Raw genomic sequence first — 140,865 nt, 5'->3', positions numbered from 1 at the left:
TGTCTCTTTGCATCAAGTCAGCTACCTTGGTCTCTGCATCTGTCACCCTGCCCCCTGCCCACACACACACACACACACACACAGCCTGCGTGTGCCCTCTCCTCGTGACGCTGAGTCCAGGCTCCCTCTCCTCCACACTCCTCTCCTGGGAACAGAACCTGTCTGGAGGCTGCACTCCCCAATCAGCTCACACTGCACTGCACTTGTATGATGGGATCGTGTCTGTTGATTAAGAGTTCCAGGTGATGAAGTGAGATGTGTGATGAAGTGCTATTCAACAAGATATTTCCATGGTCTCTGTTGGTCTCCTTGACAGAACAGACCTTTGCTGCAGCTAACAGTGTTTTGAATGGTGAACAATATCAATCTGTGATGACATTGCAGGCCACTAATGATTGACAGTGTTCACCTGCTATTTAAAATAAATGCAGGCTTGGTACTTAAAGCATGGATGTTGCAAGTTCTCAAAAGGCCTCTTAATGCATATCTTACTTTAATCTGCCTACTGTGGTATTCTGAATAGTTTGAAAGCGAATGTAAAAACACTTTTCAGCTGAAAAACAAAGAGTTACTTCTTTAGCTCAGCCTATCCTCTGCTGCTGAAGCGCTGAGAGAGTCGATAGCATTTCAAAAAAATAAAGGGTTTATTTTTGGCAGTAGAAAGCCTCTGTGAATTCTGCAGATGTGGCATTAAGCCTATCTCCCAGTTCCTCCAATCTTATCTTCAGGTTTACTTCTGTTTCAGGGATATGCAGAGCTGGATCCATTGTCAAAACTGGCAGATTAAGTCGACAGCATTTGCAGAGTGTTCCTTTATACTTTTTGATTTTAGCATTTAGATTCGAACATTCAGACTATCAGATTTATGAAGCTAAACTTTGCTTTCAGCAAACGACAGTCCATTTCCCTTAACCGTCACCTCACGTCTGAGGGCTGACAAGAGGCTGCGTGAACGCGAGGCAGGGCGAACGCGAGGCAGCGCGAACGCGAGGCAGGGCGAACGCGAGGCAGCGCGAACGCGAGGCAGGGCGAACGCGAGGCAGGGCGAACGCGAGGCATCGCGAACGCGAGGCATCGCGAACGCGAGGCAGCGCGAACGCGAGGCATCGCGAACGCGAGGCAGCGCGAACGCGAGGCAGCGCGAACGCGAGGCATCGCGAACGCGAGGCAGCGCGATCGCGAGGCAGCGCGAACGCGAGGCAGGGCGAACGCGAGGCAGCGCGAACGCGAGGCAGCGCGAACGCGAGGCAGCGCGAACGCGAGGCATCGCGAACGCGAGGCAGCGCGAACGCGAGGCAGCGCGAACGCGAGGCAGCGCGAACGCGAGGCAGCGCGAACGCGAGGCAGCGTGATCGCGAGGCAGCGTTTACTGCAGACCTGCTCTGTGGTGTTCTGCTTCTTCTGTTCCTGAAGAATCAATAATGTTCCTCCCCCCTGATGTTCTCCGATGATGTTCTCCCCTGTGGTAATGATGCTGGTCATGACTGGGCTCTGAGCTTCTGCATGAACAGACTGTTGTGTGAGGGAGGAAGTGCTAGACGGCCACAGCAGCAGGCGCTGGGGGAGGGAAGGGAGGGGAGGGCTCAGCAGGGACTTCCTCCAGCCTTCCCCCGGACCAGCCTCTGACCCCCAGCCTCTAAACGACCACCGGGAAGATGTCGGCTGTTTCCATGGCGATTAATGGTCGAATGGGCATAATTGCCCACAAACAAGCTGAAAGATCCATCGTTCACATCAGCTGACTGTCACCTCTGTCCATTAATGATCTTTTCTCCAACTGCAGCTCTCCAAAACCTCCCCCAGTTATTTCCCCTCCAAAGGATCGACGAGGCTCACGTGTGAGGGGGTTGGCCTAGGGGGATTTGATCCCGAGTGCTGAATATGATAACTGCTCACCGCTAAACCTCAGTGGTCAAGGTCCCGTAAACTACCACCCTTTCGCTCCATGTGAACACTGTCATCTGTCTGCAGACAGGCTTGTGGTACCATACTGACCCACAGGGAGCAATTCACACCTGGACTCTACGACGGACACACAACCTTGATGGGGGTTTGGGATTGACCCTGTGCATCAACGCCACATATTCAAGACTAGAATCAATATCGGATGGGAAAAATCGGTATTTTCTACATAATGGTTAAGAAATGACAAAGGAGGACTGACAGGTGTCTGCCTGAGCACCCAACCAGCAGGGGGAACCCTCCTGAGACTGATTACCCAACACGTCCGGACAGGCTGAGAGAACAAGCCTGACAACACGCGTCTGCTACGCCCAACATATCTCCCTCTTGTTAAATTGAATAATGCATGTCGCTGTTGCATAATTTATCAACCATGGAATGTTTTCCCAAATAAATGTTTAATGTCTACATAAATCAGGTTAGTGTTCTTCCATGTTTCTTTGAGCCTTCCTGTTAAGTTGCCTGTGTTGTCTATTGATCAGGAGGAAAATGTAATCTGGTGTTTAATGAGCCTAGAACTTGATAATGAATGGCGCTGAGGATATCAAGGACAGTACTATTACATCCAGAACTAACAAATGTTAAACAGTCCTGGATGGATACTTTTACTCTGTTGTTTGTACTGTACTCCACTTGAGTTAGAATAGGTTATAGGATTGAAACAGGTTTTATGTGCATTTAGGGTTAGTATAGTGTACTATTTATTGTTATCTGTAATTTAGGAAGTTTTAGTATTAGGGTTAGTATAGTGGATTATTTATTGCTATCTGTATATTTAGGAAGTTTCACTTATTTAATATCAGCATGGATGTAAATTATGTTCCGTGTACTTATATGTTATGTTATGCCAGGTGCTTGCGTTGTCTTGTCTTAAGAATTTCAGTGCCCCGTCTAACCTTGTGTTGTTCTGTGTACCTGACAAATAAAAGACTTGAACTTGAACTTGTTTTCATTAAGGGGGGTTTGCGGGAAAATGTGCAGAATATGGGAGCCCTACATCATCTATAAAAGTGTCAGACATGGAAGTTAAGCCGAGTGAGACGGTGTTGGGAAAGTGAAAGTGTACATATTTTATCAGTGTTCATTTTAGCACTCATTAACTTGAGTGACGGTTCGGATGGGGATTTCATCATCTCTTTTTTTTTATTTAGCGCTGTGTGCATAACGCCCAATAGCCACCTGACATCAGCTTGCAATTTGGTACTCACATCGGGCAGTAGCCTCAGTAAAGGAGACAGTTCGAAATTTCACCACATTCACCTGATTTCTCTTCTTTTTGAACACAACCGAAAGTTTAATCTGTGTCTGCCCTCAGCTACTCTCTATCACCCTGAAGATGTGATGTCACCTGTAACCTCTACGACAGCTTGGTCACCTTCAATTAGACTGTTTGGTAACACAAAAGTTCAGAGGTAAATAAAGTCTAAATTGACTGAAAAAAAGTCTTAAACTGAGTCTACAGAAGATTGGGACGAATTAATTGACAAACTGAGATTTTCAACCAACTTCCGATCTGGCTTGTTTTTCCAGAGCTGCTTCCAGAGGAGCCGGACTCATCTGCTCCCACCAGAACTACCGGCACGGTTGCTCTCATCTGAGAGATAAAATAGGTTCCTAAAATAGGATGACAAAATGGCACCTTCGGTATCCATGGTTACCTGGTTGCAGGGAGAGCCAGGCGCCACAGTAGACAAGCCTCGACATCGCAGCTTCTGATTGGACGGCTGTATCACCACAGTCGTGGCTCAGACATCTGACTGACACCAAAGATTTTGTTTTTTAATTATATTTCATATTTTAATCATCTTGTTTGTTTACCTCCCTGTGATGAGAGCCTTGCCGTCCAGGGGCTGGTCATTTACTTTTACATTTATCAGACGCTCTTATCCAGAGCGACTTACAGTAAGTACAGGGACATTCTCCCCGAGGCAAGTAGGGTGAAGTGCCTTGCCCAAGGACACAACGTCATTTGGCACGGCCGGGAATCGAACCAACAACCTTCTGATTAATAGCCCGACCCCCTCAGTCAGGGCTGGAGAGCGTGAGAGTCCCTGACGTGTTGGGTGAAAGGTTTCCAGCCATGTGATCTATAAATGAAGAGCTTTGGTCAGAGCTGTCAGCTTGCATTACCTGTGGCTTCCCTCCTCAGACGCTCTGAGCACTTTGCTTGGCAGAGGACTGTCACTGTGGACAGACGCGCCCGTTTACCACGGACCCTCAGAGAAGCTTCAAGCTTGGTGACATTTAGGATTTATTAGACTCATCCAAGCGTTGCTCTAAAAAACTTTTGAAGTTCAGAAGTTCTGCTTTAAGTGGGTGTGTAATGTCTGTTGTACTGAATGTACCGTTTCAGTTGATGGATAAGTTGAGCATTTGAGTTCAAAATAAAATCGACCATGGGTTCAATTCATTTACAAATCAGAAAGGTTTAAGACCTCAGGGAAGTAGTAGTTAGGTCCAGAAACAAATTTTTTTCTGAAAGCCATTTCCCCATATGCTAACATGAAGGCATCATGCAAATAAAGCAGAACAGTTGGCCCCTCCCTGTAGGCTGGGCACCTTGCCAGATGGTGGAGATGTGTTGAATTTTGAGTCCTCAAAAGCAGCCTCAAATAGACTTTGGTCCATCACTGGGCCTCTAGGGGTGCCTTTGACAATCTTCAAAGATAAGGAGGAAGACAGAGAGGAAATGTGGATAGTCAAATGTTCTGTCAACAACAAGTTTGATATTCAGATCCTATATCATGTTTACTTTCAGTTACCAAAATACAAAACAGGCCTATCCAAATATGTTGTGGCAACACACACAGTTGCATTTATATACACACGAGCACAGACACAGACACACGCTCACACACAGTGTGACAGTAACACTGAGGAATGCTCAGTGGTGGTCGGCAGTGTGATCCTGTGTTAGGGCTGTGGGCATGCATCAGGAGGCAACAGGAGAGAGATCGTGTTGGACTGAAGGAGAGCAGGACGTCTTTAGTCTGGGCTCTGTCTGTGACTCGGAGGCAAAGCTCTCGCAGGAAGCTTTCTAAGACAGGCTCAGGCTTCACAGCACAAGGAGCTCGGTGAGTCACTTCAAGTGTGAGCACATCATGACCCAGACTCTCCTCATTCTTGGTTTCTCAACAGCATCGTGTTATATGCTTGTTTTACTCTCTACGGCTCTCTAAGACACCTTTATGGGGTGCATGAGCAGCATATGTACAGCTAGGGTAGCTGACTTTTGTCTGGGCAAAGGCAACAAACAGTATAGGGTTGAGTGGGTTGGTGTTGTTTAACAAACAATCATCAGATGTCCTCCCCAGTAACATTCTTTCCAACCTCTCACCGTGGAAAGAGAAAGCCTGCAGGCGACAGCTAAATAAAACGCTGCCTCTTTAACGGCTTGCTGTCTTTCATTAACGTCCTGTGGCTATTTCCATTAGTGACTCTGAAGAGGTATGGAGAGGGCTGGTGTGTTCCTGCTTTGACAGCCTCTCTCCTCACCACACTCTCTCTACAGGAGAGGCTGAGATCGCAGCCACAGTTTCCTGCCGTCCAGAATACCTCTGTTGGGTGCATCGAAACAACCTACATTAGCAAAACTACACATGTATGTAATATCAGTATATGTAACAACTAGAGTGGGTTTAATTTCAAAATCACTACCAGAGCTATATGGGTTGTCTACTATCCACTCCAATCATTGGTAGCTGGTACACCCAGTGCTTTGGACAACCAGCTAACACTGTTAGTAACAGGATAGCAGCTGCAGTAACGTAAATGCTAGCAGTCAAAATGTACCATTATTTAAACTCACCTGGTCAAGACCGGCTGCAATCCTGGTCCACCGCTCCATACGGAGAGCTAAATGAACTAGTGGGCTACAGTAACTAGAATACAAACACCACGACACCATGGATGTAGCCAGCCAGGGGTGCTGTCAGGAAGTTTGGGTCCCATGACAAAAAAATCTAATTGGGCCCCCTCTGCGCAGCTGTTGTCACCACATCTCTAGGACCTAACTAACTTGTCCCATCAAAAGCTTTGCATAACTCTGATTGAAGGCTTTCAACTGTCTTGCTTATTGTAGTTTAATACTAGTACTAGCACAATATTTACTGCTGGTGATTTGTACATGCAAGTCTGAATATAGTATGCAGTTCACCTTTTGATGCAAGATTAAAAGCCACCATAAAAAAAATTCTGAAGGCAGGATCAAACCATTTCATGCAGATGCCCCTGTCAGTCAGGGGCCCTTGGAATTGTCTTAACTTTTCCCCCATATACGGCCCGTCTGTACGGCCCCGTCTGTACGGCCCCCCTGTCTGTACGGCCCCCCTGTCTGTACGGCCCCCCTGTCTGTACGGCCCCCTGTCTGTACGGCCCCCCCGTCTGTACGGCCCCCCTGTCTGTACGGCCCCCTGTCTGTACGGCCCCGTCTGTACGGCCCCCCTGTCTGTACGGCCCCCTGTCTGTACGGCCCCCTGTCTGTACGGCCCCCTGTCTGTACGGCCCCCCTGTCTGTACGGCCCCCCTGTCTGTACGGCCCCGTCTGTACGGCCCCCCTGTCTGTACGGCCCCCTGTCTGTACGGCCCCCCTGTCTGTACGGCCCCCTGTCTGTACGGCCCCGTCTGTACGGCCCCCCTGTCTGTACGGCCCCCCTGTCTGTACGGCCCCGTCTGTACGGCCCCCTGTCTGTCAGTTGTCTTTTCTGCCCAGTCCAGATCCAAGGGAACATTAGCTACAGTGTGTTCGTGTGTGAGTAAATTAAAGTTACATCAACAGGGTGATGTAATTGGACAGGCATATACAGATGGTTTCTGCTGAGCAACATGACTTCATCATATTATACCTAATTCCCTTCATTTCAGAGCACATTTTGTGCACATGCTTCAGTTATTAGATTGCCAGTGTTGTGTGGGAGCACATTATGCATAATGTAGCCTATCAATATTAAAACTTTCAGTTGTTTAATGAGTCCAGTTTCAAAGTGATCTGCAAGCAATAAACTGCAGATGGCTATCTTGTAGTGGAAAGAAGCACATTGGCCAAATGGTTGTTGCAGAGAGATTCAGAACAGTATGTAAATATCTGCACTGCTGCATGCTATGTCAATGTTAACACTATGTCAGCGTAGCAGTGGTAGGAGAAGCCATGGGAGGTGATAATTGGTCCAAGCAAGGTGGTGTACAGGGAGACTAGGAGGGGTACAAGGACGGAGCCCTGTGGGACACCAGTGGAGAGCTGGAGAGGGCCGGACACTTTGCCTCCCCAGGAGACCTGGTAGGATCTTTCCGACAGGTGGGATGAGATCCACTGAAATGCAGTGCCAGTGATGCCCATCGCAGAAAGTCTAGCGAGCCGGATCTGATGGTTAACCGTATCAAACGTTGCGGAAAGATCCAGCGGAATGACGGATGACCTTGAAGTCGCTCTGGCAGACTCGAGGGCAGTGGTGACTGACAGGAGGGCCGTTTCCGTGGAGTGGCCAGTCTTGAAGCCTGATTGGTTGGGGTCAAGCAGGTTGTTCTGATAGAGAAAGTTTGACGGTTGGATACAGCACGTTCAATTGTTTTTTAAAAGAAGGGTAGCAGTGATACTGGTCTGTAGTTCTGGAGGATGGCAGGGTTAAGGGAGGGTTTTTGGAGTACAGGGGTAACTCTGGCCTGTTTGAAGGCAGAGGGGAAGGTGCCGGAAGTAAGAGAGGAGTTAAGGACATGGAGAAGAAAAGTTATGATGGAGGGGGAGATGGTTTGAAAGAGAGGGGAGGGGACTGGATCAAGTCAGAAATCAGAGATTTCTGCCTCTGACAGGGGAGAGAAAGAGTTTAGACATTTAGTTGGGTCAGTCGTGGAGGGTGAGGGGGTAGGAACGGTGGAATGTTCTCAATGTTCTCATACTCTTACATTCTCAAAGCTTCTTACTCATCCTTATAAGACTCAAGCTTTTCATATATGAGAGTGTGAATGTGTTTCACATGAGTCTGTGCCGAGCATTTCATATGTACGTCTTCAGTAGTATGAATGTGGGCGCAAACATTTCACATGTGAATGTGTGTCACGTGTCTGCTAGCATTTCACATCTGTGAATGTGAGTTTTCAGTAGTTTGAATGAGTATAAATGTTTCATATGTGAATGTATGTTTCATATGTGTTTGTGTAAGGACAGCTTGAATTATTTCCTAAAAGGCCCCTCATACATACAGTGCCCTCCAAAAGTATTGGAACAGTGAGGCGAATTCCTTTATTTTTGCTGTAGACTGAAAACATTTGGGCTTGACATCAAATAATGAACGTGAGACCAGAGATCAACGTTTCAGCTTTTATTTCCAGGTATTTACATCAGGATCTGATGCACAACTAAGAAAATATCACATTTTGTTTGAATCCACCCATTTGTCATGTGAGCAAAAGTATTGGAACAGATATACTTAAAACATATTTAAGTGAATAAGACTTAATATTTAGTTGCAAATCCTTTGCTTTCAATAACTGCAGCAAGTCTGTGACCCATTGACGTCACCAAACTTTTGCATTCTTCCTTTTTGATGCTTTCCCAGGCTTTCACTGCAGCCTCTTTCAGTTGTTGTTTGTTTTGTGGGGTTCCTCCCTTCAGTCTCCTCTTAAGCAGGTAAAATGCATGCTCTATAGGGTTTAAGTCTGGAGATTGACTTGGCCAGTCTAATACCTTCCATTTCTTGCCCCTGATGAACTCCTTTGTTGTTTTGGCAGTGTGTTTTGGGTCGTTATCTTGCTGCATGATGAAGGCTCTGCCAATCAGTTTGGTTGCATCTTTCCTTAAATTGGCAGACAAAATGTTTCTGTAGACTTCCGAGTTCATTTTGCTGCTGCCATCATGTGTTACATCCTCAATGAAGATTAATGAGCCCGTCCTAGAAGAAGCCATGCAAGCCCAAGCCATGACATTACCTCCACCGTGTTTCACAGATGAGCTTGTGTGTTTGGGATCATGAGCAGTTCCTTTCTTTCTCCAAACTTTAGCCTTTCCATCACTTTGGTAAAAGTTAATCTTTGTCTCATCAGTCCATAAAACTTTGTCCCAGAATTTTTGAGGTTCATCTCTGTACTTTTTGGCAAATTCCAGCCTGGCCTTCCTATTCTTCTTGCTAATGAGTGGTTTGCATCTTCTGGTGTAGCCCTTGTACTTTTGTTCATGAAGTCTTCTGCGAACAGTAGATAGTGATACCTTCACTCCTGCCATCTGGAGGTTGTTGCTGATCTCACTAACAGTTGTTTTAGGGTCTTTCTTTACAGCTCTCACAATGTTTCTGTCATCAACTGCTGATGTTTTCCTTGGTCTACCTGTTCGACGTCTGTTACTTAGTACACCAGTAGTTTTCTTCTTCTTCAGGACATTCCAAATGGTTGTACTGGCTATGGCCAATGTTTCTGCAATGGCTCTGATTGATTTTCCATCTTCTCTAAGACTCACAATTGCTTGTTTTTCACCCAAAGACAGCGCTCCGGTTTTCATGTTGTTTTCACCTCTGAATACAGTCTGCATAGACAAAACCTATCTTACCCAATCTGAACCTGAGTGTAGACATTCAGTGGTATTTATTGATTGAATAATGTATGTAATAGGACACACCTGGGCAAAAAAACACACCTGTCAGTCATATGTTCCAATACTTTTGCTCACGTGACAAATGGGTGGGTTCGAACAAAAAGGTGATATTTTCTAATTTGTGCATCAGATCCTGATGTAAATACCTGGAAATAAAAGCTGAAACGTTGATCTCTGGTTTCACATTCATCGTTTGATGTCAAGCCCAAATGTTTTCAGTCTACAGCAAAAATAAAGGAATTGGCCTCACTGTTCCAATACTTTTGGAGGGCACTGTACCTATATCTGCTTTTAGATCTTGTTTCGCTGTTCTGCTCTGTGAAAAGAGAAACCTTGAATTTGTTTCTTTGGTTTAGATCGCAGGTGAGATAAAGAGTTCTCTAATATACAGATAACTGGGCTGGGAGGGGGTAGTCAGGAAATTAAATAGAAAGGTCAGAGAGAACAAGAGTAATGAGTTTTCTGTTTAGAAACATCCACTATTCTTCCAGCAGCCTTCTCATGTCCTCACAGTCCTCATTAAGGTTCATATGGAACACTATGGGGTGTTATCAGATTGCTTCTCGGAGAATGAACTCTTCAGCTCCCTAGAACAGCTACCTGGTACAGCTACCTGGTACAGCTACATGGTACAGCTACCTGGTACAGCTACCTGGTACAGCTACCTGGTACAGCTCCATGGTACAGCTACCTGGCACAGCTCCATGGTACAGCTACCTGGTACAGCTCCATGGTACAGCTACCTGGCACAGCTCCATGGTACAGCTACCTGGTACAGCTCCATGGTACAGCTACATGGTACAGCTCCATGGTACAGCTACCTGGTACAGCTCCATGGTACAGCTACCTGGCACAGCTCCATGGTACAGCTACCTGGCACAGCTCCATGGTACAGCTAACTGGTACAGCTACATGGTACAGCTCCATGGTACAGCTACCTGGTACAGCTCCATGGTACAGCTACCTGGCACAGCTCCATGGTACAGCTAACTGGTACAGCTCCCTAGAACAGCTTCCTAGTACAGATTTCTAGTACAGCTACCTAGGACTGTGCCTAGTGTAGCGTACACAGTTCCAATGGCCATCATTAAAGCTTAATGACCTAATTTGAATAATTGAGAAAATGTACTTTCAGGAGTTCAGGGAAAAGTTATCACGCCATTATCTCCTGAGGTCATCCAGTCATCTTTCTTTGTTAGAAAGGAGCTTGGGCCAAGTCTGGCACTAGCTGTCGTCTTGCTAGCACTGTACTTAAGAGTAACTATCCTCCATAAAGACAATCAGGGGAGATGGTTTCAGCTCCTGGTCATTCATCAGGGACAGGAATAGTTAACTTGTAAATATCTGTAAATGATGACATGCTTTTCCAGAGGTCCACAGATGCCTGTTGAAAGCAACACTGTTTCTGTTGCAGTTATACACTCTTTTGAGCTTTGACATGATTGTATTTGCCTTTAAATGTTTTGTTTTACTGTTTGTTACCAGACTTGATTACAAAAAAACAATTTCCGAGGTGACACGCTGCTCTGAGTTTAATTTATGTTCATTCTGTCACTCTTTTTCTCAGTCAGCCATGTTATTAGAAATGATTCTGTACTGTGAGGGAGTCTGGGAAATTGAGTGTGACTATCCTGAGTAGGGTGTCACGTTCAAATAGAATTAAATTAACTGTCATCCCACCAAGGTTGAGCGTAGAGGTTGCTGCCATGTCTGAAGAAGACCTGCTGCGAATTACTGGAAGAACTTTCTGAGAATGTTTTCCACAGTTTCTGCTGAGGTACGTCATACCGCGAGGGCAAACGATGGCAATACAGTGGAAGAAATCCACTCTTGATAATAATAATTGAAAGTACCCAAAGTCCAAGGAGTCCAAAGAAGTGAAGGTAAGTATGTCTGCCAAATGGATCTTTCCAACAGGAAAATACACAGTAGGTTGTAATGTTCTTAAATCATTTACATCACCTTCCTTTTCCTCGTTTTACTCATCCACTCGTTGAGTATTACTACTGGAAAAAGAAGACGTTAGTAGCGGTACATCTGCAGGGCCCATGATTAGCCGTGAGACCGCGCTCTCCTCATTCCTGCAGGTCGTGCTAACAGGGGAGACAGGATTAATTGCCACACGCAAGCTATTGACCTACAAAGGACGCTAAAGATTGTCTCAAAATGTAAAGCTCAAGTAAACGTCCTCTGTCATGTACTCTGTCGTTATAATCGTACATTTATAGTACCTGAAGGGTTTACCTGACTCGAATGTCGTTCAATGAAAATGAAAGTGCCTTCAGCTCTTGATTGCAGTGTGCTTTTACAGGACTCCTCTGGAGAGGCGATTTTGGCTCTGGTGATTTGATTAAACCTTTTACGTCACCTTTCTCATCAGCCACCCACAGAAAGGTTATGAGACTGTTGGTTGACATTGAATCTTAAATAAAACTTGATGCTGTATTAAATCACTGTGTTTGTGGCACAGAACACAATCTAACTAAGAGCATCACATCAGTTACAGAACAACGTCAGTTTAAGAGAACTAGCGACAACATAGCATTCTGAGAGTTACAGCACCCCCCAGTGGAAAATCGCTGATATCACAGGTGTGTTGCAAAAACTCACGGAAAACTAAGATTGGCTATCTTCATTATGACAGAAACTTGGACACCGAAAACAGACAATCTTGAGATAGTTCCATCACACAAAATATAATGGCCCTCATTTACATTAAGGTTTCAATAGGAGACAAATCCATTGAATATACAGTACATTACAGTTGTACGAGATACTATGGACCATACTTAAACAATGAAATATGGATACATCATAAAACTGATTTAAAATGATCTTTGTACAAAAACATCAAGTTGGTCTCTAAAGTGTAATGCACCCCAACCCACATACATAAGGCTTCAACAATCAAACGCATGAAGCAGTGTAAAATAAAAATGGCCATATCCTTCTTGTCTGGATGACTGAAAAGTGTAGTGTTTTATCAATAAATATAAACAGTAATACTGCAAGCTAGCTCCTAAACTTGTCACAGAACAACAGTACATTTGCATTACTATACACCTGACAGCTGGGACACTGACCTGCGCTAGCTTGGCAGACTTCTGACGGGCTATGACTATCTCATATTCATACGTCTATGGCATTCGTTCTGAAGTACTGTCGTTGTATGTACAATGACGGCTGTGGCTGTCTGAGGCCCAGGTGTCTCTGGTCCCTGTGAGGCTGTATGAGGCCCAGGTGTCTCTGGTCCCTGTGAGGCTGTCTGAGGCCCAGGTGTCTCTGGTCCCTGTGAGGCTGTATGAGGCCCAGGTGTCTCTGGTCCCTGTGAGGCTGTCTGAGGCCCAGGTGTCTCTGGTCCCTGTGAGGCTGTGAGGCAGGGCAGAGTGTCAGTCCTGAGTCCCTAACAAGGCATGGGGGCTGTCGTACGGGGGGCTGTCGTACGGGGGGCTGTCGTACGGGGGGCTGTCGTACGGGGGGCTGTCGTACGGGCGGGGGGCTGTCATATGGGGGGCTGTCGTATGGGGGGGGCTGTCGTACGGGGGGGGCTGTCGTACGGGGGGCTGTCGTACGGGGGGCTGTCGTACGGAGGGGTGTCGGGCCCTTAACAGGGGCATGCCGGGCTAGGAGGACGAGTCCTCGTCCACATGGTGCACTGCATGCCTCTTCAGAAGCATCTTCAGGACCTCCACCTCACGCTCTGTCTCACGAAGCTTCCTGCGAAGGCTCTCGTTGCTGTTCTGAAGCTTCTGGTTTTCCTGAGGAGTTCAAACAACAGCGTTACTCTCCCGCTTTACTGACCACATACCTTAGTCTCAAGGCCCCTTCACACCATTCTGAACGTTCTGGTCAACGTTCTAATCGTTCAATTTCGAGCGTTCTAGGGTGAGGTGGACACATCTGGCATGTGACTAACGTGTGACTATATAATGCATGACTAGCGTGAGACTGACGTATGAGGAGAGTGTATCAGCGACCAAGTAAGACACCCCCGAAAACTATTAGCGAATGATGACGTGTCACTGGCGCGCGACAACGTGTGCCTGGCGCGCGACAAACGATTAGTCAACGTTAGACCAGCGTGTTGAGCGTGTGACTAACGTGTGAATAATAAGAGTAAAGTTTTGCTTGCGTGTGGGTTTTATGGTCAAATGGGTATAAAGCGCTGGATGAATAACAACCAAGTAACGCTAGGGTAACGACTGGCTAACGATAGCCAAACGCGTGCAACATTAGTCAAAAGTTCCACAAACGTTCTCCAGAGTTAAAATTAAACGTTGAAGAACACTGGTCTCCATGAGAACTTTTGTGCATGTTCCCAACATTTTGGGGGGACCAGCGTTTTCCGCCGATCATCGACGATTACCAGCGTCACCAGCTTCAACACAATGCTTTTCTGGCGCTATACCAGCGACCATGGAAGATTACCAACGTTTCCTCTAACGTCATAGAATGTTGACCAGAACGTTATGATGTGACGGGGCCTACAAAAGCTTAGATTAACACAATGGACATAGCAAAGGTCTGAAACTCACGTTTTCTAGGAGTTCGCAGGTGGGTTTGGTCTCCTCGTCCGGTTCCTTGGGCTTGGTCCCCATTGAATCTCGGTTTTCCCAGAGAGCGAAGTGGCGCTGCTTGCGGGTGGGCACCGGACTGGGGCAGGGGGTGAGGGAGGCTGGGGCCAGGAGGGTGGGCACCGGACTGGGGCAGGGGGTGAGGGAGGCTGGGGCCAGGAGGGTGGGCTGGGGGCGGCTGGTGTCTTGGGCAATGTGCCCCTCTGTCTGGGTGGTGCGGTCCACCCCCCCGGACCTGGCCAGCGCAGAGGGCCGTCTCAGAGGGTGGCGTCTCGGGGGAGATTCTGGGCTCCAGTCCTTGGACTCGTCTGGAGGATACAGGAAAGAGCTCTCCTCCGAACCTGAAACCAAACAGTGGAATCTTATCACAGTCTGAACCTGCTCCCACGAGCCTTCAGCAGTCAGCGAGCGGCCACACGTCATTTCTTAACCACAGACGGCGTCTGATGATATTAACTAAAGGTCACAGAATAAAGAGTTTGTCTAAACACTGATTTCACCAGTTCCTGAAACAGCCTGCTATGTTCCTGTAAGTGAAGCAGTTCCCTGATTGTTGACATGCACAAGCAGCATGGTTTGGATGCCACCTACATAGGGGAACTACCCAGCACACTAGTCTAGCATTTTTCCATTAGCTAGATCAGATCATTTCTCCGTTCTAATGTGCAAGCTTAATTACTTATGACTTTTGGCAACAAAATTGGTAACATCTATCAAAACAATTAGATTGAAATGTAATTAGTATCCAGGCTTGGTTTGGAGCACATAGAGGTTATTACTGTACGTTATTTTCCAGCAGATGGGGCTGTTTAAGTATTAAAATGATAACACAACCACAAAGTTATCTTGTGGTTATCACCACTAAACTAGAATGTCACTATGTCAGGGCTGTTACACACACACACACACACACGCACACACACACACACACACACACACACACACACACACACACACAGCATTCTAAACATGTCCTGTACCTTCTGAAAGGCCGGTAGCGCTGGATGTAGATCCTGGTGTGGGGCTGTCCGTGGGATGATGTCCTTTGGCATTCTTCTTACACTCAAATGCCACCTGGTCCTTACACAGCTTGTGGCAGTTCATCCCACAGTCTGTGTAAGAAACACAGTAACACAGGCATGTTAGAGCAGGCATTCTGTTTACTCTGAGTTATGTAAGCTTGCCTCATTATTATCACCCTACAGTACTTGCTAAACTGTGTACATTTTTTCTCCTTTCCACCAACAGTGAGACTGTCATTCAGGCTCAGACTGTTTCTCAAACATTGGGGTGCTTGTAAATAGCTTGTTTCAAGAGTAGAATCAAGACAATCTTCTGTGGTTTTGACTGCAAGCTCCACGGTCTTTCATGTGCTGCAAAGTTCAGTTTAGCAGGTATGCAACACGCAGAAACCACACACACACACACACAATACAACCTCTCAAGATAGCTCAACATACTTTTACTTTACTGGCTCCTCCCACCTTCGAACTCTCAGACAAGCCACGAACAAAATACCCCGAGAAGCATCTTGCTAAATATGGACAGTAATCTGCATGGTATGACATTTAATACAATTTCCATAGAGCTTTCCCATCATGCAAAGCAACTCTAGGATGACATAATCACCTCTGCATCTGTAGCCTTGTTTGATGACTCCCCACAACTGCAGAGAAGATAACAAGGGGAGGAAGGGGATACGTTTACAGTGTAGAAAACACCGTGTGATGGTAGCTTATCCAAGACTACGAAACAGCAGGAAACATCATTTAAAAAGTTCTTAACTCCTACTCAAAAACAGTAACTGAAGGGTGACATACAAATCCGGAGCAGTTGTCACAGAAGGTGGGCTTCATGTAGGTGGTCTCCTGGAAGTTGTGGACGAACCCCAGCCCCAGCTTGGAGCAGATGACACTTGCCCGCATAAAGTATGCCGTGATCTCCTCTCTGCTAATGAGGCCCTCCCTGGATCAACACACAACACAGATAGTCAGAATGGAGGCCAGTACAAGCTAGCTAACAAGAAAGGTTGTTTGTGTCGGTTTAAAATTGTAGTCTGAATGAACTCACTTTTCTTTGTCCATAACACAGAAGGAGAAGGGAAAGCTAGCAGCGATTTTCTCAAAGTCCTCGTGGGAGATGAAGCCATTCTGGTCATGGTCATAGTTTTTAAACACAGACTGGGAGACAAACAAGACGCATCCATTATCATGACGGTGAAATCTGAACCAATGGAGGGGATCAAATGTTATGTGCTGGAGCCATATACAGAAGTGGAAAAATACAGTTGTGGACATTGCATATCATGACCACACAACTAAATGCTTAAAACACACAGTGTTCTCGCTCCCTGACTGCACAGAGGAGAAGGATCCCTTACATCCACCATCCTCTGAACGTGCTTGCTGATGGTTCGGGGGTCAGGTTTGGGGGCGACCCCTGGGGCCCAGTCCACCACCACAGGAGGCCTACAGGGGGTGGCCGGCTGAGGGCAAACAGAACAGATCAGTAGAACAGCATCGGTGGGGCATGATCACCTTGAGTGCGCTAATAAACAGATCATGGTGGGTCACTCTCTGTGAATAGGTCTGTTATGTGTTGTGGGGTTGAATACATTTGTTTTGCAAGGTATTGTAAATGAAAAGTGCATTATTTGGGGCGTTATAATAATCTTTTACTCACGGGTGCTTTGCAGTTCCGGGATTCTCTGGCGTAGGACAGCTCGTATATCTCATCTTCAGTGTAGTACAGGTCCAACGACAGCTGGCGGAGGACAGCAAACCGCAAGAGATTAGATAACGACGAAAGACACAAACGTCACTTCAACATTTGAAGTACAGTCATTTAGCCAAAACTAGTGTCAACATTTCCTGAGTGAGCGTAACCGGTATCACCAACGCACCGTGAGTAGGTGAACCAGGTCTTTGTTGGCCTCCAGCCGTGGAGGGACCTGCTGCAGCTGGATCAGCTCGTTGATGTGGTTGTAGAGCGCCTGCATCTTCTGGACGTTCACCTTCTCCTCCTCCACGTAGTCCGGCATGGCCTCGTTGACGGAGATGAGGTCCTTCAGGTGCACTCCCAGGATGGGGATCTTGAAGCCGGCACACCGGCTGTAGGCCTGCCGGTAGTTGTCGTAGTTCCTACAGGACGACAGCAGGTCTGTCATCTCGTTCAGTGCCTGTGGAGAGGTCAGAGGTCAGTCCCAGGTAGCAGACCACCAAGCCTTCTCAGAGGTCGAAGAGTTAGTAAGGTGGGGGACTATGGATCAGGAGGTCGCAGGTTCAAATACCCCTGTACTGCAGGTGCCTTTAGAGCAAAGTGTCTGCTAAATGAATACATTATTTTTAAGGTGTACAGGCAGGAGGGTTCTTCTGCTAGCAGGGCGGGGGTGTGTGGCGTGTGTGCAGTGTGTGTGTGGCGTGTGTGCGGAGGGAACCTTGGAGAGCTCGTTGGGAACGTGGGAGCTGGTCTCCTTCAGCCTGGAGATGGAGCTGTGACACAAGCCCCCCACCACGGCCATCAGGGTGTTGAAGTTGTGCATCAGATGGAGGATCTGGAGAGAGGGATGAGGGGAAGGGAGGGGAGAGAGAGACAGGGAGAGGTAGAAAGAGAGGGGTGGGTGGGGGGGGGAGAAGGAGAGGGGGGAGAGAGAGAGAGAGAGAGAGAGAGAGAGAGAGAGAGAGAGAGAGAGAGAGAGAGAGAGAGGCGGGGGTGGAGAGAGAGATGGGTTATTAGAGATGAGTAAAGGAAATATAGAGAGAGGAGGATGGGGGAAAAGAGAAATCCTTCTAAATCATCTTCAGATTCTACAGTGTTTACACCGTAGGCAGCTTTCCGTTGTAATTGTCACGTTTTACTCCAATCTATCGTCAAGCAGATTTCCCTCCTAACCCTAACCCTAACCCTACAGCAGCTCAAGCTACAGTCACGCCAGGACTGCTGGGGCAGGTGGTCTGTGGTTCATTTCTTCAGCAGTGGCTCTGAGGTAGAAACAGACCAGCAGGGAAGCGAAAGTAGAGTGCTCTTCTCTTCTCACGCTGGCCTCCCAGCTTTAGCAGGAACCCAGCCATCGCATGGGGAACTTGCCAGGATCACCGTGTACACAGCTTATTCTTTCTCCTTCTACTTCCCTGCTCTCCACTGTCACCATTTAGACCCGGTACATCCATTAGCGCTGGCCCGTACTATACGGTTAATTTTCCAAACCGACAGTTTCTGTTTCTGAGTGTCTTTGATGGACTGAAAGCATATCACGCTGCTCCTGACAGTCATTAGCAGCCCACTTTGAATGTGTGTTATGTAACGTGCAGCAGATGTTCCTGCCACCACAGCACATCTCACAGTACAGCATATGCCACGTGACGATACCCTCAGAAAGATCTGGATGTTCAATTCAATTAAAATAAATTTTATTGTCCATCCTCATAGGGGCTAGAAAATCGTCCTTTGACAGAGAGGCTAAAGACAATGTTCTACCACCTATGGAGATGAACAATGATGTTAAGTTATGCAAAATAACAGATATAGCACTGGATAGAAAGGTGCAGCATTGAGGCAGTACCTGAGCCACTTGGATGAACTTAGTGAAGACTTCAGCTCTCAGCTGGGATGTAGGCCTGCTCAGAACCATGAGCTGCACCCACTGGGAGACGCCATTACACAGCGCAATGGACCGTTCCATCATAGGAATGTCCTTCATGCAGCAGCTGCGGATGTAAGTCTGGTAGTCTCCAAACTGACGAAGCAAACACAGGAACAGAAGCAGAGCAGTTTGTGTCAGGGACGGCTCTGAAGTGAGACCGTGCTGGGACGTGGTGCGTTAGAGGTGAGTTGGGTTGGTCTCGACTTACTGATATCCTGCAGAAGGACTTGAACTCCAGGAAGGTTAGGTGTTCTGCTAGCTCGATGGGCTCCAGGTGGTCAAACAGCAGAGAGACTTTTCTCTTCTTACTGCTGTTGGCCTTGATCTTCTGACTCGCCTTCCACGACCAGTCCCTTTCATTTCTGCCACACACCAGACACAACGTTTATACAAAACATCCCAGGATTCGGTTCTCATATTTCATACGTAAAAAAAAAGAGATTTATTTTTCAAGAGATACAAATACAAAATGAACCCCAAGCCCTTTGCATGAGCTTCATGCGCAAGGTTGTCATTTAGCTGTGACAGGAAAAAGCCCACAGCGATTCTGTTCTAGTAAAGACGCTCACATCCATTTGGTCTCCAGCAGAGGACACAGCCTCTCCTGACCGCGCTCTCTAAGCAGCTCCTGGAACTCCTCCAGAGTGTCGGACAGGCTGGTGTGGAGCCGAAACATCGTCCAGAACTCCCTGATCCAGTACCTGGGAGAGGGAGACACAACATGATGTAACAACACTAGGATGGTCCTGCCCTACCCTCAGCTCCCCAGCACTGCCACCTTTTCACACTCTTTATCTGTTTGATGTCAGTGTGTGTTTTATGAGATGTTTATGAGTGATATTGCAGTATACTGTGGGCAGGTAGGATTAGACACACACGCACACACACACACACACACACACACACACTTACTTGATGAGGTAGCAGATCTTCTGGCAATCTGTAGACTGTTCATCATCCACGGCCGTTTTAAATGTAACCAATCGGGTTAAGAAAAACAGTTTTTTTGGAAACAGACAGGAGAACGTGAAATCTCTTCTTCTGTACAGCTCTATGCTTCTCATGACACCTGATTGCAGCTAAAACAGGAAACATACGACACTAAGAGGTGAAGACCTTGTGTAGTGTTGGAAGGACACAAGTACAAAAGATCCTGATTCAGTTTGATGTTGTGGACTGACAACAGATGATCACAATGTTCTCGTTCCTTGAAAACCGAGACTTTGCAATAGCCACATGACAAGCTAAGGACCATGTTGATACGTAAAATAACACTAATCTCAGTTCGGGGGAAAGCACAGCAAGTTTACATCTGTGGGAGGGAGAGCACAATTAATGATCCTGGTTGTTGTGTCATTTGCTCAGTACACAGAGCCCACTGGGACTCTGGATTCATCCAAAACAACAACAAAAACACGTCCTTGTTATATAAAAACAGGTCTATAAAAAGCCTGACACTCTGGGCCACACAACAGCACTCTACTAGGAGAAATCAGCTTGAAGTGATGCTCATAAAAAGGCTCATTGCGTCATGGGAGTTGAAGAGCTACCCACACAGCTCCAAAGCCAGATTGGGATGAAGGCTGTTCATGGCTCCTGTGCATGTTTCCTCGATCCTAACCCACACTCGGACCATATCTGAAGCAGCATTCAGAGTCCGGGGCTGAGAGGGAGGGTGTGAAATATAGTCGGGGGAGCGTAGGGAGAGGGGAGGGGGGAGCGTAGGGAGAGGGGAGGGGGAGCGTAGGGAGGGGAGGTCTGACGTGGGTGAGAAGGGCTTCTCAGGCGGTGTTTCGATACCGCTGAAGAGGACATGTTCTGGGGAGAAGTAATTAACACCTAAAGCCGTGAAGGCTAGTCTCTGCTCCAGGACGGTTCTCAGAGCTAGTGACGACACTGCCGGCTCTGAATGCTGAATGGGCGCCTCGATAACAGGCTCTGGCATTTGAAACTGAAAACACTACACTGGCATGTCCTCTGTAAGGATGAGTTCCATTGGGATGAGTTCCATTGGGATGAGTGCTTTTTCTATAGCCCTTCATGCATGGTAATGAGACTCAAAATGTGTGGCACGTGAATTAGAAGGAACACGACCCCCAACATGCAACAGAAGGCCTCTGAATGACAGTTGGTCGAATCACAAATATCCCCGAGGTGAAGAGGGATGTACAGTACAACACTGAGCCTTGACAGGCAAACCAGATCTTGATTGCCTGTTGCTACTGACAACCACTAATGTGTCTTGGTAGCATCACAGCTCGGTCAGTTAACTTGTTATCCTTGGCCGCACGTAACACGGGCCCTGTCCTGCACACGCAGAGCGAGAGCGGAGACGAGCGCTCAGACGATCAGGTGATCAGGTGGTCAGGGGATCAGGTGATCAGGGGATCAGGTGATCAGGTGATCAGGGGATCAGGAAGAGGATATAGGGTGGAGAGCTTCTGCAGGAGATCGCTGGATGACATGAGGAGCCGGTGCATGGTCAGGGTGATGTTCATCAGATGGCTGCTCCCACACACACACCCCTCCGAGTCTGGAAGAGAACGCAACCACACACACACACACACAGACACACACACACACACATACAGAGCACGTCATCAGACATTCTGTTTCACACTAAAGTGCCAATTTTGAAAGAAGGGGGATATCTAGGCTATATACAGTCCTCAGTCTATTTTGTGATCAGATGCAAGTAGATGTGATACATTTGTGACTGAATACTTCATCTTTCTACGAATAAAATGTTGTCTTTCTACGAATATAATGTTGTCTAAACCAATGGGAAGGGTTGAGGTGTTATTTATCTGACTCACAAAACCTTAATCCTTCAGAATTTTGCAACAACTTTTGAATCATCACTACCAAGGTAAGAAACACATTTATACTTCTATCCAGCGAATCTTGACAGCATCTGAACTACAGCAGGTAGCATATTTCCGAAATCTCTAGCGGGTTTGTCTTTCCTGTGATCTGCCATATCTCACTTCCTGTGTTTGAGACCACCTCCCCTGTCTCTGCTAACTGCAGGCCTGACTGGAGGCCCAAACTCTGGGGTTTCTCAACCTCCTTAAACAGCTTGTGTCTGGAGATATCGACAAAAAGGAAAGTGTGACACCAGGGAGGAAAATATCTGTTGAAAGGATTACAATAAACTCACTGTGAAATACAGTGTGGAAACAATTCTAGATTACCATGATTAAGAGAAGCTGACTGGAGAAAGGAACACGTCAGGTTTTACTGACAGAAAAGCTGCCGTTAGGGTTTCTAGTCTTGTTTGACAGGTACTGCAGGGTGTGTAGTCCCCCACCATGACTGTCTAAATTGATATCAAGGCAAAAACAAAAGCAAAATGTGTCTGACCAACAATCCTTCTCAGGCCTATTTTCAGGTATAAACTGTTAAACTAGATTTCAGACAAGGATGAAACAACAGGCTCAATGCATTTGAATGACGTGTTAACTTCGATCCCAGACAGTTGTCATTGTCTTGACGCCACCAAGGACACTGGGTTTCCATGGAACCCCATTTATCCTCCTTGAAATACCCCGACGTCATGGCAACCCGCTCCCGTCTAATCTTTGTTATCTGTGTGCAGAGGGCCACTCCAGCCCCCAGCTAATCCTGGCTCCCAGCATGCTCTGCTCTGCATTTCAGGGTGTGTTGCAAGTACGCACTCACTACAATGTCACCACAGTCCATGACAATGACATCCAGACCCATTTAGAGAAGTCTCACAAAACAGACCCAGTGAGGAAACATGAAGTGAAAGAGATTTTGACGTTGGTGAAATGAGGTGAGAATATGAAACATCCAGACTCACAGCCACCGCCACTGCCACCCTCACCCCCCCCCCCCCCCCCACCCCCACCTACCTAGTAATAAAATGGCATAAAAAAACAAGCAAACCTACATCCTCTATAAGGCAACAGGGAGCACATAGGATTCTTCAGGTCAACAATTACTTTTAAGCCTTAAACAACACTCCAACCTCCAACCCTCCCCTTCTCCTAGCCCAGACTTGACTAATTGCAGAGGAAATCCCCTCTGGGCCACCATACTTTGGAAAGCAACTCAGCTACACTGACAAAGGAAGGATGTGATGACACTGCTATGCCACAATGCGTGTGCCCCTGCTAGAATGCACTACCGGCCAACCCACACGTGTTGAGTTTGGACAGAGGTCTGTCAGGATGGATCATTGGATCTCAGTGTAGTCTGAGATCATTGTGTCTCATTGTGTCTCAGAGACGCTTCTTATCCCTTTTACGGCCCCCTCCAGCATAGACTGGACCTGCGCCAGATCCCACCTCTCATTCCATACATACAACAGTACTGTTGATACAACATTAATGTGTTTAGATCATGATCGATTGAGAATAACGTTGAGCGTTCTTTAGGGGAACACGAGCGCACAGAAGGCGGGAGAGGGACAGTGTAGTGAGGACTTGGGGGTGAGGAGTGATGATGTCAGGCAGCATTGATCCAGGCCCCAGGGAGCTCTGCATTTCAAAGAGCGGACGGCTTCAGAGGAGCCACGTTTGTGGGTCTGACCTTTGGGCCCGGCCGGGCTTGAACCAACTATCAGGTAATCCTTCAAATAGCTCTTACGTGTGCTATCATATTTGAAAAGGTGGCCCGGCCCCTGGTCCTCGGGGGGCTGTCTATGATGTGGGGCAGAAGCAGCTGGAGAGCATGAGATCAGCCACGTTCTAGTCTTCACTGTTCTGGGCTGTCACCTCCCCACACCGGCCTGCCTGTTCACCTGCTTCCAACAGCTGCATTTCAACAGAAGGATTTTACAACCTCCATGCTCTAAGACGTTGAAGTACTCCTAATGATGATTCATGAGAATAAGGATTCTGAGGACCAAGGGTTTCAAAGAAAACTTGGTTTTGTTTAAAATAATGCAGCAGAGCCTTTGTGTCATGGACCAAGTTAACGCTCTGTACACTTGCCTGATAATTCATCTAAGCCCTAAATGAACAGCCGGCTAGTCTGTTCTCATTCTCCCTCATGACAGATAGATGTAATTATGGGATGTCACTCTGCATTCTCTCCTTTGTAACACCTCCTCATTGCTCTCTTCTCTCCATTTTGTCTCCAGGCAACAGCAATCTGAATGCTTGCCTCTTCAAAAAAAGAATCACCATAACTTTGAGAGCACTCCACACAAGTTAGCAAGGCACGTCACATTCACTTGATTAATTTATACTAGTATAAGGCGTTAATCATCTTGTCAAGCAATGTCAGATTTCAAAGAACAACCAATTACTTCACATTTTCTGTATTTAAAGTAAACTAAAAACAGATTCATGTTTTCAGAGGGTTAAAGCCCAATACTTAATGTAGGCACAGGAGAGCTTGGACCGAGGCATGTAAGGTCATAAATATGAATCCATGTTTAAAACTCATCTTATTCACCATGGACTGTAATACACAGTACGGCCTACGGACTACTGAGTGACCTCCGTCCAATAAAAATACAGAAATCTAATGCCTCCATGAAATGCACAACAGTCCTCCGATCTCAGATCGCCAGAGGCTCAGCCTTCCACCACAGGGGGCCAAGGAACAACACAGGAACAACACAGATCATCTTCAAAATATTAAATCCGTCCGCTTAAATAAATCACAGGTGAGATTCATCATCAGGTGATATTCACAAACACAGACACTTTACGGGACAAGCTAACCAGTATATGAGAAGCTTGGAGAAGTCGAACATACCAAAGGTCTGGAGACAGGCCTGGATGAGTTCCTCCCAGCTCGCTCCCTTGGCGACATTTCCCAGAGACATCATCACCTTCCCCTGAGTCACCTGGGCCAGGCTGGGCTTCAGGAACTTGGGCGGGCAAGCAGGAGGAGAAGCCCTGGACCTGGAGGCACATCCAGGAGAGAGGTGTCTGGAGGATTGACACAGGAGAGGGGGGTGAGGGGAGAGGAGGGGGAGGGATTGTGTGTATGTGTGTGTCTGTGAGTGTGTGTGTGTGTGTGTGTTGGATGGTAGCCAAAATTGTTTATCATTCTTTCAAATTAAATAAAGGTCATTTTTAAAAGCTTTTCTTAACGTTGTCTAAGACACCCAAAAATGTCTGAGCGTAAAATATATATCTGTAAAGTGTACACAAAACAGTGTTCGTTGAAAATGTTAACACATTGAGTCTAACCGTCACATTTGTAATATCCTTCCTTACAGTCTTTGTTAATTGCAGATTTATATTGTGGGAACCACTAAATCCGAATTTCCTTTAACTTTATAACTAAGCCGCTGCCAAAAAAACGCGACATGAAATAACGTGCATCATCTCAGTGCAAGACAAAAGAGACTTTCGAAGTAAATTTGGAGTACAAGATTACTGCTTTTACGCACTGGCATTTCAAGCCTATCTGCAAAGTTATTGCCGACGAAGAATTGGAACCAAAACTGACGACCTACAAGCCACATTCAACAAAATCGAACTTAGAAACATGCAGAGAAAAAACATAATAAAGATAAAGAATAAGTAGCTAACGTTTTAACGGAGGTTTTGTGTAACTAAACTGTACAGCCTTCTTGGTAAACATTTTCAGTCAAACTTACGGATGTTCTTTTTCCTTCCCAGTCATTCCTACTGTATTTCCATGTTGGTTATTTTCCTTAGATTGATATCCCATAGCCAGATACTGGGCAACAAGTGGCTGAACGAGACTATCCATCTGTCCTCTTCGATGAGCGCACTTCATTGCGTTCTTGTTTCACAGAGCGGCCGTTCGCCCGCGATGAGCTCACCATTGTTCTGACTTGTCAATGAGGATGACACGAAATTAAGATGCATCGTGCTGTGTCTGTGTGGGCGGAAACTCAATTGAACAAAAGTTGTTTTGGGGATGCACGCAATGCTATTGCTCAATAATATATGCGCAGAAGGTAAAAAAAATAAGAAAAAGAAGCCCACCCACTTTCTCCCAATGTCTTGTTCAGGTATTCCGCCAACTATTCTCACGTATGGTAAGTAATTATGGTATAAGCTTACAATAGCAGAGGATGGAAGGGAAACATATGAATTGGCACCGAGCACATCCCAAAACATCTGGCTCAGATACCCTAACATGAACTCCAACAGTGTGCTTCTAAGTAGGAGAGGTGGGGCTTTGAAAAGCCAGTTTTCTGGTCTAGTTTGTCTTGTTTTAGCCTGTCATCGCCCGTTTTCTTGGAACAGCTCCTTTCTTACTAATCCGGACAGATATGGTGCACGGGTGTGAGACAGGAATGTCTCCAGTTCAAGCAGGTCCAGACGGACATCCCTGCTTTCTCCCTTCAAATCCTTATTAGGTGTTGGTTGTAAGGTTTTCATTCAGCAGACATTTTTGTCCAAAGAGGCATATAGGGGGATTTGAACCTGTTGATCTGTAATCAGATGTTCTCCCACTGAGCTATGCCTATCCCCCTGCTAGTAAAATGTATTGTTTTATATGTTGTCTCTACTGTACGATTATTCCACTGCCCCTTTGTAAGCTCTGAAGGGTGAGTAAGATGTGAAACTGCCAGTCCCAATGTTGACATAGGCACAGTCATTGAATTGTGTTGGTCAAATCAGGGAATAACAGCTCCACAGAAACATATTATCAGTGAACACTCCCCTGGCCTACTCCCATAGATTAGACAACCACTTCCTCTAGGCAGTTTGTCTGAAATTGATAGGGCACTATATGAAGACCACAACATTAGTGTCTGTTGTGAGATAATCCTAAGAACTAGGATCTACCACAAGATGGCTGTGTCCTTTAAATCAGTGTAAGATGCTTTACAATGTGACCATTGGTGAGATTTACCCACTATTGTATTTGTGTTTTGAACCAAAAGTTTTACATGACTATAATTTGCAGAAATGCCTCAGGCCTGCCATCATGTGGTTGAAGTCACGTTTCACTTCATGTTTACTGAAGAGACCACTTAAAAGTCAGTTTTAGTTAAATGCTTAAAACTTTTATCTCTGAAGATATCATAAGTACCATATGTATCGAGGTGAATATATTACCACTAACAGACATCTTTACCTGACACATATTTAAACATTAGAATAGCCAATACCTCACAATATTTGCCATGAAACAATGCTGAATCAGTCTGACATGCCTTCTGTTGTTGCTCTTCAACAGAGTCGTTGTAGAAGTGAAGAATTGAAGCCGCTCTTATTCCCTGTCCATATGATCATCTCCACCCAACAGGAACCGTCTTACTTTACCTTCGATTTTACAGATATGCAGTAGGCTAGGATTTATAGCCATGTTGCAACATAGTATGTAAGCACATGTAATTATGAAGCCAGGAATCTATCTGTGTGGGTGTATATGTGTGGGTGTCTGAAAGGTGGCCTTTCAGTTTTGTAAGGTTTAAACAACATTTCAGAAAATTATATTTTCAAAAAAGGTTTCTAAAGGTTAAAAAAAGCAGGTTTTGTATGGTTGAAAACGAAAAACGAAAAAAAGATTAGAACAAAATGTTTTGAAAGGCTGAAATTTTTTGTTTTGCTCTACTCTGTTTTTAGGCGGCTACATATATGAATAAACAAACACCTAACCCCTGAGCTATGAGCTCATTTCCTGCAGCCCTGTTCGAAGGCAAGGAAATCTTCCGTAAAGCCAACAAGCCCCAACTAGTGCAGGCTGTCGAAGAGTTCTCAAGCAAGAAATCTAACAAAACTGTCCTGGATTCCATCCCACCAACTGAGCCTTATGTCCTTCACGGTGGCCAAAACATGTATCAGACACCAGTATTCCTGTGTAGGAGGAATACAAAGGAGAAATGTTCATTTTCAGGACCTGACGGCCGCCATTTGAAAATGGGGCCTTTCTTGCAGCCAAACTTTGGAAAACTTTTAGTAATGTTTTAGTAATTACATCTGATACTAGGCCTACTGTAAACCACTGAGAAACCTTTTGTTATAATTTTTTGGGGTCAAGCCATATTTGCAGCTGATTATTTAGGCTTCTCAGTTCTCCTCTACCCTCTCTGTGTGGGAAAAAAAACTTTTGAAAAAAACTTTTGAAAGATTGGAAAAAACATTTTGGGAAAAAATTAACACATAGCCTACTTAAAAAACAAAATTATAAAGGTTTTAGAAATGTCCAAGGACGTGCAGTTTGAAGTGTAAAGTAGTCAGGATCGAGAGGTTGGTAACTACTGTACCCTGCCCCCCCCCTCCCCCTCCCCCCAATGACCCAGCTGGATCTCGGTGGTATTACAGTTCCGATTAGGTGGCTAACCGACTACTCGACTACCCCGCCCGTTCCTGCGATTTTATTAAATTACGCACAGTCACACAAACTATTTCCCCAAACAACTTTTTTTAGGTTCTCGAACCTGGCTCAAACTACTAAGGTTTTCACTTTATAATTTTTTCAGTTTTTTTGCTGGAGTTTAAAACCAATCCGAAATTAAATTCCGTAAACTGGCACCCCATTTGCTTAGCCTACGTCAAGAAAAGTTGCCTCGAACACGAAGCAAAAAAATAAATACAACTATTGTGGTCAGTTCCATCTAGAATAGGCCTAGTCTATATTTCAAAAAATTAAGTCAAAGGAATACTGTGTAAACGGTACTGATATCACAGATTTTCGTGAAGTTCACATGATATTTGGTTTAGATCGGACTTGTAGCCTACCCTATTCTGCCAGTTTACTGATTACTGCAATTCAAGTTTACATGCTCGCGGCTAGTTGTCGCACAGTATGACGTGTAGCCGACAGCTTGTTGCGAGTGTCCACGAGCCCCTTTGCGCATAACCGAAAGAACAAGCAGGTCAAAATGGCACTGTCCGTATCTCTTTGCTGGCCTCATTGCTCCACCGAGGACTTTCAATAGAAATGACCGGGGGCGCCATCTTTAAGCAGCCTTGTCTAAACTATATACTGTCACGATTAGACGATAATCGAAGTACTTAGGTAGTTAGGCAAGACGGGCCAAAATGACCATGGATGACTTCCAATTTCTAGACAGCTTTAAAAGAAAGCAAATAAAATTAACACTTAAAACAGCGACTTTCATTGGCGTCGTGCAGCGGATAAACCTCAACAAAACAATAGTTTTGGATGAAGGTAACAAATGAAACCCATGAATCTATTAGCAATATGCACACAAGAGCTAGCCAAAATCTGACTAATTAGCCTACATTTATTTGGATAGAACATTGCAGTCGATAGTTGGCTATACCCTCTTTCCTCATCATGCACTAGCTAGAAAACTGAAATTACCGTTTTTTATGTTTCAGTTGTTGATGTCAAGAGATTGAGGAAGTTCCCTGGTGTGAAACTCTTCTTCGGACATGAAATCCTAAATGGTAAGGTGACATATTGGTTCTGCCTTGCTAGTCTATCAGGCAAGCAAAAGAGCAGTGTTTGTTGCATTTTCTAATCTAGCTAACAATTTTGCAGTGGAATTTCCCCATGCTGCAAAGAGTGACAAGGGGTAAGTCGCTTGTGTTGTTGAGTGAGTATAGGCATGATTCTACGAACCAACCTTGTCAATTTAGGCTATATACAAGCACCTGGCCAGTACTTCACTAAATGTAAATGTCTGGTGCAGGGAAGCCAGTGAACACAGAGCGGAGGGTCACCTGACCGTGGCGGAGTTTCAGCCGTATAGGAAGAACTTCAGACTGGGTGAGGCTCACAGTACAGTCTTTGGTTAAGGTTAACTGTGTACAAGATTCACATGTCAACCAATGATCTTTTCCCTAGATGATGAAGATAATGAGGAGAATTATGTAGACTTTGTGGTCATTGAAGAATTTCATGAGAAGTTTGGGCCTGCAGTGAGTATTTCCATTTATTGTTTTTTACAATAACTGCTTTTACACAACTTACAAAAATGGTAGGCAGTAGAATGACGTCCAACCATCAACCTGGTCGAAATCTCAACTCAAAGGTGATGCACATCCGGAAACAACAGGTGATTGGCTTAGGAGCTGATGGAGTTGGGGCTTTCCAGCATGAGAGACTCTGTTGGTTACAGGTAAAGTGTGTGTGTGTGTGCAAACATGAGTGAGAAGAAGAACTTTATTACTCTTCATAGTCTACAAATCCTCTCCACTCTGTTCAGATAGCCACCAAGAACAAGGTGTACCTGTTCGACATCCTGTTGCTTGGAGTTAGAGCTTTCAAGAATGGCCTTTCTATGATCCTGGAGAATAAGCACATCCTAAAGGTAAGCATGGTGGACAGGTGAATGCAGTAAGATGCTATGTATTACTGTGTTGAATTAAGATTCCAAGGGACTATTATTTGAGCCAAAAATTATAATAAATAAATGCATTTTTATAATAATGTATACAAATAATAATAATAATACAGACAGTTAATTCATTTGTTTAGTAAGCAGCATTGTGTTCCTGTGTTGCGCCCCCTTTCCAGGTCACCCATGACTGCAGGAGCATCACTGCATGTTTATTGGCTCAGTTTGGAGTCAATCTCACAAACGTGTTTGACACACAGGTACATCGGATGACTTGCACTTTTTCTTTTACGTGTCTTTCGAATCCATCCATCCATCGTCCTTCCCTGAGCAGTCTGGATGTCTCTCGTCCTCTCCTCTCTCCTGATCAGGTGGCGGATGTGATGTGCTTCCACGCGGAGAGCGGAGGCTTTCTCCCGGACAGGGTGAGCACCCTGCAGGACGTGGTGAGCCTCTACCTCCAGATGCCTCCCTCCCGCCTGGACTCCCTCAGGATCAGGGCCCAGATCACCCAGGTACAACTCAGAACCAGGACAGCATGTGTCCAGCAGACAGACCTGGAGACCCATGGTGTGTCTGTGTGTGTGTGTCTGTGTGTGTGTGATCCAGGAGGACTCGGAGGTGTGGTACGTGCGGCCCTGCCCCGTGTCCCTGCTGAAGGTCATGGCTCTGGGGGTGGTGCACCTGCTGCCCCTCAGGCTGGTGCTGCTGGACGCGCTCATGGCAGACTACACAGGCCTGGTGGACTCCTACCTGAGAGCCAGCCGCCAGGAGCCTGTCCACACGCAGCACATCGGCACTGTAAGACACACACACACACACAGGTACACACACACAGGTACACACATGCACAGGTACACACGTTTTTCAAAAGGGCTGTACAAATGCAATGTGAACATCTGACGCAAGACTGGTATCTGTGTGTGTCTGTGTGTGTGTGTGTGTCTGTGTGTGTGTGTGTGTGTGTGTGTGTGTGTCTGTGTGTGTGTCTGTGTGTGTGTGTCTGTGTGTGTGTGTGTGTGTGGACAGAGCTGTGTGCTGGAGCTTCCTGGGGAGCTGAGGGAGCTGGAGTGGAGCTGTCAGCAGCGGCAGGAGAGAGCCCTGGAGCTGTACCCCGTCACTGAGCAGGGCCTGCTGCAGCGCTCCAACCCCCGGGCCCACCCCCCTCCCCCAGCCCACCCCCCTCCCCCAGCCCAGAGCCCACCACACACCCCTGCCCCTCCGGCCCAGACCCCACCACCCCCCCCTGCCCCCCCGGCCCAGACCCCACCACCCCCCCCTGCCCCTCTGGCGCAGACCCCACCACCCCCCCCTGCCCCTCTGGCCCAGACCCCACCACCCCCCCCTGCCCCTCTGGCCCAGACCCCACCACCCCCCCCTGCCCCTCCGGCCCAGACCCCACCACCCCCCCCTGCCCCTCCGGCCCAGACCCCACCACACCCCCCTGCTACCCCGGCCCTGGAGCCCCAGCCCACAGCATCAGGGCCCCAGGCCCCAGTAAATTGTCTCCAGCCCAGAGACATCCGGACGGCCCCTGGCCTGCCCCCTGGCCTGCCCCCTGTCCTGAACCCAGCGACCCCAGCCCTGGAGGCCAGGCAGATCCTCAGGAAACAGCTGTCCACGGCCAGCCCTGCCGCTCCAGCTGGAGGCATGGGCCTCATGGAGATAGTCCTGGACACAATGGGCAGAGGGAGGCCCCTGCAGAGTGTAGCGTCACCCTCCCTGCCAGCCTTCCCTGCCCTTGGACGAGGCCTCTCTCTCCAGGCACAGGCCCCCACAGAGGGCCCTGGAGGTGCCCAGAAAGCCCCTGTCTCTCCAGGGAAGATGGCGGGGGCCTCTCCTGGCTCAAGCCCCAGCCTGGTCCCCTGCCCTCCCCAGGGAAGGCTGGTCCTGCCCCTGGTCTCCAGCACCCTGCCTGGGGATGTCCCTGGCTTGGGGAGGGGCTCCTTCGTCCACAGGCCCCAGGCTCTCTCCTCATCTCTCAGCCTGTCCTTCAGCTCCTTCAGAAACACTTAAAATAACCCGCCCTGTTAGAGGTTGTTTTCCGTGTGAAACGTTTGCAGTATTCCAGTAGATGGCGGTACATAGTCAGTTTTGGGACTAAAACGAAAACGGGTCAAGCATTCGTTTGGTTTGATTTCTTATTAAGTTGGTGTTAGAGGCAAAAACCCGTTTTGTCTATCATAAACACACTTAAAAAAAACAATTGCACTGTTATATGCTATTTTGAACAGTAAGTGATTTGGTGTTCTTGTATTTGTGTTTGCATTGTTCACTGATTTAATTGGATTGGTAAGTTGATTTGGGTCCTGTGTTCTGAATAAACTAGTTTGGGCACCATTTGTGGTTACTGTCTCTGTTTTGGCCTTGTTTTCTTGAGTAATGATTAAACCCCATGTTGCTTGAGACTGTTTCGCATATGCTACAGTATAATCAGAAACAACTCCCTCTAAACCTTCATGGGTTTACTTGAGGATAGATTGATTAGGCTTCTCCCGTAAAGCTAATTAAGGTTGAAAGCTAAGGAAAGCATAGATTGATTTGCTGTTAATTGAGCAAAAACATTGTTCCTGGACGGTTCTTTTGATTACAGATGACTGGAAAGCCATTAGCACTGGCTGCATGTGAACCCCTGGGTCTTCGAGTGATTACGCTGGTACTGCCCGTCTGGAGCTCTAATCACTCATGTGGTTCAGATGGGGACGATCACAAGTGGCCAACACCTGCCATGCTTTACAAGACACACAAAGCTAATCTTACCAGGGATCTTCCCCCCCGCTTCCTTAATGAGCTGCCATATGCGGATATTACAGATACATAGATTCTACACACACTCAGCCATTTTGAAAGCATTCCCAGATGTAGGTTTTGGTACCAAAACAGGATATTAAAACAAAACAATGCAGTGAAACAGCAGTGGGGAGGGGCAGCACAAACGCACCCTGCATTAATCACATCTTATTGCCATGGTTATCTCATTGCCATGGTTATCTCATTGCCATGGTTATCTTCATGCAGGCTTGGGCTGGTGCCAGGGCCTCTAATTGAAAGCATGGGCCAGATAAAGTAGACCTTTAATCAACTGGGAAGGAGAGACGCACAAAGACTCTTTTCTCTAAAGCAGCCAGCTCTTCTGCTGCTGCTTCAGTTGAGGCATGTCTCTCCTCACACCTCCACACGTCTCTCCTCACGCCTCCACACCTCCACACATCTCTCCCCACACCTCCACACGTCTCTCCTCACGCCTCCACACGTCTCTCCTCACGCCTCCACACCTCCACACGTCTCTCCTCACGCCTCCACACCTCCACACCTCCACACGTCTCTCACGCCTCCACATGTCTCTCCTCACGCCTCCACACGTCTCTCCTCACGCCTCCACACCTCCACACGTCTCTCCTCACGCCTCCACACCTCCACACGTCTCTCTTCACGCCTCCACACGTCTCTCCTCACGCCTCCACACGTCTCTCCTCACGCCTCCACACGTCTCTCCTCACGCCTCCACACCTCCACACGTCTCTCCTCACGCCTCCACACGTCTCTCTTCACGCCTCCACACGTCTCTCCTCACACCTCCACACGTCTCTCCTCACGCCTCCACGCGTCTCTCCTCACACCTCCACACGTCTCTCCTCACGCCTCCACGCGTCTCTCCTCACTCCTCCACACGTCTCACCTCACTCCTCCACACGTCTCACCTCACGCCTCCACACGTCTCACCTCACTCCTCCACACGTCTCTCCTCACACCTCCACGCGTCTCTCCTCACGCCTCCACACGTCTCACCTCACTCCTCCACACGTCTCTCCTCACACCTCCACGCGTCTCTCCTCACGCCTCCACACGTCTCACCTCACGCCTCCACACGTCTCTCCTCACGCCTCCACACGTCTCTCCTCACACCTCCACGCGTCTCTCCTCACGCCTCCACTCCTCCACACGTCTCTCCTCACGCCTCCACACGTCTCTCCTCACGCCTCCACACGTCTCTCCTCACGCCTCCACACCTCCACACGTCTCTCCTCACGCCTCCACACCTCCACACGTCTCTCCTCACGCCTCCACACGTCTCTCTTCACGCCTCTCCTCACACCTCCACACGTCTCTCCTCACGCCTCCACGCGTCTCTCCTCACACCTCCACACGTCTCTCCTCACGCCTCCACGCGTCTCTCCTCACTCCTCCACACGTCTCACCTCACTCCTCCACACGTCTCACCTCACGCCTCCACACGTCTCACCTCACTCCTCCACATGTCTCTCCTCACACCTCCACGCGTCTCTCCTCACGCCTCCACACGTCTCACCTCACTCCTCCACACGTCTCTCCTCACACCTCCACGCGTCTCTCCTCACGCCTCCACACGTCTCACCTCACGCCTCCACACGTCTCACCTCACGCCTCCACACGTCTCTCCTCACGCCTCCACACGTCTCTCCTCACACCTCCACACGTCTCACCTCACTCCTCCACACGTCTCTCCTCACACCTCCACGCGTCTCTCCTCACTCCTCCACACGTCTCTCCTCACACCTCCACACGTCTCTCCTCACACCTCCACACGTCTCTCCTCACGCCTCCACGCGTCTCTCCTCACACCTCCACACGTCTCTCCTCACACCTCCACACGTCTCACCTCACTCCTCCACACGTCTTTCCTCACACCTCCACACGTCTCTCCTCACACCTCCACATGTCTCTACTCACCCTCTGACTCTACGCTCTTCCTGGACGGCTGGACACGGCTTCCTGTTGGTTAAACCCTGAGTCTCCTTGTGATTTCATCATCTCACCAAGTCTCAATGTGTGAAAGCCATGTTAAGGAATTCAATCAATCGCAGTTCTTACTCTCCTGTTACTGTAGAACATGTTGCACAGTTAACTGTTTGACGTTCATTTCCACCTTATACAGGGTTGTTTATTGCTTAGATTAGGAGACAACTGAGAATGTAAATTCTAAAACTGGTTGTTCCCATCCTTGATTGTGATTGGCTATATCGCATTCCATGCCGTTGTAAAACCCAGCATAACCTCACAGGTTGTCCTCATAACATTCTTTAACATTCCATATTACTGCGCATCGAATATTTCAAATTGAAAAAGACGGCAAAGAAGTCCGTCTGGCTGTTGCGTGGCAACGATTTATGTAGGAACTATACTTTGTAGTAGCGGAAGAATGACGGTTTATTATTAAACTATTTTGTTTCTAATTGTTTTTATTGATTAAACCATATCAAATATTTGTAATAACAGTTTTAGAAAAGCAATAAGCCCCGCGAGTCCGTGGTTTACGCAGATTTTAGAACAGGTAAGGGGGTTTTCGGCACTCCGCTTCGCGTCGTGCCTAACAACTCCCCTTACCTGTTCTAAAATCAGCGTAAACCACGGCCTCTTGGGGCTTATTGCTTAATTAGATATCTGTACCTATTGCGTAAAGCATGTAAATGTGTCAGTGGGTTGTGACTCACAAAGCCCTATTCCAGACGTGCTGTTTTGAGGCCAAATCTGTGTTTCCTTGACAGGACCCTGAAGGCTCCAGAAGAGAGACCTCCCACAGGACTGTTCAAGGTAGAGTCCTGTCATTGACTGGTAGACAGGGACTCTTATTTTAGAAGACCTTGCATTTCCTGTCCGTCACAATAATGCCTTATGAGCTTCACTTCCTGTTTCTCAGGCCCAAGAGGAAGGAACAGAGCGCTTGTCGCACGGTAGTCACGGCCCCCCCCCCTCCACACCCCTACCCCCCCCCTCCTAACTTCAGACACAGCCTGTGTCTCTGAGGGAAGATGACTATACCTTTAACATCAAGGCAGGATGTGGTAAGGTTATTTTTAGTGTCTAGTCGGAAAGGTAGCCAACAGACATAAACACAAACGTTTGAGTTCCAGCTGTGTTTGCACATCCCAAAACAGAGCTTCCACCTTAATAGGATTGTTGTGACTTTCTGTAGAAAGATAACAAGAATTGTTGAGAGGAAGTCTTAATGTGGGTTAATTAAAAATAAATAAATAATGTAAAAAAAAAAAGGAAATTCCATTGACAATTACACAATGCTTTAAATCAAAATATCAAATCAAATTAAATATTTGTATGTACTGTACATATGACCCAGATCTGCTCCAACAAGTTATTTTCTTTTGATGGTAATGAGAAACCAGAGGTGTGTTTGTCCAGCGTGGCAGACCCGGGAGCAGCAGTATGCTCCAGAACACAGGAGGGATCCACCACTGGAACCCCCAGGGTGACTGACCCAGCACAGTGTCCCCAGGGTGACTGACCCAACACAGTGTCCCCTGGGTGACTGACCCAACACAGTGTCCCCACTGTGACTGACCCAGCACAGTGTCCCCAGGGTGACTGACCCAACACAGTGTCCCCACTGTGACTGACCCAACACAGTGTCCCCAGTGTGACTGACCCAACACAGTGTCCCCAGGGTGACTGACCCAACACAGTGTCCCCACTGTGACTGACCCAACACAGTGTCCCCAGGGTGACTGACCCAACACAGTGTCCCCAGGGTGACTGACCCAGTGTGACTGACCCAACACAGTGTCCCCAGGGTGACTGACCCAACACAGTGTCCCCAGGATGACTGACCCAACACAGTGTGACTGACCCAACACAGTGTGACTGACCCAACACAGTGTCCCCACTGGGACTGACCCACTGTGACTGACCCAACACAGTTGTTAATGTTGCTCTCAGTTTTGTTGTTCTATTTAACCACAATCCTCAAGGTTCTCTGGTTACCAGCAACACTGATGTTCAGAATTAGTCTATGCACCCACTCAACCACCAACCCTTCCCACTGGTGTCAGGTTACTGATTGGTTCATAATTAATAGGATATGATGAATTATTCATCATGAAAGATGGTTAACCCCGCCCCCTTCTTTAAGCTCCTCCCTAATGTTATTGTCATCTAGATTTAATTAGAATTTTTTGCAATCCTGAGCACACCTGTTTGTTCGCTGGTCAGTAAACAGATTGAGCAAGTGGCGAAAAGCTGAGAGCAGAGTTTGGCTCATTGACCAGAACACAGTGTTTGTGCGCCCTTCAAATCTGTCCCAGGTGGCAGGTCGGTTTGTGCGATGGCAAACAGGACCAGATGATAAGGTCCTCCAGGATAATCCCTGACTTCAGCTGTTCCACCAGGCCTGCTCGTTAGTCCACCGCATGTCCTCTGGGGCGCTCGGTCGGCCCGGCACTGTGGCGTAGGGTGCAGGATCACTCAGCACTGGGTGATCTGATTGGTCTGTTGGGGACTCGGGAGTGCTGATCAGGGCTTCACCTGAGGAGTGGACAAGACAAGGAGACGGCCGCTAGCTGACAGGCTGGATCTTTGCTGTTGCTGCAAATTAAAGACACTGTGTGTGTTCCAGTCCATCGTGTATGTCCATGTCATCCCTCGAACCCCCGGAGACAACAGGCCATGTGATCAGTTAGCAGCTTGCTGAGTCCCTCTGCATTCTACAGTAGGGCATAACACACCATCCATCTGCCAGGATGATCTGTTCAAGACCACGCCATAGGATCCCTTTCTCTTTCACACACACACACACTTACCCACATACACTAATGATACACTACACACACACGCATGCACAAACCCCCCTCCCCTCTAGAGTAACGAGAGCAGTAGCCCCCTGTGTGTATTGCTGTTCATGTTGGCCAGGGAGGGGATGAATATTTCACGTCTGACAGGACAACCGTACCAGATGGCCACTCACACAGGACATGGTGTTCAAAGTACAGCATCAATATTTAACCATGCCACTGAAGCTATGTAGGGTGGGTGTTGCTCTGTGCTCCAAAGAAGCACTGTGGGTTTTTAGGCAACAACATAAACAGCCATAGACAGGGTCAGTAATGGACAGATTGGGATGTACAACTTCAGTGTGTGGGACGAGTTGGGCTGAAGAGTTCTGTCCAGGCCTCTTCAACTTAAAACAGCTTTTGAGTGTGCAGTTACAGGTCAAACACACACACACACACACATTGGTCTGTACAGAAGAGCAGGGAAAAGCAGGCAGGGGCCTAGAGAAACTCTTCGGCAGGTACAGGAAGCCATCTTGTGACCTTCAGCCAGATCAAACATGCTTAGAGACACTAGCCCCTTTAACACTGCCGATCACACTAGCAACAGCACTAATGTCCTGCCTCTGATTCCACAAGGCCGGCATGCTGTCTAACATCTAACAAAAGGCAGGGTTTAGCTTTCTGTGGTTCAGTGGAAACAGGCCAAACCAGCGGGATCTCTGTGTAAAAGGGGCAAGTGCGGCAGCTTGGGAGGCAGGTGAAGGAGCAGATGATGTGTGTGTGTGTGGAGGGGGCGCAGGGCGGGCCTCGGGAACGACACCTTGACACCACAGAGCACACCTGCACACTGGCCTCCGCTGGGGCAGTTTGAGGGCATGTTCATACTGCCTCCGCAAGGCTTCCACAGCACGCTGGCCTGGCAACTGTTCACCTGTTTCCACCGTGAAGGATTTCCCCAAGCGAAAAATGTGGATACTTACAAAGTAGAAGGATAAACAGGCTAATGTGTATTGAAGTTGTCAATGCATTTGTACAAAATCGACACATTTTCATTAAACTGAGTAGAAAAATCTCTTTTTGGACCCCAAAACCCAGCACCGAGGAGCCTCTGCACTTGGGGCAACAAAAGTCCTTCCCATCCCAAACTGAGTTCAGAGGAGCAGGCCAAAGACCCAACTGGATCCAAGCAGAATGTCTCCAGAACAATCATCCTCGCAGCTGAACGAGGAGGCTGCCACGGGCTGTGGGTCCCAGGGCTCAGAGGCCCTCCTCCACCACAGGACCTCGTGACAAAACAAGAGGGACATTAAGAATTCACACGCAATCGTGAGCAATGGTTGACACGTGTCAAAGGCAAGCTTGCGGACAACATTTATGAAATTGTGAAGGGATGTGTTTGACAGTTTTTTCTATGATTCTGCTTTTCAGGATTCCTGTCACAGCTCACATCAAAACATCAATGACTTTCTGGATTGTGTGGTAAATATGCTTCAAAGAGCTTTGTGGGCTTTTCAGGGTTGATGAAGGGCAGTGTTGGTCACAGAACAAGGTGTTTGTTCACCAGCATTTCTGGTAATTAGTCATCTCGTTATTGGCAGCGTCCTTGGCTACAAATGTCTTTGATTAAAAAGATGGGAGATTAGCTTCTGGCAAGTTTGGCATCATTATGTCGTGAGTGAGTGTGTGTTTGTGTGTGTGTGTGTGTTTGACAGAGAGCGGGGTGGGTGTTGCCACAGGGAAGGACTGGGGGAAGAGGGGGTGTGAGAGGGCTTCCTGTGGCTGGCTAAATTAGTGCCTGCTGGGTTATCCTGGCAGCTGCAGTCTGGGCCTGGCACACTGACAGCCAGGCAGGACCATGCCATGTTGCCAGGGCCAACCAGCAGGCTGTCGGCAAGGCGACCACGCCAGCCACACTGAACACAAACCCCTCCGACCTGCCAGGCAAGCTTTCTCTCCCCATCAACTCATCAGACCATCTTTACAATACTTGTTGTGGCAAACCCATTGGATTAGTGTGAGAGATTAAGTTTCGCAATTAAAAAGGGCAAATTTGAATGATCTCGCTCGGGGAACAAGTAAATGCCGCTTTAAGCCTGTCTGCCATTCAGATGTAATGAAAAATTTGACCAAACTCAGGTTCATAGGCAACAAGACAAACTGGTGCCAGGAACAGCCAATCAGTGTTGTTCCTCTCCTCCCACACACAGCTAAAGTAATGAACACATCCTTACGATTTAATTAAATTAACAAAAATTAAATTTGCTATGCACTCCATTGTCAGAACCCCTTAACAAACGCCTTAACTGGGAAACCCAACGTGAAACAACAAGCAATGCCATCTGTGTTGACACCTGCCTTGCCATAGTATCAGTCAAACAGCACTGCCTCCAATCTGGGTCACACTGCTCCACACAGGAGATTAGACAGCTGATTTACGCAGCAGCCCGGTTTGATTTACGACAGTGTAAAGTTTGCCCACAACTCATAGCAAATTAAAACATGTTTCAACTCATCTCCATATTCATCTGTTTATTTGTACTCATCCATCTGAGGTGGAAGATGTTGGCTGAATGAAGCTGTCCAACCAGCAGCCTGACTAGCCCACGCTGACCTCTGGAGGAAGAGGATTGAGTCTTTGACCTCCTGCGTGTAAACGTGGTCAGAGCGGGGCTGGTGCTTCCCCAGGCTGCGTGTGAGCCTGGCTCTGGCCCCAGGTCTGCCAGCCCAGCGGGGCCCAGCGGGACCCAGGTGCCAGGGCTTATGTCCAGGCGTGGTGCTGGGACATCAGCAGGGGCCTGGCACACCAGCTGTTATCTCTCCGTTACAGACAGCTGTGTGTGAATATTCATCCATTCATCCAGATTGAATGTGTGTTTGTTTGGCCCCACCTGGTGCGTCTTCAAACAGCCACGTGGGCGCTGTGTGTCGCTGTTCAGAGCCCACGCCAGAAGACACGTCAGAGCCAGGACAACAAGGCCATGCAAGTGTCCCGTAACTTCTCGACGGGAGGTCGGGGAGAAGAGGAAGGATGGAGGACTGGAGACTCTGCCAACCCCGGAACGTCTGGGAAGGATGGACAGTCTCTGGAGGAAGGAAACCTGAAACTTGGAACAAATGAGTTTCTAGCGTCCCCAAACACAGGCACTGAGAGAGAGAGAGAGAGAGAGAGAGAGAGAGAGAGAGAGAGAGAGAGAGAGAGAGAGAGGGAGAAGCTAGCTCACGATATGAACATTTCTACATCTACATCAACCTCTCTTGTCTAATTCACCCTTCAGTTTAGATTGATTCAGATTAGATCTAATCAGTCTAATAGCTGGACACTGCATCTCTCGCCCAGTCAGTTCATCACGTGTGTAAATGTCATCTGGCCACTCCTGGCCTGGCGTCAGCAGGGCAGAAGCAGCTGCCTGCTGGCCTGTTGGGGCAGGTCCCGTGGCCCTGTGACATGTGACACAGTCCAGGTCTCCCTCAGCGCCCAGTTTCCTGGCTCTGCCAGCGGGAGATGAGAGAGCAGAGAGAGCTCTGGCTCTCACGGTGGAACGCAGATTGTGGAACCAGACTCTTTCTAACTCCAGTGGTCCCTTGAGCATCTTTCACCCATCAGAGGGATGAAGGGTCCTGTGTGGGAGGGCATTCGGGAGGTGTTCGGGCAACCGGTCTTCTGGTCGGTGGTGTTGGAGCGGGTGGATGTGTGGTGGGGTGAAAGGAGGGTTTGTGAGGGTGGTGTTGGAGCGGGTGGATGTGTGGTGGGGTGAAAGGAGGGTTTGTGAGGGTGGTGTTGGAGCGGGTGGATGTGTGGTGGGGTGAAAGGAGGGTTTGTGAGGGTGGGGTTGGAGCGGGTGGATGTGTGGTGGGGTGAAAGGAGGGTTTGTGAGGGTGGGGTTGGAGCGGGTGGATGTGTGGTGGGGTGAAAGGAGGGTTTGTGAGGGTGGGGTTGGAGCGGGTGGATGTGTGGTGGGGTGAAAGGAGGGTTTGTGAGGGTGGGGTTGGAGCGGGTGGATGTGTGGTGGGGTGAAAGGAGGGTTTGTGAGGGTGGGGTTGGAGCGGGTGGATGTGTGGTGGGGTGAAAGGAGGGTTTGTGAGGGTGGGGTTGGAGCGGGTGGATGTGTGGTGGGGTGAAAGGAGGGTTTGTGAGGGTGGGGTTGGATGAAAAGAGCAGATGGTCCTTCCGTTCCCGTCTGAATGCGTGAGGGAACCAGTGGGCACACCCAGGGAGATTTGTGGGTAAACTGTTTTACCTCCCCTCTCTTTGTCCTCTAATGGGGAAGGCAAAATTGCCTCTAACTGTTGTGGAGACACAATGGTTGGCTTTAATGAGAGCAGTGTTTTGGTGGTGGTGCTGGTATAATGAGGATGAAGTGGAGTGGTTCATTAGAGCTGCTCTCTGAAGATGCTAAACGTGTGCAGTTGGCTACAGAAAGACCAACAACGCCTGCTGCTGTCAGACACTTCTCTGTTTGATCAGGGCTGAGATGGTGGAGGACGACTGGCTGCTCCTGCTGCAGTGCGTGTAGTGTGTGTAAGAGTGAGAGTTTGTGTAAGAGTGTGTGTGAGAGAGTGTGAGTGAGAGAGTATGTAGAGAGTGAGTGTGACAGAGAGTATATGGAGAGTCTGCAGAGAGAGTGTGTGTGTGTGAGTGTGTAAAGGGTGTGAGAATGTATTAGTGAGAGAGAGTGTGAGAGTGTGTGAGATAAAGAGAGAGAGAGGGAGAGCAGTTCCACACTCTCCCTCAGTCCCACAACAGATGAAATACATTCAGGAGACACTATGAAGGAGGAGATGAGCTTGTTAAGAACTTCTAACGGAGACTAATAGGGTTTCCTATCTTATCACTGCAATGAACTGCCCAAGATCGTTCATCTCAATTTGCCAGAGCCTGAGGTAATCGGTTGATTGTGTGTTTGTGTAAGATGGTGCTTCAGCCAGTCCGTCATCAGTCCTGAGTGTTTACATTTAGTCCTTTAGCAGACGCTCTTATCCAGAGCGACTTACAGTAAGTACAGGGACATTCCCCCGAGGCAAGTAGGGTGAAGTGCCTTGCCCAAGGACACAACGTCATTTTGAACCGGCAACCTTCTGATTAATAGCTCGATTCCCGAACCTCTCAGCCATCTGACTCCAATGTTTCCCTGCAGACAGTCCAGTCCAGAGGACGGGATGGGAGCAGCAGTGGACTGTTCTGGACTGTTCTTGTGAGAATCATGTTGAAGCATATCAGTTAGTGTGAAAACAGCATCGTGGACAGAGCTGTGTGTAGGAGTTAACTACACCCAGAACTCACCTCCCTTACAGCTCCAGATGTCTGTCTACCATTGTTTTCAAAGTTAAAGGGATAGTACATTAAAAATCAGGTTTCTGTAATCAAAATAGCCAATACATTTTTATTTTGAGTAAATCTAAACTTGTAGCTGCCAGTGCTGAGTTTTGCGGAGCAGTACGGTACATCTGTGTCTGCACACAGATTGAGCTCAATGCCTCGTAATAGCATAACCCGATTTGGCTCAAACCTATGATAGATTACATCTCGTTCCCTTGTAATGATGTGTAATGTTCTGCGTTAACGAGCAGGTTCATACCAGCGGTCCATTCCAGGACACGATGTTTGTGAGATGATTAGAGAGCCGAAGCCATGCAGGAAGCACTGTGAGCTCCTGCAGATGGGTGACTCCCCAAATACCTGATTTAATAGTGGAGATCTGGACTGCCTGATGGACTGTTACTCACTTCCTGCTTCCAGGGCTACACCGGGCTTGTGAGACGAGCATGGACGCTCCTTCATATGTGCCCTCAGAATGTGCTTTTGTGTGTGACAGACAGGCTCCTCGCGAAATTTTAGATAGAGACAGAGTGCTCTCCTACGTTTGAGGGCATTGGAGAGAAATCCAGACGTTTTACTGCAGTTCTCTCAAAGATAAAGCGGGTCTCCAAGCAGCCAGTATCACCCACTCGAATCATGTCACATTTTCAGTTTGAGTTGGGTTGATCGGTCAGCGTGGGGGCAGCTGTGGCAGAGCCCTATAAGGAGGCCCTGACTGGGGCTGTGTTTGCAATACAGCCTGCTGTTTCCTGGGACAGAACAGCACTGCACTATTATGAGGCATACAGAGGAGAAAGGAAAGGTTTCCAGGTATGTTACCTGTATCAGGCTGGGGGCTTGGGGAAAGACAGGCAGGCAGGCAGACAAGCAGGCAGACAGACAGGCAGGCAGGCAGACAGACAGACAAACAAACAGACAAGCAGGCAGACAGGCAGGCAGGCAGGCAGGCAGACAAACAGACAAGCAGGCAGGCAGGCAGGCAGGCAGGCAGGCAGGCAGGCAGAGGGCTGTGGGAACACAGCGCAGAGGGAACCAGGCTCAGCAGGGAAGGGCCGTGACACACCATCACACAGAATGAACTCTTCCCTGCCTCTTCCTGCACACACACACTCTCAGATACACATACGCACACATCTAACAACACAATCGTACAAGCTTCTTGTGAACAACAATCCCCATTAAAATATCAGAAGCCATCTTGCCGTCTGTAATTCTCTGGTTGTCAGCCAGGGAACCAGAGAGAACAATGTACATTGTGCTCCGCGACAGTAACAAAGTCCTGCGATTCTACGAACGTGTCGAAGCGGGAGATGATACCCAGGAGGAGGGTGTGGAAGCGGGAGATGATACCCAGGAGGAGGGTGTGGAAGCGGGAGATGATACCCAGGAGGAGGGTGTGGAAGCGGGAGATGATACCCAGGAGGAGGGTGTGGAAGCGGGAGATGATACCCAGGAGGAGGGTGTGGAAGCGGGAGATGATACCCAGGAGGAGGGTGTGGAAGCGGGAGATGATACCCAGGAGGAGGGTGTGGAAGCGGGAGATGATACCCAGGAGGAGGGTGTGGAAGCGGGAGATGATACCCAGGAGGAGGGTGTGGAAGCGGGAGATGATACCCAGGAGGAGGGTGTGGAAGCGGGAGATGATACCCAGGAGGAGGGTGTGGAAGCGGGAGATGATACCCAGGAGGAGGGTGTGGAAGCGGAGCGGGAAGACCAGCATCTCCTTCTGAATCAGCGTTGCCCTGGCGACGTGTCATCCCACAGCACAACACCTACCACACTGGTCAGTGCGCCTCTGGGGAACAAGGGTCGGATGACATCATCGAAGACAAAATCTGAGAATTGAGCTGTAGCTTGAGTCGTGAAACAGGGAAACCACCACTTCTGAATGATATGAGAGCAGAGCTAATGCAGTTCCCGTTGCACATCATTGAGATGTATGACCAGCGATAGGAGTGACCCGTTAGAGCTGATGAGATTATTCTGAGGCTTCACTGCCGATCAGGACAGTTATCTGCACGTGAATGCAGGTGGCATGATACTCTTCATCATACAGCCAGGAGATTCATGATATGGTTACAAATCAGTTTGTTTAGTTGTTTATTGATTTCTGAATGGTCAAAACTCAATGTTTTTCAAAAGGTGTACTTTTCCCTTCAGACTTTAACAACACGGTGCCGCTATGAACACTGAAAAGACCAAGAACTGTAACTGTCGGAGAGAATGTGATAACGATGAACAATCACTGGCTCTTTTGTTGATTTGATGTTTCCCTGCTCTGAACTACCCCGTTTTTGCTGTCCAGCTAAATTAGCATCTGCAGAGCGTCTGCCTGGCGTGATCTGAGGCAGCCTGCGGTCCACATCATGAGCTGTCCAGCGCGGGCTGAGCCAAACCCACAGGCCTCATTTGAATGTGTTTGTTTTCCCCCAGACACACCTGCAGCCTGCGGAGAGCAGCCAACATAGGGGGCTTCCAACACCCAGAATAACAGCCCTTTAATATTGTCCCAGCGCCGTGTTTTCCTCCAAAAGCGTGCTTCCATGGTAACGGTGGGCTAGCTTGAGTAGCCATGAAGCGATTGAGGAACAATAAGTGTTTGTGTGAGAGTGGAGTCCAGGACAACGGCCATCTTTCCCCTGGCACGCCCAACTTGTGTCGGGTCTCTCCCCCGTCATACTCCCCTGTGGCCCTGCTCCAGACACCAGAACCAAGAAAAGTAGAGTAGTTCAGAGGGACAGGTGCATGTGGGAACAAGGAGCTTGAGAAGTTAGGAGCATTCACGCTCAGAAACTCATGATCCATTATTAAATAGTGGGTTGAGGTATCATTCCTAGGGTGGCTGCATTCACAAAGGTACAGGGAAGTGTTAGTGACTTTTCCAAGATGAAAAAAACAAAACAGCTCCAAATGAGGCAGTGTGATTGATGGAGTCAGATACGGTATATAGATCCATTGTTCCAGAGATAAGCAGCAGTTTACATGTCCGCTTGTGTTTGGCTGTTCTCACAGGAAATCAAGAGTTGCTAAACTAAACAAATGCACACTTGTTCCCAATCAAACATATTGTTCCTTCCTGCAAAGAAATACAGAAACCACGCCCTCAATACATTGTGACATAATTTAAAGCAAACATTTGCCTGGCTACACATAAACAGTCCCAGCTAGGAAACAATTCAGTCTTTTAGAATAAAGGATCTTACTTGTGGATATTTGATTTCCTCCACGGTTGCAGAGAAACAGTTATTTTACAGAGGGGGGAGGTGGTTCTCTTTCGAATCCGAGCCACATTTCATGTTCTCGACCGCTGCAAGGAACTCTTCCGGCCTCTTTCCTTATCAAAGCAATTTCAGCTAAACGTTTGTAGCGTTGTTTGGCATCGTCTCAGAGGCCTGAGTGCTGATGTCCACTCATATGTATCAGGGCTGATCTCAAGGCTGTGTTCTTAACTCAGCCTGTTCCCAGCAGTGGGAGAGAGGGGAGGTCTGTGTGGTGTGAGGTAGCAAAGGGGTCCAGCTGGCAGAGTGAAGGAGGGGCCACGGTGACCCTGTCCTGGTGCAGCTACACAGAGATCTGGGCCCAGAGGCCCTGTCCTGGGGCAGCTACACAGAGATGTGGGCACAGAGCAGGGCTGGACGGTTCCCATGTCACAGCAACCTCATGTGGACATGCTTTATAGCATGTTTCCCTTTACAGCGTTCCACTGTCAGGTCTCATGGACGCTCAGAGACCTTTATTTTCTTGTCATGCTCTGCTCCGTGTCACCCCCAGAGCTCCCTGGGGTCGATCCCGTCCCTGGGAACTCTGCCCCGCGAACGGAGGGCTCAGACGGGCTCAAATGAGCGAGGGGAAGGCAGGGGAGGATATACTTTTAAGAGTGAGGAATGTTCTTTGGCCGGCGAGCTAGGCAGAAGGATGCAGGAGAGGACGTTTCAGGGCGTGGTCGTGCTGTCTGGCTCCCTACATGGAGAAGCCTCGTGTCTCAGAGAGGCCGGTCTCAGGAGGATGTGAGACGTCTCTCTGAAGGCCGTGACCTTCGGTTGACCTTTGGAGTGCAGGTGAGACGACCGCTGCGTTGATTAAGGGGCAGGAAATGTGTGGATATCCTCTGATGTCGCAGGAATTCTCTCATTAAAGAGGGTCATGTTGACGGTCAATAGGAATCAGAGCACTGAATAAACAGGGATGTTCCTTGCCAAACCTCTTACAGTGCAGACACAGTTTGTGTTCCCTTCACTAAAAACAAGGGGGACTTAAGTTTTTTATTTTTTAAAGCTTACGAACATTTGTCCAAACAGAAATTCACATACGACACAGTCTTGTGAAGTCGACTTAACAACTCTTGATGTCATGCCACTCTAAAAAATCAGAGACTACATAATCCATCTACTTGAGTTGTGAGTAGGTCTATACTTGGCTACTGACGTCTCAGGGGATGGGAAATATGTCAACTGCAGCATGTGGCGTTCACCCCACAACGTGGTGCTGAACATTCTCATGAGGGCATAACACAAGAAAATTCCATCCATTTAGACTATATTTGGGAGCTCTGGATAATGTAGGTCTTAATAGCCTGAATTGAGACAATTAGGGAGAGCCCCATTAACATATCTAAGGGATATGGTTCAGCTGCAAAGCTACGTCAAACCTCTGTAATACTTGTTGTTTCCCCCCCCCCCCCCCCCCCCCCCCAATCTCTCCTCTTCTCATGTCTGACAAATCGTTTCCAGCTAATTTACAATGCTCAGGGAGAACAATAGCGCTCGGACGTGGCCCAGCGCTAGCTGCAGAACCTGTCACACACAGGAGAGAGCTGCTCACAGGAAACACTTGCTGAGATAACAAGATAGTAAGGAGAGCAGGGCTGCTGAGAGGCCATAGAGCACTCCACATAGAGGAAGAGAGAGAGGGGAGGAGAGGAGAGGGGAGAGGAGTGGAGGAGAGAGGAGGGGAGAGAGGAGGAGAGGAGAGGGGAGGAGAGGAGGAGAGGAGAGGGGAGAGAGGAGGAGAGGAGAGGGGGAGCGGAGAGGGGAGGGGGAGAGGAGAGGGGGAGAGGAATGGAGGAGAGAGGAGAGAGGAGAGGAGAGGGGGGAAGAGCGGAGGGGAGGGGGGACTGAAGTCTCTTTCATGAAGGCCTGTTTGTGACTTGTTTTGTGTCTCTCTGGGTATCAAGACATGTATTCATTATATTCACATTATACACCAAAAGTCTTTACGTTTCATAATGACATGTAGCAATCTATAGATGTCTTTACCAGTGCTGGGAATGATAATGTTGCTGGCTAACTAAGTCCTGTGACATCACTGGCTTTCAAAGCGTGCCAGGGCAAACAGATCTCCACTGACAGGCCAGAGCAGGGCTGGGACAGAGGAATTACTCTCTTTCAACACACACACACTCTCACACCCACATATGCACACTCACCTACACAGACATTTTTTGTTGGTTCAGAATTCACCTCTTTAAAATTGAAATATGACATTTTTCCAATGTTTTCCAAAAAATCTGATCCAAAAATTCAAGGTGATATTCTGGTTGCTCGAACAGTAAAATTCTGATCGAAATTATTATTTATTTTTTATTTAAGCTTTAGAAATTCAAATATAACAAAACTCAGGCTTCTCAAATTCAAACTCACCTTTTTTGTGCAAGACTACAACTGCAATCAGCTCAATTTTCTTTACTGATTATTTACAGCACCATACCTTCACACATTGTTTTTTTAATTACCTAACCTTTAAATTATAGTTGAGTCCTAGTCCGAATCAGATTCCTGGCAAAGCAACTGATTAACAATACAATGTAAACACAAAGCTCTATCAGTGTTGAGTTCACTGCAGCTGGGTGAGGGTTGAGCTATACAGGTGACACAGGGGACTCTGGGATGGGAGATCAGGGTGATCTTTCAGTCTGATTGATGGGATTGCTTGTTTTGCTGGAGCCCAAGACTAGGCCACAGGAAGGAGGTTGTCTTCAAGGCCTGTGTGTTTACGCTCTGAGGACCAGGGTGAGAGGTCACACAGGGCTCAGGGAGATGCAGATCCATTAGCTAGTGGACTAACGATAGAGATACAGACAGAGAGAAAAAGAGAGAGAGACAGACAAAATGAGAGAGAGCGAAAGAAAAAGAAGGAGACATTAAGGAAGTATAGTGATACAGAGAGAGAGAGATCTAGAGAGAGGGATAAAGTAAGAGTGAAATAGAGAGAGAGAGAGAGAGAGAGAGAGAGAGGGATAGAGAGAGAGAGAGAGAGAGAGAGAAAGAAAGCGGGTGAGAGAGGAATGAGCTAAAAAACATGGAGGAATGAAGATTGTGAGATATGGTGAGACCCCTCCCCAGCCTCGGTCCCTCTCTCCTTTCCTCTCTCTCTCTTTCCCTCTTTCAATCTCTCTGTTTTTCTCCCTCTCTCCCTCCCTCCCTCTCTCTCTCTCTCTGTCTCTCTACCCCCTTCCCTCTCCCTCCCTCCAGAGTGGTGGGAAAGTAGAAATATGGAAGTAGCGAGCCCTCTCAAGATCAATGAGCTTGGTGGAAAAAGGAGTGGCTGAGGGCGACCAATGAGGGCTGGGTCACCGGGAGCGAGGGGGGGGGGGGGTATTAACGTAAACAAGGAAGCCACCTGATGTGAGCGGGGGTCAGATAAACTCACAGCCTGTCTCACAAGCAGGTGCTTCCTGAGTCCTGCTCTCTCAATCAGCTCAACTGCTCCAACGCTGTCCCTCTCTCTCTCCCTCCCTCTCCCTCACTGTCTCTCTACCTCCCTCTCCCTCACTGTCTCTCTACCTCCCTCTCCCTCACTGTCTATCTACATCTTTCTCTCCCTCACTGTGTCTCTCCCTCCCTCTCTCTCATACCGTTTCCTTCCCTCTCTGTTTCTCTCAATGTCTTTCTCTCCTCTCTCTTTCCTCCTCCTCCCTCTCTCTCTCTCCCTTTCTCTCACTGTCCCCAAGGCTAGCTCTACCTCGCCCATCCTCTCTACATCTTTCTAGTGAACGTTTCCTAGAAGCCTCCTCCTCTGATAGTGGAACTGGAAGCATGTTCCAACACTGATCTGCATGAACTTTCCTTCGTGGCCAGAAGCCTTTCTGAATGTGATGGTGCCAATGCTGACCAGAGATGGCAGAAGTACACACATCCTTAACTCAAGTAGAAGTATAGATACTCATGTTTGAAGTAAAAAAAAAAAAAAAAATTGAAAAAAAAGTTTCACTCAAGTTGAAGTAAAGAAGTGTGATCTCTGACATATACTTCAGTAAAAAGTAGCCATTACGACACCTGTTTTAGTGTCACGCAGGTAACTGGACCTCACATCATATGAATACATTAATACAAAAATACACTTGCCAGGAATGATTTTTGACAGTGACAATTTCGAAAATCTCCCTCATGTGACCATGGATGATCAGGAATGTCTCTATTTTCAGTCATGTCGACATCGCTAGCTCCTTCTATCTCCTCCATAACGTACCTTCATATATCTTAATTTTTCTGCCCTTTGAAACTTTTTGTTCATTTTATTTTAATCAACCTTTCAAAACTTTTATTTCTAAATATTCTTGGGTTTATTGTCTGACTAGAACAAGGCAGTCTGTCAGGATCAGAAGGAAGAGGGTTGTGGAGTTCTGCTCAGATAAACGATCTTACTCCTGTTAGCATGAGGAGGGGTATCACATGACCAATAAAGATAGGAAGAGCTAGCAGGTGGTGACTATGTTGCCTGCAAGGCTAAACAACAAACACACTTTGTTGGGGTCTGGGTTTTCTGATAAAGAGCACATTCCCTGTTACCTTTGTGGAGGGGCTGTCATGTGGTAACTGTAGATTACACATTCTCTGTTGTGTGCCTTCTGCTACAAACAAACAGTCTGTACCCAGGATGATAGAATATCTCTCCTCTAACCTCTCAATCTCTCAGATTCTCCAGCCCTCTCTCTCTCACACACACTCTCTTTCTCACTCTATCTGCTTCTCCTTCTCTCTCTCTCTTACTCTACCTGCTTCTCTCTCGCTCACTCTTCCTGCTTCCTCCCTCTCTCGTTGTCTATTGTCATTCTTTCCTCACTCACACACTCTCTACCTGTCTTTTCTCCGGTCACAGTTTCTCTCAATCTCTCTCTCCCTCTCTCTGCTGGCCAGTCTGGGATTGTTTTGTGCTGTCCAATGAGGAAGGAAGCCGGTGTGAGAAAGTGTTTTTTTGAGACCAACAGGAATTGGCCTCATCACAAGCGGTTCCTCTGCTGGAACAATGCAGTGGCGTCACACCTCTTGACCAGACCTCGGCATTTCACATGGAAAAATGTTCCCAGAATTCCGCTCCCAGGCTTGGGGTAGGGCTGGGGATGGGGGGAGGGGGCGTGGGGGCAGAGAGCGGCTTGGGGTAGGGCTGGGGATGGGGGGAGGGGGCGTGGGGGCAGAGAGCGGCTTGGGGTAGGGCTGGGGATGGGGGGAGGGGGCGGCTTGGGATAGGGCTGGGGGGAGAGGGCAGGGGCGTGGGGGCAGAGAGCGGCTTGGGGTAGGGCTGGGGATGGGGGGATGGGGCGGGGGAGTGGCAGATTCAACAGGAGAAGGTGACACTAGTCGACAAGCGGATGCTTGTCACCACGTACTGGGCTGTGTCAACAGGGAACCACGTTTTACCCGAATCCAGCTCTGAAAGGCACACACACTCATGAGTGACAACCCAAACTCAAGATGCTGAACGTTTTCATAGTGGAAAAGAAAAGAGATAGAATGCATGACAGAACAAGTGGGATAAACTGGTGGAACTGTTACAAACTGGTGGAATAGTAACAACAGAAATAAAGAACAGTAACGATGTGCCAATCCTGGCCTGCATCCTCAGACCGCCTTCCAGCAGCCCTGCTCCACACCCTCTCTGGGCTAACTGCTCTGCAGCAGCCTTCCACACTGCCCAGATGAAAGCCTGAGTGGAGAGCTGTGTGTGTGTGTTTGTGTGTGTGTGTGTGTGTGTGTGTGAGAAAGGCCAGCGTACCTCAGGGATTACATAAGTGGTTAGTAGCGCCGTGTTTGTGATTACCGTGAGAGGGACCGCGCAGACCTTCTCTCAGAGCCTTATCTGCCCCAACACATCGTACGCAGCTCAGGCTGCTGGCAGAGTGCTGAGCAGCATCGCATCGCGGTGACCTGTTACAGACGGATTTAAAATATCCTCACAGCCGTTTGTAACGTCCTCACAGCCGTTGAGAACGTCATCACGTCTTCACAGTCCCAGCCATAGATATATATATAATGTCTCGTCCGCGTTGCCGGCCAACAGAGTCGAACGTCTGCACGTGGCAGCCATCTTGCCACAGTGAACTCGCTCACCCATAACATTGGGTTGGTGCTACATGTACTTTTTAAATAACCATAACTTTCAAAATTTTCAACCGATTTTTAAACAATTTGGTTTTTTATCAACGTCAGAGATGTAGTTATGCCACTGAATACTTATATTCTTTTTTTTTTAATTACACAATTATTCATAAGTATGCAGTGTCCGTCAATCATTAAGGATGCTCATAACTTACCATGTAACCGTCAAACGACAATACTACGGTTAATGCTATTGGTTAAACAGTGTCTCTATATTTAGCAACCGTAAGTCGTAAGTCTAGCCTAGCAAGTCGTATCTAGCCACTAGCGACAAAAACGTGATCAAAAAAAATTTGACTCTGGTTTCACAGACTATCCTGACGCTACATGCCTTGTTCTGCAGAGCGTATCAGCTCCTTTCAGGGTGAGATCCTCACAGGTACAGGGAAGCCCTGTCTAACAGTCCAACCCCACACAGCTCATTTCAAACTGTTCAAACCGCGCCAGGAGTGGTTATATACTGGAGGTCCATCTCATTAGAGTGGACCTATATTATGTGAAACACTTAAAACTAAAATGAACACTGCTGGTGTTAAATTAACACTTTGCTCTACAAAATAGAGATAACATATAGAGCTGCTGGTCATAATGTATATGTATAATAAATAGCTGGTTGGCAGACTAGGGGTTAAAATGAGCTAGCTCTGCTTCGCTATCTAAGTCATTCATCACAGCCGCTGATAAATCACCTAGGAGTGTATGGGAAAGTTGCAGTGACACAGGGAGATTAATTAGGAGTGATTAACTACTGTGAAGTTTACATTTCCTTTCATACAGAACCATTAGAAACAGCTGTGATCCTACTTGCTTGGCCCACCATGGCACTGCGACTCGTCATGTGTTTTGGTATGAGGTGTTAGTATGGAAGGAAGTGGAAACGGCTACCTAAATGGACAGTTCTAATGGTGGGGTTCTTGTGTCAGATATAAAGATGACAGAGAGACAATCAGAGCTCAGAGGAGAGAGGGCAAATCATCTTAGAACAACAGCTGGCCAATGAGGGACCTCCGGGGCTCCTGTCTGGAGCACCGAACATCACCCCGGCTCTGGGAGGAGCTGGTGGATTCATCAGCATTATCCTTCTCTTCCCCAGCCCCAGCCCCAGCCCAGCCTCCAGCCCCAGCCTCCAGCCCCAGCCTCCAGAGAGGCTGCACTGTTTACCATCTCGCTCAAAGCCCTGCAAGGGTTCTGGGCCCATTATATGACTTAACAAAGACCTTCTGCTTATTGTTTGACCTGAAAGTATAGGTGAGTATTTACACAACATGTTCTGATGAGGTCAAATGCTGTTCAGTTCAATGCAGCACAACAAAAGATGATGTTGTTCATTGGGACAAAGGTATGTTGTAAGTGCTTCTTAGTTAGCATGGCCTCTTACTGGTTTAACACAACAGAAGAGGAGGCAAGGCAACTATCTCTGTCACTGGCAGTGAGGGTTCGATTTCACTCACAATATTCAAACAGATGCTGAAAGCTTTTTGACTATTAAAGGTCACATGATATGCTGTTTTTGGATGCTTTTATATAGGCCTTAGTGGTTCCCTATTACTGTATCTGAAGTATCTCTCCCGAAATTGAGCCTTGGTGCATAATTACAGCCACTACCAGCAGTCCCTCAATGAGCTTTCCTCAAAACGCGCTGTTTCTGTGTCTGTAGCTTTAAATGCTAATGAGGAGGAGAGGGGCGGCAACATGCGCTAATGTTTACAACGGATGTATCGCAATGGCTCGTAGCCCCCGTTGCTGTAAGATGCCTCGAATTTAGCCATTCTCATCTGATCACCCTGGTTTGCAGAGGTGCACACTCAAAGTCATTTCAATGAGGAGAAAGGCGGATATCGCGAGCCATAACACCAACAGCAGAACGGTTATCCAAATAACAAAGAATTCTGGCGTTACAGCGTTTGTATTCACACACACACTTGATGCCATCTACCTTTACATTAGCGACAGTAACTCAGCTGGCTCGTAGCCCCGTTGCTGTAAGATGCTTCGAATTTGCCCATTCTCATCTGATCACCCTGGTTTGCAGAGGTGCACACTTAATTTCAATGAGGTGAAAGGCGGATATCGCGCGCGCCATAACACTAACAGCATAACGGTTATCCAAATAACAAAGAAGTGTACAACACTGGCGTTACAGCGTTTGTATTCACACACACACACTTGATGCCATCTATCTTTACATTAGCAACAGTAACTCAGCTGTTAGGTGCAGAGCTAATGTTACAGCCACATTCTAAGGGTAGCAAACTAGGTAACCATATACAGTAAAGAAACACAATGATATAGCATTTAGTTAACTTACTTGTCCAAGGTTTGTAGCTTGACCAAGGAGATTTAGTAATGATCCAGAATTTAATTTCAGCAAGGCCAGCTTTGTGTTGGTTCAAGTTGACGAAACATATAGCTGAAATGTTTGGCGCAGACATACAAAATGTAGGGAAGTTGTGTTGGCGCATTTCCAGCGAAAATAAAATTAAGATACTGGTTGTGCAGAGGCTTGGATGAAGGAACTAAAAAAATACTTTTGTTTCGATGTGTACATCCAAATACTGAGCAACTGTTATGCTTCGTTCGTTTGCTAGCCATGATCTCTCTCCAGGAAAACCCGATATCGCACTTGCCTTTGCACGATCGAAGCTCACTTTTTTATGGGCGGGCCAGATTATCTGGGCGGGCAAAGCAGAGAGAAGGGCGATAGCCTGGCTCCTCGTGATCTCGCAAGGAGCAGATTTTCAAACGGAGCGTTTGAGCCTTCATTTTCTCAAAGGCGGAGAAGAACACGCAGGGTTTGGTTTACACATATCGAAAATTATAGCCACTGGGGGACCAAAGGCAGGCTAGGGGAACTCATATTAATGTTAAATAACCTCCTAAAGTGAAGTTTTCATGTCATGTGACCTTTAAAGTGAAGCTTTACATGAGAGAGTCATATTAAAAATGGAGAAAGAAGAACAAGCTAGATATATAATCTTTCTTATGGCTGTGATAAAGTAGTAGGCCACAATTAAGACAATTCAAACTCAACAAAACTACTATCCAGTGTTTTTCAAATTATGTAAACCCCCCTCCCCCAATATGATGTAGCCTAATATTATAAGCTATTTTCATACAACTTAGATATTAGCATTCGTCTTTTTATGTCTAATATTTCCTATCATGAATAATCAGTCCGAACAGAGAAGTTATGGGCGACACACTACACAAACTACATTTGAAAAAGAAACACAACACTCTGCTTACTGCAGCTTATTTTATGTAGTCATAAACATTTAATACCCCTATCATAGCGTCAGGAGAGCGTTATCCCATATCGTGCTTGTCATATGGACCCACAATACACACCTGCTTGGCCACAGACAGCCAGGGTTGTCTCACATGTCTAGCAGCAAGGATGATCTCACAGACAAGGTCATAAACTCATACCTAATTCCCAAGACGGAACATGTAAATCGGAAGCAACGTTAGGAAATGACCTTGGCATCCACCAAATGGGGAAAGGGCAAACCAGGAATCTCAAATCCAAAAGGAAAAAACAACGGAGCTCCAAAAATACCCTACATTCCTTCAGAGTAAATAAATAATAATAATACCACCCCACCAGAGAGGTCATGTGCCCCTGAGCAGGAAGGGGAGGAAGAAAGGAAGATTAGGGATCATTAGTTCTGGCTATAATTGAGCCCAAATCACAGTCTTATCACCCATTATCACGCCATCCACAGAACTGTATGACAAGGTGAAATCATTAGATTCCAATCAGGCTCATAATAATTAGAGGTTAAACAGAGGGACTTCCTCGACTTCTAAACACTGGCTCCCTCCCTTTCCCCTGCTAGGACCGTGTGTGGGTGCACAGAGGCCTCTACCGAGCATGAGGAGAGGAAAGCACCTGTTTAAGTACTACACACCACAACAAGTAAATTTATGTGTGAACCGTGAAGCAGCCAGCCTGCGGGGCCTCTGAAGCAGCCTGCGGGGCCTCTGAAGCGGGCCCTGGGGCCTCTGAAGCGGGCCCTGGGGCCTTTGAAGCGGGCCCTGGGGCCTCCAAGCTGGACTGAGGTGATCTGAATGACCCTCTTCACACCAACACACGCATTCCCGCTCTGCAAGTTCTCTCTTTCCTCTTCCTGTGCGATGGTATTTTCTCATGTTAAGAGACGCCTTGACCCTCAGCGAGGACGGATTTCCTCAAGGCTCACGACTTCCACGCACACAATTGGCTCTGCGGTCAGAGCTGACGCGTCAGCTGAGCCCCACGCAGTAGCAAGGCCTGAACAGCCTTTCAGACACGTCCTTAAAAAGAAGCATGAACACGTGCAAACATCCAAACACCTGGAACAGGGAGAAGAGAGACTGACACGCTGATCAACACGAGACCGTTTATCAGCCATAAAAACACACTTCCTCAAATGAAGCAGAACGTGACATCACAGGCCAGATGCGTATGTGGTTGTCAGGCCGAGCTGGTTGTCCCTGTGGTGGCCACGGAGATGACCCAGTGGATCAGTAGTGTCTGTAGAGAGAGGCATGGGCCCTGCCTGCCAGGGTGGTGACATCACTGGGTGGTAGTGCCTTTTCTCTGCCCTTATGACTGTTCCGGTAGATCTGGATGCTGAAGGTCTGTGACACTGCTTGTAAAATGGGCTATAAAAATACATTTGATTTGATCGCTTTGCCCAACCTGGGGAAGGTGTGGTGATCATACACAACACCAGTCCCACACACCATGCTCAGATTACACAGAAACTGATCTTTCGTACTCCATTGTGGACTAACACATAACTCTTCTAACATAGACAGTCGTTCTCTTAATGAGGGATCCTGGGTGATCTCCATCTATCTCTAGACTGCAGGCCGGCCTGCCTCCAGAGGAAACTGATACTTTAGCTGTTTGTCTGAGGAGCAGTTAGTCACTTAATAAGCCTTGTCCTCTTAACTCCGGTGTCACCTTATTCCCCAGCACCAGTGAACAGTGTCAGTGATTAAAGTGTGTTGTCAGTTCTGGCGTAAGGGTAGGAGACTGCTGGCATCCAACTGTTTGCTAAACAAAACGCCAAGAGGGTGGTTGGAAAGTTCCAGAAGAGCCTCAGGCTGTTTGTCTGATTAAGCCACATCTCAACAGCAGGTGCTCTAAATATACTCTAAAATCACTCCTCTTTTGTGTTTGTCATTATAGAAGAGGACAACGAGTTAACTTACACCTAGAAATGTTGTGTTATTAGTTTTTAGCTGCGACCAACAGCTCTATAACTAGCTTTATCGATTAGTTGGTGGGTCGGTCCACTGAAATGCCTGTGTGGATGCATGTGTGATTGCAGCTGTTGTGAATTGATAAGATTGATAAGAATGTTTTGTCTTACATCTCAGGAAGTCTGTCCTCAGAGGTGAGGACGGCCTGTCTGCTGATGGCTGCAGCGGGGGCAGGGGCAGGGGCAGGGACAGGGACAGGGACAGGGGCAGGGGCAGGGGCAGGGGCAGGGGCAGGGGCAGGGGCAGGGGCAGGGGCAGGGGCAGGGGCAGGGACAGGGGCAGGGGCAGGGACAGGGGCATGGCAGCATCGCAGGTACTAAGCGACAAACCAAAATAACCATGTCTTAGTGATGATTTGGGTGGGATACAAGTTTTTAACTGATTAGTTCTCCATTCGACATAGAGAACATGACATAGCTCGACCTGAATGCTGTACCTTAGATTACTTTAGAATTACATACAATCTTTTAAAAAAATAGAAACACTTACTGGCAAAGCTCAGGAGCCCAAATCCAAATATGCTTTTCGTACCTTTTTGTTTCCTGATCAAAATGTTATTTTTGGGAGTGTTCGGACGCAAGCTTAAAAGCAGCAGAACAATCAGAAGGCAGCTTTATAAAACACTGCCTCCAAGACAAATGATGTCCACTAAATGTCTGCAGATGGAATTATGGAGAGCTTATGTCTAGTTTCCAAGCCTGTGTTGACACAAGCCTGCATCTGAGAAAAAAGCATGTTAGGGTATTGTTTGCATTGGCTGAGGGTAAAATAACCCGAGGGCCAGGGAATAAAATGTCCTTATTATTTCAGGCCAGGTTTTCAAATCTTAAAATACAAGCATAAATATGGCGACAACAGTTTTGACAAAATGGTGGACAAAGTGGTTTGGTGAAGTTAAGAATGTGTAACAGAATTATTCAGAGTGTACTACAAAATGCCTCTATATGCTATCTCATGAATCCAGTATCATTAGAAATTATATTATTAATTATTAAGGTCATATTTACAGCCCATCCCTCTCCACAGCCGGTGAAGTTGGACGGATGTCTGGTCTCTCCATGTGGGACGGTCTCTCCCACACGCCCACAGCTCATCTCCAGGTCCAGTGTTCAGGCTGATGGAAGCACATCCACCGCAACAGAGATCACAATGACATGAGCCTGTGTAGCAGGTGAAGTAGGTGGAGCAGGTGGAGCAGGTGTAGCAGGTAGAGTGGGTGGAGCAGGAGGAGCAGGTGTAGCAGGTGGAGCAGGTGGAGCGGGTGGAGCAGGTATGGGAGTAGCTCATCCCTGTCGCCTCCTCTCAGTCTTGCCCATACTGGGGTTGGAACTCAGGTCCTCTGACTTGGGTTCCAAAAGTGAACACCGAACAGGTCTTCCTCAGGATCACAGCCCATCACTGGCCACAGGTCCTCCTCAGGATCACAGCCCATCACTGGACACAGGTCGTCCTCAGGCTCTGTACCGGCCAGTGAATGGTGGGAAAGGGCCTCTGATTCATGAAGAGATGGGAGATGTCTGGGCCTCTTTCTCACACGGCTGTTTGGACAAAAAATACACAACAGTCTATTGTCTCTGCCTGCTAGTGACTGTGCCTCAGACCAATAAGTCATAGGTGGGGGGTGGGTGGTGTAGATGAGGTCATCTCTGCAGGAGAGTTGTACAGCCAGACACCTTCATCTAGTGAGGGAACGTTTCCTGAGTCCGGTTCCCTCACTCTCTCACTGTAAATCGTCCAGGGAGGGGTGCAGTGCGCCCTGAGTGATAAAGACCAACAATGCCAGAGCTCAGTGTGAGTGTTCTCTAGATTCAGCTGTTCTCTAGATAGAGCCCCTTCGATTATTTGTTTAACAACTTACATTTACTCCTTCACTCCCTGTCTGTTTCCCTCTAACAACAAACATTTGATCTTAAACACAGGATAAGTTATGTTATATAATATTGCTGAATAACAATGCAGTTCAGAGAGATTCGTTGATACACACATGCCATATATCAACCGCAGTTTCCACAATTAGATATCTAAATTGAAGCTCTCTAATAAATTATGCAAAAACGAAAGAAATTGTAATAAATGCTGTACTACATGTATTGTCTGTTAAAGGAACCTCCAGAGATATAGCCTAATACACCTATAACATTATCCTTAAACTATGACGTAACCGGCACGTTGTTAATCTATTAAATAATTCACCGGGGTAATAAACAACTTACACTTCCCTAAATGTCCATAACAACTGGGGCTAAAGATGAATGATTTGGACGCTGTACAATTAGCGTTGAATGCTTATTACATTATACAGCTGCATGTGCAAATGTATCACGTTTCTTCTTCATCTTAGACTATTTGATATACCTGCAAGAGTTGTCGTCAGGGACAACAACGCAAACTTGAAATCCCATGCAGGATATTTAGAGATTGCGGAGCACACAAACGCGCGTACAATTTCGAAGCGTTGGACTCAAGAAACGGAAAAACAATTTATTAATATGTCTATTTTGAAGTTTGTCTGATACAAAAGCACTGTTATTACGCGTGTTGATGTTCCACAAATTAAGACGCTTCGGTCAGAAGTCTTTCTGTAAGGGATGGTGGAGCAAGAGAACTGGGATTGGCTGCAAGGCTGCGCTAAAAAGGGGGCGGCGTTTACTGATTGACAGTATTCATAATGACAACTCAAGTATATAAACTGAGAGAGACGTCAAAGTCCCGTTCATTAAGAAACAGTATGCTCCGTCACTGATGTACTACCACATGTACACGGCATTATTGGCTTCAGAAGACGTGCGTTTCTACATGGTCGAAGCGCATTTGCACCGACACAACACCAAACAAAAACACTTCGCCGGCAGGATGGATGGCCAACATAAAGACAGACGAATGACTAATTTGTGGATATTGACGTTAATTTTATGCGTTTAACCTGCATTACTGGATAACAAGGTTTTTTCGACTTCTGCTGGTTACGGAATCGTGGAGCTGGGTCTCGTCCTAAAGGCTTTTGAATAAGGATATATTTATTTATCTTTTCCATTTATCGAATTCCCCATCAACACTTGGAATAGGAGCTGTTTGGAGAGAGCAGGTTACTTTTGAAAGGATACGCACAGCAACTCTGAAGAATGGCACTTTGGTTTTCCATTATCGTCGCAATTATTATAGCCATATCTACGCAGGTAATGTTTTTGCAGAAATATGGAATACCTGGGCAATTCAATAATGAAAAGTTTGTATTTGCATATGTATTTAAATGTTTGTATTTCTTTAGGTTCGGGGATCTGGTGTATTCGAGCTTGATCTTCATCAGTTTCAGAATAGTAGAGGTTTGCTGGCGAATGGAATTGCTTGCAGCCCTGCCTGTAGGACTTTTTTCCGTGTGTGCTTGAAAAATTATCAGAACGTCGTGTCACCTGGAGACTGCATCTTCGGCCAAGCTATCACACCTGTACTGGGCACCAACTCTTTCGGCGTAATGAGGGATGGGCTCAGTGAACCAATTCGTCTGGCGCTCAACTTCGCATGGCCGGTAAGACGCACAAGTTTGCTGGTGCCAAAAGATAACACTTCAATTAAGCGCTTATTGTTCAGACGCATTAAACTTTCATGCGTGTTATATAACTAATAATGAGACAGTGCACGCCCATGATAGTCATATTTCTGTTTCTCCACAGGGTGCGTTTTCATTAATAATTGAAGCCTGGCATTCTCCCTCAGATGATGAACCTGAAGGTGAGAAGTCAGTGAGGACACCGCTAGGGGGAGACACGTGCATTAGGGCGCACACCAAATAATTCTATCATTAAATAAAAATATTCACACACAACTTTTTTAGCCAAACTAAATGTACGAACTTTTGACATACACCTGGAATTGCAAACATTATGGGTTTGTCATGTGTTAGGATGTTGCATGCCAGAGATCATTTTTTCATACTCTATCTCCAACACAATTGAACTTCCTTTAGTTTATTTTTGGCGTGGGAAAGTGAGCAGGCATAAGTGAGGATATTTAGACCTTGCCAAAATCCTCTGGCGGCCTTTTCCTGTATTTTACACCTTTTTCTGTTCCGTCCTTTGGAAGGAGAATAATGGCTTGAACATGTTTTTCTGAAATATAGGAAGGGGACATTTCAATTGCTGTGCACAGCGCACTTGAACCACTTGAAAGAACAGCAAGCAGGCATTGATACAGTAGAATGTTTGTCTGTTTGTCTGACAGCGATATGCAAAGACAACAATGTTTTCTTTCCACTCAAAAACCCCAATTCTTTTTTTAAATCTTCACAGACACCACCAACTCGAATTTATTGATAAGTTATTTTGCCATGCAAAGAAAGTTGGGAGTGGGGCAGGATTGGTCCCAGGGTGTGCAGACCGGGAAGCAGACGGAGTTAAGGTACTCATACCGGTTCATCTGCAAAGAAAATTACTACGGGGACAGTTGTTCCAAAATATGCGTTCCGAGAGACGACCGTTTTGGCCACTACACCTGCAACACTGAAGGGCAAATATCCTGCCTGCAAGGCTGGAGGAGAGAATACTGCGAAGAACGTAAGCAATCCGACAGAAAATATGAAATTATTTTTTATATTTGTTAGGTCTACTAAAGAGTTTTGTGATAGAATGTCTAGTCCTACTATTGTCAAAAAACAAGTGAAAGACACCAAAAACTGAAAATGCGAAAATGGTCTTTGCGAGCGTTGCTTTTGTAATTGCGAAGGGACTCATTTAAATCGCACTCACCTAATCCAACTCTAGACTCTTGATTTGTCAGATATCTGAGCGCATGCGGGCATCATAATCCCGGGCTGCTTTCTGTGGGAGCAGCACGCGCCGGGTTAATCGCGGCATTATTATCCGCCACGCGCCACTAAATTGCGGGCTCTATTGTTGAACGGGAGGACAGCAGCTGCAAACAGGGTTCGAACTGCCTACCGATAACAATGAAAGCAGCTGTCCGCTTTAGAGAACATAGCATCTGCTCACCCTAACCAGCCGTTAAACACTAGTCTTGTAACCATGCAAAATCAATGTCACACAGGCGCAACAAATTAGGGCTTCTTTAGAAAATGGCCAGGTAACAGGTTAGATTTCACTAGAAGGTTTTTTTCTTTCTTTTTTTTAAGGTGAAAAAAATTATGGGCGTAATCAATGTAATGACACGTTTAAAAGCAAACCTTTTAACACATTGTCATTATTGCAGCGGTCTGCCTTGAGGGATGCAGCACAAAGAATGGAAATTGCTCACAGCCAGGAGAGTGCAAGTAAGTAAAACATCGCACATCATGACGGGAGCCATGTCCCTCACAGTACTTGAATGTACTTCTTTTTTAGTGTGTGAACATTAGCGCAGCAGCCATTAAGCTGCTGTTTTCTGGTCTGACAGTTGCAGAGAGGGCTGGCAGGGCACATTGTGTGACGAGTGTAAACGGCATCCGTCCTGTAAACACGGCACCTGTGTGCAGCCCTGGCAGTGCACCTGTAAGGAGGGCTGGGGAGGCCTGCTGTGCGACCAAGGTGAGCTCAATCAAAACACACAGTCAGAGCCAAACCTGCAGAAATCAACAACAAATAAATAACAAATAACCGTTAAATAACACAAGGGAGAAGTAGCCTACGTATATAATTAAAGGGGGGGGGGGGGGGAACAATTCAGTTTATACAACACCCTAGAACTGCAGGAAGGTAGAGAGAGCAGTGGATTGTTTTAAATACAAACATCGGTCAACAGATCTGAACTACTGCACCCACCACAAGCCTTGTGCTAATGGCGCCACCTGTATGAACACGGGCCAAGGAAGCTACAGCTGCACCTGCCGGCCGGGATTCACAGGGGTCAACTGTGACACGGAGGTCAGGGAGTGCGACAGCAAACCCTGCCACAATGGAGGCCGCTGCCTGGTGAGACAGGAAGCCCGTCGTTTCCCACAACACACTGCACCGGCTTTCCTGTTTTTGTCTTTTTTCCCTCAATCTGTCCAAACCTCTATGCTTTAGTAGGGAAAGGTTACCCACAGATAAACGTTTAGAGGAACTGTTGACCTAGTTCCCAGACTGTCCTGTAAATATGCTGTCATTTGAACCGATATGGAGGGGGCATGAGCTGAATGTGGCGTTGGCAACCAAATCTTCCCAAGATGCCTTGCAGAAAAACATCCCACGGCCTTTGCTGGGATTGTTTCCTTTGACAGATCAAGGTGATAAACTCTGTAACTCTCTGACTCCCAGGATGTGGAGAAGGGCTACAGGTGTGTGTGCTCACAGGGGTTCGAGGGGAGGCAGTGTGAAACGCGGGTGCTGACCTGCTCTGACTCCCCCTGCTTCCATAACGGGGAGTGCAGGGAAAGGAACAACGGGCGGAGCTACCTGTGTGACTGTCCCAGGGGCTTCACCGGACTCAACTGTGAGAAGAAAGTGGACAAATGTACCTCACTGCCTTGTACAAACGGTAAACACACAAGGGTCTTCTCTGTGCTTTTAGGCCTGGTTTCCCAGACCCGGATTAAGCCTAGTCGTGAAGTACAATTCTATAAAGATCTCCATTGAAAACATTTTTAGTCTAACTAGGTTCAATCCATGTCTGGGACACTGGGCCTCAAAGTGTTTAACGTTGGGGATGATTATCTTCTCGTGTGGGAGGCAGTGTGTTTACAGACATGTTGTCCTCCTTCTCAGGAGGGCGCTGTGTTATCTCTGGTAACATCCGCCAGTGCAGCTGCATCTCTGGTTTCACCGGCCCGCGCTGCGAGATCAACATCAACGAGTGTGCTGGTAACCCCTGCGCCGACGGAGCCACCTGCGTCGACCGCATCAACGACTACACCTGCATCTGCCCGGCAGGGTACGCAGGCCGCGACTGCAGCAGGGCGTCTGACCGCTGTGCCTCCACGCCGTGCCTGAACGGAGGGACCTGCAGCGGCGGAGCCAGAGGCCAGCCGGGAGCCTGCTTCTGCCCCGCCCACTACAGCGGCTCCCAGTGCCAGTACTACACCGTGCCTTTAGTCATCACCCCCAGCCCCAGCCCGGACACGGGGCCCAAGCAGCTCCTGCGCTGGGACACCGTGTGTCTGGGCGTTGGGCTGGTGGTGGTCCTCCTGGTCATGCTCTGTATGGTGCTGGTGGGACTGCGCCACGTCCAACAGCAGAAGAAGAAGGAGCGCGATGCCAAGACCATGAACAACCTGTCGGACTTCCAGAAGGAGGTCCTCCTTCCTACGCTCCAGGTGAAGAACACCAACAAGGAGGTGGACCTGGAGGTGGAGTGCCCTGCTGAGAAGTTCAACCACAAACACGTCAACTATCACCTGGACTACACAACCTCCAAGGTGTACAAGGATGACCATTTTAGTGCGGAGAAAGATGAAAACTGTGAAAAAGCGAGAGAGGAGAAGGTGTCGTTGGGCCGAATAACCAAGTAAGAGGACAGAGAAGAGCTGTAGACAGACCTGCCTGTGACCGGGCCTGTCAATGTGTTGTACATTTAAACCATGTTGAAGTTTGAATAGCATCAATTAACAAAATGGACGTTGGCCAAGTTTCTGCTCGGATGTTGACGTGTTGTATTTTCATTTTCAGTGAAAGGCTGCAGTGTAGAATATCAACGATATGTCCTCTGAGAGATTCAATGTACCAGTCTGTGTTTGTAGTAGCCCAGGAGAGAAATGAGTGTGTCATAGCAACTGAGGTAAGCTGTCACTATCACTTTCACCAAACACTGAGCATGTTTCTTTCAACACCATGTACTATTACATCAATCAGCATGCGTCAATGTAAAACTATCTTGTTCTCACCCTCCCTTAGGTATGATGCAGGGAAGGTATCGCTCTGTCGAGAAAGTGGATATCTTCTGCACTGTTTACAGGTGTGGAAAGACTGGGATTTATTTAACTGCAATTTGCTGCTCTTGAAAAACTTGATAACTGGACTGAGCCTGTGAGCTCTATGAATGCAATAGGACTACCAACCTTCGTTAGAATGTAAGGATGAAACAGACTGAAAAATAATACACAAAACAGACTCGCACGTTTGACCTTTGGTGTGATTATTAGGTTCAAGCCCTTGACAGACTTAGTCCAAGTGCATGTTTGGAAAACAGGCCTCTGTGTTCAAGCTTGTCTGCTCTGCAGCAGAACGAGAGGATTGTGTTTGAAGACTCTACGCATAATTGTGATCATGAGCAGCATCCAATCAACTACTCGCCACTAAGCCAGCAGAAGTGAGCTTCTTTTATTATTCTACCCTGGTAAAGTCGGGAAAACTACTGGAAACGGTTCATTTTGGGGGGGGGAACATTTTAGAACTTTGTCCATTTGTAAATTACCTTTTTTTTTTTTTTTACTTGGATAACGAATGTATGAAGCCCAAATCACACAGCCTTAAGAATGGACTTACAAGCAACTACAAAAAAAAACCCAGTCTCTTCTTGAACACTTTGCACAATTAATAAAAAGAGTAAGATAGAACAATTGATGCAATACTTGGTGCAGTGCCAGATAGTTCAAGATGAAGCTGTTAACTGTTAACTTGTCGTTATGCAACACTGCCCTATAACAAACACCAAGGACGCCTTTAATTGAAATTACTGAACCAATAATGTTATTTTTAAGATTAGCATTTCACTAGATATTTAATATTAAGAAGCACTGATCTTTCTATGTTTTATAAAATTATTTTGTATATAATGTATATTTATATGGTTAGACATCTGAAGTGTACAGTGTTTTTAATTTGGTGCCCAAGAAGTTGAATTTATTTTTTAATGTTGTTGGTCTTGTTTTTTTCTTGGATTCAAACAATGAACACATATCTGGTACACTGTTGTTTGTTGGTCTCATGCGATGTTGAGTGGTCAAATATAGATCTATAAATCTGACTAGATGTTGAAATGACCCAAGAACCTTCAGCTGAAGTTCATCACCTGGTGTGGAAGTGGCTTCATTGTCTAGATAATGTCTAGGTGCAACATATGAGTATCGTAACCCTTGACCCTAGGATAATGTATGATCCTGTGGAAGTCATTTTCGTCCCATGTGTTGAGAGGCATGTGTCAATGTGATGTGAAATCAATGTGCTTGCAATCATTCAGTGGACAGTAGTGTAAGCTACTGCTTAGACAAAAGATATATATTAAAGTCTGTATGTTAAAACGATTCATTCTTGAAACCAACATTGTCTGGCAGTGACACCTGTTTACTATTGTGCATGTACAGAGGACTGCTGTGGCCCAACAACATGGTGAGTGTAGTGTAAGATACCACATCTCTCTAAACAGGGACGTAACCACCTACCTCCACCCCTCAGACCACTGTCTTCTGACTGAGTCTGCCCCAGGCTGCCAGGACATCTTTGAAGATGTCTTTTCTATGCTTACTTCCCCAATTCCTACCCACCTACCATTCAATCTCACTCATTCATCTGTATTTATTCTGCTAACAATATCACCTAAACATTTGTCCTTTCCATATTCTTGTTTGCTTTCGGACACCAACCACAAAGCCACGCGTTTTCATTGTTACAATCAAAGCATCCTGTTTGTGACCACGTGACATCATTTCCTGCTTCCTGTCTGATTCAAATGTAAAATGCGCCAGCTATCAACATTCTACATATCATAATGCCTCTAAAAGTGTGTTATCAGAATCAATATGGATATTAGTATGCATCCAGGGTTCTAACCTTTTTCTTCAAATAATACATATGATAATACAAGATAATTGCGGATATAAAATCCAAGAATAAGGGTACAGGAAGACCGTAGGCAGAAATCCCAGGGGGGACACGACCCCCCCCATCCTGGGGAAAATAGGATTTGTCCCCCCCAATAAATCACTGTAAACATAAGGACATTTAAATCATATTAATAATATCCATTTAACATATTACAATGTGGGCTATGTGCTACAACAGTAATTTTTGTGTGTCCCCTCAGGAATTGCTCTTGAGAAAATGTCATATAATTGTCCCCCCAAAAATGTAAGGCAGATTTTCGCCAATGAGGAACACATTAGAAATGTTGACAGAGGTGTCCCGTAACCCATCACTTCATGTTGTAAAGTCAAGAGTTAACACTTGGGGGCAGTAAATTATACATGAGATGCCCTCAGTATAACAGAGACTAAAACGTCATGTTGCATACCACACAAATATAGAACATGTTGACAGTGGCTATGCTCCATTGTTTGGAAATCATAATGAAGCATTGAACTCATGTCATAAAGCTTTTTCTTACAATTCTTGCTTGAAACTGTTCAAATTCCGGCCATTATTGTTTGATATTTGTGTTCCCCCAACCCAATACCAAATAGTCTAACAGGTCAGAGGGAAAGGAACGTGCTTTTACAGGTTTATAAGATGTCCAGCCACAGAGATGCATCTAAAGAGGAGCTGACGCAATGAGCTTTAGAAGTACTGGGACGTATTGTGTCAAGCTAATGCCGCTATATATAGTTAATCTGATTTGTTACTGAGATACCACTGCCCGTTAGACACTCAAGGATATAGCGGGAGCTAATACAGTGACAAGTTTCGATTGACTGGGATGTCGTGACAGTAATAATACCAGATAGCTTATATACAAAACGTTCTTATAGAAAAATAAACACTGTACGAAACCAAAACCTACTCCTATCTTTTTTAAACACTGATCGTACTGAGTGTTACACAAAGTTTTACATATATTGAGCGACTTCCTTTGCGATCAACGGTGCATCGTGGTTCAATCATCGCGTGAAAATAACGTGAAATAAATAAACCATTTTGGACACGGGTCGAACCCGTTAACTAAAACTTTGCACGCGAGTGTGTGTGTGGGTTCATGTTGGGCCTATGTCTGTTTTTGTCGAGTCAAATAAAACAAGCGAAACTGTAAATCGTTGCCTGACAGTTCTCCTGCACTGCCATGCTCGCGAGTGGGATGGGATTGGTTTCGTTACATCTAGGACAGCCTCTTCTAGGATACCATTGGCCAAGAACGTCCCGTACTGTAGCGTTCCAAACAACAAGTACACGTGTCTGCACCACTGAGATAAAGTAGCTGGGACATTGAAGTGTCCTGTGAGCACAGAGAACGAGCCGTCCTGAAATACGCCGACAGAATAAGCACGAGTATGACTTGGCATTCTGGAGTCATGCTTGAAAATAGGGGATTGTAAAAAAACAGAAATTGTGCCAAGTCTAGTGCATTGGAATGCATAAGAAAGCAGAGTGACCATCATTAATCAAATCGGAGTTGCTTCACAAAAACTCATCCATTTGCACTTTTAAATCTGGCTGTCAACGAAGCGCAGCGCGATGAAGCTCCAGGACATTATTGCAGAGAAAAGCAGTCTGTGGATCTTCGGATATGGCTCTTTAGTTTGGAAACCAGACTTCAAATTCATGAGGAGCAAAGTCGGCTATATTAAGGGATATAAGAGGCGCTTCTGGCATGGAGATAATTTCCATCGAGGAGACAAAGACATGGTAAGGTTTTACTTTTAAATATGTGGTTTCAGTTGGTCAAACTGCAGCCACATTTTTGGCTTAAGGCGAGAGTAAAATTTTTCTGGATGTTTTTAAGGTTTATACTGATGTCTGCTCTCTCTTTCCAGCCTGGAAGAGTTGTCACTCTGGTGGAGGATCATGATGTAAGTGGACAGTCTGACAACAACTTTCAGTATTTAAACCTCAAGCTAATTAAACTACTGAATGCTTCTAGGAACTCAGTCCTGTTTCTTGCATCAAGGCAATGATCAAAATGAAATTTCAAACCAAATCAGTCAATGTTTCATTCATAATGTCTACAATATTTGATCAGAGTTAATTCTGTCTCTACCGCTAAAAAATCTCTGACGTCCACTTCCTGTCCTCCACAGGCTTGCACCTGGGGGGTTGCGTACGAGGTCACTGATTCCCAGGTGGAGGAGGGCTTGCAGTACCTCCATGTGAGGGAGGCCGTGCTAGGGGGCTACGTCACCAAGATGGTGGAGTTTTCTCCTAGAGAGAAGAGCCAGGGTAAGATACTGGCCCTGGTGTACCTCGCTACCTCAGACAACCCCATCTACCTTGGGCCCGCCACCCCGTCCGAAATCGCGGCCCAGATCGCCACCAGCAGGGGCAACACGGGCCACAACATCGAGTACCTCCTCCGCCTGGCTGACTTCATGAGGCTGTGCTGTCCCGAGGTCGAGGACGATCACCTGTTCTCCATCGAGGCGGCGGCGTTGGCCCTCCTGCTCTCAGCTGAAGAGGCCAACCTGCTGTGACGTCAGGCTGGACACCTGCTGTGACGTCAGGACACCTGCTGTGACGTCAGGACACCTGCTGTGACGTCAGGATGGACACCTGCTGTGACGTCAGGCTGGACACCTGCTGTGACGTCAGGCTGGACACTTTTGGCAGCCGGACGCCACTGTTCCAGACAGTCCCACCACATCAACAACACTACTGTGAAGACAGCATGAGACGCTCCGCTCTTAAACAGGGTTGATGTCGTCCGTGCTTTTTTTGTTTGAATGATTGTGGTTATAAATGCCTGTGAGATTGATAGATGAGTTTGTCGGTTACATGCTGAAAGTGCAATGATAACAGATGTACAGTTTATTTAGTGAGAAGGTCTGTATAGGCGTTCTGACTTTCTGTTGCAAAATAAAGACTCGTACCGTTTGACAATAAGCTCTTACATGGTTGTTGAGGAACAATAATATTTGATATTGTTACATGTCCAATCTTGATGGACTTTGGCACTGTATTATTCTCCTGAATGTTGTTTGAATTGAACATGCGGTACTGTTTTAAAGTCCATTTGAAGTCTTGAAGAATATGATTGTACATGCTTGTTTTTAACATGTACATGCCGTATGACTGTATCTGTTTTAAACTGTTTGAGATGTAGGTAATCTACTGTTCCATTTGTAGAGGCTTGTGAAGATTATTGTGTCGCTCAAAGCATTGTGTTTTAACATGTTTATTTAACTTTTTATAAAAGTTATTATTTTTGTGTATTTTTTTCTTTCTCATTCCGAATCCATTTGAATAAAAGTTCTGAAACTAAAATCTTTACTAGACCTTTTAGTATAAGCCACTACTTTGTTTAACATTAAAACATTTTTGTGGCCGCAATTTTTTTTTAACAAGCGGCTTCCAAGAAGGTTCCGTGTTAGGATCAAATATTTGTTCTTACACAAACAGTTTTCAGCACGTGCACTCACAGCATGCAGAGCACATAAATCAAAGTCTCCTGTTACAGGTATCACTGTACATGATCTCACCGGTGGACTCCTATATGGTGAAGAACAGTTATGTTCATGGCACAGTTCCAAATGAATACCATGACTATGCATCTAATATACTTTAAAAGTCCGGTAGCAGAAAAACACCAGACCATCCATATTTATATCGTATTTTTACTAAACTGAAAGACAAACTTTCATTCCTTTATAAAGAACAGAACAAAGGTAATCTCGTCAGAACTCTAATGTAGAAACATTCCTGCCTCTTAAAAGCCAACCGTAAAAGTAACGGTACAGTTATATCATAGGTTAAAGTTGGGTGTTTAAAAGCACGGTACACCAGTCAGCTGGTCTGTGGGTGACAGGCTGAGGTTGTGAAGAAACATTTAATGACTAACCAGCAAGTCCTGCTCCTTGTGCAGAATTCACACAGTGTGTTGACATTGGGATGAATTGCTGTCATCTAAACAGAGCGTGTTGCTCTTCCAGCGGTGGGAGGGATCTGTTTACTGGAGTGTCCTCACGAATACACACGAATCCCTCAGCGAGAGTACATTCTGTCCCTGGTAGACACCCACACAGGTGTGAGAGGAGCAGTGAGGAGAGGAAGGGGCAGGAGAAGGGCTTCCCTAGCCTGCGTCTCTGGAGTTTGATCACGTTACAGAAACACGTGCGCAACCAACCAGAATGGCTACATTTATTGATTTTTTTTAAGCCCGGTCGAGGTTGCAAAGAGTCTGCTTATAACTGGGTGAAAGTTCAGTGCCGTGAAGCTGTGGCAGGAAACATGGCTTTATGAGAGACGAGGTGAACATGTTCACAGGAGGGGGGAGAGAACCTGGGAATAGAACCCATCCCAACACTTCTAAGTCGGCTTTGACTACCACTCTGTGTTTGGGTAATTGTTGTTGTGAAGAGCTTTGAATATCCTCACATGAGAGGTTAAACTATCAATCAGATGACTCATGAAACTCACCCTGTTTCTTTACAATTAGGTGCCAAATCCTGCTGACTCAAACCTTCACCCATGTTTTGTTTGTTAAGTATCCAGTCTGCAGTCCAAATAGAATCATTACCTAACAAAAGAAGAATGTCCACAATATACAAGTGTAAGTAATGTCAGTCTTGACTAAAAGCCTAGCTGAATGAAGCACACACACACACGTGTCTACGAGGCTACTGCTGAAGCTACAGGTCTCAAGTTTCTCAACAGCCTTCGTCTTGCAGAGGCTCCGAGGGAGGTAATCTGGACATGCTGGTCTACGTATGAATGATGAATGAGGACTGTTATACAGCTTCCAGAATGTAGTAAGCTGTCAGCCTAACAGCTCTGAAGGACTTGATGATTAGGGCGAAGCAATCAATAAACAGACCCTCACAAAGGCTCTGTCGGCAGTCCTTGGAGAGGTGAAGAGTGAAACAGTGACCTTGGGGTCACTAAGCCACAGCATGGCCTGAGAGGCTTGACACAGACCATACCATCATCCCTGACCCTCCCCATTATCTCACACGCCAGGCCTCACTGTAAGTGGACATTAAAGACAAAATCAAAACAAATCAAATTAGATGAGATGAATCTCTTCATGCAGAAGACAGAGACCATGTGAAAGTTGCATTAAACCCTCAAGTCTTAATAACGACTTAGATTTAGAGAATGGTTTTGAATTTGATCATAACCTTCTGTTTGGTTTTGTGCCCCTTCTGTCTGTCTCAAACCCTCTCTGAGGTTATATCCCTTCTGTCTGTCTAAAACCCTCTCTGAGGTTATATCCCTTCTGTCTGTCTAAAACCCTCTCTGAGGTTATATCCCTTCTGTCTGTCTAAAACCCTCTCTGAGGTTATATCCCTTCTGTCTGTCTAAAACCCTATCTGAGGTTATATCCCTGAAAGAGGGAAACCCAGCCATTGTCTTGTGAACAGAACACACACACAGAACACACACAGAACACACACACAGAACACACACAGAACACACCCAGAACACACCCAGAACACACACCCAGAACACACTCAGAACACACCCAGGACACACACATCACATTGAAAGTGCACAGTGAGGAGACGTGGAGGATGAGGTCACATCCTCACATGAGGTCACATCCTCACAAAGATCCCAGTCCTCAGCCTCTTGCTGAGCAGAACAGAGGACGCACTCTCCAAACCCTTTGGCCCCGCTGATCCACCTGCATGCTAATGTGGTACCCAGACTGAACCCTGACCTTTCACCCACAGTGCGGTCAGCAGAGGCCTAAAGGTCGCCCCCAAAGTACGTTAAAGAGAAAGCGATTAGGGCCCTAATGGACTCCGGACACTTAAGCCCCCTGCCCCTTGATACAAGAGCCAGCCCCCCAGGTCAGACCCCTCCACTCAGACCCAGCTGACCTCCCAGAGGCCCCCTCCCCCCCTGGACATCAGCCCATCAGGGTCAGAAGGATCCCCACAACACAGGAGGCCAGCCAGGCTAATGACACATCAAAAAGGCTAACGACCGGTCAGTAAACCTGCCATCTCTGAGCACTCAGCGGATGAGCTCAATCACACTCAGCAACATTGTAGAACAGTTCCAAAAAATGTGAAAAGATTGAAATCATCTTGTGTTCCAGGGATATCTGGAGACGAGTTAGGGGCTGTGACGAAGCAGTCTGGAAAACACACAGCTTCATTCCTGAGATGCCTGCTCTTTTTTATAAGCAACAGAGCCACACATGCTGTTATATTACTTTCAATTAGTCGCTGTGTTGTAACAGAAAAAATGCATGCATTGTAACAGAAACCGCAGCAAAAATCCAAATCATACATTTATCCATCATCATCACATTGAGAAAGCCCTTATACATCCGTTATTCACCGTGAGTGGTCATCCTCATCCACACACAACCAAATTAACAACCTCTGGATCCCGTAATCCAATCAGTGTGAGCCAGGACTGGGGTCTGAACCTGGTCTGACCCAATTAGACCCAGTGCCAGAGAGCTGTCCAGTGCTTGGTCAGCCAGGCCCACCCCTGTGGTATGGCCCTTTCAACGCTCTTAATTTCATTTCCCTAATCTCATTTTTACTCAGGCACACCCTGGCCCACCAGGCTGGCTGAAGGGTGTTTGGGCCCTGGGGTGAAATGGCTCAGTGAGATCATCCCTCAAAAGACTCAGCTGTCACTGATAGGGGAGGGGGGGGGGGGGGGGGGGGGGAGGGGGAGGGGGGGGGGGGGGGGTGCTGAGGGAATCAAATCAACATGAAGTAGTGTAGTGTGTAGTAATCAAAACTATTGAGGCAGGGGGCTGTGGGTTGGTAAACACATGCTCTTTGTTTGCATTGCAGTCCACAGTGAAGCCCCAGGCAGCATGACAACACTGTCTGACCACTGTATGGTCATCCAGCTTGGTGAGGGACGTTATCTCACTCTCTCATCTATATCGCGCTGTGTTGGTTGTCAACACAAACCAGTCAGTGCTGAAACGGAGAAAAAACTGCTTGAGTCAACTTGTTGTCTTTCAGAGCAGATTGAGGATCATCCGACAGGAATCAGGCAATAGCGCCCCCTGCTGGATGTGTTGGCCGGGAGCAACGCTAAAAAAGACGAGACGAGGATAAGGAATGTTGTTGCCGAGAGACAAAGTGGAAAGACTTTGTTCGTGGTTTGGTGATAACATGCTAGCCTGGAGCGCTGCTGCATGCTAGCATAATTCATATCCATACATTGAGACAGTATTGCTGTCCCAGATGGACTAGAACATTTCTACTCATTAAAAAGTGTCATAACTCCATTTGAATGTAAGTATGACCCCTTACCCTCACACACACGTGGAATACACAACTTTTAGGCCTATGTAACATCGAATGTATTTTGGATGAAAGCATCTGCTCAATGAACACATACTTATAATCCCTGCTGAGTTAGCGTTTCCCTGCAGGGGTATTTACCAAAGAGCAGAGATCGTGGGCATGATAGAGACGGACAGCTCTGTTGTACTGTAGGCGGACTGTAAACACTTATGTACTACTCTGACTCACTTAGCAAATATCAAAAGGCCATGGTGGTTTCCTGCTATTTTTCTGGACAGCGTTTACTCTCAGGGAACAGGAAGGGGAGACCGTTTTTCCCACAGACTAACAGGGGTCGGATCTCAATGCTTTTCCACTGTTTCTAAGTCTCCTTTACAGCAGACAATGATGTAGATGCTGGGCCATTGTGAGAAAGGATCTGTGTTGATGTGCGGAGAGTCCTAATTACTTTATCAAACACAAAAGCCTTTTTTTCAGTCCACATGTCTATGTTATCAGTATTCAACTCACTTGGTAATGTCAGTTCATCAACAACTCATTAAACTAAACTGATTGGATCCCTGCATGCAGCTGAGAATACTGTTGAAGATTTGTGAAATAGTTTCATGTAGAAACGTATCATTTTGTTTCATATTTTTGGATTGAAGAACACGCAGGATTCTTCCTGTTTACCTTGTGCTCTTCCTAAATCGTTGCACACACACTGCCGTTCTGCCGTTCAGCGAGTTTCTCAGTGTGAGAGCTCGGACAAGCTTCTGGGAAGGCGGGGGGGTCTGGTCAGAAATTCTGTACCTGGGTCACCGGGGTGATTCATCACATTGTTTCAGAATATGAAATAACAATAACAATCATGAATTTTATTTACAGCTCGGTTTTCTTGACCCAAAGCGACCCCTAAGGTTCATACTAAAGCAAAGTCATCCGGTTTGCCTGATGACCTTGAAAAAGGGACAGGCACAGCAGATGCTGACAACCTCAGCATTGTTAAAACATGTGCAAACAGGTCTTTGAAACCCTTCTTGGCTTCAGAGCATGTGTGGCGTCGTGAGCTGTGGACAGGTTTGACAGCTACTGAAGAGGTGTGACTTTCATCCAGCAGTCTGTCTGCTGACGATAAGAGTCTTCAAAGTGAACAGCTTTGATCCAGAACTATCTTTGATTCACAGGTTAAAAGGTTGTTTGGACCAAATCTCCCTTAGAAGTGTCCCAAAAGGATCTAAATGTAAAACTGAGTAAACAACATTTCTGTGGAGTTTAATTACTCTAATTTTGTGTTAAATAATAACTGGAATCATCTGGTCTTTAATGGAATGCCTTTTGATGTTTGGTTGATAAGATTTCTATCTTGTGTTTTAAGAATATATATTTACCCATTCTGTTACAGAGCCGTTCTATCCTTGATACGGTGAATGTTCTTGAATTGTATATTAGTTGTTCAAGTCAAATACAATCTCCAATGTCCGATGCATTTTCAGTCCCAAAGAAAAGTGACCCAAAAATACCCATAATCCTCAAATGGTGTCCAAATCAAAATAAACAGGCTTCATAAACAACAATTTTCTTCTTCTTGGAATCACTCTCGTTATCAGTCTATTTTAGCAGGAAAGTTATTTCCTGAGGTGATTAATAAAATCACCACATTTTGGCAGGAATCAAGTCCACATGGTACGTATTTGTCTTGAGTGCTTAGGAAACACATTTGTTAGTAAATTGTCTATTGAAGTACATTTTTTAGTTGTTTACATTGATTAAATCTTAAAAGACCAGAGGCTTGGATTGATGTTGAGCTGATTGCATCCAAATACAGAGAAAAATGACACGTTCAAAAAGGAAAGTGTGAGATTTTCATTGATGTTGTTATCAAGCTCGTTGAATACCATGAAGAAAGTAAACAGGTCTGAGGGTATTGGAGGGAACGGTCATAACTCTGGAGAATCAAGAGGAAAACAACCTTTGATGACCCCAACATGTAATCTGACACTAAACCGTGGAAAAAAACCCACTCCAAAATATCTGGAACAGGATATTCCACTGAAGGAACCATGACTAGCCAATCATCCTTGAGCAGCATAGATCAGAGAAGAACCCAAGACAGAGTGAAGGTGTTGACAGAGAGAAAGGGATTTCAGCTTCCCTCTGCTGCTACAAGAGTGTTGTAGCAGGGTCAGCTGATCCCTGAGTTCGGGAGGTGTTCCAGGACATGCTCTGCTGGAGCAGGACGACGCTGACACGGGGGCCAGGGGACCGCAGGACCCTCCAAACACAAGACTACAGTTACACCACCAGCCCACCGCTTTCAAAGTGGAGACGGAAACTGACAGGGCCGTGGCCCGGACACATTGAGACAGATGGTTTGTGTTCACCCAGGAACAGCACTGTAACATAACTATGAGTTATGAGAAGCTCTCTAAGACTCTAAGATTTACAGTGGCATGTTACTGTAATCCAGGGCTGCCCAGCCCTGTTCCTGGAGAGCTACTGTCTTGAAGGTTTTGATTCCAACACTAATCCCTAATCCAGCACACATGATTCTGATAATGATCTGGCTGAGAAGCTAGATCTTGTTTGTCATAACTGGAATTGGAGCGAAAACCTTCTGGAGGGTAGCTCTTCAGGAGCAGTCAGCCCTGCTGTACTCTACAGGCAGCCCATCCTTTCCTCTTCAAACGATGAAGGAACTCAAAAGGGGATAGTTATTTAATGTACTGTGACTCTTCAACAGGCTGATAGATGGGTCGTTTGTGACAGTTTTGGAGCATAGGCCAGGCCCCCTATGGACATCTGTAGGAGGGTGGGATTAGCCCCCCTCCTCCTGGACCCCTGCCAGGTGTGATGGAGCAGGAACACAGTCAGTAGTAAATGGATGGATACAGACTGGCTTGGCTTTCCTTACAAACCAAGCTTTGATTCAAGCATCAACAACATCCCCAAATGAAACAGAGCTGGTTGTAAAAATCTATTAAAAACAGAACACAAATTCCTCTCTGACAGGAAAGAATGGAAAGAGTCGCTGCCACCTGAGTCCTATCTGAGTCAACACAGAATCAGGAGTGAAGGACAGGGGAGATCCGACAGTGTGATGGGAACCAGTCTGCCAGAAGGAGCCAGGGAGAGGTGAGCAGGGAGAGGCATGTGTCCTGGCTCCAGGTGTCTGGAGGTGGGCAGGGAGGGGCATGTGTCCTGGCTCCAGGGGTCTGCAGGTGGGCAGGGAGGGGCATGTGTCCTGGCTCCAGGTGTCTGGAGGTGGGCAGGGAGGGGCATGTGTCCTGGCTCCAGGTGTCTGGAGGTGGGCAGGGAGGGGCATGTGTCCTGGCTCCAGGTGTCTGGAGGTGGGCAGGGAGGGGCATGTGTCCTGGCTCCAGGTGTCTGGAGGTGGGCAGGGAGGGGCATGTGTCCTGGCTCCAGGTGTCTGGAGGTGAGCAGGGAGGGGCATGTGTCCTGGCTCCAGGGGTCTGCAGGTGGGCAGGGAGGGGCATGTGTCCTGGCTCCAGGTGTCTGGAGGTGGGCAGGGAGGGGCATGTGTCCTGGCTCCAGGGGTCTGGAGGTGAGCAGGCCTGTGGAACACACTTCTCTAACCCTAACCCACTACCGGCTTCTCTCCTGCCACTCCCCTCTGACTTCCCTCTCTCACATTGTGAGAGGCAGGCCACTGCCTCACATCATAAGAGGCAGGCCACTGTCTCACATCATAAGAGGCAGGCCACTGTCTCACATCATAAAAGGCAGGTCACTGAATCCCTTGATAGAAAGTGTTTGACTAGTATACCATTATGTGTGTGTGTGTGTGTGCGGGGAATGAGAGACCCATTAGATCTCATGGATAACAGCATCCTCTGCTAATCCCTGTCGTTCTATGGACTTGGCAATGTGGGCAAACCAGTATGCAAATCAGTATGAAGCCTATCCACCAGCATTATGACAGAAATCGTACCCCACATATGCAAATGACTTGTTTATCTCTTTATCACTGTCACACTGGACACTTCTCCTTTAACGTTCCTAGTCCCCGATGATCTGGCTTACATCGTATAATCTTTTAACACCACAGATTCTATTGTTTCAAGATGGGAACTTGTGTCAGTTACTGGGTTTACATGACACCGGATTGAGAAAAATTGGTTCAGGGCGGCTGGGAGAAGTATTTGGGTTGAATGAACCAACTGAACTGTACACAGGCTGTTTGGGCCCGAGTCCGTACGAAAACTGGTAGAGTATTAATGCCCTCTACTGTCCAGCTTGGGCGATGCAACCAGAACAATGAGTAAAGGAAACGCCATGATGTGGTCGCCAAATCCATGTACAGCTGAAGCTTCCTGTGTGTGGAATCGACCTTGGACTTGGGAACAATACTTGTGAATCACTGAAGTCACCACCACAGTATAGGCCCAGGTGATGGGATGAAGAGGGCATCCAGATGTTGTCTTCCGATGGAGGCGAATAAATTCACTATCACTCCCATTGCAGGTGGGAGTGAGCGAGAGGGAGAGAATGAAAGAGTTGAGGAACAACGGCAAACAGGAAGTGGAGACCTTCCAACACAACGCTTCCTCAGTTTCCTGCAGGCTCTGACAGATAAGGAACGCTGTCTAATTTTACATTTCCCCTCTAAATAGTTCCATCTGTCCCAATGCTTACGTGTCATACTTGGAACTGACAGCAAGAAAAAGTCCAGATGAAATTTATCAAAAAGGAAACGCAAAATGGAATGGATGCCGACAATCAATTTCAATCAATTTCAGGTTTTTTTGAAGCGCATATGCTTGTCAAAATATTCATTTAAGAGAGGGATAGAGAAAGTAGGAAATATAGCCTACAGCCCACCTTTAATCTACACAGTTGATCAATGGTGTTCCCCCCTAAATATAGGCAGACATGCATTATAGGCAGACAGAAATATAGGCAGACATGCATTAAAGGGAAACTTTTACTCACAAGTAGGCCTACCAGACAGCAGAGCGTGTTCCAGTTGATAGGATCAGGGTTGGCCCTTCCAACACTGTTATAGACCCGGGAGAGACAAAACCGTTGTACAAGCTGAAAGGCCAACATTGTAACAACATTGCCACCTACAGACTTTATATCACCATGTAAAATATCTGTAATTACATAGAAAAGCGCACCATATTCATAGTCGGCTTCCATAAGGCTATTTTGTTATTTATGTGAGGGGGTAATGAGAAAGGTTAATTTAGCCTCTAATAGGTTTTACCGAATGAACCCAAGTCCCAATATATATCAATAACTTTACAACAGCATCGTGCTATTACAATTGTTAGAATGCTAATTTATTTATCTTTAAATTCCCAGTAGCCGATCATTTTGTTTCTGTAGCAGTCACATGAATGGGGGATGCGCTGCTATGCTAAACCCATTTGTGAACAGTGATTTGCAACTGATTGAAGCGGTCGAAAGCCGGTACCTCATTGGTCGTCATTGTTCTTTTAAACCGAAGGTGATAGAATTTGGCTGAATGAGTCAGTGTACCATGTGCGCTCTGGTGTCCTGCAGTTGTTCTGCGGAGCCTGCTCGTGCTTCTACTTCATGAAAAATGAGCCAGAAGTATCTTTTCTAAATGCGAAAATGCCTCTTGGCAGTAGGCCTGCTAAGCACCGGATGCATGTCGCTCACGAGAAGAACAGTGAACACGCAATTAGCTGTATGTTGATTGGGGACGGTGCCGTGGGGAAAACGAGTATGATCACGAGTTACATCTCCAACGGTTATCCAAATGGCTATCAACAGACGGCTTTTGATGTTTTTACCGGTAAGTGTTCGAAAACAAAAACACAATCAGATGATCAAAGTGGTGGGAATTTCAATGCATGATCTGTTTATGTATATTTCCATTTAGGGCTGGTTCACGTTGACGGGATTCCATTTAGAATCCAGTTGTTGGACACAGCTGGACAGGTAATAAGTTTCCTAAATCTTAAAGAAAGAAGTATTCAGTTAGTTTACATTCATGATTGTATTAACTCCTCATACTACATGAACTGGTTTTTATACTATTCTTATCTCTTTTTCTCTAGGACGAGTTTGATCATTTTCGGTCCATGTGGTACGGGCAAGTAGATGTGTTCATCCTGTGCTTCAGTGTTGTCAACCCAGTGTCATTCCACAACATCGCCACTAAATGGATCCCTCAAGTCCGTGCCGTCAATCCCGTTTGTCCAATCGTTTTGGTAGGAACACAGTCTGACCTTAGATACGATGTCAATATTCTCATCGATCTGGATCAGATGAGGGTAAAACCTGTGGTTCGCTCACAGGCTGAGTCGCTGGCCGAGAAGATAAGCGCGCAAGGATATGTAGAATGTTCAGCACTGACCCAAAAGAACCTCAAAGAAGCATTCGACTCAGCCATATGTGCCTCTTTAAAGCACCAGGCTTGTAAAAAAGCTCATAAGTTAAAACTCCTGGACCGGGCTAAGACTTTCTCAGGTGTTGGATGGAAGAAGTTGTTTTGCTTCATCTGATTGGTCATGCATGATCCGGAAACACTCAAGAACTATCAGTGGGAGTCTGTTGAAGAAATGTGTTGATTTGTGCCACGAACATAAGGGAGTTAATTTAATGAAGATTCCCTCGGATTATAGAGCTGTTGATAAACCTCAGCTCAGGGCTTGATGAATATTTAGGGCGTCCATCCCCCACTGACAACCTCTCACTAAATTAATCATGGCAAGATTTTAGTATTCACACAATCTATTTAGACATCCTTATTTGAAAGGTGTCATAGCTCACTACCAGGGAACATGTAAACACTATGCAAGGCCTAACTCTCTATGCAAAGCAAATATCTGGGCTATCTCCATCAAACTCTGCATGTATTTATATTAAATCTCATGGTTTTACTCTGGGCTTAGTCATTAGGAATGTGTAGAAACTATATATCCAGTCATATTTGCCTCTTGTAGAGGTCTTACATTTTGTGTTGTCATTTTTGGTCAAATGCCCTCATGTTAATATTTGACACAATTACAACATGTCTCATGTCAAATAGAGAGATTAATAAATGTGCGACGTTAAGTCTAAATGTGGTTTTGTCTAGGAGTTGTGTGGGGTACGTATTAAGGTACTGAAACAGACTTACAGGCTACTATTAAAATGTTTACATCTACTTTAGATAGGCTACAGTAAGTGACAATGGCTTGAATTGATCAGTGGGGAAACCCAGGCCTTCTTCCAGGGGGGTCGACTCTTTGATAATAATGGAGGGAAAGACTGGGAGACCAGGGACTCCCAACAGCATTCAATTCACTTTGTCATCCTCAACTCAAACCAAGGCAATGGTCACCTGCTGTTGCATTGAGGTCCCAATTTACAAGACAAAGGTCATTGAAATTAGTGACTCGATCTGAAAAGCCTTCCCATTAAAGTAGTTCCTTTTAACTTTTTGTAACATAGCAAATTGGTTTAAGCCATGCCTTTGGCTGACTAAGAGGGATAAAGGATAAATAAAAAATAAATTGCTGACCAAGTAATCTATATCCACAAGCTGACCTTGGGTATTATCTTGTATTACAACCACCAAACATTATCACACTTGACACAAAACCATCGATGTGTCAGTAAACAGACAACAGGCTACAAAGGAAGGAATCTTAAAATTGACTTCTCTATTTAGAATTCATGCATATTATTTTTATTATAGGGATTATGCAATTTGTCAGTAGCTCAATTTCTAACTTGCATACTATTTTTCAACTGTTTAACGCTCAAGTGGTTCAATAAAAACCGCTGCCACAAAAATCTACCGACATTTGTATTCTTTGTCAACTACAACCCCCACAATCCCCTGAACCCTATTTGCCCTCCCATGACTGAAAATAATCTGATCAGCTGATCTGACCTGCCAACAAAATAGCCCAGATATTCAGGGAGGGGGCTTCTGAACAAAACAATGACAACGCTAAGGTGGATTTATTTGCAATAAGTGAACAGTTTTTAAAGACTTCTCCAACGGAATTGTGCCATTTTTCATCGTATCGTCTGTGCTTGAACGGACCCGCTGATTTCCGGACATTGACTGACTTGAATGGCTTGATACTGTTAAGCCATCTGTGTTATTGTTGACAAATTGCTGTGGACTAACAGCTAGCTAGCTAGGCATATTTCATACAGGGCGACCAACTATAATTTATTCCTGCCGGGTTATCTAATGTTACTTATTTTGCGTCTCTCTACTTACAATTTTGTCCGTCGAACTTGTTGGAATAGTGTGTCCTAGCTACTGACTTAAGTGAAGACTGTCCTTTGTTTGACAAGCTTGTTGGAATCAATAGCACTAGACTAGCTAGCTAAATAGTTAGCTAACAATTTTCAATGTCAAGCTAGATACCTAGCAAGATACATTTTGCACAATTGGTTTGCCAACGTACTGTTAGGAGAAGCAGCTAAGCAAAAGTAGCCTACCGTTTTCGAAAACGTAAACTAAGTCTATGGGTTCTTCCGGCTAGCTAACTACAGTGACAGTCCAGTTTAGAGATATAAGTGGACTACATCTGTGTTCATTTGCACATTATTATATATTTCAGGGAAATAAGACAGCTAACGTTAATCGTCTTGCCACTGCTCTTGGATAGCAAGCGGCACCTGCCTTAATCAACTAACCGCAATTTTGTTATCCTCATCTGCACTCTGGCAGCTAAATTGTTTTGTTCAGTTGTGGACATATTTTGATGGTGCAAGTAGAAACGTTTTTACAGGAAATGTTGACTTGAAAAGGACTATTAACCAAACATTCTACTAATCTTACTGCCTCATTGTACATTTGCACCTTTATGCTGCATACATTTAATTCATAAACAAGATATTGTTAGAGGAACAGAAAATTAAGATTTCAATAGAATACCATGCAGCTGTTATAATATACTAAGTCTCGTTAGATCAAGTCTTTGGTGTAGCTTACAGATGCAGTAGTCTATTGGGAACATCATATATAACACTAAGGTCACAAACTTTAGTTTTGTTCAGTCTCCTATTGGATATAGTTGGCATTACAATCAGACCACTCCCGCAAGCATAACAGTGTTTAATCCCTCACGTTTGAGAAACGATGAGTGGCCACGGCTCATCCTCCGATAAGGGAGTCAACACCAGCCTCATCTGTCAGGAGAGCTACGCCTGTGCCGGCTCAGAGGAGGCAGCGTTTGAATGTGACGAGTGCAAGAGCCTGCAGTGTGTTCGCTGCGAGCAGGAACTCCACAGCCAAGAACGTCTGAAGACCCACGAGCGGGTCCAGATCGGCCCGGGTCACGTCCCCTACTGTGACAGCTGCAAAGGGGGCAGTGGAAGCTCCGCGGACGGAGGACGGCACAGGGCGACGGCTCGCTGCCAAAACTGCAAACTCAACCTGTGTCAGGACTGTCAGAAACGCACCCACAGCGGAGGAAACAGGAAGAAGCACCACGTCACCAGCTATCCTCCGCCCGTCCCCGCGGAGATAGAGAGCCCCCCGAACACATTCATAGACACGACCGAATCCCAGAGATCCAAACTTCTGGAGAAAGCCACCAGTTTCCTCCTTGTGGATGAAAACGAGGAGATGCAGGTAGGTGACGCGATGAGGGTCTTTTCGTACCCTGTGTTCAGTACTACTGTCCTTGTCAGAGGGCAGAGGTTAAAGGATCTTGCATACCATATACATTGTTTTAAACGTTCCGTTCATTACAGATAAAAGATGAAGATTCGTTTTTGAAGACGTTGAACTGTGCTCCTGACAAACTACTGAAGGTGGTGGCGATCTTTGGCAACACGGGAGAAGGCAAGTCCCACACTCTGAACCACACTTTCTTCATGGGCAGGGAAGTGTTCAAGACTTCCCCCACACAGGAGTCTTGCACGGTGGGTGTTTGGGCCGCCCTGGACCCCGTCCACAAGGTGGTGGTGATCGACACCGAGGGCCTCCTGGGGAACAGCTCCAACCAGGGTCAGAGAACCCGCCTCCTGCTCAAGGTGCTCGCCATCTCAGACCTCATCATCTACCGCACCCACGCCGACCGTCTCCACGACGACCTCTTCAAGTTCCTGGGGGACGCTTCGGACGCCTACCTGAAGCATTTTACCAAGGAGCTGAAGGCTACCACAGCCAGGTGTGGCCTGGATGTCCCTCTGTCCACCCTGGGGCCTGCTGTGGTCATCTTTCATGAGACCGTCCACACCAAGTTGCTGGGCTCAGGTCAGTGTTGAGGTCAGGTGACAGGTCATTCTGCCTCAACAATGTCGAACAAACAACACACATTTCAGATGTTCTGCTGTTTGTAATGTTTGAAAAGATAACTCATTTTCACACTGCCCCAACAAACACCAACAGGCACATCACACCAAACCAACACGATCCAACAACTGTTGGCTGTTGGTGTTTGTTTGGGCAGTGAACTGGCCTAAGCCTATACAGTAATTCTACAATCATTTGATGTGGTCTTTGAAGGAGTGAATTCACAGATATCAGAATGATGAATCGTCTCACGCATGTCTTCATAGTGTCACTGAGGTATTGGTAAAATTACAGGTGTAAAGAAGGCCTGGAATGTAGAATTGTAACAATCTGTGCTAGTCTAATTTATGGCCAAGCAGTTCCTCTCTGTCTCTGTTGTAATGTGCTTATATAATTCAGCTTCCTGCGTCTGCTAAAAGCATACATTAGTATCATGTGGGATGAACGAAAGCAGTTAGTGGATGCACGTGTCACTTCCTGTCCATACTGGTCAACCCCTTCTGCATCTGCTTGCGTTGATCCAGACAAGTCGTCCGAGTCTGTGGACCGGCTGCTGGTGGAGCGCTTCAGGAAGCTAGGGAGGTTCCCTGAGGCCTTCAGTTCCATCCAGTACCGCGGCACGCGCACCTCTACTCCGCCCACGGACTTCGGAGGCCTACGCCACAACCTGGAGCAGCTCCTGGACAACAACGCCACCCGCTCCCCTCGCACTCCCCTCATCATCTTCAAAGCCCTGCAGGTAGGCAGCCTCACCTGTCGGGAGCCTTTGGTTCATAAATGACATGGGGAAACAAGTTTGAAAACTGGACGTTAGGAATGTTCCCTTGAACGTGAAAAGCTAGTGTGTTAAAAATGAAACGTAAGTAGGTTTGTAAATGTTGTTTTGTTGGGTGTGTTTCACCTGAGGATGGGTCTGTGTCCTCTGAACAGGCACTCAGCGAACGCTTCAATGGGGAGATTGCTGACGAGCTTGTAGCTCACAGCTGCTTCTTTCCTGATGAGTACTTCACCTGCTCCAGCATCTGTCTCAGTTGTGGGTCAGTACTCTGTTTCTCTCTCTCTCTCCAGCTCCTTTTGATGACGTGCTGAGCAGGTGAGTAACCTGTGACGCTGCTGTTTGTGCTTCAGGGCGGGCTGCAGGAACAGCATGAACCACCTGTGGGAGGGTCTGTCCCACGAGGCCAAGCACCGCTGTCGCTACTCTGTCCACTACGACAACCGTATCTACACCTGCAAGGTAAGCCTGGTCAGCTGACCGTCCAATCAGCAGGAGGCTCCCAGGCGCAGGTCTCTTGTTACCTGCTGACATCACCGGGCTCGAACCCCCGTCACTACCTGTTCACTGACTGTTCAGTGACCTCTGACCCCAGTTTCCTGTCTGTTTAGGCCTGCTATGAAGGAGGGAAAGAGGTACTTGTGGTTCCCAAGACATCTGCTTCGTCCGACTCTCCCTGGCTGGGCCTGGCGAGATACGCCTGGTCTGGGTGAGCAGGCAGGGCTGACCCAGGGCATGTTGTAGGGCAGGCGGCAGGCTTAGAGTTACCACTAGTCTCTAATTATAACCACAGTGATCCTCGCCTTGAGCTAGAGTCTAAAATCACCTGCAGAATTTTGTGAAATATGTTGTTATGAAACCCTAGACTTGCATCGCTAGTGTTTTGAAATGTATTGTGGCAAAACATCTCTGTAACGTGATCTGTCTTGTGCTGCATGTCTGCGTCTGCAGGTATGTGATTGAATGTCCTAACTGTGGTGTGATTTACCGGAGCCGGCAGTACTGGTTTGGAAACCAGGACCCGGTGGACACCGTGGTCCGCACCGAGATCCAGCACATCTGGCCTGGGGTTTGTCTGGCCCGCAGTACACACACACGCCCACCGGGGGAGCCTGTTGGCCCGCAGTACACACACATGCCCACTGGGGGAGCCTGTTTATCCCAGCAATTAAGACCTGACAATAGTGTGATCTCCTTCCACAGTGTGATGGCTTTTTAAAAGACAACAGTAATGCAGCGCAACGCCTGTTGGATGGAGTCACCTACATCTCCCAGTCCATGTCTGAGCTCAGCGTGAAGCCTGCCAAGGTCGTCACCTCCTGGCTGACAGATCAGATCGCACCTGCCTACTGGAAACCCAACTCCCTCATATTAGTGAGTGACACACGCACCACCCCACCACCACCGCATGCTAACATGATCCAACAGCCAAGTCAACACTTAGCTGCTCATGTTTACTGCCCTTACGTGGTACTCGGCTGAAAGCTCTTACACAACCTGTGTTTGCAGCTCTCAAGATAAAACTGGCTCAGGGCTCCTCCTCTTTGGCCTCTGCTCAATAACAAGCCCTTGTTGTTGTGTCCCCCCTGTGCTCCAGACATGCCATAAGTGCCTCCAGATGTTCCAAGATAACGACACTAAGCACCACTGCCGCGCCTGCGGAGAGGGCTTCTGTGACGGCTGCTCCTCCAAAGCCATGCCCGTCGCTGAGAGAGGCTGGGGCCTGGCTCCTGTGAGAGTCTGTGACGCCTGCTTTGAGCAGAGGCAGAGACACACAGGTACAGCACCGGCTACCGTGTCGCAAGGTTGCCTGTGTCTCTGTTACCTGGGAGCCGCATGCAGCAGAGGTAACCTAGCTACCTGATCTGACTGTGTTCCAGAGCTCCTGGAGGAGGAGGTTGATGAAGAGGAAGGCGGGACTCTCGCCAGGAAGGTTGGAGAAGCTGTGACTCATACTCTGGGAGCTGTGGTCACTGCTATAGACATCCCACTGGGTGAGTAGGTCCATAAACACTCCAGAACCATTGTGTAATAGTGTGAGAGGTGGAAAGTCTGCTGCCATCTGGTGGCATGTGAGGATAAACAAATTATTTAGAATGTAGTAACAAGATCCGTTTTAACTCCCAAATATCCACGCTATGTTGTGAGTCACGGCGTAAACAGTCATCCGAAGTGTTCCTGCTGTCCTTAGGCCTGGTGAGGGATGCTGCGCGTCCAGCCTACTGGGTGCCTGACCAGGACATCCTGTCCTGTCACCACTGCCAAAGCCTCTTCACTGCCAAGCTGTCCAAGCACCACTGTCGCGCCTGCGGGCAGGGCGTGTGTGATGAGTGCTCCTCAGTCCGCCGCCCTGTCCCCTCCAGGGGCTGGGACCACCTGGTGCGTGTGTGCGTGAGCTGCAGTCAGAAGCCGGGAGACCTCTAGCTTCAGTCATCCTGGGCGGTAAACAGAAGAGTCCCTTAACATGATGGAGGCTCTGGCCCCCTCATGTGATGGAGGCTCTGGCCCCCTCATGTGATGGAGGCTCTGGCCCCCTCATGTGATGGAGGCTCTGGCCCCCTCATGTGATGGAGGCTCTGGCCCCCTCACGTGATCGGGGCTCTTGCCCCCTCATGTGATCGGGGCTATGGCCCCCTCACCATACCTCTGTTACTCAGCTGGTGTTGCCCAGATGCAGCGGCTGGGAAGGTGTTAGCGATTCTAAAAGTTCCTGATGCCTTGTAGAGAAACAGGGGCGTAGATGTTACTTTTTCCTCTTAAAGGTGAGCTAGGAGACAAAGTGAATATTTTATTCTGTGTCGACACTAAAATCACTGCTTTTTTTTTAATTATGGTGTTGAGATATTTTTCTACCACAAAGAAAATAGCATTTGTAATATGTTCACAAATATATTGGTTTGTTGTGAACCCTGTGGGGTTTTAGAATGAGGTTCCATGAATTCTACCATTAAGTGTATTCTCACTGATGCCACGGGATGTACTGTGGGATGGTAAGTGGATATCTGCATCAACTGCAGATACATTGGCATGTTTTACTGCAACCTTTTAGTTTTTGCACTAAGTCAGTTGTAGCTGTGAAAAGCTGCTGTTTATCATGGCCAGAGAGACTCCACAAGCAGTCTGGTTTTTCAAGAATGAAATGGAAATCTATGCTTAGATTAAGACTGGCATTCAAACAGTCATCAATGTTAATGTTTCTGTACTGGTGTTTCATGATTGACCGTGTGATGATGGTTGAATGAAGAAGTAGATTAATACTTGAGAAGTGTACATTTTAGATTTTAGTAAAGAAAATATTTATGAATTAAAAGAGGAATTCTTTTTTTTGGGCGTGCATGACAGTCGGAGAGTTACATGGCCTTTTAGACGTTTAGAGAAAAACCAAGACATAACCTCATTAGTACTGAGTGCCATTCTGGATCTTCTGTTAAAGTATATTTCGTGTTGACTGGGAAGGATGCCGTTTGAAAACCATCCGATTTCTCCGATCTTGAACACAGTTCCATATCAGACTACACCCACAGGCTGATTCCTCAGAAACTCAGTAGACGAGTTCAGCACATTTATGTTTTGTTTTCAGCCTTTCCTGAAACTTCTCTACATTGTTTCCACTGAAAGCTGCAGTGTCAAATAATTTATAGCTAATATTCTCATGTTATTCTGTGTTATTCATGTTGGGTTAGGGTTGTTAACCCATTGTTGTTACTAAATGTAGTCATAAATCATGACGTTTTTTGCTTGAGTCATGGTTGAGTCATTTTCCAGGTTTTTTTTATTTATTTTTTACTGGAATCCAATTATTTGCATTCACAAGGTCTACATCATTTCAATCATCACTAAATTCATTTAAACCCTTAGGGGTTGGATGAAACTCAACTGTATTTCTCATTTAAATAAGCTTTAACAAACATCGTTACCATCTATGATGGTATGTTTGGACAAATGCTTTTATTATTAGGGGACGGGAAGAACTAGGTAAGTCTGGGTACAAACCAAGCACATGGAAATGCCTTTAAAATACTGCTTGTAAAAAAATCATGTGAAGATAAACTATTTTATCTTGATTGTAAAAATATATATATGAAACAATTAGATTGCCTATTTTTCCTCAGATAGCTGTGATGTTAGGTTGGGATGTGAGGAAAGATTTTGGTACATTTGCCTTGAGTCAATATGTTTTATCTGGTTAAAATATAATTTATCGCACTAGTTATTTTCTGTGATATTTGCACAGGATAAAAAATGAAACCAGATATTGTATGTCCTTCACTTCTATTGAGCCCCTGCATGTTTTTCTTTTATTAGTGATGTAATATTGTTTCTGATTATGACCAATATGAATGAATGAGAACGGTCTTGTGTAGTGTTATTTACACTGTTTAATTATTTAATTAAACCCACCCTCTGTATGTATGCCTACGTTCAATTGTGTCTCAATAAAATCATGATTTTTGTCTGTTAAATGTAAACAAACCTGTCTGGCTCTAACTGTCTATCATATAATTACATGCAAACTCGTCTCACTTTTGTGGTCACAGACGAAAGTGCTCAAGATCATACTGTAAGTGGAGTTTATGGCATTACCTTAGATTACCTTTTCAAGCAACTTACCAACCTATGATGACAGTATACCAAAATAATGGCGGAGGTCCAGCGGCGTAAACCGACTATGTCTCTTTAAAAGTATGGGTATTTAGTTTTGTACAATATAAATACAGGGAGAACCCTTTAAAATTATTTTGACAGTTCACTCTGTAAACCACGCCTTTATTCACATGTACTGCCAATGTATTGGCTAACTGTTTCAACACGAGCTCTGATTGGTTGCTTTTTCGTAGGTTTCCCTCAGAACTGCAAGACGCTCATATTGCGTTACATTGTAGCAAAATGGCGGCTGTCATTCAGAATCCACTAAAAGCGTAAGTAATTTGACAAATTGCTGGAATTCTATACTGTTACTTTGTTTCCAATGTCTAGTTTGTAAGTAGGCTAATCGGCCAAATTACAAAATTCAAGACTATACAAATGACTGGTTGAACTGTCGTTGCATTTATTGCCTTTCTACTTGCATAGTCCATTCTCCAAAGTAGCCTGCTTAGTTTTTATTTGACAGTCATGACTTAACATTTTTCTCCGACATGTGTATCATGCAATTTCGACTGCATGGTGCTTTTTATTCCAAATTGACTCTAAACCATCAGACCGATTTTTATTCCGGTTTCCAAATAACTAGAATAGCCTACAAAGTCTGAACAAAAGCCTTGCACTGTAACCGGGATGATTTAAAGCAAATTGCACGTGAAGGGGTAGATTAAGGTTAAAGGCCGATATCTGCAGAATAACATTTGACATTCCAAGAGTCATTTACAGTTGGTGTGGATAGTCGACATGTCAACTTTAGCTCCTCGAGCGCAGATGTGGTCAGGACCCGGTAAAACAAGGGAGGAGGCATTTTGAATTTGCCTTCCGAAAAAGTGACAGTATTTTGAGCGCTGTTTCGAAAAAAAAAAAAAACCTTTCTGTGAAACAACGGTTCTTTCTACTTGCATCCAATTCTACAGCATTGTATCCGGTGCGCACGAAGAAAAACAAATACCAGAGATACAGAATTTACCCTTTGTTCTAGCCAGTGTTTTCTCTAGGCCTGGTGTTACCTTAGACTGGAAGGCAGAACTGCTTACTGGTACATAGCTTTACAATGAACACCCTCTACGCTTGTCAATAAAGCAGGCACAACAATCCCACTGTGGCCTCGTGAACGGTGCGGTATGATGGTGGAGGTGAAGTGTGAGGCAGGCTGTAACTTCCTGTGCCTTTAAGTGTAGGAGTGGTGCAGATTAGCTGGGTCCGGGATCCAGGTCCCATCTGTCAGGAGATGCTCCGACAGTGAGGAAGTGTGGGTCACACGCAGTAGCCCCATCTGCTGCTCTACATAGGTACCCTGGCCCCCCCGTGGTCCCAACAGGGGCAGGGGAGGGGGCTCCAGCCTATACACACACATACCACACACACACACACACACTACCACACACACACACACCACCACCACACACTACCACACACACACACACCACCACACACACACACACACACACACTGTTGCTGTTGTTGATGGGTCTTTATATTTCTGAATGCAGGATAAGAGTGGGGAGTCCACCTCCACGCTGCTCATGTACCCTCCTCCTGCCTCGCTCCTCCTGCCTCGCTCCTCCTGCCTCGCTCCTCCTGCCTCGCTCCTCATGCCTCGCTCCTCCTGCCTCGCTCATCCTGCCTCGCTCACGACTCTGTCCCTGTCTGGGTGACTTGCTGCCTTTTCACAATCTCACGGGATTTAGGCGTATTTTCTCTTAAAGCACCTTACCCTCCAGCTGGATCACAGCCCCCGTAGAATCGAATGTCAAACACCTTTCATCTCTCAGAGATCTTAGCATTCTGATGTGGAATGTCTCCTTGCTATAAACTGTGCTTAATGGAGTGTTTCAATCTGCTATAATTAGCCACTGTCTCGGGTTTCTGACTTCGTTTCACACGTTTGTCAGATTATAATTAGGCGCACTTGGCACTAATTGGATACTGCTCACGTGGGGCCAGTCCGACCCTGTTCCGTGGCTCCCTTGAGATAATTCAGTGGTCGTTTTGAGTTTGGTGTTGGGTTGGTCTAGGAAAAATGCTTCCTTTTGTGTGCGTTTGAATCTCTATGTGAGGCCTTCTACGCATTCTTCCATTCGAGAGAAGGAGGGAGAGAGGGGAACAATGTAAACAGCTTTTTAAATGGTAAATTCCCCTCTCCAATGTTCCCCCTGTGTTGTGTTGTTGGTTGTGCTGTGTGAGAGAGGCAGGCAGTATGCGTTGGTCTGAGAGCTGCAGTGTGGAGGTGTAGGGTCTGCTTTTCCTCCTACCCTCACCCTGGCTGTGTCACGCTGATGCCTGTAATCAGCAGCTTGTTGTCAGGATGCAGTCGCTTTCTGTGGGCCCTCCTCACTGTGGTACAGCAGCACTTCCTGTGAAGAAGCCATGCACCTGCACAGATACAAGATGGCTGCTTTACTACAACAGAGGAGGGAGAAAAAAAGCTGTTATTAAAAATAACTTGTTTCGCGAATCGTATTTCCACGTAAGACATGTGTTACAATACTGTTTGTTGTCACTGGAGAGGATAATACAACTTTTGAGTGCAAAAGGGTGCTCAACTTCTGATTTGACTGAATATACATTCCTGCACAACTGTATGGAAACTGTTAGTTGCAAGTATACAAAATATGTTTGAGCACTTCTAGCGAGCTTGTGACAGTTGACATAACAGCCCAGACCGTTGACAGGAGCACACTGATAGTGGGGCCCTAGCGGCCACAAGACATGTCTTTGTCCCCTTCCCTGCCCCTCTGGCCACATCACAAACACACACATCTGTAGCTGTCAGCCTGGGCCTTCCAGATACCTGAGGCTTTGCACATGCTGTGTCTGTTTCTGGTTTGCTCTGGTTCTTCACAGCCTTGGAACAGCGCTGAGACCACTTCAATGTCTTGCCCCTGAGTTGGGGGGCGGAGGAGAGGAGAGGTGTGGGACAGACGGTTATTTCACCTTCTGGCCTGTTAGACTCCTCACTCATCCGGAGTGTCAGAGAGACGTGTCACCTAGTACACAGACACTGCTGCTCTGGGCAACGCCCCCTCACAAGAGACATCCTGACAGTTTCTGTGAAACAGAGAGACAGTTACTGTGGAACAGAGACAGTTTCTGTGGAACAGAGAGACAGTTACTGTGGAACAGAGAGACAGTTACTGTGGAACAGAGAGACAGTTACCGTGGAACAGAGAGACAGTTACTGTGGAACAGAGACAGTTACTGTGGAACAGAGAGACAGTTACTGTGGAACAGAGAGACAGTTACTGTGGAACAGAGACAGTTACTGTGGAACAGAGAGACAGTTACTGTGGAACAGAGAGACAGTTACTGTGGAACAGAGAGATAGTTACTGTGGAACAGAGACAGTTACTGTGGAACAGAGAGACAGTTACTGTGGAACAGAGAGATAGTTACTGTGGAACAGAGAGATAGTTACTGTGGAACAGAGACAGTTACTGTGGAACAGAGAGACAGTTACTGTGGAACAGAGAGACAGTTACTGTGGAACAGAGACAGTTTCTCTAGAGCAGGAAGAGTTACTTGAGGACAGAGGTGAGATTTCAACGTGACTTTTACTGGTTGTTGGTTTTTTCTTCCCCTCAGTGGGGAACCCCTGAGAGTCTCGTCCTGCAGTCACCCTTTGACTCAAGTGGTCTCGATTCCCCTGAACACTTTCTGTGTTGTGTAGAGTGAGCCCGCAACATTTGCAAGGACATGAAGCTGCTCTCTGAGTGTTGCTTTAGCATGGTTCCAGGACTACTTAAGCCCAGCCAGAATGAGGAAGTAAACAGGATTGGTTGTCCTGTCATGTAAACACGTGGCGATCAGTCTGGCAGTGTGTTTTGGGGTAAATGACTGTCTGGGAACGTGTTGGTGTTGCCATGTAGGTCTGTGGGATGGTGTATGGTATTTACTCATAGTTTAAAACTCCTTCCTGTTTATTTCCTTGAAACAGGAGTTGGATCTTTTTATGGTCTCAGACATTAACTTTGTTCTTCTTTTTGACATCTTTATATTTCAACTGACAAGGTAGCTTTGGTCTGAAACATTTTTGGAAGTTAAACACTCGAGTCTGTCTCATGTGTCTTTCTCTGCATCTCTCACTCCTGTCTGTCTCTCACTCCTGTCTGTCTCACTCCTGTCTGTCTCTCAGTCCTGTATGTCTCACTCCTGTCTGTCTCACTCCTGTCTGTCTCTCACTCCTGTCTGTCTCACACCTGTCTGTCTCTCACTCCTGTCTGTCTCTCACTCCTGTCTGTCTCTCACTCCTGTCCGTCTCTCACTCCTGTCTGTCTCACACCTGTATGTCTCTCTCCTGTCTGTCTCTCACTCCTGTCTGTCTCTCACTCCTGTATGTCTCACTCCTGTCTGTATCACTCCTGTCTGTCTCACTCCTGTCTGCCTCTCTCCTGTCTGCCTCTCTCCTGTCTGTCTCTCTCCTGTCTGTCTCTCTCCTGTCTGTCTCAATCCTGTCTGTTTCTCACTCCTGTCTGTCTCTCACTCCTGTCTGTCTCTCTCCTGTCTGTCTCTCCCTGCGATGTGGGCCTGGGTCTGTGTGCTCTTCCCAATCACATGAACATGCTGTGTCCGTCTCCCAGAATCCTCCAACACTGTGTCTTTGTATCACCCGCAGAGCTTCCCTCTGTGAAGGACAACATTCCAAACATGTCTGTTTATCTGCTGGAAATGGTCTAATCAAGAGAGAGAGAGAGAGAGAGAGAGAGAGAGAGGGGAGAGAGAGAAAGAGAGAGAGGGAGAGAGAGAGAGTAAAATAAGGCTGATATGCATTTTACAGCTCGCAGCATTCCTGCCTGGTTCCAGACCAGCTAGGTTTGAGTCGAGACCGTGAGCTGTGTCTACAACAGCTCATTAATGCTCTTTCAAAATGGCCGCCTGCTAATATTGTAATTTGGAACATGTGGAGGACATTTATTATATCGACATCTTGCTACGTTACAGATATTAACTACCTCTGTGTGCTGCTATTTCCTGTGGAACCAATAGTGTCCCGAGTGGTTCGGCCCACCTAACAACGTCCAACAGAGCAGTTCTGTCGTTAGGTAGGACGCTGCCATTGTTTTAGGTGCTGCATTAGCCTGTTCCTGCTTTGATATAGGCAAATTAAAACCTGTCTCGTTGCTTCAGGCTCTGCAGAGATTAATTAGGAAGGCTAATTACCATATTGGGCGTGTGGCAGGAATGGAGCCTGTGAATGTGAAATCTCCTTCCCCCTTTCACAGTGAATATTAACAGTAATGCCCCCAGGGGCTGCCAAATGGCCCTGGCACTGAGCAGCAGCACTAACCAGCACGCACCAGAACTGGCAACCCTCTGATCAACCATCGCAATCCATTCATCTCAAATACATCATGATCGTTTGTGGCCTAAATCTGTACAGTGTAGATAGATGTTAGTGGTACGACTCCTATTCCAACAGGCTCTCTACATTTTGATACTCTGGCTTAATCGTCACCCTCATTGATTCATTCCCTAAATAGCAGCCATAGCTCACTGTGTGGAGTCAGTCATGTGACCCAGCCCTGGACCCCGAGGTTGTGACAGCTTGAAAGTCATCTCGGCAAAGCGTCACAACAGTTACATTCAGCCCCCGTCTCTCTGATTGGAGGATGATGGGCTTATTATCAGACACTGTTTGTCCCATTGATTAACTTTGATTGCAGGTCAACCCTTATTCTGATTTCCATCCAGGCTGACTGCTAATGGAGTGGTCTTTGACCCTGCATCCCTGGTTGTTTATGAGTATTAGAAGGGTCAGAGAGTTGACATGTGTTACTGTTCTTTGAAGAATGTGTGAAGAGCTCATGTTTCTTTGGGATGTTTGGCATTCTGGCTCCTACCAGAACTCCAAATCTGTACTCCTAAATATTCCTTGTTTTGGGCCTTGTTAAGACATTGTATATGAAGTCCAAGACAGGAAGAGGTCCTCTCTTGTGCCCCCGACAGCCTGGCTAACCTCTCGTCCTCCTGGTGGCCTGCAGCCTGGCTAACCTCTCGTCCTCTTGGTGGCCTGCAGCCTGGCTAACCTCTCGTCCTCTTGGTGGCCTGCAGCCTGGCTAACCTTTCATCCTCCTGGTGGCCTGCAGGTTGGGTGACCAGTTCTACCAGGATGCCATTGAGCAGTGCCGCAGCTACAACGCCCGGCTGTGCGCCGAGCGCAGCGTCCGGCTGCCCTTCCTGGACTCCCAGACTGGCGTGGCTCAGAACAACTGCTACATCTGGATGGAGCGCCACCATCGCAGCCCTGGTGGGTACACCGGGCGTCAACCCTGGTCCTCTTCAATCCTGGTCCTGTTCAATCCTGGTCCTCAGGGTCCACTGTCCTGCATTCCCTGCTCCAACACCTTCATTGATTCTAATGAATGGGTTGTTATCCAGCTCTGTGGAAGCCTGATAAGTCCTATTCATTTGAATCAGGGGGACCCTGATTCTCCTGATTGACAGTGGACCCTGACTGAACACCCCTGTTCTAGATGTTTCCACTCCTGTCACCTGGCAACCTCTCTCCTCCCTGGTCGTCAGGACCCAGGTGCGTGTTGGAGATGTTTCCCTACTCCAACACACATCATTCAAAGGAACAGTCGTTATCAGGCTACTACTGAGCTTGATAAACTACCCTTTCATTTGAAGCAGGTGTGTTCGAGCAGGGAAACATCTAGAACACTCAGGTATAAGAGAGGGCGACCCAGCACACTGAAACAGGAACAAACCCAACCAGAACAGTCCAGCACAGACGTCACAAGTCTAGGGCTTTAGGTCTAGTCCCTATGATAATGCAGCATGTGTTTAACAGTGTACAGTAAGTTAGGCTGTACACTGTGAGCCCCTAAGGCCTTGTGCTTTGAGGTGTAAACTGCTCGTGGTGAAACTGTGTGTGTGTGTGTGTGTGTGCAGGAGTGGCTGCAGGGCAGATGTATACGTACCCAGCGCGCTGCTGGAGGAAGAAGAGGCGGCTTCACACCTCTATGGATCCTCGCCTTGGCCTGTGTGGTCTGCAGTTAGGTATGACACGCACCACACTCACACCTGTTACTGCACTGCTCTGCTACTGTGTCAACTGTCCAATGCTCTCATCTTCCACTCCATCACATCTTGAGATTACTGATGATGATCTGAGGTAATCTCACTGAAAGCCCATTATTCACTTTCGGCGTGGAAAACGAAAAGCCCATCAATCACATTTCAGGAGGAGAAAAAAAAAATACAACAGTTGTGTTCAGTGAACCTGTAAACTTGTTTGGTAGGAAGCAGAATGTGCAATTACATTTCCCACTGCTGGTAGCTAAAAGACAGGACTCACCACCGACTGTATTTAATAAACGTTATGAAATGGAATTTGTCCGTACCAGACTGGCAGGCAGATAAGCTCTGACACTGCCCTCTCCCTCACTCTGCTCCATGTATTACATTACCACACACACACACACACACACACACACACACACACACACACGCCTGGTCTGCTGTGTCTCTCTCTCTCTCACTCTGTCAGAGAGGGAGAACTAGAGAGAGGTAGAAAGAAATCCAGTGTTTGTTTGGCCCTTACATCTACCACAGGTCTACAGTGTCCTATTGTTCTCAGAGCGCTCTCACATCTTACTCTGCCTGGTACTGAGACGCCCGTCCACCAACCGTCCTCGTCACTGGGCCTGACGCCATGCGTGTGAGCGACCAGCAGAGGCTGGAGGACCAGTGCAGAACTAGTTTGTAGGACCAGTACAGGACCAGCAGCTTCTCCTGTTGCTGGGCAGAGTAGCTAAGGCAGGTCTGGAGCCAGAGAGCTCTGCTGGCTGATTGGCTGGAGGCGGTAGAGACTGGCTGGCTGGAGTTGGTAGATGAAGGTTGGAGATGTTAGATGGTAGATGCAGCATGTAGATTTAGAGATGCAGACTGAGGCTGCATGCAGGATCAGCTTGTGCTATTTTTAGCCTCCAGCTCCCTGGGGGCAGGCTGTCTAGTCACAGAGTTGAAAGTCAACGTGTGCAGACACAATGGTGAGGGCTTGCATGAGAGAGCGTCCTTCACATAAACACACCTGGCTGCCTCCCCCCTAACTGCCTCCCCCCTGGCTGCCTCCCCCCTGGCTGCCTCCCCCCGTAGCTGCCTCCCCCTGGCTGCCTCCCCCGTAGCTGCCTCCCGCCGTAGCTGCCTCCCCCCGTAGCTGCCTCCCCTCTGGCTGCCTCCCCCCGTAGCTGCCTCCCCCTGGCTGCCTACCCCCGTTGCTGTCTCCCCCTGGCTGCCTCCCCCCTAGCTGCCTCCCCCTGGCTGCCTTCCCCTGGCTGCCTCCCCCCTAGCTGCCTCCCCCTAGCTGCCTCCCCCCTAGCTGCCTCCCCCTTGGCTGCCTCCCTCCTGGCTGCCTCCCCCCTAGCTGCCTCCCCCCTGGCTGCCTCCCCCCTCTCCTCTTATCTACACCAGCGCCCATACAGTCTTGCTTCACCAACGGCATGCTCAGTGCACATGGAAAGGGAGAGAGAGAGAGAGCCTGTGCAGTGAGCTACACTGACACGAGAGGCTGCGGAGGTATGATAATAACCACGAGTTGATGCTTTTGAAGAATGTTCTCTTTTCAAACACCACAAGGCTACCGGTTGACTGTGAGCCTTACAGTCGAGAGTGAATCTTGAGTAAACAAGATGACTAGAAGGTACTCCCTCACAGACGTGGGTCCGTTTCCCACCACTTGATCCACTCCGGCTCCTGTTTGTTTTGGCATTATCTCAACACCAAAGGGAGTCGTCAATTAAGTGTTTACATTGGAAGGATTGTTCACTCAATCGACAGACTGACCTTCCCCTACAGATTCCCAGGAACAGTCTGCAGTAGGGCTACACTCATGGTGTTCAGTCACCCAGTAGGCAGTTTAGCGTTAGCCGTGTTGTGTGAAATCAGGGACTGGTCCGGCCCTTGTTAGCATTAGCATTCTAATGTGCTAAGTGCTAAGCTCTCCAGAAATTATTAATGAGTCCCTTTAATACTGCATTACAGTAAGCAGTATGTACTGTATAATATGAGTGCTGTATTCCAGACTGTAGAAACAACTTGTAACAGTAGATGATCAACCCTATATTTATTAGATTTTTTACCATAAAGTTACATTTTAAGCAAACGGTTAAAATAGCTTAAATTGGACTGATTTCCTGCAGCTCTAGAGTTCTCATGACTCCCACGTCTCCAGCTGGATGTGTGTGACATTTTAGTCGGAAGTTATGTTAACTTACAGTTAACTTAGCATGTGCTTCTGATCTGGGTTCTTTGTCTTGATCCAGATGGGGGTGTGATGTCAAAGGACTCCCTGCCCAACCAGAGCACCACCCTGGAGGCTCTGCTACGAGGAGAAGGTCTGGACAAGAGAAACAACTCGAAGGAGGAAGAGAGTCTCTTAGAGATCCAGGTGAGACAGTACGATGGAGCCGCGCAGTCTGCAGAGAAACCTTGTCTTGACTCTGAACACTAGAGATTATGTAGCCTCAGCCAAACCCGGCCCCTGTTTGTATGTCGCTTTGGATAAAAGTGTCTACTAAATGAATAAAATGTAAAACTAGCATTTATATTTGCCTAGGGTCAGCTGAATGACTTCGCTGGTTCAGTTGATTGACTCCCCTGTTAATAGTTAAACACTGAGCAAGTACGATGACTGTGTTGTAGCTTGCATCAGTGTGTGTGCCAGATGGTCTGTACGAGATGTACTTTTATCCTGTCGATTGTTAAATGATTTATCTTTTATTCTCTGCCTCTCAACATATCCTCTCAAAACGCATTTCAGTAGGCCGTTCATCCAGGACGTGTGAAGTTGTAGTCATGGCCGTATCTAGCCCTATTTGCTGGGGCCCCCCCAAAAGTTTAATTAGCCCCCCCCCCCATTTTTTTATTTTTTATAATTAAAAAATAAATTACGTGAATGTGTTAATTTCTCTTCCTAGAAACCACTAGAGGACACAATTTTAAAAATATTTTTTTCAAACATTTATTCTGGGGGAACATGCCCCCAGACCCCCCTAGTTTTGCTGGGTCACAGCAAAAATAATAGGTTTTATCTAGGGGTTATTGCCCCCCCCAAAAGTGGGAAACTAGATTTGCCCCTGGTTGCAGTTACAGAGAGAGATCCTGCAAGAGGCAGCTAGTAGAGTACAGCACAAAGCTGGTGTGCTGATGGTCTCTGCACGCTCTGACACCACCCCATAGTTGAGTGTGTTTACTGTAAACTGGAAGTGTGTGACGCCCCACCAGTGGCTTGTAGAGACAGGCTGGAACACTCGTTGCTATGGCGATACCAACACCTTGCTTTAGTTAGTTTAAACTGGTGAGCAGGGTAGTGAGAAGTATTACAAACCACATGGTCCTTCTCTGACCCTAACCCATGTTCTAACTTGTAAAATGTGTGTTTGTTTTTGGTAGTCATTTCCTGAGCTAATCATGTATCCGACTGGGTTTACATAGGTTCTCAAAGAAAAGTTTTTCTAACCGGAATCTTTTAATAGTGTTGCTTTTACATCCTTAGTATTGTAACTGTTAACAAAATACAGAAAGAAGAAAATGTTTTAATATAAATGTTTTGTATACATACATTTATATATTTTTCTTCGATCATATTGATTCAAACAGAAAAGGGGAAACTGTTGATTTGTAAAACAAATTCCATGGTCTTCTGTAGTTGGGTGCAGGCCAGAACCAGACTGATGCAAAGTCATGGCCTCCCTACTATTCAGCATGCTCAAGCCATACTGATGAGGATTCTTTCCCAGAGATTGAAATGTGCGTTCACAGGGCAGCAGTCCTGTCTGCCTCCCTGCATCCACCCTCACAACACTGTGGATGTGCCTCACAACACTGTGGATGTGCCTCACAACACTGTGGATGTGCCTCACAACACTGTGGATGTGCCTCACAACACTGTGGATGTGCCTCACAACACTGTGAATGTGCCTCACAACACTGTGAATGTGCCTCACAACACTGTGGATGTGCCTCACAACACTGTGAATGTGCCTCACAACACTGTGGATGTGCCTCACAACACTGTGGGTGTGCCTCACAACACTGTGGATGTGCCTCACAACACTGTGGATGTGCCTCACAACACTGTGAATCTGCCTCACAACACTGTGAATCTGCCTCACAACACTGTGGATGTGCCTCACAACACTGTGGATGTGCCTCACAACACTGTGGATCTGCCTCACAACACTGTGGATGTGCCTCACAACACTGTGGATGTGCCTCACAACACTGTGGATCTGCCTCACAACACTGGATGTGCCTCACAACACTGTGGATGTGCCTCACAACACTGTGAATGTGCCTCACAACACTGTGAATGTGCCTCACAACACTGTGGATGTGCCTCACAACACTGTGGATGTGCCTCACAACACTGTGAATGTGCTTTACAACACTGTGAATCTGCCTCACAACACTGTGGATGTGCCTCACAACACTGTGGATGTGCCTCACAACACTGTGGATGTGCCTCACAACACTGTGGATGTGCCTCACAACACTGTGGATGTGCCTCACAACACTGTGGATGTGCCTCACAACACTGTGGATGTGCCTCACAACACTGTGAATGTGCCTCACAACACTGTGGATGTGCCTCACAACACTGTGGATGTGCCTCACAACACTGTGGATCTGCCTCACAACACTGTGGATGTGCCTCACAACACTGTGGATGTGCCTCACAACACTGTGAATGTGCCTCACAACACTGTGAATGTGCCTCACAACACTGTGGATGTGCCTCACAACACTGTGAATGTGCCTCACAACACTGTGAATGTGCCTCACAACACTGTGAATGTGCCTCACAACACTGTGGATGTGCCTCACAACACTGTGAATGTGCCTTACAACACTGTGGATGTGCCTCACAACACTGTGGATGTGCCTCACAACACTGTGGAGGTGCCTCAGGGTCCAGACATTCCTTCAGGGTGGAGCTCAGCTCTGTTTACACTCCAAAATGAAACCGGAATAAATATTTCAGAGTATAAAAGAGTTAAATCGTTGATTATTCTCTTTTCCCCACAGCGGGTACTGGAGGCGGATGCTGCGGAAGATGCGTTCCACGACGATGAGGATTACGAAGTGGACACTCCCAAAAGGAGACACAGAGGCAAAGGCAGGGTAAGTGGTCAGCGAGGATAAGCTGTACACGAGAGAACTGCTAAATGTTTGTGCAGTCGGGTTGGCTGTTCTTGCATCATCAATCATTCACAGACTCTCACCAGCTCTGCTTTGGACTCGCTGTCAGAGCATCTGTGGTGCCGGAGAAGCACTTTGTAGCTTGAAAATCTCTCAAAGAACCCTGGTTTATCTGAAGTGTTGTTAGGTGAAACATTTATTGTCTGAAAACATCGTTAGCAACAGGCCGGGCAACACAGGCCTCAGCCCTGAATGCAGGAACACAGGCCTCAGCCCTAACTGCAGGAACACAGGCCTCAGCCCTGACTGCAGGAACACAGGCCTCAGCCCTGACTGCAGGAACACAGGCCTCAGCCCTGACTGCAGGAACACAGGCCTCAGCTCTGACTGCAGGAACACAGGCCTCAGCCCTGACTGCAGGAACACAGGCCTCAGCCTTAACTGCAGGAACACAGGCCTCAGCCCTGACTGCAGTGATCCGGCCTATATCTCGCCAGTTGAATGCTCTCGTTGGAATTTGCTTATCTGTGGCTGGTGGCTCTCTTTGCAAGTAAAATTCGATCCAGGTCTCGCTGTGTAAAATGTAAATACCCTCTCCCCTTTCTCCATATCTCATGAACCCGTTCAGCAAATAAGATCGATAGATTGTTTGAAATTCAATGGCGATGCAGTTTTCTTTAGCATGATGGATGATTTAGGCCCCGCCACTGATGAAACAGCAGAAGCAGTCCGCAGGAGTGGGTCAGTCTGGTTACCGTGGTGATGTGTTGTTAGGGAAGGTCAGGCTGGTCACCATGGTGATGTGTTTTCTCCCCCAGGGTCGAGGTACAGGCCGGCGGAGGACGGAGAGAGATGACCAGGACAAGCCATACGTCTGCGACAGTAAGTTCATACCTTCACACTATCCATCACTCTCATCTTGGATCACCAGGTGTTGTGATTCCTTCCAGGGATTCTTTTAAATATGTTGACTGTAGAGGAACAGTAAACTCTTGAGCATGGTTATGAAAAATATTACAAAGAACAAGATCCTACTCTTACAGGGATTCTTTTTTCTTGGACAAACGAGAAAATGAACTTTGAATCAAAACTTAAGACCAAATGTCCACTTCCTGTTGTGGATTATGTTTACTTCCCAATCCCTCTCGGAGCAATTAGAGGTGACCGTATCTCCATGTGATTCTTAAACAACGAGAGCAGGAGATGATTGTGTTGTCTCAAACCGTCCAGTCAGCTTGTAGCGTGCATGTGGAAACCCTCATGCAGGGGTATCGACTTTTCTCTTGTTGTCGTTCTGAGTCATACTCACACCATCTCCTCTCCTTCGGTTCCGTTTTGCCCTTTCTCTGTTTCAGACAGATACAAAAAAAAGCATAACTCAAAATCTTCAGCCTCAGGTATATCAACTTGTTGCCTTCTCTGCTGGTAGTTTAGGTAGACTGGAGTGGTTTGTAGAGTTGGTAGAATTCCCCTTATGGGTTTGGTGAAAGAGACACCGGTATAGTATGCTTCTATCTCATGCATTTGAGTAGTGACTTGGTGTTGTGACTCTTAACAGTCATCTTTTCCTGATCAGAGGGATCCTGTCTCCTGCTCCTACTGGGTTAAACTGACCAACCAGCTGCTTCCTTCCTAGTGAGGCAGATAATCCACCTCCATTAGATCTATTCACAACTCCATGGTCTTCAGTTCCTCATTAAATATTTAATCTCAACCAATGATTCTGTAGACCACGTCATAGTGTGTTACTGCACGGGGACATGAGCTCAGCTCTGAAAGGCTTCTATGGTAAACAGAAGACCTATGGAGTTCTGTTGTTGTTGGAGAGCCCTTCAGGACTCACCACAGTAAAGGAACCGGCCTTTTGAATGAAGTCTTGAAGCCTGATGCTGTACAGCACACATGGCCCAGCGATGACATGCAGCAGGACTGTCACAGGAGATTCATACCTGCTATGGTACGTTCCACGCAGTTCCTGGAGCAGGATAAACTGAATGTGGCCTGTGTGTGTGTTCCAGTCTGTGGGAAGCGCTACAGGAACCGCACAGGGCTGAGCTATCACTACACCCACTCCCACCTGGGGGAGAGCAGAGCAACAGAGAGGGGCTCCGGGACCAGGTCACCGTCCACACACCGACCCGACAAACACAAACGTAAGTCTGGACACATTGTTGATATGAATAATGGCTCATACAGGACTAGGATTTATATATTTTAGGTTTAAACAGGCAGCTAGGAAACTGTCTAGAGGAGCAAGACCAAATTGTTTTAATGTACTTGAAATGGCAAATCAACTTTGAACTTAAAATATGTTTGAGTTGATCTCATCTCAGGTCCACTGAGTCAGACAGGCTCTTCCTGCTCTTATCAATTTCCTTTTGTGCAAACTTTGCTCAGAAATGTAAAAAATGATGCAATAACAACAATAGAACTCTGTGTCTTACTTGTTTGGACACTGAGAGCACTCCTCCAAATCTCTACGTTCACCACATCCGCAGAGCGCTGTAAAAGGAACTGCAGTTGTGACGGGTCTGTCAAGGTTCAGGCAGTCTCTGGGTCATGTGACCGTGTCTCCTCTCCCCGCAGGCCTGAAGGTTCCAGGCGGGTCCAGCATCTCCAACAACAGCTGCTCAAACTGCCGGGGCTCCCACAGGAGAGCAGGACACCCGGGCCAGAGAGCCCCCTGCGACGCCTGCCGGATCCCTGGTGAGCATGCTCTCCTGCTGCAGCCAGAGTCCCTGACCTGCCCCTGCCCACGGCTGCTGTAGCTTGGAATTACACCAGCCTCTCTGTGCTCCGGTAGAAGCTTGCTATGGCAACGCTTAGAATCTGTTTGTTGGCGAGGGCTGAGGCCTTTCCACAGCAACCTGGGTTTGAATCCTGCCTTTGGTCCTGTGCTGCATGTCCCCTACTCTCTCTTCCTCTCTCCCTGCCTGTCCTGTCACACTTCACCTCACAAACTGTCCAAAAAAGCATGACAAAAAGCTAAAAATATATATATTTTTAATTATTTTAAGCCTGGCTTGTCTTGGCTGTGTTGTACACCTGCTGTTGCTGTGCTATTGTGCCGTTTGAACACTTCCTCCCTGTGGACCAACCAGCAGGGTGCCGAGAGAAGGAGGAGAGGTCCCTGGTGGGGGCAGAGGAGCTGTTTGGCACCACCTCAGAGAGCGACACCTCCACCTTTCACGGCTTCGAGGATGACGATCTGGAGGAGCTTCCCTCAAACGGCCACGGCTTGTCCAGCAGACACAGATAGGACGCACTGCTCCCATCCAAGGACTATTTTTTAATTGGAAGAACCTCTGGCACAAGTCTGCTGCTTCTTTGTCAATGTTTTTGTTTTGTGGAAAAGAGACAGTTAGCACAAGTGGTGATGATGATTTCAGGACAGAACGGCAAGTGTTATTTTATCTACTGAACTTGTAGAATAATTTACTGTTGAATAATTTATGAACATGTTTTTTTTTTTTATTACTTTAAAGAAGAGTAACTGACAGTGGTTCTTGAGAAGTGCTCTCCTAGGTTAACAGAAGAAATATTTCCCCCTCATTGGAGCCGAGAGGCAAGAACGAGATGAACAAAAAACACTGGAATGCTTGGAAACATTTGTGTTGCTCCCTTTTGGATAATTTTGCCAGAGATTTCTTTTTTTTAATATAATTTATCAAAAATTCAGACTGAAATGTTAAACTTGAGATTGGAAGAGGAAGGACTGTCCTTCCCTCATGTGGTTGAAGTCACTGGACTAGGAGGTCAGGCTGTGAGAAGGAATTAAGACATTGTGCTTTGGCTTTTCTGTTCTCTGGATTAAAACAGTGAAAATGAAGGAATTAATCAGTCGATGAAAAGAACCAAGTGGAGGAGGTGTATGAAGATTATTCTAAAAGAGGAGCGTTTGTTAGTCGCAAGGTGAGCACTGATTGACACCGTGTTTCAAGTTATTTTCAAAAGTTACTTACATCTTGTATGGGTGATACATCTGGTATGGGTGATACATCTGGTATGGGTGTTGCCTGCTATGGGTGTTCAGGGTTTCCCGCAGAAAATGTGTTAGTTAAGGTTGTAGGGTGGGGTTTGCTGTCAGAGGGGGGGGTGCTAGAGGGGCGCCTACTGCGTTCTGCAGAGAAGGGAGACTGCGTCGGTCACGGTTTGGAATGGAGAAAACAGGACAACAGCGGATATAACTATTAAAATAAAAAACAAATATATCAATCTTTTTTTTTTTTTTTTGATTTGACGACGTAGTTAAGGCGGCAGTCGTGTGTATCTCCGCCTTAACTGCAAAGTGCTGTGGGAAACCCTGGTGTTGCCTGGCATGGGTTTGCAATATTGCCTTAAATGTTGCTGTCGCCTTTGTGCCCTCGTGAGACTGGCTGAATGAATTAGTCACACAGTGGTCAGATTATTACTAAAATATACTTGGGTTTCAGGAATCCAAAAAAAACCTTCCTCGTTCATCCAATTGACAGGAATACCTCAAACAAAAAATACTGGTCTAAAACAGTCTCGTCCAAACTCCCCCATTGAATTGAACCTTGATTGAACCAGGTTAACCCTAGAGGTTTAAAATTTGTTTGGAGAGAGTGGCCGGGCCAGACACAAACATCAGCACAGCTCGATGTGTCTTCATTTAAGCAGCATAAGATTTACCAGAAGAAGCGCCGACATTAGTACAACCATGCAGCCGAGTCAGTGTGGGGGAGGCCGAGTCAGTGTGGGGGGTCGAGTCAGTGTGGGGGAGGCAGAGTCAGTGGGGGGGGGCAGAGTCAGTGTGGGGGAGGCAGAGTCAGTGGGGGGGGTCGAGTCAGTGTGGGGGATTGTGCTGGGCTGTTCCAGAGATGGGAAGTAACTTTGTCACTGTACTTAAGTAAAACAAATTGGTATCAGTACTTTACTATTTTGTACATAAATATGTACTTTTCTACTTCTTAGTCTTTTTTAAGCATGAGTATCTGTACTTGTACTTGAGTGAAGACTGTGTGTACTGCTGCCATGTCTGTGCTGTTCTGAGCTGCTGTGTCTGTGCTGTTCTGAGCTGCTGTGTCTGTGCTGTTCTGAGCTGCTGTGTCTGTGCTGTTCTGAGCTGCTGTGTCTGTGCTGTTCTGAGCTGCTGTGTCTGTGCTGTTCTGAGCTGCTGTGTCTGTGCTGTTCTGAGCTGCTGTGTCTGTGCTGTTCTGAGCTGCTGTGTCTGTGCTGTTCTGAGCTGCCATGTCTGTGCTGTTCTGAGCTGCTGTGTCTGTGCTGTTCTGAGCTGCTGTGTCTGTGCTGTTCTGAGCTGCTGTGTCTGTGCTGTTCTGAGCTGCTGTGTCTGTGTTGCAGGAGCACAGAGCCATGGCATGAGGTCCCAGAGGGTCCTGGAGCCAAAGAACCTGCTGGACTAGCCAGCCGGCAGACTAGCCATCCACCTACACCCCCAGACCCCTCCAGACTAGCCATCCACCTGCACCCCCAGACCCCTCCAGACTAGCCATCCACCTGCACCCCCAGACCCCTCCAGACTAGCCATCCACCTGCACCCCCAGACTGCTCCATGCTACTCAAACCTCTGTTTTTAAAAGTGGTTCCTCACTAAGGAATATGGATCGATGGAACATTTGAAACGACAGTGGACCTACTTTCATTTCCCCCCCTTGCCCCTCGCTGTGGCCAGGCTGCACTGGTAAAGGCTGGCGTGCGTGCGTGTGCCCCTCTCCTCCAGTCTCTCTTCACCGTGCCCACAGTGACCCAGTGTGACGTCATCATCTGCATCCCTGTGCCTGCCTGCCTGCCACACCACCAAGACTCCTCCTGCCATGACCCCCGCTACAGAGATGGTGCTGAACCCCACCACTAACACAACTAAACCTGCGTTAAGCTCTCCTCCTATGAGGCTTCTCCATGTCTGTCACATGATCTTAGTTGTCTTCATGCTGGTGGTTGTGATGTGTGTCTGGACAGGCCCCTCTGGTACCAGCTCAGCCACACTACCTCTACTAAGGCCCCCTGGCCACTCTGCTCCTCCAGTGCATGTCAACAGCAAGCCCCGCCCCCTGCTTCACGTGATTGTACACCATTGGCCGAGAAGGATTGAAACTCCTCTGCAGGAAGTTCTGAACATCCAATCGGAGGAGAGCGGTGTGTTTGGAATGTCCTGTAGTGTCAACAGATTTCCTCCCAGCTTTAGGAAACCCTGCAATAACAACAACCTCGGACGCTAGTTTGCCCCCCCCCCCCTCCCCCCCCTTCCCCCAGCCAGTGCAATGGGGAATATTACCTTTCTGTTTTCTGCTTATTCATATTTCATTACCACTTGCAATTTTTTTTCCCAGTGAACTGTGACTTTGTTATTTTCAGTAGAATCAGTTTAAAACAAACATTTGTACTTAATGTCATTTTGTGTCAGACTAAATGGGAAGCGTGGACATGCCGTGTTCCCTCGTACATCTGGTAACTAACAGATGGGTCTCTAGTCGACGTGAAGATATCGAGCCATTTATTCTGTAACGGAGTCTAGTTCTTTTTATGAAGTGTAGAAGGTGCCTGAAGACTCAAAAGCTGGACTTTTTAATGAAGTTGCCGAGTTCTGTGTATACTGTCAAATACCTCTGCATTTTGGTTTTCGCTGCATTTTGTGTGGAGAACGAGAAGCCAGATGCAAGCTGATAACATGCAGGAGGGATACTTGGTTGTTGACGTAAAAAAAAACTCACTCAGTCATTCTCAACACTGAATTCCCTCAGGGATCCCTGTCATCAACAGTTGATAACCTTCTCAAGAGAGCTAATTTTTTGAGGTGGGGTTGTCAACTAAATTGTTGTCTTTTTATCGGTGACCGAGTTTCCATGGTGACTTGAGCAAGGTCTGGAGTCGTGGATGCTTTTGCTCGCTCAGACAAGCACGAGAGTAAGAGTTTTGTTCCATTTCCAATGTTCTCTCAAATGAACGGGTCTAGCTTGGAGCACTTCCATACGAAACAATGTTCCTCATGGTTAGTCAGTGATGTCTGCATAGTAACAAATGTCACCAATTATGTAATAGTACATAGCCTGTATACCTCGTTGAAGAGTCGAAGACACAGCAATAGCCCCCCTGAGGTCTCGGTGCTGTCCTCGTCTCTACGTCGGAGAGAGACGGCGGGGGCGGGAACGGAGCCACGGAGAGATGAAGCTGACGCGACCGGCCGTTTCATCCTCTGCTGTAAATAGCCTACGTTGAAATGGAGAAATTGAAGTCCTTTTGTTTGTTAAACTATTTTTATTGTTCTGAAGGAAAATAAAGAATGAGAGTCTTTGCTCTGCCTGGACGACTGCTGTTTATTTGCTTCTGGTTGGAAACGGTGTCTCATCTGTGTCAAATCACCAGACCACCTATAGGACCTCGCGCTCAACCCTAAACCAAAGTATTACCGAGAAACCATGGTTCATTTGTTAGGATGTGACACATTGATCTTGTTTCTGACCAGAACAAACCCGGAACAACAACCCAGAGAGGGACAGACGCAGTGAAGGACAGACGCAGTGAAGTAGACAAGAGGTCCAAAGGTTTTATTTGGTGCCAATCAGATGGTATCAGGCGCGTGGGTCTTGGAGTGCTAGAAGTCATCCGGCTGATTGATAAACTAAAAGCACTGAGTAAATGCCATGGATATGTTACATGCATAGTAATAATGTGCCCATACTAGAATGTGCTTTTTAGATAACTGAAACCTATAGAGCCAACTGGCGTATAATGCACTGTACATTGTCTCCATGTGTTTGTGCAGTCAATACTCTTCCACACTGACGCAATAAAATCTCTACCTAATAATCATGAGCTCACCTGTTTATAATAATCATATGAATACCAACTGTACAATGCATTGCTGTTACTAAAATAGAAAAGAAATTGTTGAGCTATCTCTCCCTGGTGTTTCTGACAGTTGCTCCCTTCGTCACTTGGGGGAGCTGTGGGACACACGTCCTCTTCAGCCGCCAGTCCGTCAGACAGGAGAGGAAGAGTGAAGCAGAAGTCATTAACCCCATAACGATGGTGCTGGGTTTAGATGAGACGATGCATGGTATGGCCTGATGGACGACGTCAGTCATGCAACATGAACACTTTAACTAAATATACACAAGGCTGTGATGAAGGCTTGTAATCCCTTCCCGGTGGTAGAGAAGGGCAGAATTTGACATCATTTAAATAATTAGTCCTGTGTTGGCCTTGGTCCACAGGGGTTGTACATGGCATTACTAGACACTAGATGGCACTGTGGCAATGTTATGATAAGGTCTGTATGAGGTGACCGTCGCTGTTTGAGTCGGTTATTACGATGTATCTCCTCAGCAAGGTGCCGAAAAACCCAGCGTAACCTGAAATCAGGTTGATTCCAGAAACTGTCCGGACACCGTCATCGTTCTTACAGTTTCGCACGCACCCCTTGTTGACTGACAGCGCACCTCGTGACGGTATATCCCACCACTGCAACCGTAGAAAATCATTACGATAAATCGTCAGCAAAACAAATCTTGATGAAGCATGCAATGATCTCTTGTCGACGCTACATTAAGCCCTTATGCTTTCAAAAGCATAAAGCGTATTCCTCCACATCAGATGGCACGTGTTATATTCCCAAAAGATTAGGATTTGTCTGAACATTAGTAAAGTGGATTATAATTTGTGCTTCATGAGAAAAGGGTATAATATTGACCCTAAAGGTATATAAAAACTGATGTGAGGTGTGTTCCGTTCTTATTGCTGGCTGCCTTTGGAGAGGCAGAGACAGTTGATCATGTTGTCCAGTTAGTATTTTTCTGAGCTCCTACTGAACAGCGTGTGTGTTTGTGTGTAAGTGTGTGTGTTTATGTATGTGTGCAAATGTGAGTGTGTGTGTGTGTTGAGCTGTCCCTGGTTGTTGCAGTCCTCTGTTGCTGGGCAGGTTCATCCCCAGCTCTGCCAGTCAGGCTGCAGACTCCAGGTTAGAGGCTGAGGCCTTGTAGAGCAGCCCTAACCCCAGCCTCGGCCCTGCCCGGTCCTAACCTCGGCCTTGCCCGGTCCTAACCCCAGCCTCGGCCCTGCCCGGTCCTAACCTCGGCCTTGCCCGGTCCTAACCCCAGCCTCGGCCCTGCCCGGTCCTAACCTCGGCCTTGCCCGGTCCTAACCCCAGCCTCGGCCCTGCCCGGTCCTAACCTCGGCCTTGCCCGGTCCTAACCCCAGCCTCGGCCCTGCCCGGTCCTAACCTCGGCCTTGCCCGGTCCTAACCCCAGCCTCGGCACTGGCCCCAGCAGCTGCCCTAACCTCTTCTCCGGCTTTAATCCTAACCCCAGCCTATGCCCAACCCCTAACCCTGGCCTCGGCCCTGCCCCTAACCCTCATCCTTGCCTCGTTCCTGGCCTTAACCCCAGCCCCGGCCCCAGCCCCGGCCCCAGCCTGGTCCCAACATGGTGGTCCCCCCTCCGGGCATGGTGGTCTGGGCCCCCCGCTGTGTCAGGACGACTGCATCAGGCCCGTGAGGCGCTTGCCCGTCAGAGACTTGCCCTGGAAGATCCCCAGACACAGTGTTACCAGACACACAGACGCTCACATCACCTGAGGCTGAACGGGAAGAGGCCCCGCTGGTGTCCTCTCTCTGACTCACCACGCTGCGGGTGAACTTCTCCAGGGAGGTGCGACGGCCCTGCTCGCTCTCTGGCTGTGTCTGGGTTCAGGTGGGGGTCAGGGGTCAGGGTGGATGTGATAGACAGTGAGGGAAAGGGTGAGGTTATGTCAGAGAAGAGTGAAGCAAAGCCAAGTTAACATGTTTTATCGTACAGAGGGTGAGTGCCGTGGCTTTGTTGTCAAGGCCTGACCAGCAGGGGGCGATTCACAGAGGTGAATCGCCACCAGAATGAGCTGATGTGAAAACACATCCTGGAAATGTGAGCTTGCCAGAGTCCATGTCTGTGTTAAGGAATCACCTGCAGTATGTTGGATTCCAGAACACACGGACAGTTTGTGACTGACTCTTCTCTCTCCCTACTGAGTGGTCCTGTGCTGGAGCGGTGCGTGTGTGTGTGTGTGAGAGAGAGAGAGAGAGAGAGAGGGCAGGTGTGAGGTGGAGGTGAGGACCAGGGTGTCGAGGCGCTGGGCTCACCTTCTTCCGGCCCAGCAGCAGGTCCTGGTAGATGCTGGATCTCAGGAAGCGGGCGTAGCTGTCGCTTTTCATCAGCTTGAAGATGTGCTCCTGGAACAGAGGAGGGAGGAGGTGGCTGGGAGTGTGCGTGTGTGTGTGTGATTGGGTGTGTGTGTGTGTTTGTGTGTGTGTGAGAGTTGGTGGACCTAAGGGAAGGCCAGAGAAAAAGTGACAGACAGATCCAGAGACAGAAACAGAGTGACAGAAGACTGATGGGGCCAAGCGTGCTAACTGGGGAGGAGCCTGTTCAGACAGAACTGTGGGAGGAGCCTGTTCAGACAGAGCTGTGGGTGGAGCCTGTTCAGACGGAGCTGTGGGAGGAGCCTGTTCAGACAGAGCTGTGGGTGGAGCCTGTTCAGACAGAGCTGTGGGAGGAGCCTGTTCAGACAGAGCTGTGGGTGGAGCCTGTTCAGACAGAGCTGTGGGAGGAGCCTGTTCAGACAGAGCTGTGGGTGGAGCCTGTTCAGACAGCTGTGGGTGGAGCCTGTTCAGACAGGGTTGTGGGTGGAGCCTGTTCAGACAGAGTTGTGGGACGTACTGAACACCCCAGGCTGCAGGTGCCTCCAAACAACAGGACCACAGTCTGATCCTGCAGAGCTCATGGTCAATGCATCTATTCACAGACATTAGTTGCCCCATTAGGTCCTGGCAAACACATTCTCCACCACTGCTATCCTCTCTATTCACCACTCTTCCTACATTCTTTATGGGTGTGTGTGCGCATGGGTGAGTGTGTGTGGGCTTGCGTCGGTGGGGGAACATTGAAGTGTGTTTTCATGGCTGAAATGTAACAGAAGAGCTGACACGTATGTGAGTCCACCTGAGCATCCTCGAAGCTGTAGCGGCCAGGGTCTCTGAGGTTGTGGCTGGTGAGCTCGTAACTCCGGGAGTCCAGGTTGATGGAGTTGGGCGCTCCCTCCTCCAGGAACTCTTTCCAGATCTCCTGGGCCCGCCCTGCCACCTCCTGCAGCGGCCTCCGCTTCAGCTCCTGCACCGCCAGCCAGAACCTAGCAGGGCAGGGGACACGGGGGGCGGAGGACACGGGGGAGAAGGGGGGGGGACACGGGGGGGGGGGGAGAGACACTGTCACTACAGCTCAGACCCGCCTGGGCCGTCTCTGTCGTCCTTGTCGTCCCTGCCGTCTCTGTCGTCCCTGTCGTCTCTGTCGTCTCTGTCGTCTCTGTCGTCTCTGTAGTCTCTGTAGTCTCTGTAGTCTCTGTAGTCTCTGTAGTCTCTGTCGTCCCTGTCGTCCCTGTCGTCTCTGTAGTCTCTGTAGTCTCTGTCGTCTCTGTCGTCTCTGTCGTCTCTGTCGTCCCTGTCGTCCCTGTCGTCTCTGTCGTCTCTGTAGTCTCTGTCGTCCCTGTCGTCTCTGTCGTCTCTGTCGTCTCTGTAGTCTCTGTAGTCTCTGTCGTCTCTGTCGTCTCTGTCGTCTCTGTCGTCTCTGTCGTCTCTGTAGTCTCTGTCGTCCCTGTCGTCCCTGTCGTCCCTGTAGTCTCTGTCGTCTCTGTCGTCTCTGTAGTCTCTGTAGTCTCTGTCGTCTCTGTCGTCTCTGTAGTCTCTGTAGTCTCTGTAGTCTCTGTAGTCCCTGTAGTCTCTGTAGTCCCTGTAGTCTCTGTAGTCTCTGTCGTCTCTGTAGTCTCTGTAGTCTCTGTAGTCTCTGTAGTCCCTGTAGTCTCTGTAGTCTCTGTAGTCTCTGTAGTCTCTGTAGTCCCTGTAGTCTCTGTAGTCTCTGTCGTCTCTGTCGTCCCTGTCGTCCCTGTAGTCTCTGTCGTCTCTGTCGTCTCTGTCGTCTCTGTCGTCCCTGTAGTCTCTGTAGTCTCTGTAGTCTCTGTAGTCTCTGTCGTCTCTGTCGTCCCTGTAGTCTCTGTAGTCTCTGTAGTCTCTGTAGTCCCTGTAGTCTCTGTAGTCCCTGTAGTCTCTGTAGTCCCTGTAGTCTCTGTCGTCCCTGTCGTCTCTGTAGTCTCTGTAGTCTCTGTAGTCTCTGTCGTCCCTGTCGTCCCTGTAGTCTCTGTCGTCTCTGTCGTCTCTGTCGTCTCTGTAGTCTCTGTAGTCTCTGTAGTCCCTGTAGTCTCTGTAGTCTCTGTAGTCTCTGTAGTCTCTGTCGTCCCTGTCGTCTCTGTAGTCTCTGTAGTCTCTGTAGTCTCTGTCGTCCCTGTAGTCTCTGTAGTCTCTGTAGTCTCTGTAGTCTCTCAGCTTTCCAACCAAGCCGGACTACTAGGCGGAAACACCACTGAGATTATTCCGGTTGAAGAGCGTCGCTCAGGGGCTTGACAGATGGAGCGGGGTAAACACTGTGTAAACTGTGGTGAGGGAACGGCTCATTGAGGTGAAACAGGAGAGGATAGAGGATCGTGAAGCTGTCTTCCACAGAAGAAGATTGACTGTTACTGTGACCTGTAGAAGAGAGGACAATCAGGCGGAAGGTTCTCACTTGAGGTTCTCCGAGCTGAACTCCGACTCCAGGAAGCGGAGGAACTGGTCTCTCCCAGCCGGGTCCTTCAGGGCCTCGTCCAGAGAGAAGCCCCACCTCTTCACTCGGCGCTGGTTGGGATCCCGGCTGCTCACATGGGGGGGAGATACAACACCCGTCACACCCCCCTGGAACACAGCCAGACCTGCCTGACCCCTGTGGTTGTCTGTCTGGTGTTTTTATGAACAAACAAGTCTGGATGTAGATGGTAGTGGCACTCCCTAGGGGGCTACAGCGACAGTTCAGCCCCAGTCACACCTCGACGCACACACAAACCCTGTGACCTCATGTCTGCAGACACCACTCCCCCCCCACACACACACCCACACACCTCTACACGACAACCTCCCCTGACGCCGTGGCAGCTCCCTGACCGCTGGACGACCTCACCTGGCCTCCAGGTCCCAGAAGGCAGCATCGTCGCTGATCCAGGGGTTGGACGGCTCTGGCAACGACACGAAGGCGTCGTATTCTGCAAACTGCTCTGTGTAGCTCATGAGGCTCTCGGCCACTTTGGACATCTTCATGCAGTGTCTGTCCAGCTGGGTGTTGAGGAAGGTGATCTGTGGAGGGGGGGGGGGGGGGGGGGGGGGGGAGGGATGAGTCTCCAGTCTCCTCCCTCAGGGGGGAGATCCTGGCGATGGACGAGCGAGGAGGACAGGAGAGGGTGACCTGGCTGGCAGGACCTGTGTCTGACTTACCTCCTTCTCCATGTCGCCTTTGGTGAGCTTCCTGGTCGGCTGGAAGGGGAAGTGGACGGGGCTGTGAGTCTGGCCCTCGTCCGTCACTCCGTACACCGACTGGACACAGAGAGACAGAGGGACACAGGAAGGCTGAGACAGAGAAGGACTTTCATTCAATTCAATAAAAACTTTATTACAGACTTTCAGGTTCCAGACACACTGACTAAAAGACAGCAACCGTTTAGATCAACCTTTGGCCCAAGCTAAGAATAAATGTCAATAAATGATGTTGATTTAATTCCAACAAATCTCATTTTCAGTGTTGTACCTTTTTGACTCTTTGTGGATTCCTCTCTCGACGGCACTTGCGGATGTCCATGTCTGTGGTGTTAACACAGCCTGGCTAAGGAACAGTTACAGGGTCAGAAAACTGTCCTAGAAGGTTCTACAGGAACACACACAGCTACGCTGATCGAAGGATAACTCTCACTCCTAACCTCCTTCATCTGTCCAGTGGTCTCTTGTCTCCCTGTCTGCTAGCTGTTCCTGCTCTTATCTAGTCAGTCTCTCTATTCTCTACACAAAGAGAGGGCCTAAAACAGCCCTCTCTCAGACCCCCCCCCCTCCTCCTCTACTCTCTCCCTTCTCCTCTCCCCCTCCTTTCCCCCTCCTCTCCCTCTCCTGCTTTCCTCTCCCTCCCCTCCCTTCCCCTCCTCCTCCCCTCTGCTCCCCCTCCTCTTCTCAGCTCACCACAGGTCGATGGACGTCCCAGAATGCCCTCTCCTGGCTGTCCAGAATCTTCCGTTCTGCTTTATCCTTCTTCCTGTCGATCCTGGGGAGGCCAAACAGGGTCAGGTGAGCTCTCTGTCCTCCATGCTCTGTCCTGACCAGCTCCACTCGCAGACTGAAAGCTCAAAGTGTGGGTCACAACCTGTCTGTTCGCCTCACCAAGCAGTTCCTGGTCTTGCCACGGGTGAGACCACGGCCTTATGTAACTGACATTTACCGATCAGTGCTTGGTTGGCCTGGTTCACTCTCCAGATGTAGCTGAGCTTAATGTACTCTGTTAATACAGTGCTGTGTGTACTACTGTGATCAATAGGAAATAATTGTTGGATATTTCCTCCTGTTAGTATCCAAGCTTTTCACAGTGTTTACACATGCCGACCACCAGGGGGTCATCACGTAAAATGAAAGAAACAGGAAGAGAAAAGACAGGCCCGGGAATACCTCTTCCTGTTACAGTACAGAGAGATAGACCTGTACTTCCCGTTACAGTACAGAGAGATAGACCTGTACTTCCTGTTACAGTACAGGGAGAGAGACTTGTACTTCCTGTTACAGTACAGAGAGATAGACCTGTACTTCCTGTTACAGTACAGAGAGATAGACCTGTACTTCCTGTTACAGTACAGGGAGAGAGACTTGTACTTCCTGTTAAAGTACAGAGGGATAGACCTGTACTTCCTGTTACAGTACAGAGAGATAGACCCGTACTTCCTGTTACAGTACAGGGAGAGAGACTTGTACTTCCTGTTCCACGAGGGGTCTGTCTCTGAGGGTGGATGTGGTTAAGTGATTTTGCACTCACTTGACCTGCGCTTCTGCTTGCAGGAAGATGAACTCCCACTTCCTGGCAAAGGCTCTCTGAAGTCTGGCCAGGTTCTCCTGAAGAGCAAGAACAAGACCAAGCGAGGCACAGTAAACAAACAGAGACGCTTCGGATCGTTACAGGAAAAACTCCACCGCACATTTCAATGTATTGAATGTGAGAGAGACAGAAATACATATATCCTGAATGCTGTAGGCTTGGAACTTGTCCCTACTAAAGGCATCAGCTATGCACATGCATAATATCTTTCAAATTCATGACCTACTTCTGACGAGCGAGAAAACATTCACACAACTACCAGACCTTTTCTGTATCTGAAAATGTAACGCCTGGAGGTTAGTGTTGTGGACCTGCGTGTGGGAAGGCAGTGTTGCTGAGAGCGTTGTACAGTGCAGCGCTGCCTTGGTACCCTGCACTGGGATCGTAGCTGACTCATAAAGACACAAACGCAGGAACTCACAGCCTCGTAGTCTGCTAGCTCCAGTCTGGCTTTATTCTGCATGGTGCGTTTACACAAGTATATAGCTGCAGAGCAGGGAGAGAGAGAGGAGAGAGAGGAGATAAAGAGAGAGACAGAGGAGAGAGAGGGAGAGAGAGAGAGACAAACGAGAGTTAAATCAAGTCAGTTATTTTACATTTTTAGATTTCCGTTCGATTTTGTGTAGCAACCAAATGTCACAACGGCTTAACCATCCTGTCCCATCTGGGGCTAAGAGCGAGGAACACAAAGACGACCACCTACTAGACTTGACTCTGAGCTGATTAACCCATGCAGCAGGGCACAGCGACGCTGAGGGATATTTAAATATACAGTTGGCATCTTTTGTCATTTATAGAAGGTGAACTGGGTAAATACCATGCAAACATAAATGCCCCGAGGTGTGTGTGTGTACCGTAGTGTGCCAGGGATGGCCTGTTGGCTGTTTGCTAACTGGCTAATCTGGGCTTGTTGAAGGTAAACTGAAAGGTCCTGTGGATCCATTCCACAAGCAGGTATTATGGTGCCTTTCCACAGCATGCTACCGATTTGACTCTACTCGCCTTGTTTGGTTTTTCACTGCACATATCTGGTACCTACATGCTACTTCTCTAGGAACCTCTCTGTCGAGGTTCCAAGCAAGCTGAAGCCATACTAAACTGGGACGTGGAACACAGAAGACTACTGATTGGTCAAGGAGAATAGCGACACAGGACGTACTGCACAAACCCGCCATTTTAAATGGTCTGTCTAGACCCAGTCTGATGGGGTGTCTAATCCCAGACCTCTAGTCCTGGTCTGGACCCTGTGCGGACTGGGCTCCCTGGCTCTGAGGGCCACCCTGGTCTGGACCCTGTGCGGACTGGGCTCCCTGGCTCTGAGGGCCACCCTGGTCTGGACCGGGCTCCCTGGCTCTGAGGGCCACACAGCGGGGGGTCTGGCTCTGAGGGCCACACAGCGGGGGGTCCACAGCCTCTACATGACTCACCATAATCTGTGTTCTCAGGCTCCCAGCAGTTAGACGGCCAAAAATACGGAGCCTGGAGAGGAAGAGGAAGATGTAAAGATAGAAAGATAGAGTGACAGAGAGAGAGGGAGAGAAAGAGAGAGGTAGAGAAAATGAGAGAGAGAATTTGGCCGGTACAGTTGATATTCTATACAATACTATCTCCATTGTGTTGACCCAGTAGCCAACGAGTAACGAGCCTATTTAAGTTTCAGTAATTTAACTGTGTTATTTTATTGAAAAAAGTAATTAGTTACATTACTAGTTACCGCCAAAAGTAGTGGAGTTACAGTAACGCGTTACTTTGTACTTTGTAACGCGTTATTCCCAACACTGGAAATTAGTTTCTAGGATGTTCCTCCTGCTGATGCTGGGTCACAGGGAGATGAGTCTCTAATGAAGATCAATGTGTTCGTCATGGGCCTCGTTATCCCCAGGGGGGAACGCTGGCTGCTCCAGCTCGATTTCATCGTCTATCGCAATCAATATTACAGATTCACAAGTCTTTCACTAACCCATCAATTATACATCTCAGAGCTTTATCATCCATTCTTGTGGCTGAATCAATGACATGTTTCGCTTCCAATTTCACTCAGTCTAATTTGCCTCAGAATCGCAAGACTGGTCATTAAGAATAGGTCTTCCCGTAGTCCCTATGTGCACATCTGACAGACAGGTTCATTCCTGCTTCATGCTTTATTCAGATCAGTTCCAAACTGGGAGCAGCAGGGTCACTAGGAGGAACGTGTGCCCAAATAGCCAGCCTGACTCCACGCTCAGCAGGAAGTTGTCATTAAATCTGTGTCTTTAACAGACGTAACACCTATTTATAACCACGAATCACTACATGCCTACAAACCCCTGTCCCTGTCATAGCTGCCACGAGAGAAGAAGAGATGTTAACGGGGGAAAGATAAGGAGAGAGAGAGAGAGAGCGAGAGAGAGAGAGCGAGTGAGAAAGAGAGAGAGAGAGAGAGAGAGAGAGAGCAGGCAGGTCTCTTTCAATGGCGAGGATGACACTAAACTGATGCATCATAAACACTAGAGGGACTATTTATAGCCTCATTTGAATGACGGATACAGAAGTCCCCCCCCCCCACACACACACACACAACCCTCCGGCAGTGAGGTGCGTAATGTGCTTTAATCAGAGAGAAAATAAGTGGGGATAAGAGGATTGAGGGAGGAGACACGTGAATGGGTGGAGGATGGATGCCGGGTGGGTGAGGAGGGTGGAGGAGTGGGTGGGTGGGTGGGTGGGTGTGTGGAGGAGTGGGTGGGTGGGTGGAGGAGTGGGTGGAGGAGGGTGGAGGAGTGGGTGGGTGAGTGGAGGAGGTGCTGGGTGGGTGAGGAGGGTGGAGGAGTGGGTGGAAGGGTGGGGGAGGTGCTGGGTGGGTGAGGAAGGTGGAGGAGGTGCTGGGAGGCTGGAGGAGGGTGGAGGAGTGGGTGGGTGGAGGAGGTGCTGGGTGGGTGGAGGAGGTGCTGGGTGGGTGGAGGAGGGTGGAGGAGTGGGTGGGTGGAGGAGGTGCTGGGTTGTTGAGGAAGGTGGAGGAGGTGCTGGGTGGGTGGAGGAGGTGCTGGGTGGGTGACAGGTGAAGGTACAAAAGGTGCCAGGTCAGAGCCAGCTCACCTGAAAGCGGTACAAGGTGCCGTCGTCCTTCAGCGTGAGGACATGGTCAGAGATGGGGAACATGTAGCCCAGCGCGGCCACCAGGCTGCCCAGGTGCACAGCCTCCACTGGGGGGGAAGCACAGTCAGGGGGCTGAGCGGTGAGGGAGTCGGGCTAGTGATCAGAAGGTTACCGGATCAATTTCCCGCCGTGCCAAATGACGTTGTGTCCTTGGGCAAGGCACTTCACCCTACTTGCCTTGGGGGGAATGTCCCTGTACTTACTGTAAGTCGCTCTGGATAGGAGCGTCTGCTAAATGTAAATGTATTTATGTAAAATGTACAGTCTCTCTAACACCTGCTTAGGTCTCTTTTGTGCTGTTTGTGCATGTACACCAGAATTCTGTGGTGTATGCCTCTCTGGACAATTTTCTAACTGCCTGTCTAAATTGATGAGAAATCAATCCTAATTCCATATGAGCGACTGTTTTTATCAACAATAAACACATGAACACAATAAACATTGAAAATGAACAACTGAGAAAAGCACTAGACCAGGGACACCTGGACCACTAACACAACAGGAGAACCTGTGTGGGGTGTGTGTGTGTGTGTATGTGTCCTACCGGCATCCTCGATGGACAGATTCTTCATCAGCCATTGAACGATATCTGCTCCTGGGATTCAAAAGAACACAAAGAATGGGACACTGAATTAGCATGTCGACAACAAACATGTTACTGTACACACACATCCATATGCAGAAACAGCTTTCCTAATATCAAACAAGCTGAGTTTCCTAAAGCTGTCGGGGTGAATGTTAACGTTGTGGAGGCTGGAGATGTTCTAGCTCCGCAGCAGGAGTGATGCGGTCCAGGCCTGGGAGCAGGGCTGACATCAGGCAGAGCTGTGTGGGTGTGGGGCCATGGATGAAAAGATGAGCTCTCATTCTAACAATAACCAGGACACAAAACAAGTAACAGTTTTTCCTTTGAAAGTCCTGTACAGCAGAGTGTGTGTGTGTGTGTGTGTGTGTGTGTGTGTGTATGAGGTGAGTCAGACAAGCCTTCCAGCGAGAGGAGTAATCCCCCACCCAAGCACCCTAGTTACAGTTGACTCACACATGCTGTCACTCACACACACACACTCACACACACACACACACACACACACACACACGTACACTCACTCACACACACACCCACGTACACTCACAAACACACACACACAGACACTCACACAACAGATCAGTCATATTCACAATGCCCTTCTCAAGGCTGTCAGTAAACACACAAGTAGCCAGGCAGTGCCGTGACAAGGGCAGCAGTACCCTGTTTCCTCCTCGGCCAGAATCCTGGCTGGCTGAGACACGCTCAGATCCAGAACCCTGGCTGGCTGAGATACACTCAGATCCAGAACCCTGGCTGGCTGAGACGCACTCAGATCCAGAACCCTGGCTGGCTGAGATACACTCAGATCCAGAACCCTGGCTGGCTGAGACGCACTCAGATCCAGAACCCTGGCTGGCTGAGACACACTCAGATCCAGAACCCTGGCTGGCTGAGACACGCTCAGATCCACTGCAGCAGCGTCAGCTTCAACCAGCCTGAAAGGTCATATTTACTCTAATGATTTCCACTCTCCCTGCTCTCGCTTATTGTGAGACTCAAAAACACACACAAAGACACATGCACAGACGCACACACTGTAACTCAAGCACACACACACTGTAACTCAAGCACGCACACACTGTAACTCAAGCACGCACACACTGTAACTCAAGCACGCACACACTGTAACTCAAGCATGCACACACTGTAACTCAAGCACGCACACACTGTAACTCAAGCATGCACACACTGTAACTCAAGCACGCACACACTGTAACTCAAGCACGCACACACTGTAACTCAAGCACGCACACACTGTAACTCAAGCACGCACACACTGTAACTCAAGCACGCACACACTGTAACTCAAGCACACACACACTGTAACTCAAGCACACACACACTGTAACTCAAGCACACACACACTGTAACTCAAGCACACACACACACACACCTGACACCACACTTGGGATCCTGGACAGGAAACTCTTCACGGTGCGGATGGCCAGGCCGCCGGTCTTCTCATCCTGAATCCTGGTAATGATGTCTTCGATCTGCAGCAGACAGGAGCGGACAGGGTTAGAAAGAATTCTCTGAAGCTAGTATGACTTTCCCCATTAGCCTACTGAATAAAGGCCAAAGATTGTTTTTGTGCCAGTATCTGAGTGTGTGTATGCGTGTTTGCATGCTTTGTCTGTGTGCACAGGTTTGTGTGCTCTGTTTGTGTGTGTGTGTGTGTGTGTGCCTCTGTGTTGATCAGAGGACTGTTTATCAAACCCAGCTGTTCCCACGGTAACAAGCCCGCCAACAACAGGGGTGAGAGATAAACATCACACCTCCACACCCAGCAGCCCCCTGTTCCCCAGTACCCAGCACACACTGACACATCCACTACCCTCTGCTCCTGCTGGAGGAGGAAGCAGGAGACGGAGGGAGATGATTGGCCTGCTTGTTACGTCTGCAGGTTAACAGGATCATTGTGCTGTGTGAGACCTGGAGATACACAATGACCCATCTACACAGAGTATCTACATCATCCACACAGTATATACAGAGACCCATCTACATAGAGTATCTATCTACAGCATCTATGAGGAATTTGCTTTGGTATAGGTTGGTGCATACCAGTAAACATAGTGAGTAGTGTAAATTGCGGGGGTAGTAGATAGATATCTGCAGTACAACTTAGCGACTCGAGTCAAGCTGTGCCAGTAACTTGCACTGGAAAAGCACAATTTGATCTGCGAAAAACAAATGTATTACTTTTATATTTTCTATGACCTCCAGTAAGCTTGGTCCTGGAGCTAGACACAGTAGAAAGGAGCGTTCTGTAGCTTCAGCTAGCTACTAACAATCAAGAGGCAATCATCCCACTGACTAAGTGTTTGATGGATGAGTCACAGACAGCGGTCGTCAACCTGCAGTGGAACACCTGAGTAACTTAGTTTAGACATGTAGGGGTTTGATAACAGCTGTTAAGCCTGGAGAATGATGGTGAGTGAAGACAATTACCATTCTCTCACCATCAGAGTGTCTTAGTATGAATTATTGAACATCCACTGAAAAGAATTACAGCTTTGGCACTCAGTCAGGGTTGTTGATAAATCAGTGAGCGTGTGTGTGCATGTGTGTGTAAAAGATGGGGAGTTTGAACGAGAGAAGAAAGGCCTGTATCTGCTCTGTGGAGGAAAGGCAGGATATGACTGGAATATTTCAGAAATACACAACAAGTCCAAATGGACTTAAAGCTCTTCTTATTTTGAGGACAACCTTCCGAGGAAAAACAACATAACGCTCTGAAATCTTCTCCAGTGTTCTAACACACCTCCCCTCTACACAGCCCACGACAGCCTGGAGGCAGAAGATTTCATTCTTTTGGTTCTTATGTAATCATCCAGCTTGGACAGCATAGAAAATGACTTATTATCTCCCTATGGAATGACAGTGGACCAGAGGTGCTTTGGGCGGGGGTACTGAAAAGCTGTGGGTATCTCCTAGGATGGAAGGCTGCTGGTGTTAGCTGCTTACTGTCCAATGTGGCGGGGGCTTCTGGAAGCGAAACATTCCTGCCAGGCCATGATAACGGCACTCTGGCCCTCTGTTCAGAGCCGCACTAACAGCATCAGGGGAGAGGAGTGCGTGGTCCTGGGTATGGATGTTTGCATGTGTGTTCGTCCTGGTCAAGTCCTGGCTTTCTGTCAACCTTATAAAAGGTGGGGAGACCCTGGAACCGCCCCCCGTCACCCTGGGACCACCCCCTGTCACCCTGGGACCGCCCCGTGTCACCCTGGGACCACCCCCTGTCACCCTGGGACCGCCCCCTGTCACCCTGGAACCACCCCCTGTCACCCTGGGACCACCCCCTGTCACCCTGGGACCGCCCCCTGTCACCCTGGGACCGCCCCCTGTCACCCTGGGACTGCCCCCTGTCACCCTGGGACAACCCCCTGTCACCCTGGGACCACCCCCTGTCACCCTGGGACTGCCCCCTATCATCAAGGGACCGCCCTGTCCGGGAAACCTCAATAAGAAGAAAAACAGTTTGAGAAAACACTTAATTTAACAACACAATCTTTACTTCCCAAAATGTTTGGAAGTGAAGTCAAAAATCTGATCCATAAATGGTCTCGGACAAGCTAATATGAAAACCTAAAAAGTGACCAAATTAGTCCCTCATAAAAAATGGATCAGTCCGTAATAGACCCATCAATGATTCAACAGCCGGCAGACAGACACACTGACAAAACGTTAAATCTGTGAAGAACATCGAAGGACGAATCTCCAGATGTTTATGATGGTTGCCTGCCCCAGTTTTTATCGAGTTAAGTTCTTCAGAATCAAGGACCGTAACGAGTCCAACAGACAGTGTGAACACAGCTGCATGGTCAGACAGTGCAGAACACAGCTGCATGGTCAGACAGTGGAGAACACAGCTGCATGGTCAGACAGTGGAGAACACAGCTGCATGGTCAGACAGTGTGAACACAGCTGCATGGTCAGACAGTGGAGAACACAGCTGCATGGTCAGACAGTGGAGAACACAGCTGCATGGTTAACTGTCCAGAATACTAACAGCAATTAATGACACAGAAACCAGTTTCCATGGCTTCTAACAAACATAACAAAATATTTCTAACTTTCAGATTTCTGAGCAAACTTCGCTCCCTCGGTGGTGTGATACTGGCCCTGCCCCCCTAGGACCTGGCCCTGCCCCCCTAGGACCCGGCCCTGCCCCCCTAGGACCCGGCCCTGCCCCCCTAGGACCCGGCCCTGCCCCCCTAGGACCTGGCCCTGCCCCCCTAGGACCACGCCCTGCCCCCCACAGCTTGGCTAGCCAGCCCCCAGCTGCAGTAGCAGGCCTGGGGGAGGAGGTGTGAATGAGGCCTGCTGCTGGAGGGGACTCCCCCGGCCCCCTGGCAGGACGGCTGTATGCCTGGTCTGGGCCACGCGCCAACAGCCTGGCATCTGGAGGTGTGGCACCAGGGAGAGACACTGTAGCAGGCCCTGGGACACAGCAGCCCTGGGACACAGTAGTCCTGCAAGCAGCAACAGGACACGACAGCCCTGAGACACAGCAGCCCTGCAATCAGCAACAGGACAGCCCTGGGGTTCTCCAGCGCACATGCGGGGGTCGACGTTGTTAACAATATGAAGATATCCCAGATTACCCCTATGCTGTTTACTGTGTGCTCACATGAGTTGCCCCTGTACACACAGGCAGCCATGCAGGATGACAGGCGCACAGTTTTATCTGCACACACATGTGAACACACAATAGCATCCAGTACAGCAATCTTCTCTCATGAAAAGCTAAAACATTCTTCCCTCTAAATGCCAATACGTGTATTCAGTGGACTGTTCTATTGTGAGCCAGAGGAAAACCTGAATCCAGCTTGTGTTTTTCAAGTGTGTTTCCCCTTTGCCCCCTTGACAGATGTTGTAACACCTGTCTGAAGCTTTTTACTTTACCAATACAGCTCTTTTAATCCCCTCTGATCATTCGAGAGCCAGGATTGCAAATACACTAAAGTTAATTGTTTAGCTTGGAGAAAACAGCATAATCACTCAGATTCTGCCAGGAATTTAAGCTTCAGAAGGTTATAAACAATTTATTAACACGCCTCTGCAAATGGCTTTGAGGCCCTAGCTTCAGCTGGCTGTTGTTGTTGTTCTGGCACAGAGCAGCAACTGAAGCACTGTTATACAAAGGGGCTTTCCTTAGAGGAAAAGTTGTTTCTGTGAGGTAGAAAAAGGCCCTTTCACTCAAATGTACATATCTAATCTGGGTTTCTCTTATGTCCACAAGCCATCGCTGGATGGAGATGAGACACATGTGGATGTGGTAACACTGGGCCCTCTGTGCAGATTAGGTGTCAGCTTGTCTGCCCAGAGACCAGACCTCAACACTTTCCATTTGCTTGAGTACCTTCCGCGGTCGCTGGAAGATTCCCAAATGTGTCCCGACAGAAAGGCTCTGAGCCAGAGCATCCGAAAAAAACAGCCAATCAGAGCCTGGTGTGACTGGGAGGGTCGACAGGCCAGTGTTCCTGAGATCCAGGGGGAAAGCGTCCCGTTGTGATGGAGAGCCCCACATGGCAGAGCTGATGATGAGGGGAGCTGGCGTCCTGTCTGGGCCTGAGCGGGAGGGGAGGCTTCCCTGACGATCCAGCTGAACAAAGTGGGACCTGATGGGAGAGGGAGGGGCCACACCGGCTGGAGTTTCCATGGCAACTCGCGAGAGAGAGAGGGGGAGTGAGGAACGGAGCAATTAGAAGTTTGTGGAATTCTTCCAGAGCCGGGAAGGAAGCCAGTCGGACTACACTGACAAACACCCATCAGACCGGGAGGATACAGATACTGTAGACACAGATCTTTTCCCTGTTTCAAACAAGATGAAATACAAAACACTTCAGAAATGCACAAAGAAATCAAAGAAGGTGCTTTGATACTGTGTTTTGCATCAGGATTGTCAGCCGGGAAAAGCTGTAAGACTTCAGCAGAGCTGACCAGGAGAGACACTTGACCAACCCACGGTGACTCACCAGGTTGTCTCTCCGGCAGCGAGAGAAGAGGAGGATATAAAAGCCATACCCCCACCTCCAGCTGTCTGAAGTGAGGCCCTCCATCGGTTGCCAAGGACAGCAGAGTAAACAGACTAACAAGCTAGCGTCCCTCAGAAACCTCAGGTTACTTCAGGGGGTCTTGAAATAGAAACGCACAGTACATTAGCAGTCTCAAACCTGAGAGAGCCCTTCTATACATCACGCTTTAACAGTCCGGCTCTGACGAGGCTGATAGATCTGCTTCAGATATTTCCATCATCCCACACTATTCCCTCTCCGCTGTAGGGCTCTGAGATGAGTCACCCTAGTCTCTATCAACATGTGTGTTGCAGGAGTGCAGAAAGAAAAACGATCCAACATGTCACACACCCCCAGAAGTTCTTAGTCCCCACAAGCCGTGTTTGGAGCTAACATCACCTGCATTCTGAGCAGCTGTGGGTCTCTCTCTGCTCTCTAATCAGGTCCCCAGCCTTCAGGCTCGCTCTGCAACTAAGGAAGAAAAACCAAAGAAGCCCATTTACATCCGGAGTGAGAAAAACAACAGCATTCGATTAGAGGAAGAGAGACAAGGAGAGAAGGGTGAGACCTCGAGAAGAGAGATGCACTGTGGATGGCAAGAGACTTGAGGAGAGATCTGGAGGTGTGGTTGGCTCTTCAGACGCTCTGTCTGCTTTCAACAGGGAGACATTCTCAAATTACACTTTTAGGAGGGCATTGTGCCTCTATGATATTGATATTTGTTTAACTGTTTGAGTTCAGACGACTCCTTCAGTCAAGTTTCACTTCGAAGTGTCAGGAGTCTCTCTCCTCACTGTGAGGCGAGGCGAGGCAGGGAAGGGGTGAGTAGTATTTGACAGTAGAGAGAAGGGAGGAGGGGTGGGAGGAGGGAGGAGGAGGGTAGATTGTACTGTTCTATTCCAAGACTTCAGTGATTAAACACGGACTCCCTATGTGGGCATCTGATGGGACAACCAGACTGCCACCGTTTTAGCTGCTGTGGTTGTTGAGACACATCTCACTCATCATTATCACTGTCTTCGGAGAGTGGCGATGCACACTACCCTGCCTGGTGCCTGTGCTTCTGTGCTCTCTCCTAAAATAGCAGCGGTGGTATTGGTCTCTGCTGGAGAGACTGGCTGGAGAGCTGCTGATGCTAGTCAGAGTGAAGAGACAGCACTCACAAACTCCAGCACTAGAGACTGCACACTTGTAACCGTGATGCCAAAAGTGAGAATCCAGATTGTTGCCGCATCTCTTTTGTCAGATGGTTTTCTATGAATGACCCTTCAGCACACTACAAAGCCGACAGGAGTCAAGCACAGTATGTCCAGAAGCATTAACCCACTAGTCTACACCTCTCCACCCTGTCGATGTTTGATGCGGTCAGTCTAACCAGCAGTGAGCATGGTGCTAGCTAGCTGCTCTGGGCAGCTGTGCTGCTAACTGGGTTAGTGGGGGACCCTGGCTCAGACCTGGGGGCCAGGAGGGCTTTTCTGGCTGAGAGAGGCAGTGGTCTGACTCCTCTGCAGGGAGGAAGGGCAGCCCTGGACAGGGGTAGGCACCAAGGAGGACCGGCAGGGTGCCTCGACCGGCCGTGTGCAGTCTGTATCGTACCACAGTACCACAGACAGGCCCCCACCCACTGCTCCGTCGCTCTGATCCCACCTGCCTGCTTCTTTGATCAGGCTGCTATGCAGACGGTAAGGGCTGAAAACTAGTTCCAGATCAGTCTGAGAAGAGGAGTCCTCCCACGCCCACACGCATCCAGCAGCAGATGCTTCCACAGGCTCTCATTAAGAATCTGGAGAATAGAAACTGTAGTGTGCCAAACGCCCCGCCTCAGTATCCTCAGCTTTAACAAGTCTAGATTTCAATGAATGTTTACATTTTAATGCTAATGTTTTTGCAATGTCCGGTTCTCTGTTCTACACGTCTCCCACGAGAGTCAGACTCACACATACAGCAGCTTGACCACGTCTCTAGCTACAGCCAAGTGTTCTCCAAGAAATACATCTTTTATGAACTCCACACAGATTGAAATGATTCCTACTCATGAATGCATCCCAGTTGGTGACAGAGAGTGGTCCCATCATGCCTGATGAGGGAGCAGGGGAAGGCTATCACCTGGTAGGGCTCCTGGAGGAGTCTTGATTGCTAGTCATGTTGTTGTGAAACATTTCAGATTCCTTAGTGGCATCTCTTTATCTCAACTCTAGGGCTGACTGTCAAAAGACTCTGTACCACCACCTTACTACACCTGCATTATCACCTTAGTCAACCTGTGCTATCACCTTACTCCACCTGCACTATCATCTAACTCCACCTGTACCATCATCTTACTCTACCTATACTATCATCTTACTCTACCTATACTATCAGCTTACTCCACCTGTACTGTCACCTTCCTCAAGCTGTGCGGCAGAATGGCTAATTGAAAAGGTATGTTGTGAGAGAATCTACAACGCTACGGCAGCTGCAGGGGAATGCTTCCTGTCTGACTCATACACGCCAGTAGGTAGCCTGCTGGTCAACCTCCAACGTCGCAATCACAAACACTTTCAAATCAACACACACTGGGATCTATGTAAATATAGATATAACAAGTGTATAATACAAATATTTCAAAAGCCTATCACTGCCAGCTAGTGTGACAAATGTAAACCACCTGGTGTAAAAAGTATCGCTCTCTACTATAGCATCGAGAGGAAATGACATTCAGCAGCCACAACGGCAGCTTAACTGACAAGAGAAGGGAGATGTCATCTCCTGGGTGCCACAGACTAACTAGCCAGTAGGGGTGGGGGGAAAAATCGAATCACATTTGAATCGCGATTCAGTCTTCTAGCGATTCACATCGATTCACAAATGTAAATAATCGATAAAAAAACGTGAATACATTTTTAATCGATTCGTGACCCAAAGAATCGAATCGTGAAGTACCAAAAGATTCCGACCCCTAATAGACAGACAGTTACACACACACACACACACACACACACACACACACACACAGCTCATGTGATTCTCTGTGTCCCTGTAACTGATAGAAGACGGCAGGAAGTGTTAGCTTGCTGGCCTTACATTCCGTTATCATCCTATTATTTCCTACTAATGGCCTTTTAATAGCATTAAATTACAGCAAAGATGTTGGATGGTTGGCCCCCTTGATTAAATGAAAAATGTCTTCTTCTTCCTCTTAAATGAAAACAAGTGTTTTATAATGGGATCTGTTAGGTTCGCCAGACACCAGCTTACCATCTTATATTGTAATTTGTCAACTTATATTTTATTTTATGCCCACTTTTATTCTATTTTAGTGTATTCCACTTATTACTGCTAGTTTTAGTATAGTTAGACCACATATTTACATTTAAGATTCCTATATGTTTATTGTATGCACCTTCCTGCCAAAGCAAATTCCTTGTCAGCGCAAACTTTCATGGCGAATAAATCCCATTCTGATTCTGATTCTGATTCACGCACTGCCCCAAAGATGAAATTAACGCGCAAGTGGATCTTAGCCTATACTGTGGTAGCCTACCGTTGACGCTAAAATTAGTAATTATCGTAGGCGTAAAACACATAGTCTCATCACTGATGGATAGCAGCAGACCAGGGTAAACCTCAATCAGACCCTCACAATGTATAACTGTTCGTGAATAGTTTATTATCCTCTGGTGAAGCGAATATTTTCTCATTTCAGAGAATGTGAGATCCACAATTCAACTCAAAACACCCGCCCTTACTAGAGTGGCGTAGCCTAACCTACTTCCACTAGGCCTATATTTTCAAATGAAGTGAAATGTCATGTTTTGTGTTTCTTGCTGGTCATATCTGTGTGTGACAGCTGGTTGTTATTCAGTGAGCGTGAGGGAGGGCACACGGCTCAACCATACCTGCCTCAGGACTTTGAACATCCCAATTATCTTGTAATTCGCCTTACAAAGGCGTTCGCTTGAGAAGCTGTGTCAGGCTAGGAATTTTAATATCCAATATATTAATATAATCCAAAATACATGGGTCCAGATTTGAATGCTCCAGGATTGGCAGACATGAAAGAAGGAAAAGCAAGTAGTTAAACATTTTCAAAGGTCATTGTCTACCTCTAGCTTAACAAAGTTTGGCCGATGCCCAATTCAAACTGCAGGCTACATAAAGGTTCGTATTTCAGAGGCCAATTTTCACGGTAGAAAAAGCCCATAGCGCCGTGCTTACAGGACGCCTTTGTAAAAGTCAGTCAGCTTTTGGCAAGAGTGAAGTCTTAATTCTTTCAGAAAATTCAATATTTCCGAATAGGCCTGCTTCTACTTAGAACGATTATGTAATTTTGATGCCAATGTCCTCAAAGGGTAAGAGAGAAAAAGCTCAATTTCCAATGTCGTGTAGATTTGATAACCTCATGACTTCTGGTAGATATATATATATATATATTTTTTTTTAAAGCTACACGTAAGTAATGGTTTAGCTCAAGATTATGGTTAAGCTAGTGGTATTTGGAGAAAGGATTTAGCTTATCTCGATATGACCCAGAACAGATTTGGCACTTTACTGCCAAGGAAACAGAACAGTTTGAATCAAAATTGTATCTATGTACAAACAACTATTTTACAGCCGTTGAAATGGGTGACTTTGATGGAATTTGATGGCCTAGTTTAGGCAGCATTTCTTTGCACACTTTATTTGCAAACACACCCACCCACACACAAACACACACACACACACACAAATACATTGAACACTTGTTTGGTTGGGCTGTGAAGCAAACAACAGCTAAGCTTTCAAGTGCAGCCCGCAGGGTTGTTAGGGGAAAGAGATGGTCTTCTGGATTCTCCCAGAGTGAATATACACGTGACAGCCATTCTTACACAGACAATTAGGCCTCTAGGGCATTACAAAGGATCACAATGTCAAACCCAAATAGCAGCACTGGAACAGTTCATTCATTTGGATATGATGCAATACTCACACCAGTACAAATGGAAGCAATCCACATTTGCAGCCGATGTGATATGAGGTTGCCATTGTTGTTCACAAAAGTGGGTGGTATGTAGTCTTTTTTAACGACGAAAGCATATATATAATATATTATATTATTGTCAATGTTCATTCTCCCTTATTCTGGCAGTCCATCAGAGTGTGGGAATAACCATATTAACGTCCTCTCATGTTAAGACTCTCCTCCGCTCTGCTATCGATTCAGAGAAATATTGTGTGCTTAAAAGCTTCAGCTCCTTCTTCCGCCATGCCTTCCCCAGTTATGAAGACTAATCTTCCCTTTCAGTGAATACCGTTTCAAATTCAAGGCCCTGTGCACTTTGATGTCTAACCAAATAAGTCCCATGTTGAGTAGATGTACCGCAAGCCCACTGTAAAACAGCCTTTATTTCACAGTTCATTCCACATGCATTCTGCAGGTGTGGGGTTCTGTCTGATGTCACAGGCGAGGACCTGTATTCGGAGTGCGTTGCTCAAAATGACTTTAGCTTATTGTCTTCCTTGATGGGACATGGAAGCTAATCTGAAATGACTTCCATTTAGTCTTCTTCAGAGACATCCAGGTTTGAGTCTCCTTTAGGAAGTGGCATCATCAGACAAATGACAGACAGCATGCAGCTTGCCTCCTGCTCATCACATGTCAACTCTGCTCGACTCTGGGGAGCTGCAGCTCTCTCTCTGATAGCCTTAGCACCCTCAGACAGAGCCAGCCCAGAGAACAGACCAAGCTGGGAGTCCTGGGGTGGGGTGAGGCCAGCCCTGGTTCCTGGGGGTGAGAGGGTGAGCACAGCCCTGAGTTCTTTCTCTCTCACACAGGTTCGTGTGACGAGCATGAGCCGGATCATCTGGGCTCTCTGGGCTGTTCAGCAGGATGAGCTGACCGTGGTGACTCATCCCTGCTTTGTCGTCGTCCCAGAGACAATCATCAGGCAGGCTGTCTGTCGTCACCTGACTGTCAAGCGCTGTGCCGATGACTCGCTCCCCCATGACATGGAGATCATTTTCAAATGATCAAGCTCTCTATTTTTAGGATACCAAATGTATGCATTTTTCCAACATCAGGAGAAGAAGTGATTATGTTGCTTTGGTCGCTGAGGACGTTGTGAGATGCTGCCTCTGTACCGTAACACTGTAGGTACCGTAACACTGTAGGTATGGTAACACTGTAGGTACGCTAACACTGCAGGTATGGTAACACTGTAGGTACGGTAACACTACGGGGTACCGTAACACTGTAGGTATGGTAACACTGTAGGTACGGTAACACTGCGGGGTACCGTAACACTGTAGGTATGGTAACACTGTAGGTACGGTAACACTGCGGGGTACCGTAACACTGCAGGTATGGTAACACTGTAGGTACGGTAACACTGCGGGGTACCGTAACACTGTAGGTATGGTAACACGGTAACACTGCAGGTATGGTAACACTGTAGGTATGGTAACACGGTAACACTGCAGGTATGGTAACACTGTAGGTATGGTAACACGGTAACACTGTAGGTATGGTAACACTGTAGGTATGGTAACACGGCAACACTGTAGGTATGGTCACACTGTAGGTATGGTAACACGGCAACACTGTAGGTATGGTCACACTGCCTCTGTGCCACGGATGACTCATACATTGTGTACAGAGGCAGACAGACAGACAGAAGGACAGAAGGACAGACAGACATGTGTTGCAGGCTAGCTACTCAAGCATCACACATGCGTTTCTGGAGGGCACAGGGATCATTGCCAACAAGCATTAGCAAAGGTGTAGTTCTATTACACACTGTGTATCGTCATGATATCAATATCCACAAAACAACAAGAGTTGTTGTTCTAGAATTGAAGACAAGCCATAGTAATAAGTCTGAGGAAAGCAAACTTATCTTAAAGAATCTCTCAGTACACACACAGGGGAGGAGCACAGTACAGTGGGTATTTCATGTTGGTTCCATCTATGGTAAGTTGTCATGGTGGGTGGTATAAACACTGCATTATTAAATATTCTCCTGTGAGGACCCAGTTGACAAGGAAGCATCCAGAGAGAAGACTTCCCTTCCCCTGCTAGAGAAAAGCTACATGTATTATAGATAAAAACCCTTTATGGCCGTCATGCTTCCTCAACATCCACCGATAGATAATCCTTCTGAGAGAGCAGAGACCAGCACACACTGAATCAGCCAATTATGTTTTCAGTTCTCAGTGAACTTCGTGGATGTCCACTTGTTTGTGCATCAACTGAAAGTAAACCTCATTTTAATTTTGGTAAATAAACACGTCAAAGACTGTTGGGTAACAGATGGAGCTGTCTACCGAGAATTGCCACCTAACAGAACTTTTCTGGCTTCCGTACGGTACAACTGAGATAAGTGTCATCTTACGAGCTCAACAGGACGGCCAAGGCTCCAGTAAACAGAGCGTTATCCCATTCAAACTTGATAGCGGTCTGTGTGTCATCCTCTGCACAGCGGAGGCGCTGAGCGCGGCGTCCGTGTGCCTCAGCTGTGTTATCTAAAGAGCACACAGGAACAGTGGAGGAGGGCCAGCAGACACCTCTAATGGATCCTCCTTTTGGAGGACAGAAATATCCTCCTGGGGGAGGGGGGGGGGGGGGGGGTGCAGGCGGACGGGTGTCCTCAGCCCTGCTCTGCTGGAGACCCGTCTTTCAGGCCCTCTCAGACTCATAGCCAGAGGTGAAAAGAGACGGTTCCAAACGGAGCGCAGTCCTTCCTGTGGTTAGCTAATGGACGCTGGTGATGGTTGGGGGAGGAGGTGGGGGGAGGAGGTGGGGGGGAGGACGGGGGGGAGGAGGTGGGGGGATTACTCTTGCAGCATGGCAGATTCAGAGCAGATCTGCAGGACTCCATGATGCAGTTTCCTGCTCGCCACAGCCGCTGTCAGAACACAGATTTAAGCATTCTGTTCAACTAGTCGTGATGTATTAGGTTACGTTTAAATTAATGCTCAGTTCCATCTGACTGGGAATCGTAACTTTCTGGGTGGGATTAACAGCCCACCTATGTTCCCTCCTTCCTCTCATTCCTCTTTCTGCAGTTCCTCAGTTCACATTCATAGCCAAACGAGGAGATAAAAATATCTACTGAGAATGAATGTGCTGGCCATGAATAAAAGAATGCATGGAGGAACGATGTCCCGGTGGACTAGATATTCCACTAAAGATGGAATGCTCAAAATTAGCTTCAATTATTTATCAGCAATAAGCAGATGGAGACAGTGAGAGAGAAAGAGAGAGAGAGAGACAGACAGAGAGAGAGAGAGACAGAGAGAGAGAGAGAGAGAGAGAGAGAGAGAGAGAGAGAGAGAGAGAGAGAGAGAGAGAGAGAGAGAGAATGAAAGAAGAAAGGAAGGTTGAGACTGGAATAGGAATGAGGGTGACGAAAGAAGAACCTAGTCTGGTTTGTTAACTGTGAGCACATCAGCCCTCCTGTTGAAGCCTGAAGGGGCTACTAGAGGACGGACACCAGTGACTTTACAACACGTGAAAGGCAGTATTGTGCTGTTCAGCCAGAGTGCTTCTCAGCAATCAGACAACAGTCTTCACGCTGAGGGCTTTGACCCAGCCAACAGCCCTCATTAGGCTGCTCTCAGGCCTTCTGAGCAGCGCTACTTCTTGATGGATCGTGGTGCTATGTGGACCTGAGTATGGCCATCGGCTGCAACCCAAGCAGAAAAAGAGTAGATTTAAATCTATTGTAAGTGTTTTAAATAAGAGCGTTAATGCATTTTTATTTTACTTTAAGTAGAATATTTTCTGCTTGCGGCAAGAACGGGATGCCAGCCATTATCCAATTAAAATATTGAATGACCTGAATGCAGTGAGAGACACACCAGGGGTCTGGAGAAACAAACCTTCGTCCTTCCAGGCTAGAGACCCGCGGCAGCAATTAGCTGCATGTCCACATCCATCTCTCTGGCTGGGAGGCCGGGGTGGGAGGCCGGGGTGGGAGGCCGGGCTGGGAGGCCGGGGTGGGAGGCCAGGGTGGGAGAGGAGTCACACAGGAGGAGGAGGAGGGGACACCCACATCAGGGGGAACAGAGATCAGACCCATCTATTAATAGTTCCTGAGCTTTCTCCTGTCCCAACCTCACTGTGGTCCCGGTTCTTGGCCTAATTGAGTTTTCCAGCGCAGCGGAGATCGAGTCACAGGCTGGTTCTCACTCAGCGCCTGCATCTGAACCCCACTCTTTGTGTCTTAAGCGTGCCAGAACGAGCAGGTAAAAAACAACCGTGTGTGTGTGAGAGTGTGCGCGCCGGTGAGTAAGAGAGAGAGAAAGAGAGAGCCAGTACGCACATGACCTATATATCAAACTCTCACATAGAGGTCTTGTGGCAATAAGGTGTTTGACGGTAATTGCACTGTTTGCTTCAATAACTTCATCTGAGGTGAAAAGAAAACAAGATATGAACTCAGCGATGCCTACTTCACACCTCTCCTCAACCGTGGAATAAAACATCAAACATGTTTTCCGTGCGACGCTCACACATCTCACCAGCCCGAGCGTGGCTCCTGTCGGGTTAGCACGATGCCACAAGGAAAGAAACGCTTGCAGAGCTGAATGAGGACCTTGGAAAACAGCCCCCTCGTTGGGAAGCCTTGGCAGAGCACCGGCCATTCTGAGATTAGCAGAATCCCTCTCTGTCATGAGAAAATAAGGAGGGAGAGGGTTTTGCGCTAGGCTAGCTAGGCTAGCTAGCTGAATACTCATGACAGACAGGAGGTCACTCCCCAGCTTATGGAATGGCAGGCTGCCTGTGAATAACATAATCAGTGTTATTCATGGATTATGGAGACATACCTCCCTGGATAGATTGGCTGCTGTATATTCAGGACAGCTAGAAGCTATTGGCCACTGGAAACAATTATGTTTGTGAGGGAGTCTCTGTGCTATCAGTCGCATTGGAAACAATTGTATTAGTAAAGGTGGCTCTGAGATATCAGTTGCATTCCGGAAAGACAGAAGGAATCATGTCATCAGCAACCAAGCCATTGTTTCTTCCCTCAAACTGTCCCATCAACTCCCCAGATGAGTGGTTTACCCTCTCATTAGTAAAGAGGTAAATTGGCAGAAATGAGAATCCAACTGGTTTCCATTTGACGGCTCCTAGCTCTTCTTCCAGTTTCAGCTACACACTTGGGGGGTCTTTGTTTTAAGGTTGATCAAAAGCAGGTTTCTGAGAGGCCCTGTGTGCAGCCGTCACAAAGCGCTTCATCTCCAGTTCTGGAGAGGAGAGGGGCAAAGAGAGGGGCAGAGAGGCCCCAGGAGGAGCTCATCCTTCCTGTGACGCCCCCAACACATAATTACCCACAATGCTGCTCACCCTCTCCAATCAAAGGACAGGCATCGAGACTCAAGTGCCATAGAGATTGTGTAATTACCCTTGACACGCAAAGGACCTTTCCTCACCCAAACCCACACAAGGATGGAGAGCTTATTAAAACCTGAAGGGTGAAGAGGAGCAGGCGAGGAGGAGGAGGAGGAGGAGGAGGAGGAGGAGAGAGGTGGGGCAGTGCAGTGTCAGTCCAGAGACGGGCAGAGTGAAACAGAAGGTGTGAACGTGTTCCCCTGCTCCCCTGCTAGGAACTCACTCTGCTGCTTCTGACCAGGCACAGCCACGCTCCTCAGGATGCCTGTGAAGCTTTCACAGTTTGGAAGATAATGAAATGTATTCACTTTACTAGATGTGTGTTTTATGTGTTTGTTTTGGCTAAAGGGGATTGATTGTTTTATGGTACATGCAATCAAAATGCCCTCTGGAACTGAAAAACAATCTGAACTCGAGCCAGTGAGAGATCCATCATCACTAAACCCTTCTTCTAACAGACCCAGCGCCTTTTCCTCTCTTCCTGCCTGTCCTAACTGCTGTCCTAAGACGCCTCCCAGGTGTGGGAAGACTCCTGGAAATGAGCCTACCTTCCTGTAGACCATCATGTTGGGGGAGTCCTCTTCTGGATCTGAGTTCCCGATGCTCCCCTGGATTCTGGTCCCCTCCGCCATGAACGCTGACCTGAGCAGGACACAAACACCACAGAGAAGTTGGAGGAGTCAACATCCAGACCAGGCTTCGTTCATCAAACCCTCATTTATCCCGGCAGTTGGAATATTGTCAATATTGGCCCAACAGCATGCCACGCTAACAGCATGCCACGCTAACATGTTTGTCTCCCTCAGAGAGAACGAGAGTTCAGCCTTATCGTTCTGACATTCATGGGTATGTTTGCTCCTCTCACAGGTGTGGGCACCTGTCATAATACAGTGAGATAAGACAGCTCTGGCAGGCTAATGTGCCGACGAGGCGAAGCGAATAACAACGAGCTGACTGAGTCTGGAGCCCCGTCAACGCTGGGAGACACAGTGGCAGTGCGCCATGACAACAATGATGTTCTCCTCTCCGGCCTGCTCTGATTGGCCGTGGATACCCAGTGGTTTCAGCATTGTACGCGTGATGCAACACAGATGTCACATGCCGGGCCAGGCTTGGATGTGTTTGTTTGTATTTGGATGAGTATTTGCCAGCGTAGCGTCGAAGGTGATCTGGGATGAATTCCGGCTGCTATGTTGAGCGGTGTAGACCACGAAGCCCCTGGGAGCCCCACCTCAGTGCTCAGACCCTCTGTGCTCAGACCCTCTGTGCTCAGCCCCTCTGTGCTCAGCCCCTCTGTGCTCAGCCCCTCTGTGCTCAGCCCCTCTGTGCTCAGCCCCTCTGTGCTCAGCCCCTCTGTGCTCAGACCCTCTGTGCTCAGACCCTCTGTGCTCAGACCCTCTGTGCTCAGACCCTCTGTGCTCAGCCCCTCTGTGCTCAGCCCCTCTGTGCTCAGCCCCTCTGTGCTCAGACCGGCTGCCCACAGACAGCAGGGCCTGGAGAGCTCCTGTTTAGGGATTATTTATCATATCTATCTAATCCCCACAACTGCACACTCTCTCTCCTCTCTCTCCCTCTCTCAGGGAATTAATCTAGCCCAACTAAGAATAACCAAAACAGTCCACCGTACAACTAAACTACCTTCCCTCTCCAACTCTAACCCTTCAACCATTGTGTAGTACAACATTTTAATTTTAATTTATTCATTTAGCAGACACTTTTATCCAAAGCGACTTCCAAGAGAGAGCTTTACAAAGTGCTTGGGTCACGGATAATAACAACAAGATAGCCCCAAAAACATTGCGGGTAGCCAAAACATGAAGCACATATTGTGAATAAACAAAAATAAGTGCCAAAAGGGAAGAACCATAAGAGCACGTAGTTAAGTTACAATTAAACAACATGAATCGCTATAAGTGCAAGTGTACCTGTAGAAAAGCAAGCAAAATAAAACTGTCCGTCTTCTAATCGTGTAGAAAGCTGAGCGAGGACTATGCTGTAGGACATCAGGAGTACTAAAACAGAGGAAGGCTGAAGATTCCATGAAGCGTTCTATTTAAAACCTTGTTGTTTTCCGTTTATTAACTACATGTCCACCAGGAATGTCTCGTTGAGGTTATGAATTTGTCTGCCAGGGCCAGGGCTTTGTAGCAAAACAGTTTTCTAACACTAACAAGGCACACAAGCTTGTTAATATGCCAACTGAATCAGAGAAACTAAATCTTGCCAGAGGGCAGCCTCAGGCAGGAGAATAAAGGTTTAGAGCTCAGTTTTATAACTATGCTTTGAATTGTCCAGTATGCCGACATGCCACAATATCATAATCCATGCTAAACATTCTCCATCGAGTGGAGGAACTTTACACGGAGGCCAGCTTTACTGTACGAGCACGGCAACAGCTGCAGCAGACCAGCCATGCACGGCAACAGCTGCAGCAGACCAGCCATGCACGGCAACCACATCATAATTCAGACTGTTGAACACACACAGAGCTGTTAAGCAGGTAGCAGGGAGTCATGTCAGCATGAGCGAGTGAGGGAGTAATCTTTCTCCGGAGCGTTTGTTTCGTCCTCCCACACGTCTCATCCCACATCTCCGGCTCCACGCTGCCACACACTGGACAGAGGGTCAGAGGGTCTGTCCACAGACAGTTCAGAAATGCTCCTCATCCTAGACATGGTCCCCATGTCTTGAGCAGAGACAGACCAGCAGGCTGGACGATGACCTGCACCGCTGGCGACACCAGGACATCAACAAGTCAGTAGAGAGTCGGCGTTCAAGAGAACAACTTGTTGCCCTCAGGACGGCCCAGGTATACAAATCTTCTCTCCCTGATGTCAGTCTTGGCTGGCTGATCACCAAGAGACCGTTTGTAGTTTCAGAGTTGACCCAATGGGGCACAGCCAGGGAGCTAGACACATGGAGCAGGCACACTGGGAAGGTTGATCCTCCAGACAGTCTGAATGCAGAACTGTTGCTGGAACATCAACAGGAGATGCAGGTGGGAGAGAGTTGACGTGCAAAAGACAGGAAACCAAAACGTGCACGAAAATCATGCAGAGTCAAACCCCCAAACCCTCTCTCACTCTCTCACACACACACACACACACACACACAAACACACACACACACACACGGCAGATGAATACAACATCACTGACACCCAGCTGCTGATGAAGCATCGTTACCTTCACAACCAAATAATGCCTTGTCCACTGCTCCCCTGCACTGTCCTTAGCAACAAGCAGCAATCAGGTTCATGATATAGTTAGCATGGGGTAAACCGAGGGAAGGAGAAAGAGAAAGAGAGAGAGGGAGAAAGAGAGAGAGAGAGCAGCTGGATGGTGACTGCAGTATTTCTCTTATTCCTTCTCTTCCTCAGTCCTGGCCAGGGAGAGCCACCTGGAGAGAGGGCTGGAGAGAGGGCTGGAGAGCGGGCTGGAGAGCGGGCTGGAGAGAGGGCTGGAGAGCGGAGCAGTCAGTCGGAGGGATCCTGCATGTGCACTCCTCTCTCCTTCTCTGTCTGTGCCGAGGGTGCGTGTGCCTCTGTCCGTGAGAGAGAGGAGAGGGAGGGAGGGGAGAGAGAGGGAGGGAGGGTCTGT

General features: G+C 47.5%; 8 protein-coding genes and 1 long non-coding RNA gene across 12 annotated transcripts; 7 read left to right on the top strand and 2 right to left on the bottom strand.

Annotated features, from left to right (window-relative positions):
* Positions 1-2,288: 2,288 nt before the first annotated feature.
* LOC124487972 lies at positions 2,289-3,896 on the top strand. The gene is made up of 3 exons (XR_006958574.1): positions 2,289-2,380; positions 3,278-3,374; positions 3,493-3,896. It is a non-coding gene; the product is annotated as an uncharacterized LOC124487972 (long non-coding RNA).
* A 9,153-nt stretch (positions 3,897-13,049) lies between these two features.
* On the bottom strand, positions 13,050-25,817 carry LOC124486498 (RAS guanyl-releasing protein 1-like). The gene is made up of 17 exons (XM_047048148.1): positions 25,341-25,817; positions 24,488-24,663; positions 21,185-21,290; positions 19,670-19,732; positions 19,327-19,458; positions 18,966-19,119; positions 18,677-18,850; positions 17,552-17,668; positions 17,018-17,293; positions 16,798-16,878; positions 16,496-16,600; positions 16,186-16,295; positions 15,936-16,080; positions 15,745-15,781; positions 15,096-15,227; positions 14,077-14,456; positions 13,050-13,299 (listed from the first exon to the last, which is right to left on the bottom strand). The coding sequence occupies exons 1-17, from the start codon at positions 25,481-25,483 to the stop codon at positions 13,165-13,167; spliced, it is 2,466 nt and encodes an 821-aa protein (XP_046904104.1). The 5' UTR covers positions 25,484-25,817; the 3' UTR covers positions 13,050-13,164.
* A 297-nt stretch (positions 25,818-26,114) lies between these two features.
* Positions 26,115-31,988, top strand: exd1 (exonuclease 3'-5' domain containing 1). Its single transcript, XM_047051237.1, has 12 exons — positions 26,115-26,561; positions 29,011-29,079; positions 29,174-29,207; positions 29,325-29,401; positions 29,480-29,553; positions 29,667-29,753; positions 29,841-29,945; positions 30,152-30,232; positions 30,344-30,487; positions 30,582-30,773; positions 31,002-31,196; positions 31,401-31,988. The coding sequence occupies exons 1-12, from the start codon at positions 26,540-26,542 to the stop codon at positions 31,986-31,988; spliced, it is 1,668 nt and encodes a 555-aa protein (XP_046907193.1). The 5' UTR covers positions 26,115-26,539.
* Positions 31,989-60,166: 28,178 nt separating this feature from the next.
* LOC124486606 (delta-like protein 4) lies at positions 60,167-66,608 on the top strand. Of its 3 annotated transcripts, none has more exons than XM_047048337.1 (11): positions 60,167-60,636; positions 60,729-60,986; positions 61,132-61,189; positions 61,747-62,010; positions 62,663-62,723; positions 62,846-62,976; positions 63,191-63,360; positions 63,724-63,907; positions 64,135-64,873; positions 65,035-65,143; positions 65,260-66,608. In XM_047048337.1, the coding sequence occupies exons 1-11, from the start codon at positions 60,583-60,585 to the stop codon at positions 65,263-65,265; spliced, it is 2,034 nt and encodes a 677-aa protein (XP_046904293.1). In that variant the 5' UTR covers positions 60,167-60,582; the 3' UTR covers positions 65,266-66,608. The 3 variants fall into 3 exon arrangements, with proteins under 3 accessions (XP_046904293.1, XP_046904284.1, XP_046904301.1); XM_047048328.1 differs by having other exon boundaries at positions 63,688-63,907; XM_047048345.1 differs by lacking the exon at positions 61,747-62,010 and having other exon boundaries at positions 63,688-63,907.
* Positions 66,609-68,297: 1,689 nt separating this feature from the next.
* LOC124487651 (glutathione-specific gamma-glutamylcyclotransferase 1-like) lies at positions 68,298-70,439 on the top strand. Its single transcript, XM_047050072.1, has 3 exons — positions 68,298-68,919; positions 69,048-69,083; positions 69,312-70,439. Exons 1-3 carry the CDS (start codon positions 68,749-68,751, stop codon positions 69,699-69,701), a joined length of 597 nt encoding a protein of 198 aa, XP_046906028.1. The 5' UTR covers positions 68,298-68,748; the 3' UTR covers positions 69,702-70,439.
* Positions 70,440-79,609: 9,170 nt separating this feature from the next.
* Positions 79,610-81,757, top strand: LOC124487527 (rho-related GTP-binding protein RhoV-like). The gene is made up of 3 exons (XM_047049916.1): positions 79,610-80,214; positions 80,302-80,360; positions 80,480-81,757. The coding sequence occupies exons 1-3, from the start codon at positions 79,992-79,994 to the stop codon at positions 80,924-80,926; spliced, it is 729 nt and encodes a 242-aa protein (XP_046905872.1). The 5' UTR covers positions 79,610-79,991; the 3' UTR covers positions 80,927-81,757.
* A 520-nt stretch (positions 81,758-82,277) lies between these two features.
* Positions 82,278-89,907, top strand: LOC124486515 (zinc finger FYVE domain-containing protein 1-like). Its single transcript, XM_047048173.1, has 11 exons — positions 82,278-84,003; positions 84,126-84,630; positions 85,194-85,408; positions 85,600-85,706; positions 85,798-85,906; positions 86,056-86,153; positions 86,396-86,513; positions 86,648-86,818; positions 87,042-87,222; positions 87,325-87,438; positions 87,636-89,907. The coding sequence occupies exons 1-11, from the start codon at positions 83,509-83,511 to the stop codon at positions 87,866-87,868; spliced, it is 2,346 nt and encodes a 781-aa protein (XP_046904129.1). The 5' UTR covers positions 82,278-83,508; the 3' UTR covers positions 87,869-89,907.
* A 382-nt stretch (positions 89,908-90,289) lies between these two features.
* Positions 90,290-109,245, top strand: LOC124487401 (zinc finger protein DPF3-like). 2 transcript variants are annotated; one of them, XM_047049724.1, is made up of 10 exons: positions 90,290-90,363; positions 96,175-96,335; positions 96,983-97,090; positions 99,355-99,479; positions 102,119-102,214; positions 103,051-103,114; positions 104,251-104,385; positions 104,819-104,938; positions 105,337-106,144; positions 107,555-109,245. In XM_047049724.1, exons 1-9 carry the CDS (start codon positions 90,332-90,334, stop codon positions 105,489-105,491), a joined length of 996 nt encoding a protein of 331 aa, XP_046905680.1. In that variant the 5' UTR covers positions 90,290-90,331; the 3' UTR covers positions 105,492-106,144; positions 107,555-109,245. The 2 variants fall into 2 exon arrangements, with proteins under 2 accessions (XP_046905680.1, XP_046905672.1); XM_047049716.1 differs by having other exon boundaries at positions 105,334-106,144.
* A 376-nt stretch (positions 109,246-109,621) lies between these two features.
* Positions 109,622-140,632, bottom strand: LOC124487044 (regulator of G-protein signaling 6-like). Its single transcript, XM_047049061.1, has 17 exons — positions 140,452-140,632; positions 137,815-137,908; positions 122,286-122,385; positions 120,848-120,898; positions 120,244-120,350; positions 118,596-118,647; positions 117,590-117,654; positions 117,109-117,185; positions 116,268-116,349; positions 115,846-115,920; positions 115,536-115,634; positions 115,225-115,397; positions 114,796-114,921; positions 113,185-113,371; positions 112,326-112,415; positions 111,831-111,890; positions 109,622-111,730 (listed from the first exon to the last, which is right to left on the bottom strand). The coding sequence occupies exons 2-17, from the start codon at positions 137,896-137,898 to the stop codon at positions 111,680-111,682; spliced, it is 1,479 nt and encodes a 492-aa protein (XP_046905017.1). The 5' UTR covers positions 137,899-137,908; positions 140,452-140,632; the 3' UTR covers positions 109,622-111,679.
* Between the last annotated feature and the right edge of the window lie 233 nt (positions 140,633-140,865).

The sequence above is a fragment of the Hypomesus transpacificus genome, chromosome 3 (genome assembly GCF_021917145.1).
Source record: "Hypomesus transpacificus isolate Combined female chromosome 3, fHypTra1, whole genome shotgun sequence".
Lineage (NCBI taxonomy): Eukaryota > Metazoa > Chordata > Actinopteri > Osmeriformes > Osmeridae > Hypomesus > Hypomesus transpacificus.
The sequence above is the reverse complement of the archived record's forward strand: the minus strand, read 5'-3'. Positions and strand labels throughout refer to the sequence as shown.

Excerpts from the sequence above, each read along its gene's own strand:
- LOC124486498 (XM_047048148.1), bottom strand. The coding sequence starts at position 25,483 with ATGAAGTGCGCTCATCGAAGAGGACAGATGGATAGTCTCGTTCAGCCA. Across the intron at positions 19,120-19,326 it reads CTGCTGGAGACCAAATGGAT|AAATGAAAGGGACTGGTCGT; the intron begins GTGAGCGTCTTT and ends GGTGTGTGGCAG. Across the intron at positions 15,782-15,935 it reads GTGACAACTGCTCCGGATTT|TTGTGGGGAGTCATCAAACA; the intron begins GTATGTCACCCT and ends TCTTCTCTGCAG.
- exd1 (XM_047051237.1), top strand. The coding sequence starts at position 26,540 with ATGCTTTACAATGTGACCATTG. Across the intron at positions 29,402-29,479 it reads TAGGAAGAACTTCAGACTGG|ATGATGAAGATAATGAGGAG; the intron begins GTGAGGCTCACA and ends TCTTTTCCCTAG. Across the intron at positions 30,774-31,001 it reads ACACGCAGCACATCGGCACT|AGCTGTGTGCTGGAGCTTCC; the intron begins GTAAGACACACA and ends GTGTGTGGACAG.
- LOC124486606 (XM_047048328.1), top strand. The coding sequence starts at position 60,583 with ATGGCACTTTGGTTTTCCATTATCGTCGCAATTATTATAGCCATATCT. Across the intron at positions 62,977-63,190 it reads AGGCCTGCTGTGCGACCAAG|ATCTGAACTACTGCACCCAC; the intron begins GTGAGCTCAATC and ends ATCGGTCAACAG. Across the intron at positions 64,874-65,034 it reads TCGTTGGGCCGAATAACCAA|TGAAAGGCTGCAGTGTAGAA; the intron begins GTAAGAGGACAG and ends TTTCATTTTCAG.
- LOC124487651 (XM_047050072.1), top strand. The coding sequence starts at position 68,749 with ATGAAGCTCCAGGACATTATTGCAGAGAAAAGCAGTCTGTGGATCTTC. Across the intron at positions 68,920-69,047 it reads ATCGAGGAGACAAAGACATG|CCTGGAAGAGTTGTCACTCT; the intron begins GTAAGGTTTTAC and ends CTCTCTTTCCAG. Across the intron at positions 69,084-69,311 it reads CTCTGGTGGAGGATCATGAT|GCTTGCACCTGGGGGGTTGC; the intron begins GTAAGTGGACAG and ends TGTCCTCCACAG.
- LOC124487527 (XM_047049916.1), top strand. The coding sequence starts at position 79,992 with ATGAAAAATGAGCCAGAAGTATCTTTTCTAAATGCGAAAATGCCTCTT. Across the intron at positions 80,215-80,301 it reads GGCTTTTGATGTTTTTACCG|GGCTGGTTCACGTTGACGGG; the intron begins GTAAGTGTTCGA and ends ATTTCCATTTAG. Across the intron at positions 80,361-80,479 it reads TGTTGGACACAGCTGGACAG|GACGAGTTTGATCATTTTCG; the intron begins GTAATAAGTTTC and ends CTTTTTCTCTAG.
- LOC124486515 (XM_047048173.1), top strand. The coding sequence starts at position 83,509 with ATGAGTGGCCACGGCTCATCCTCCGATAAGGGAGTCAACACCAGCCTC. Across the intron at positions 86,819-87,041 it reads AACCCAACTCCCTCATATTA|ACATGCCATAAGTGCCTCCA; the intron begins GTGAGTGACACA and ends CCTGTGCTCCAG. Across the intron at positions 87,223-87,324 it reads GCAGAGGCAGAGACACACAG|AGCTCCTGGAGGAGGAGGTT; the intron begins GTACAGCACCGG and ends ACTGTGTTCCAG.
- LOC124487401 (XM_047049716.1), top strand. The coding sequence starts at position 90,332 with ATGGCGGCTGTCATTCAGAATCCACTAAAAGC. Across the intron at positions 104,386-104,818 it reads CCGACCCGACAAACACAAAC|GCCTGAAGGTTCCAGGCGGG; the intron begins GTAAGTCTGGAC and ends CTCTCCCCGCAG. Across the intron at positions 104,939-105,333 it reads CGACGCCTGCCGGATCCCTG|CAGGGTGCCGAGAGAAGGAG; the intron begins GTGAGCATGCTC and ends TGGACCAACCAG.
- LOC124487044 (XM_047049061.1), bottom strand. The coding sequence starts at position 137,898 with ATGGCGGAGGGGACCAGAATCCAGGGGAGCATCGGGAACTCAGATCCA. Across the intron at positions 117,655-118,595 it reads GCCTGAGAACACAGATTATG|CTATATACTTGTGTAAACGC; the intron begins GTGAGTCATGTA and ends CCTGCTCTGCAG. Across the intron at positions 114,922-115,224 it reads TTCTGGGACCTGGAGGCCAG|CCGGGATCCCAACCAGCGCC; the intron begins GTGAGGTCGTCC and ends CCATGTGAGCAG.